This window comes from Neovison vison, chromosome X (genome assembly GCF_020171115.1).
Source record: "Neovison vison isolate M4711 chromosome X, ASM_NN_V1, whole genome shotgun sequence".
Classification (NCBI taxonomy): domain Eukaryota; kingdom Metazoa; phylum Chordata; class Mammalia; order Carnivora; family Mustelidae; genus Neogale; species Neogale vison.
In genome coordinates, this window is record NC_058105.1 from 119,355,666 (window position 1) to 119,499,844 (window position 144,179).

The window sequence follows — 144,179 nt, forward strand, 5'->3', positions numbered from 1 at the left end:
AGCATTACAATTTCAGACAAAAATGCACTTATTGGGGTGCCTGGGTGGCTCAGCCTCTGCCTTTGACTCAGGTCATGATCCTGGGGTTCCAGGATCGAGCCCCACATTGGGCTCTCTGCTCAGCAGGGAGCCTACAGCCCCCCCACCTGCCTCTCTGCCTAATTGTGATCTCTGTCTGTCAAATAAATAAATAAAGTCTTTAAAAATTTTTTTTAAATGCACTTATTAATTTTACTTGATACTATAGTTTCTATAGTGAGAAAATTTCATTAAGAACAGATTTGAATAAATCTTCATTTTACAACATTTTATATACAAACGATATTTTTACTTTTAAATGTTATTTGTGTTAAGTTTTTGTTATTCAACTGAAAAATATTTCCATCTGTGAAATTGTATTTGGGCATCTTAGATTGGGATGTAAGGCAATATCATGCTCATTAAAATTAATAGAATTTAAATTTTAAAAAATTTAATAGCTTTTCACTTAGCAGCAGGGATTTTTCAGGGTACAAATTAATGAGCGAATAGATATACTTAGGACTTCTGGATTTAAAGACGAAATAACCTTGCTAATGAGTATGTGATCCAAGGAAGATACTTCTAGCTTCTTACAAGTTTTGAAGCTTCTTGAGATTATATCAAGACATCATACAAAACCAGCTACCCAGGCTTGGTTTTGGCTGGAAGCCCAGATGCCTAATACCAAAAGGTTCAAGTGTGGAAGGAAGGGTGTGTCAAATTCACCGGGATGCTTTTCTAGGTCACTTATTTTCTCTTTTGCCACATTTACATCTAACTCAGTGGTTTTTCTTCTCATCTTTGTATCCCCACTGACTACTCAGGATCTTTTTTACTTCCCTCTATCCCAAGCCCCTTCTAATTAATGGATGCATCTGGGCACCTACAAAGCCAAGACTAAGAACTCCCAGAATAGAGGTATTAAAGGAAAAAAGTTATCATTGGCATTTAATATTAAAAGCTCACGAGTGTACCTCTGAAGATAAATCTCCATATTAGATAATCAAATAATGCATCAACTTTTCAGAAATATTTGGAAGTTTGCTACCAAAAAAGGTCATTTATCATAAAGCAAAAGGAGACAAATACCAGAGGAACATGTACATTTATAGATCATTAAGTTTTTTCTAGTGCAGTAAACTGAGCAAGCGGAAGTTGACGTGGGAAAGTTTAAGACCGAGAAAGGTATACAGCTTTGGGATAACACTTGAGAATTTTTACATTCTGGAAGTCACAACCAAGACTAAATTTGCTTAAAGATTTATTTATCCTATAAAAGCTGAACCTTTCTATATTAATCATGCCATAGAAGAGTAATATGGACATATTTGAATTAAGAGATCCCAAGCACTAATCCTATTTTTTCTTGATGAGTTTTTATTTTTTTTCCTAAGATTTTATGTATTTGACAGAGAGAGAGCATGAGCTAGGGGGAGTGGCAGAGCAAGAGGGAGAGGCAGACTCCTTGCTGAGCAGGGTACCCCATGTGGAGCTTGATCCAGGAGCCCTGTGATCATGACCTGAGCCGAAGGTAACTATTTAACGACTGAGCTACCCAGGTGCCCCACTGATGAGTTTAATTAATGTGAAACTTTAAAAACACTTCTGGGATGTTGGTTTCCTTTTTCCTTGGCCCCAAGAACTTGAGTTTGGTGGTTCTTAACTGGGTGTGGTTTTGACCCCCAGGGGGAAACTTGGCAATATGTGGAGGCATTTTTGGTTGTATCAACTATGAGAGTGAGGAGAGGGAATGCTATAGCATCTAGTAAGTGGACGCCACAGATACTAGTTAACTTCTCACAGTGCACAGGTTAGCCCCCCATGACAAAGAATTGCCTGGCCCCAAATGTCAACAATGACAAGGTTTTGAAATCCTGTCCTAGATGATGCTGTCAAGGACTGGCAGAGTTTTTATTAATAAGTGGTTTAGTCAAGTATTTGAAGTATGCATTGTGGATATAATTATTACCATGTCGATGAGGAAATAGAGGCATGGAGGTTTCAAATAATTTACCCCAGATCAGAGTTAGTACAAGGTAGACTGACTGCAGATCTCAGGCTCAAATCACCAAGCTTTATGGAAGTTTTGACAGAATGGCTAGGCTTATATTACACAATATGATCTAGAATTTCATCTAGAAAGATAAGAACTAATGTTTTGTGAAATTCCAATGAGCTAGTTTAGACTTCAGGAAAGCTACAGTAGTTTAAAGAATCAATGGTCATTTGATCATGTTTACAGGAAGAACCTTTCTTTCTTTTTAAAAAGAGTTTATTTATTCATTTACGAGAGAGAGAGGGAGAGAGAGCACAAGCAGGGGGAGCAGTAGAGGGAGAAGGAGAAGCAGATTCCCTGCTAATCTGGGAGCCAGACATGGGGCTTGATCCCAGTACCCTGAGATCATGACCTGAGCTGAAGGCAGAGGCTTGATCATCTGAGCCACCCAGGCACCCCAAGATCCTGTTTCTTGTCTACATTCTCCTCTAAACCATAATTTTTTTGATGTCAGGGAATTTATCTTTTTCATAGTTTGATCTGCTGGACCTTGAACATCACCTGATATATAGTAGATGCATAATAAGTATTTATTAAGTAAGTGAGGGAATAAATGAATAAATAAATGGATGAATAAGGAATAATACAGTTATTTTCCCTGGGCAGTTTTCATTTCCTTAATTTATATTGTGGTGTTGTTAGCTACCAAAGTCTTTGAATATGGAATCCAAATCTTGGTTTTCCGTAACTCTCTTTACTGCACAAGTGATAAAGATGTGCACTTTCCCCATACAAACAAGCACTCATGTTTGCCCACATTGACAAATAACATGGATAATTCATTCTATTGGAGGGAAAAATCAATCAAGAGTGTTTGTTTTCACTGTGAACATCACCAGGAACCAGATTGTTGCTGTGCATTTACTGATGAAATGTTTAAGGGGCAGCTGTAGATAATTTGAGTTAGTGCTTCCAGATCACAGAAATCTGCAGTCACTCTAGAAACAGCAACTCTATTTTGTTTCTGTTTGTTTTAATCTCACAGCTGAGCTTTACTTGCACCAACATTATTTTAATATTGTTTTTTTGCCAAGGTGAGCAGTGAAAATCACTTGATGTTGGGATCAAAGATTAGTTACAGGCAGAGCGTTCATTCAGGTGGAGGCAAACATGACTGCTGTTGACTCTGCAGGCATCTGCTGAAAAGCAAAAAGTTCTGAGAATTGGGAGTGTATCATCTATCTATTGCTGCCTAACAAGGTACGCCCAAACTAAGCAGCTTAATAAAACAAATATTTATTACCTTAAAATTTCTGTGAGTCAGGAGTATGCATGGTTAAGCTGGGTCTTGTTCAGAATAATTCCCAAGGTCAAAAAGTACTGACTGAGACTGTAGTCATCTCAAGGCTTGATGGCATCTAAATTTACTCACACAGTTGTTGGTGGGATTCAATTCTTCATGGGCTATTGGCCTGAAGGCTTCAAGTTCTTCCACGGCTTTGACCAGAGGCAGCCCTCATGTTCTTGCCATGTGGGCCTCTCCACAGGGCAGCTTGCAACATGGCAATTGGTTTCATCAGAGCAAGCGAGGAAGAAGAGCCAGAGAGAGAGGGCAAACAAGATGGTAGTAGCAGTCTTTTATAATTTAATCACTGAAGTGACATTGCATCACATTCTCTATATTAGGAACAAATCACTAGGTTCAGCCCATGCTCAAGGAGAAGGGGTCACATAAGAACATGAGTGCCGGGGCACCTGGGTGGCTCAGTGGGTTCAGCCTCTGCCTTCGGCTCAGGTCATGATCTCAGGGTCCTGGGATCCAGCCCCGTATTGGGCTCTCTGCTTGGCGGGGAGACTGCTCCCCCTGCCACCCCGCCGCCTGCCTCTCTGCCTACGTGTGATCTCTGTCAAATAAATAAATAAAATCTTAAAAGAAAAAAAAAAAAGAAACCATGAGTGCCACGAGGTGAAGATCATTGGGGAACCATTTTAGAAGCTGCTATCATAGGAGACTTAGATTTCAGTCAAGTGACAATAACTAGCATTGTGACAATGACTACTTATTTTGCTCTTTGGCCCTTAGTTTTTCTCATTTGTAAAATGTAGGGGTTGGACTGAATTGCCATTTGTGTTCACAAGATGTTAATATAAGTATATCCTACTTCTGGGATTGATTTGTTGGATGTGAGTATAGGGCATTAAATATTCTTTATTGTGTCAGTTAAGCTTTTTGGCTTCAAGGAGTAGGGTCTTCCTCAGGTTACTGCAAGGAAAGTTATCGTTTGTAGTTAGGACCCAGGTGATCTGAACTGAAATGGGAGGTGACAGGTGATTCCAAAAATTCACTCCTTTTGTACTCTTTGAGGAGCCTTTGTCATGGCATTTTTACGTTGCTCTTAGAGTCTACTCCATTCTTCTCTTTCTGTCTCCTTCTGTCTTTCCCTCAATGTATATCTTACTCAGTTTCTCTTTTCTAACTATTTAACTTGCCATGGTCCCTCATGACCTCGACCTTACTTTTTGACATCTCCTATATGCATCCTTTCAACAATTGATGCATTCAATATTTCCTAGTGTAAATTCCTGAGAAAGGCAATTGTACGGTTCCAGATCATATTTTCAAGGTATAGAAGGTCAAGACAGTCTCACTGTAAGTGATTGTATACCAATCCTCTGGTGTTTTGAACACCTTATATATGGAGGAACAAATCCCAGATTATCTCTGGTGAATCCAAAATGCTTCCACTTCCATCTTAACTTTCTTCCCTTTTTTTATGGATATAAGAAAAAGTAGTGCCCAATGAGATTTTTAAAAATCTCGGAAGAAGTACAAATATATTACCTGTGCCCTAGACTCTATAGTAAGATAGGAATCTGAACAAGAAAAATTGGTTCAGGAGTCAGGGGATGGGTTAGCCTAGTGATGGGTATGAAGGAGGGCACGGATTGCAATGAGCACTGAGTGTTATATGCAAACAATGAATCTGGAACACTACATCAAAAACTAATGACGTACTGTATGGTGACTAACATAACAAGAAAGAAAGGAAGAGAGGGGAAGGAAGGAAGGAAGGAAAAGAAAACAAAAAAGAAATGGGAAGGGAAGGGAAAGGAAGGGAAGGGTAGGAAAGGAGGGAGGGAGAGAGGAAGGAAGGAAGATAGAAAAATTGGCCCAATGTCTTGAGTGATTTGTTCTACTGGTGAATTTTGGAAACTGTGACACTCCCACCCTCCCCTCACCCCACTATGAGCAGCATACTGGGCAAAGAATTATCTGAATTATCTCTTGTGAGAAGCTTTCAGTTGATTTCAGCAATCAAGACTTTAATTGATTTTAAACTTCCCAATTGATTTCAGCAAAATTGAAACTTTTGATAAATTCCTGTTGACTTCCCAACGTAAAATGGAAATCACGGGGGCACCTGGGTGGCTCTGTCAGTTAGGCATCTGCCTTTGGCTCAGGTCGTGATCCCAGGGTCCTGGAATCAAGTCCTACATTGGGATCCCTGCTCAGCAGGAAGTCTGCTTCTCCCTCATCCTCTGCCCCTCCTCCTTGCTCGTGCGTGCTCTCTCTCTCTCTCTCTATCTCTCAGATAAATAAAAATCTTAAAAAAAAAAAAAAAGTGGGGCGCCTGGGTGGCTTAGGCATTAAGTGTCTGCCTTTGGCTTGTTTTGTGATCCCAGGACTTGGGATTGAGCTCCACATCGGGCTCCCTGCTCAGTGGGAAGCCTGCTTCTCCCTCTCCCACTCCCTGTGCTTGTGTTCCCTCTCTCGCGGTGTCTCTCAAATAAATAAATAAACTCTTAAAAAAAAAAAAAAGGAAGTCACAGCAGAAAATGCAGATCACTGAGAACATATTTACTCTGGAGTGAGAATGGAGAATACCTCAATGATGAAAAGTCTTATTTTCAGTTAGGAATCAACTTGTTTTTACATTTCCCTACTTCTGTTTAAAATAGAAATTCTAACCTACCATGTAATTTCATTAGTGTATTACTCTTGTAATTAAATGAAGATTCATTGATCCTCTTTTCATCTTTGTTTGTTGATATTTATTTTCCTTTTAAAAATCCTCTCAGGCTGGGGACACCTGGGTGGCTCAGTGGGTTAAACCTCTGCCTTCACCTCAGGTCATGGTCTCAGGGTCCTGGGATCAAGTCCCTCATTGGGCTCTCTGTTCACCAGGGGGCCTGCCTCCCTCTCTATCTCTTTGCCTGCCTCTCTGCCTACTTGTGCTCTCTCCCTCTCTCTCTCTGTCAAATAAATAAATAAAATCTTAAAAAAAAAAAAAAGCTTTAGAAGAAAATCTGTTAAAAAAAAAAAAAATCCTCTCAGGCTGAGTTTCTTCCAGAAAAACTTTTGCAACTTGGTTCTTTAGTTGGACTAATAATCATTTACATGCTTTTGGAGCCCAAAGAGAATTGAGTATTTTTAAATCTAGTCTCCTCATTTTATGGTAGAGAAAACTGAGGCCAAAAAAACCTCAGTGACTTGGTGGAGTCACAGCCAGTTAGTGGCAGAGCTACAGCCGGAGTCCATGTTTCCTCATTCCAGATTTGAAAACCTTTACGCCTAAAATCAATCAGTTAACACAGCATTATTGAGTATCTTTTCAGTTGGAGGTAGAACCTGTTATGGAGCTCAGATATAGCAAGGGAAATGAGAAATATTTTTTTTAATCCAAAGTTCTCCTTTTAGCTCTCAAATCTGTGGGACGTAGATTTCACAGCACCTCCCGCTGTGGTAGTTCATGGGTGTCCACTGATCAGATGTCCAAAGTTCTGCTATAGTTCTTCCATCACATTCAAATATATTCTTCTTCTACTTAAGCTAGTCCACCATATCTTTTTGCTTTTGGCCCATCTTTTTCTCAAGACAGCTTAGACTCCTTGCTCCCAAATATGCCATGCTAACCCTTTCCATCTTTATTCATGCTGTTTCTCTCTTTTCCTTTCCACCTGTCAAAGGCATTTGTGGTCCATCTCAGGACCTCTTGTTTCCTTGTAGTATCTGCCATCTACTATAGTCTGTAAGTGATTGCCTCATGTCTGATGTTCCCGTAACAGAATACTTTCTTCATCCTTGCCTTGTACTGCTTTCTAATGGTATATAGATGTAAGTCTGTCTCTAACTAGGCAAGAGTCTCTTTGGGGGCAACAAGGAAGGTAGTATTTTCTTTTATGCCACTCACAAATCCTGGTATAAAACGCTGAATTTTTAATATAGTTAGAATAGTTAGTTATAGAACTATAGTTAGTTATACTAACTATAGAATAGTTAGTAATAGAAGACTCCTATAAGTTTTAGGTTAATGTCATAGAACAGCAGAGATGATAAACTTGCTCTGTGGTACAAGACAGGCTAACTAGGAAATTGAGCTTTTGAAACATTATTTCTTGGTTCATTCATTAATTTGTTGATCCTTTTTTTTTTTTTTTGAAGACTTTATTTGTCAGAAAGGGAGAGTGAGAGAGCACAAGCAGGGGGAGCAGAAGGCAGAGCAGGCAGAGGGAGAAACAGGCTCCCCGATGAGCAAGGAGCCCAATGTGGGACTCGATCCCAGGACCCTGGGATCATGGCCTGAGCCAAAGGCAGACACTTAACCAACTGAGCCACCTACCCTCTTGATGCTTGCAATTGCACAAGAAAAAAAAATAAGTCCATGTAATTTTGGATGGATGATATTTCTACATATTAACATAAATTTTTTCTTTTTAATTCTCATATTTTTCTTCCCTATTCAATCACATAGGCAGCTGTGTATTCACTTCTTTGATGGATGAATATGGAAAGACTTAGTTCATACGCTTTTCTGACTTTAATTCTTCAAGAGCTTGAGTCCCTCGGGTCTCCATGATATCACTGGGCTATCCTAGAGGGCTATCAGATAAGGTAAAAAGGAGTTACTGTGAGTTTTCAGGTGTAGTCAGAGTTTAAGAAAAGCAGAAGAGAGATTTTCCTCTCTACTGGACTAGAAATTAATTTTCCTGGGGTTGGGAAATGGGATGAGAAAAAGAACCCAAGGATCTTGGAACGGCTTGGATCTACAAACTGCTTCCTGGCTGTTCTGTTGGCAAGACCCCAAAGCTGATTGGCTCAGTGGTGCCTCATACAGATAAAAGCAGAAAATGTGCTCCTGTCCCAGTGATCATGCTGTTAGAGATGGACATGTCTCAACAGGAGACTTCATGGACCATAACTGGAGATCAGATGGTCATTCTAAATCCTCTTCACCCTCTGCCTCCAGTCAATATTTTGTTCCAAGACACAAGAAACTTAATATATTATGGAGAAGGTGAGGAAGTACAGTCTTAATAATCCATTGGCCTGTTAGAATGGGAATTTGAATTCAGAAATTAAGTTGAAGTACATAATACTAATACTAATACTAATAATAGAATTGATAGTTCATCTACCTTTAAGACTGTGGACTGAAATATATGTCTGCTTTATACTTTAGTGTCACATTCCCATCTGACAAAATGCTCCCTTTGGCTAGCTCAGATGGCTAATATGAATTCCTGCACTGGTATGCTTAACAGTGTCACTGTACTCCAGATCCTCAAGGTTTACTGAAGATCCATCACCAAATCACCAAAGCAATGAATTTAAAAATCTAAAATCTACTAAAAGCAAAGCGTGTAATAAAATCAGACTTAGGGGCGCCTGGGAGGCTCAGTGGGTTTAGTGTCTGCCTTCGGCTCAGGTCATGATCTCAGGGTTCTGGGATCAAGTCCCACATCGGGCTCTCTGCTCAGCGGGGAGCCTGCTTCCCCCTCTCTCTGCCTACTTGTGATCTCTCTCTCTCTCTCTCTCTCTGTGTCAAATAAAATAAATAAAAACCTTTAAAAAAATAAAATAAAATCAGACTTACCCATTTCAAAGTTAAGTGGCGATGGCCAGCCAAAGGAAGAGTCCTCTTTCAACTAGCTGACATGTTTCTTTTGTGGCTTTGAGGAATATTATCAGGGGTACTGTGATACAGATTTTTTCCCCCCACTTCTCCACATTTGGACATTTTTGTGTAAAAAAAAATTTTTAATCCAGGTTTTATAGTCAGAAGTTGATGAAATCCACTTTTCTCTCCTGCTTAATGGTAGCCTTTCTTTTATATGCATTATATCAGATATAAACAGGGCTCACTTCCCATGTCCATAGCAGAGTCACCAGAATTGAGATCTTCTGTGTATGGTTGGCTGTTCAGTTTGGAAAGCCTGTGATTCCCATGGGAGAAAATTCACTTTTTAACTTTTGCACCCCAACCAGTCATACCAATACTGTGTTCTCTGGTCAGGCATCCCAAGAAAGTGCTGTCAGAAGTCAAAGAGGAACATGTTTCTCAGGTGGAAGATTTGTTTCTAGCTAGTGAGTATTTCATCACTAGACCTTGTGTTATTCTGCACAGATATGAGCTTATTGATTGTGTGTGGAAACTGCTTTACTTAGTACCACATTTACTCCAGAGGAAGACTTTACATGGTAAACTTGAGTGAACATTCTGAGCAGAATTAGCTGCCTTAGTGACAAGAGAAGGAAAATTTACATTTTCAAAAAGTGATTTTGAAATTTCATTATGCATGTGTAATTTATCTTGCCTTTAGCTTTTCCTCTATGGAAAAATTAAAAAAAAATAAAACTTATTCACAGTCTCATGTTGATACTATGGTTGAGTGTCTCAATATGAGTATTCCTGTAATTTATAAGTCATAATCCTCTCGTTGGCATTTTAGTTTCTCGAAAGGGCTTTTTGCTACTCTAGTAGGATTTTGTTCCGACTCTTCCGCCATGCCCCACCACCAAATCAGTGTGTGTATTTTTTTTTCTTAAAGTTCACATTTATTGCTGTTTTGTATTGATGGAAAACAGGATAAAATGAATTACTGTCATTGAAATAAACATATTAGTGGTATGAGATACTGTAGTCTTATGTATTTTTTACCTTATGAAGTTGTAATTAATTTCTTTTTTTCCCCCACATCTATTTATTTTGAAAAATTTTAAGCACCAGAAAAGGTGAAAGAATACTTCAGTGAATACCCATATACCCTCTACTTAGATGCAACAATTGTTAACATTTTTGTCATATTTTCCTTATTCCTTTTTTTTTAAATTTCTTTTCAGTGTAACAGAATTCATTGTTTATGCACCACACCCAGTGCTCCATGCAATCCGTGCCCTCCCTAATACCCACCACCTGGTACCCCAACCTCCCACCCCCAGTGTGTGTATCTTATATTAATATTAATGTAATGTAGGGTAAGTGCAGGCAGTGATATCTTAAAAAAACAAACAAAAAAACAAAAAAAACTGAGTAAAATTTTGAAGATTGGTTTTGCTCCTATTTGGACCTCAGACAACAGAAACTGAAGTATTTTTAAAATTGTGAAACACTGATTATGAAAGAAAAGCATACTGCCTCAGGCCAGACTATGGAAACACAACCCCCCTTTCACACACACACGCACACACGCACACACACACACAGACTTGTAAACCTAGATGACCATCAAATCATGCTGCTACAAACCAGGATGCTTGAGCAGGTTGCCATTTTCTGTCCCGTTTGGCATCTCAGTATTGTGGTTACAGCTCATAAGCATGGTTTATAATGTAATTTGCTCCAGATTTATACTGGTGAAACCAAGTGGCCAGAGAAATATGAGTTAATTTGGGGGGCTATAATCTAATATTGGGATGTTAATGGCACTTAAGGGCTTCGAATCCTTCCAAACGAGGTCATGACATATTAAAGCTAATAGACGATCCTAACAACCGGATCTCTGGGCAGTGGTTACAAACTAGATAGCTTCCATTCAGGATATTTTCCATCTCAACTCAGGAAACAAATAAATAATTGGTATTTTGAGAGGGAATGATAACCCAAGCATTCTAAAAGTTAGGTTTTTTGCTTTTGTATTTTTTTTAAGATTTTATTTATTTATTTGACAGACAGAGATCACAAGTAGGCAGAGAGGCAGGCAGAGAGAGAGAGAGGAGGAAGCAGGCTCCCTGCTGAGCAGAGAGCCTGATGCGGGGCTGGATCCCAGGACTCTGGGATCATGACATGGCAGAGGCTTAAACCCACTGAGCCACCCAGGTGCCCTTAAAAGTTAGGTATTTTTAAGGGACTAATTCCTTACTGTTTGAGTTCTAGTTCTCAAATATGTCTATTGTAATCTTTGCTGGATTTTTAAAAAAATACTGAAGTATAACATAGATTCAATGAAGTTCACCAATCACAAGTATACAACTTGGTGAATTTTATGACCCAGGTCAAGATATAGAACATTCCTAGCACATGGAAGGCTGCCTTATGCTCCTTCCCAGTCAGTATTCTCTTCCCAGAGATAATCAGTATTCCTGCCAGCCATTAGTAGCACTGGGCTTTGCCTGTGCATACAATTCATATAAAGGAAGTTATACAGTATGTACTATTTTGGGTCTGGCTTCTTTCTTTCATTCATCATTAATCTGTGAGGGCCGTCTGCGTCATTGCATGTTATAGTTCGTTTTCTTTTTACTGTTGTATAGTACTCTATTATATGAATATACCACAATTTATATATTTTTTCTCCTATTGATAGGCATTTAAGTTGTTTTCAGTTTGGACTATTATGAATAAAGCTGCTATGAACAAATTTGCACATCTTTGGAACATACATGCACTCATTTTTCTTGTACTATACCTAGGAGTTGAATTGTTGGCTCATATAGTAGATGCATGTTTAGCTCAAGTAGATTCTGTCCATGTTTCAAAGTGGATTTACCAATTTACATTCCCACCAGTAATGTCTATGAGAAGTTCAATTGCTCTACATCCTTGTCAATGCTTGGTATTTTCAGACTTATTAATTTTGGCCATTCTATTTAGTGTATAGTAATATCTTATTGTAGTTTAAGTTTCTCTTTTCCTAAGGATTAAAGAAATTGTGTGTTCTTTCATGTGCTAATAGACCATTTTAATATTTTCATTGTAAAATGTCCATTCAAGTCTTTTGCCCATTTCTAAATTTAGTCATATATCTTTTTGTACTGATTTGTAGGTGCTCTTTATGTATTTTGGGCATGATTAATGTTTTTGTTTATGTGAAATCTTTTCTCTACCTGTGGCTTGCCTTTTTATTATCTTAAAGGTGTCTTTTGATAAATAGAACTTATTAATTTTATTGAAGTCCAATTTATCAATCTTTTCTTTTATAGGTATGTGTTTTGTGCCATTTTAAAGAAAAAAAAATTGAACCATTTCTAGCTTCATTCACAAAATATAAGAATTAAAAAAATAGAAGCAAAAAATCTATAAGAATCAAATCCAGCATTTTTATTGATGTGGATAATCAGAAAACTTTAAAGTGCTATAAAACCCAGTAAAATGGCCAAAATTTAAAAGACTAGCAATATAAAATGTTGGTGAAGATATGGAGCAACTAGAAATATCATTGCTGGTGGGACTGTAAAATAAAATCACTTTGGAAATCCAGTTGTCAGTTTCATATAAATTTAAACATTCACCCACCCTCTGACCCCAAATTTCTACTTCTAGGTATTTTCTTAAGAGAACTGAGAACAGATGTCCACAAAAAGCCTTGTAGAAGTGTGTTTATAAAAACTTTATCTATAATAGTTCCAAATTTAAAATGACTCAAATATCTATCAACATACGAAATATGCAAATTGTAGTAAATTAATACAATAGAATACTACTCAGCAATAAAAAAGCAGTAATTAACTTCTGATGCAAGTAATAACATGAATAAGTCTCATAAACATAAGTGAAAGATACCAGACACAAAGAACACATACTGCATTGCTTCATTTGATTTATATGAAGTTCTAGAACTTGCATATTTATATAGGGTAGTAGAAATCAGAAGAAGCAAATAACTTACAGTTCTAGCGAATAGTTTTCATGCAGGGAAAACCCTACAGAGAATACGAACAATGGAAGGAGAAGAACTGTATGAACTGTATTGTGTGAAACACAAATCCAAGTCCTACTGGCAGGCAGCTTCAGTTTCTATTTGAGAGTATCAAGATGGCAACTGTTATTATTAACAGCCCAGAAAACATAAACCATGTGTGTCTCTGTCAGATTCTTCATTCTCCAGCACAGAAGCTCATTTGGAAGCTTATTGCTCAGAGGAAACCAGTCAGTGGGACTGTTGGGGAAATAAAAGTATAGGCAAAAGGTGACAGTCAAGAGGATGAAAGGGCTGGAGAGGGGACAGAGCTCAAGAAGAAAGGAAGGGGGAGGGTCCCCTTTTCTATCCAAGCAAGAGGCAGGTTAAAAAGGGCTTCCAAAGCCAGCGTTCTGAGAACAGTTCTAAGTAGTCTTCTGCAGCCTCCCTTACCACTTAACTACAGTCACCCCTATGACACAGATTAACCTACTAATCACCCCACGACTAATCACCCCTATGACTAATCACCCCATGACGCAGATTAACCCAATCCTTATTGATCACTGTTAGTGTGTGCCATTGTGTGACATTTCAGGTTTCAGCTGACATTAACACTTACTTCCCGTTCCTTAATCTACTTTAATTAGACCGTGGGCCTTGGTGCATCATCTTTTGGTGTGTTCTAGGTACAACTACAGATGGAATTATTTCCATGTTATAAGGGAATAGGAAACTAAGGAAAGGAAAATGTGGTATCTCTGTTTTCTGCTGCTATGTGGAAAGATTTTTTAGGAGGCCTAAGGCCCATTGTTAGCCTGTTTGAGATATTTTCTTTACCTATGTGGTCTACATGCAGGAGAAGTAGGCATGGAGACTTATACATCCAAAAGGTGAAACTCAGAAATACTGACTTAAAGATAGGAACACTGAGAAAGAGTAAAGCATCCCTAATGGCCAGAAACTGGCTTAGAACTGTCGGCTAATCCTTGGTGTTACTAGGACCCAGCCTGTTACTCACAGCTAGGCCACAATGCTTTCCTCATGAACATTAACATTATCACAAAATAAGTCCACTATGTGACCATGATGGATCAAGAGAAAAACCAAAACCACCCTTTAATCATGTCCAAACACAGACAAAAAAAACATGAATATTGTTCAAACCACAAAAATGACCAAACCTCCTCTTATCTTGGCTCACATAAGTGACTGCTACTGCTGTATCAGATATAGCTTTGGCCTAATGCTAGTCTTCCCCACTTTAGGTAAGATTTGTTAAGATACCCAATCATAGAATTATCCCCAGTTCCTGATAGCATTTAACGCAGAATAAAGTCCTACTTCCTCAGCTTTCTTCTAAATCACTCACTACAACCAAATACTATAATAAATTCTTTTTAATACCCTCTTATCAAGATGCCCTATGGTTCCCCATCATGTACATTCACTCTCATGTGGTAGGTCCATAAAGTCAACTTTGTTTGACTGTAGGTTTGTTCCTAGTGGTCTTTAGCTGATGGATCCTAACAGAAGTATAAAGAAATGGAGTGGAATTGTTAAGACAGCACGAATACCAAGAAAAATCACATCTTGTATATTATCTGCATACTAAGTCAGTACCCAAAGTCAAATTTGTGCCACTTAATGAGATTTCTTGCATCTCAATCATTTTTAGCTTGATGTCTTTGCTACTAGAAACAGAAACAAACAAAACTTGTCTACCTCCTGTAGAAACCTTGTATAGCCTATGTGTCTATTCTAAAGATGTGCAAGGAAGAAGTGTTAGATGCCCACCTTTAATGGGGCCGAGAGCATAGACATTGTTGTCAGAGCTGAGGCTCACAGAAGCCGGAGAAGGACAAATAGATCACCACCATAAAGGATAAAAGTGTAAGAGAAAGGCAGGGTAAGATTGAGTCCTGGAACCCCTCCCTATCATTTACACCAGGAGAAGATGTGATTTGTACCTGAACCCTTGTTCCAGATCAGACATACAAACGCTGATTTCCTACAGACTCTTGGTGAACAGCTATATTCTCAAGGCTCTGGGTAGTTTTGCCAAGACGTCTTTTTGACGGGCATTTACACCTACATTTATACTAACTATGTGGTAATTAAAAATCGGGTTCGGGAGTCAGAAATACCTGAATTTAAATTCTTACCCCATCACTTACAAGTTGATCTTTGGGAAGTTTCTTAACATTTTATGTTTTCGTTCCTTCATCATTGTAATGGAGACAATAACTGTAGAGTTTTGTGTATTTAGAGGGCTTGTGTAGTGCTGGGCACATGGTCAGCTTTCAATAAAATGTGGTTGTTTTAATTACTAGTTTGTATTTGGAAACGCAGTGTTAACTAGTTCTAATATTTAAATTTTGTTTTGGGAGAGTTTTACATAGATGTCATATATATTTATGTAGTTGCATGTGCACATATACATTCAAATACGTGTGTGTCCTTCTCCACCCACAGATAAACACTTGCATACATGTAGTTTTTCATAGATACTATACTTAGCTGGGTAAATGCTATCAAATCACAGAGTCCAGGTGCTGAAAGTGACCCTGTAAATTTCTAAATCTTGGTGATGATTAATTTTATTTGGATTTTCCCAAGCTGTTTTCCTAAGTGTAGGTAGTTTGCTTCCTTAAAAATTTGACAGCGTTTCTTGTCATTTTACATTTTCACACTAGTTCTTGGACCGGAAGTGATCACAGCTTGGGAAAATCCAACAGTGCTTTGGCCCTAGGGGCACCAAAGAGCCAGACTGAATAATTATTTATCTATTGTTAATTATTGCCTCTTATAAGAGGGACTCTTTTAAAGAAGTCCCAATAGGCCCTAACTTCAAAGTCCAAACAGTGAATGTTTTTCATTAAAAGTAGCTTAAAATGGCTGTTGATTAGTTTACTGTGCTTTTGCAAAGGAGAAGATCAGAAAAACCACCTAATAGAGGGGAAGTGTGATGGAGGACTTCAGAGTGGGAAAACAGGGGCCTTAACCAATTGTGATTCAAATAGCTTGCATTTGTGAATTTGATGAATATATATGTCGGTTGGAATCATTGCTAGGGCCCCTTCCAGGACCTTGAAAGGAGCCATTTCAAGTGTGGCACCCAGAAGCTTAAACTTCTTTAGTAATGCTGCCTCTGTCCCCAACTCACAGACATTAAGAGAGTTTCAGCTACAGTTGTCACTTGTTCAAAAGGAATGGCTCTTTAGTGGTGCATGTTGGTGGGAGAACAGGGTTAGGATTCCTTTTCTAGGTGTTGGGCATGGTCAGTGTCTGTCTTATTAGCACTGAATCCCCAGCGCTAGTATAAAGCCTTTCACAGAAGAGGTACTCACAGTAAACTTGTGCTTCATATGAATTCCACCTTCAGGAAGACCGGGATGGTGAACTAAAGTGACTGACTGAGTGAGGAATAAATGATGCTGTAAGTGTGCAAAGGCCTTTCTTATATGTAAGAGGTTGGCAAACCAGAGCCCTTGGACTCGGGGCTCAAATCTAGCCCACCATTTGTTTTTCCTTTCCTTTTTTTCTTTTAAAGATTTTATTTATTTATTTGACAGAGATCCCAAGTAGGCAGAGAGGCAGGCAGAGAAAGAGGGAGAAGCAGGCTCCCTGCTGAGCAAAGAGCCTGACGTGGGGCTCCATCCCAGGACCCTGGGATCATGACCTGAGCCGAAGGCAGAGGCTTTAACCCACTGAGCCACCCAATCGCCCCCATTTGTTTTTCTAAAGAAAGTTTTATAGGAATCCAGCCATGATCATTTGTTTACTTACTGTCTAGACTGTTTTGCTGCTACAACAGCAGAGGTGAGTAGCGTCAGAAGAGACCACATCCCTTCTTACCACAGATCCCGAAAGCCCAAGATGTTCTACTGTCTGACCCTTGTAGGAAAGGTTTGTTGGCTCCTGGCCTATATGAATATATTTTGATTTTGAGTTTTATTTCATTCCTCTGAGGGAAATCGGGTATTATTATTTTCACTTGACAGTTGGAAAGAAAGGAAAACAGATTTGGAGAGGTGAAGTGTTTTTGCCTGGTGAGTTGTACAGCAAGTGGACAGTTGAAGCTGAACCCAGCGCTGAGATTACTTCGGGTGCTCCACAAGTGAAGGCTGCTGAGCCACATGTAAATGGGCCCATGTTATGAAACTTTAGACATGCAAGCTTTTCTCAGATGAACTCATTAAACGAAGCAAGCCTCAATGTCTCCCCATGGAGCCTTCTCCCAAGGCTTTTGGGCAAGTGTCACAGGAGCCCCACACACCCCTCAAACCCTATGGAAAGTGTACTCGCGCTAACTTTCAGCCCCCGATGTCTGCATTTCTTAAAGGGGAAGGCCTCCCTGCTCATCTCTAGGCCAGGCTAGAATACTTGGCAGGAGGAGGCCATGTCTGGGAGGAGTTAGTGGGTACATACCCCGCTCCCTTGCTCCTTCAGCTAAACAACCTAAGGCATAGGTTTACCCCATGTCTTCGAGTTTCCCTGTAGGATTAAGCTGTAGTTGCCTACAGTGGAAGCTGGCTTAATGCTGCGACCTTCATGGCTTGCCTTCTCCCTCTCCGTCTTCACTGTCCTCCTAGGGTTATCTGCGCCTCGCATATGAACTACTCGCTCTCTGCTTCTGCGTCTGGGGAAACCCAAGTAAAGACAGGTTTGGATAAACGGGAGCCCTCCCAGAGAAAAGCAAATATTTGGCCTCATGCTGATGGCTGACCATGCTGTTTTGAAGTGGGGAAGATCAGTCATTGGGATGGGGTTAATCTCTTGCGGTTCATTCTATTAACCCAGCTACTAGTTCGCTGACGAGGGCTCCCTTTCTCTGTGGTCCTGGAATAAGGGCACCTGGCCTGTGGGGAGGGATGTGTGCGTCAGCCAAGACACACGCACTGGCCGCTTTAGTGGAAAACAGCACAAATGTCATCAATCAGTGCCTCCCACGTGCTCCCAGCCGAAGGGCAATTAGTGTTACTCAGGATGAAAACGAATACGAGGCTGTGGATGAATGGGTTATTAAAGAGACTATCGAATCAGCCGGGCTCTCAGAAGGGACCAGAGGCGGTCAGAGTGCGCCTTGTCTGTGCCAGGCAACAGCTAGCCTAGAGCGGCCCCCGGCTCGGACGGGGTCATTCCGCCCTTAGGAAGAGTAGTCATTTTTACTACTTCCTCTTCTGCTTCATCCCCTCAACAGACTCAGCAAGCAAGTAGGGTACATGTACTCCTGTGCTTGTGGCCTTGTTTTCTTTTCTAAAAAGCGAGACAACTGAATCCTTTCAGTGTATTCACAGTGTATTTTTTGCAAAATTTTTCCGGTTATGTCTACCTTTATCTCTCTCACCGACCGTATTTCTCTCTTCCTTCTATCTTTGGTTCTTTCTCGCCCCCCACCTCACCCCCTCCAGCCCCCCACCCAGTCCTGCCTCATCTCTCTGTCACTACCTTGTTTTTCTATGTGCTTCTCTCTAGATTCTCTCTCCTAGATTCTCTCTTTCTTTCTGTGCCCTTCCCCCACTACTTCCTCTGCTCTGGTCCCCCCCAACTTTTTTTGTTGTTGTTGTTCTTGGGACATTTTCTTTTGTTCTGGCATTCTTTAAAGTAGGTTCACGTATTGAGTCCTTGCTATAATCCCCCAAAGAAAAGCAGTTATGCTCAAAATCTTTCTATGTCATTTGTGGCCAAATAACCCAACATAAAATCAGATTCATTTTTAAGTGAAATTCCCTCATGATCTTTAAAAGACTGACTCCTAAAGTTCCCCATCTGGATGGACTCTCTGCTTCTCTGTCTGTACTGAAGCCCTGCTGTACACGCTAAACATTGCCCAGGCAGTGAGGGAGCACAAAGTTCAGCCACCTTTAGAAATTGGTGCCACGTGTTGTCTCCTGTATTTGCCTAGAGAGGCAGGAGAAAAAGTAGTAAAAGGCAAATGGCAGCTGTAGAGGTCAGCTGTCTGCTGTTCCATCACTGCCTCCTGGGGCTGTGGTTTATTGGCTGCGGTTCATCCGGGGCCTGTGAAAAGAGAGAAGAGGCAGCAGCCTTCACACCACAGTGGAGCCAGGACGTCCACAAGCTAGATCCGAGTGGATCTGAGATACTCCTCATAGTATCGCCAAGACTGAGACCTGGAACCTTCACATAATCCCGATTCTCTACCCAAAGGCAGAAGTACTAAACACCTGTTGGAAAGCAGCAAGAAGAGAGAAAGAGGATTCCCTCTCAAAGTCTCAAAATGATCTTGCCAACTAGAGTTACAAAGAAAGTGACTATCTTGTATGCTAAGAAAAAGAGTTGACAAAATCATCGATCAAAACACAAATTCACACAAGGTCAACTAATAGAACAGCATAGAAGAGACTTGCTCGTAAGTATGCCTAAGATGATATGTTAAAAAATTTTCATAAAGTGAACAGGAAATTATAAAACAAAGCAGACTTAAAAGAATAAGAGTAGGTAGATATGAAAGGAGCCAAATAGAAAACACAGAATGAAAAGTAAAGTTACTGGAATTAAAGATAGGACAGGAAAGATCTTCAATAGATAAGATAAAATGAAATCTAGACACATCTGTGACTTGGAAAGCAGTCTTGAATAATTCATTCAGCATATAGCACACAGATACTGATACCAAAAATAAAAGAACAGTGATAATGGAAAAAGACTGATACAGGTATAATACAAGTTCCATCAGGAAAAAAAAAAAGGGGGCAGAGTTCAAGCAGCAATACTTAAGGAAATATTGATGTAATCTTTCCTTCAAAATTTTAAGCTTTGAAGAAAAACTTAAGTCTGCAGGACAAAGTTCATTTTGAGACTGAGAAGGATAATTAAAATGGTACCTACCTTTAGACACATTGTAGTGGAAATAAAGAACAGCAGGGATAAAGAGAAAATATCTTAAAAGCTACCAAATAGAAGAGACCACCATAACAGAACAATTAGAAAAAGAGAAGACTTATCATTAGCAACAATACTTGTAAGAATTCAATGGAGTAGTATATTCAAGCTACAAATTTATGTGTGTAGAAATTCTTATTCAAAACTGAGGGAAAATAAAGATATTTTCAGATTCACAAAGGCCGAATTTATGACTCCCAGAACTTTACTGAAAGAAATTTTAGAGCCTATACTTTGGCAAGAATGCAGAGGGAATGCTTAAGATATGTGAGATAGCAACGAGCAAATAAATTGATAAAATCTGTCAGTAAGTTTCATTAATGACTGAAAAGAGTAATAGTTTTTTATAACAAGAGTGAAACGAAATCTCAGAACAACAGTGAAATGACAGGACTGTCCAGTGCATAGTGAGAACACACTAAAATCTTTGCCTTTGGAAGGAGGGTAAGTAAAACTGAATAACTTTCACTTAGAAAATTTTATACTTAAATATTTTGTTTTAAGAAGTGCATGGATAACCTCTAAAGAATATAAGAAGATAAGTCTAAACACAAAATGATAAAAATAGATTTAAAGGAATTAAATTCACCCTGTAAAAGACAGGGACTATTACATTAGATTCAAAACAAAACCAAAATCTGCTACCTTGAATGTATAAAAGAAACTCCTTGCAGTGCCTGGGGGGCTCAGTTAAGTGTCTGCCTTCGGCTCAGGTTGTGATCCTGGGGTCCTGGGATCGAGCCCCACATCGCTTTTCCTTCTGCCTCTGCCTCTCTCTGTCTCTCATGAATAAATAAATAAAATCTTTTTAAAAGAAATAAATAAAAATAAAAGAAACTTCTAAAACAAAACCACACATAAAGGTGTAATATAAACATTAGATTAATATTACTCAGATTAAAACTTGGGTAGTAATAGCAATATATAAAATGAAATTTAATTCAAAAGCATTGCTAGAAATAAAGAGAAACCCAAGATTATAATAATAAAAAATCCATGAGAAACAAAAGATGGAGACAAAAAAAGGAACTCTTTAATCTGATAAAGATGTATTAAATACCTACAAAAACATCACATCTATTTTTATTATTACATAATATGAATCAAACATTGTGTATAAAAATACATACAAATTAAACATATACAAATTAATAAAAGATTTTTAAAAGAGAACTTGGGGCACCTAAATGACTCAGTCAGTTAAGCATCTGACTCTTGATCTCAGTTCAGGTCTTGATCTCAGGGTCGTGAGTTCAAGCCCCATGTTGGACTCCATGCCATACTTAAAAAATAAAATAAAAGAGCTTAATATCATTTTCTCTTTTTCTTAAGTTTGTATTTATTTGTTTGAAACAGAGGGAATGAGAGCACAAGCAGGGGGAGTGGCAAAGGGAGAAGCAGGCTCCATTCCAGGAAGCTGGGATCATGACCTGAGGCAAAGACAGACACTTAACCGACTGAGCCACCCAGATGGCCCCAACATCATTCTTTTATTTTTTTATTTTTTTATTTTTTATAAACATATATTTTTATCCCCAGGGGTACAGGTCTGTGAATCGCCAGCTTTACATACTTCACAGCACTCACCAAAGCACATACCCTCCCCAATGTCCATAACCCTACCCCACTTCTCCCAACCTCCCTCCCCCCAGCAACCCTCAGTTTGTTTTGTGAGATTAAGGGTCTCTTATGGTTTGTCTCCCTCCCAATCCCATCTTGTTTCATTTATTCTTCTCCTACCCACTTAAGCCCCCATGTTGCATCACCACTTCCTCATATCAGGGAGATCATATATGATAGTTGTCTTTCTCCGCTTGACTTATTTCGCTAAGCATGATACACTCTAGTTCCATCCATGTTGTCGCAAATGGCAAGATTTCGTTTCTTTTGATGGCTGCATAGTATTCCATTGTGTATATATACCACATCTTCTTGATCCATTCATCTGTTGATGGACATCTAGGTTCTTTCCATAGTTTGGCTATTGTGGACATTGCTGCTATAAACATTCAAGTGCACGTGCCCCTTCGGATCACTACGTTTGTATCTTTAGGGTAAATACCCAGTAGTGCAATTGCTGGGTCATAGGGCAGTTCTATTTTCAACATTTTGAGGAAACTCCATGCTGTTTTCCACAGTGGTTGCACCAGCTTGCATTCCCACCAACAGTGTAGAAGGGTTCCCCTTTCTCCGCATCCTTGCCAGCATCTGTCATTTCCTGACTTGTTAATTTTAGCCATTCTGACTGGTGTGAGGTGATATCTCATTGTGGTTTTGATTTGTATTTCCCTGATGCCAAGTGATATGGAGCACTTTTTCATGTGTCTGTTGGCCATCTGGATGTCTTCTTTGCAGAAATGTCTGTTCATGTCCTCTGCTCATTTCTTGATTGGATTATTTGTTCTTTGGGTGTTGAGTTTGCTAAGTTCTTTATAGATTTTGGACACTAGTCCTTTATCTGATATGTCGTTTGCAAATATCTTCTCCCATTCTGTCAGTTGTCTTTTTTTTTTTTTTTAAGATTTTATTTATTTAATTGACAGAGAGAGATCACAAGTAGGCAGAGAGGCAGGCAGAGAGAGAGAGAGAGGGAAGCAGGCTCCCTGCTGAGCAGAGAGCCCAAAGCAGGACTCGATCCCAGGATCCTGAGATCATGACCTGAGCTGAAGGCAATGGCTTAACCCACTGAGCCACCCAGGCGCCCCTGTCAGTTGGTTTTGTTAACTGTTTCCTTTGCTGTGCAAAAGCTTTTGATCTTGATAAAATCCCAATAGTTCATTTTTGCCCTTGCTTCCCTTGCCTTTGGCGATGTTCCTAGGAAGATGTTGCTGCAGCTGAGGTTGAAGAGGTTGCTGCCTGTGTTCTCCTCAAGGATTTTGATGGATTCCTTTCTCACATTGAGGTCCTTCATCCATTTTGAGTCTATTTTCGTGTGTGGTGTAAGGAAATGGTCCAATTTCATTTTTCTGCATGTGGCTGTCCCATTTTCCCAACACCATTTATTGAAGAGGCTGTCTTTTTTCCACTGGATATTCTTTCCTGCTTTGTCGAAGATTAGTTGACCATAGAGTTGAGGTTCTATTTCTGGGCTCTCTATTCTGTTCCATTGATCTATGTGTCTGTTTTTGTGCCAGTACCATGCTGTCTTGATGATGACAGCTTTGTAATAGAGCTTGAAGTCCGGAATTGTGATGCCACCAACTTTGGCTTTCTTTTTCAATATCCCTTTGGCTATTCGAGGTCTTTTCTGGTTCCATATAAATTTTAGAATTATTTGTTCCATTTCTTTGAAAAAGATGGATGGTACTTTGATAGGAATTGCATTAAATGTGTAGATTGCTTTAGGTAGCGTAGACATTTTCACAATATTTATTCTTCCAATCCAGGAGCATGGAACATTTTTCCATTTCTTTGTGTCTTCCTCAATTTCTTTCATGAGTACTTTATAGTTTTCTTAGCACAGATTCTTTGCCTCTTTGGTTAGGTTTATTCCTAGGTATCTTATGGTTTTGGGTGCAATTGTAAATGGCATTGACTCCTTAATTTCTCTTTCTTCTGTCTTGTTGTTGGTGTAGAGAAATGCAACTGATTTCTGGGCATTGATTTTATATCCTGACACTTTACTGAATTCCTGTACAAGTTCTAGCAGTTTTGGAGTGGAGTCTTTTGGGTTTTCCACATATAGTATCATATCTAAATGGGCATTTCAATTAAAAAACTAATTATTGTCTAGTTGACAGATGTTATTTGTTTACATCAACACTAAGACCTTTTTGGAACGAAAGACATCACATATAAAATTAATAGGTGAATGGCTTATGGGAGATTTTTGCAACAACAACAACTAGAGTCAAATGACTGATATCTAAATATACAAGGAAATCATCCAAATAAGCAAGAAAAAGGGGAACTAGAAAGATGGCACATTATATGAAAAGGCAAGTCACAGAAACAGAATGCTAAATGCGTAAATAGGAAAAGATGTTCCACCCTGGTAATCAGCAAAATGCAAGGTAAAACAGCAATGCACCTTTCTCATTTTATTGCCAAAACAAAACAAAAACGGTCCACAATACCAAGTGTTTGTAAAGAGGGGAAGAACTTCTGCGAGGCCGGCAGGGATATAGGGTAGTGCAGCTATAGTGGGCAAAAATAGTGGTGTCCTAAGTGAAGTTATGCACATTCCCTATGAGCAGGCAATCCCACTCCTTGTATAGGATAGAGACACACCCTCATAGTATCTGACAAAGCCTGTTCATTGAAGCATTGTTTGGGAAACATAAACAGTTGGAGGCAAACTGGCTGTCCACCATTGGAGGGACGGATACATAAAATGCATACTATTCAGGAATTAGAAGCAATTGCATTACGGAAGGATCTTTAAAATACATTCTGAAGTAAAAGAAAAAGAAACAGAAGAGATCTCTAAAACAGTGCCAATGTAAACATGTCAACACATATATTTGGTGGTTTGCAAAGATGCATACATGTCAAAGGAGATACAACAAACACATTCAAGTGGGCTCTGGTTGGAAAAAAGAAAAAAGAAGAAGAAGAAGAAAAAAAAAAAGAAAAGAAAAGGAAGGAAGCTTAAGGTCCAAAGAGGATAAGTGACCTGAGGACACAATAACTGTAGCTGTAGCACTGAGCCTTGACCTGTCTGATGACATTGTCTGATGACATTGACATTTAACCTCCTTATTCAAGCAGTGGTGCATTTAGCATGAAGCCAGTGAAGCTTAAGCTTTAGGGATGCTGACTTGCAGAGGCTTTTTCCACATCCCCACCAGTGCCTGAGAAACATGTTGGCACAGTCATAGGTATTTGTAGATGCTGCAAAAGAGGTTTCCAACAGAATCAGTTAAGACCATTCTTGCCATTCTGACTTTCTCCCCATCACACTTCCCCCTCATGTTAGGGAACACTGGGGTGGTCAGGAACATTGTATGCTTGTAATTTGGGGTTATTTTACTGAAAGAGTGCCTCCACGAAACGGGCATCCAACCCAACCTTCATGTATATTGCTAATAGTCCTGCTACTCTGTGTTCTGCCCCTCTCCCATCCTGCCTCTCGATGCTCATCACTATATTAATTCTATGTTTGTTGCTTCCTTGCCATTTTGTTTTGTTTTGTTTTGTTTCATAACATATATGTTATAGGCTTTAACAATGTATGCTTTTTTTTTTGACTTGCAATGAACTTTGTGATAGGATGTTGAACTTTACTTTCCCCCAGCATATTGTTGCAAATAGCTGTGGTTTTTTTGTTTTTTTTTTTTAAAGATTTTACTTATTTGTCAGAGAGAGGGAGAGAGAGCGAGCACAGGCAGACAGAATGGCAGGCAGAGGCAGAGGGAGAAGCAGGCTCCCTGCGGGGCAAGGAGCCCGATGTGGGACTCGATCCCAGGACGCTGGGATCATGACCTGAGCCGAAGGCAGCTGCTTAACCAACTGAGCCACCCAGGCATCCCGCAAATAGCTGTGGTTTAATCATTTTTCACTTCTGTTTAATATTCCATTGTGTGAATATACCATAATTTGCTTACCCATTCTTCTGTCAATGACATTTGGGTTATTTCAGGTTTCTTGCTCTTGCTTTGAACAGTGCTGCTAAATAAACACTTTTGTACATATTTTTGGACAGCCACGTGCAAGGTTTTTTTTTTTTTTTTTGGTATACATCTAAGAGTGGGATTTCTAGTTCACTGAGTTTGAGAATGTGAAATAATAAAACATATCATAAAGCTGAACAAAGTATTTAGACCAATATATAATGCATGAGAGATATGTTACATAAGAGATCCATTGTTCCCCTCTTTTTCAACACTTGGTATTGTCAGGTTTCCTATTTTTTGCATTCATCTGAGTATAAAATGGAATCTCTTTGCAGCCTTGTCTTTCCATTCCTTGATGAGTAGTTAAGTTGTGCATCTGTTCATATCATTTTCAATTCTTAGAACAACCTTGTAAATTAGGGATTATATACAGACAGATTAAGTAATGTTAGTTAGTTAGTGGTGGATCAAAGGTTCAGATCCTAGGTCTGCCTAATCAAAGCCCTCACACTTAACAATCCTGCCACATTAAGCATTCTTTTTCTTACCTACAGGTTGTGGGGGATATGAATCTTCAAGAAGTTGCTATTCCAAGTCTTGCTGTATTGAGAACCTAATCATCGCAAGCCTTTCTTTCCCAAAGTCTGAATTAACAGCAGTCGATCCAGCAAAGGTAAGATCTGTTCCCTTTGGGTATTTGCATTTATCAAAACAAATCTTTGGAGAAGCAGAATGACCTGATCTATCCAGGTCTCTGAATTTAGGAATTGGGTATATTATTCTGTTTGCTTGGTGATGAATTTTTAGACTAATACTTAAATTATTTCATAAACACAGAGTGAGGCTGGGGAACCAGGAAACACAGAGCTAAGAAAAAGTTGGCTTTTGAGTTTTGTTCTCTGAACCATTACTCTGACAGGAAGGTAGAGATGCCATATTTTATAAACTTGCCAATTACAAAGATTTCTAGAATGTGCAATTAATTGAACTACTACAGTTTTTTGTGTGTGTTTGGTTGGTTTGTTTCTCTTCTGCCCTGGGTTCCAGTGACCTCACAGAGCCCTGGGAGTGACTTGAGTACGTAGGGTCATGTTGGATCCCAGCTCAGGCACTCCGTGAGACACCTCGAGAGGGGGTGTCATGGGACAGCCAATTCCAACCAATCCTTACCTACCTTTTGCCACAGGGACATAGGAGCGGAGCAAACAAATGCTACAGTTGCTTGTCTTGGTATTGAATTTTGAAGGAGGGGGGAAAAAAGCAGTATCAACTCTGTAATTTTAGATGCACAAATGTCATAGCTTTAAGATATCTGGCATCCTTTCAGTCTAAGTGGCAACCAGTTAAGGGAAAAAGAACAGGTCCCTTTGTAGGAATTTTTGGAAATAAAGATATCTGCATCTTCAGCTTAGAATCTCTGAGGAGGGGTGATCATTAAGTATTTAGACAAACTGGCTCTGGGCAGCTAGAAAAATAGGGAAGAAAACCTTCATTTTTTAAAAAAAACAATAACTTTAGTGAAATATAACTCATAGGGGTGACTGGGTGGCTCAGTGGGTTAAGCCTCTGCCTTAGGCTCAAGTCATGATTTCAGGGTCCTGGGATCGAGCCCCACATCGGGCTCTCTGCTCAGCGGGGAGCCTGCTTCCTCTTCTCTTTCTGCCTGCCTCTCTGCCTACTTGTGATCTCTCTCTCTCTCTGTTAAATAAATAAAATCTTTAAAAATATATATATAACTCGTATATAATGAAGTTCACATTTTTAAAATGTAAGTGGTTTTTAGCATATTCACATCATTGTGTAACCATCACCACAATCTAATTTTAGACTGTCTTTATCACCCCCAAAAGAAACCCTGTACCCATTAGCAATTACTTATATATTCTGGATACAAGTACCTTATTAGATATATGATTTGCAAATATTTTTCCTATTCTGTGAGTTGTCTTTTGACTTTCTTGCTGTCTTTGAAGCATAGAAATTTTTAATTTTGATGAAGCCCAATGTAGCTATTTTTTCTTTTGTTGCTTATATTTCTGGTATCATATCTAAGACTCCACTGTCTAATCCAACGTCCTAAAGATTTATTCCTATGTTTTGGTTGGGAAGAAAGACCTTCTTCTGCACTTCAGGGTCCTTCTAGCTGGACTAAGAAGCTAATTGACATGAAACAGATTAACAAGAGAAAATCCAACTTAATAGCATCCATACGGGGAATCCACACAGACAATGAAATTCCAAAGACGAGGAGACAACATGAAGTTTATATGAGCTAAGGAGAGGGGTAGGGGTCTGAGGACCCAAAAGGGAGAAAGACCATTAGCAGGAGGATGAGAAAAGAGGTCTGGAAAGCAAAGGTTGCCCTATCCTGCAGACAAGTTTCTCTGGTAAAGAGGAATCTGTAATAGAGTTATTCCTGGTACAGGCGCACAGTTGAGGGGGAGGTGAAGAGCTTTTCCTGAATCTTCTGGGGTTTGTTTGCTTTTAACTCAAAGTAATGTTCATACCAAAGTGACCCATCTTGGGGCAGCCTGCCCTTGGCCTCCACAATTTTTTCCCCTGAAGTTTCACACATTGAAATTTGAGTGGGTAAATTGTTCCATCTTGTTGAACCAGGCCCGGTGACAAGTAAGTTCAGTTAAGCTCATTTCAGGAGGTGGCGATACACCTGTGTTCTCAAAGTTAGGCCCGTAGTTCAAGTAATCCAGTATTAGCAATGCCTGTTGTTTAGGGCGCCTGGCCGGCTCAGCTGGTGCAACGTGCGACTCTTTGATCTCAGGGTTGTGCGTGCAAGCCCCACCTTGGGTGTAGAGATGACTTTAAAATAAAGAATCTTAAAAAAGAGAGAGAGAAAGAAATGCCTGTTGCTTAAGGAAACAAAAGAAAAGCATTGGTTAATGATTGACTCATGTTATAAACCAGTTTTTGAGTTCTGAGGATGGATAGTAGAGAAGGTTTCTAAATGTTAAGCTCCAAACATCTTCAGATAGAGTGAGAGCAGGCAGTGGTAGTCTGACAGAACTTCCTGGTTTGTAGTTCCAGTGTCCCTGGAGATTTTTTTTTTTTAAGATTTTATTTATTTATTTGACAGAGAGAAATCAAAGTAGATGGAGAGGCAGGCAGAGAGAGAGAGAGAGAGAAGCAGGCTCCCTGCCGAGCAGAGAGCCCGATGCGGGACTCGATCCCAGGACCCTGAGATCATGACCTGAGCCGAAGGCAGCGGCTTAACCCACTGAGCCACCCAGGCGCCCCGTCCCTGGTGATCTTTGCTGTGGCTCATAAAACAACAGACATGAAGATTGTCTACACGTGAGCTGTTGTGATGATTTCTCTGAAGTTTATTTCAAATCATTCCCATTTAGTTTGCAGGGCTTTGGGCAAAAGGGAAATTTTAGTTCTCAAATGAATCCAATGCAGAAAGGAGGGAGAAAAATCAACATTAGTTTGGAGAGTTATAGCCAGACACTGGAGGAAACCAGAAGAACTCAGAATCTCATCCAATTTATAATGAACAGGTATTGCAGGCCAAGTCTAATGGCAGCTGTTGGGCTTAGCTTTTGGCCTTGAGAGGCTATTAGAAGTTCAGTCTGGAGATTCCTTATAAGAGTTCCAGCAAAGCAGTTTTAAACAGCATATATGGTTAGTCATATACATAATGAGACCAAGTTTTTTTTGAAACTAGAATTCTTTTGCAAACAGATTAGTATGAATTTGGCTATCTTTGGGAATGAGGGTGATTACAGAGAGAAATTTTTCACTAACACACCGAGTAAATATTAGATTCTATAGATTTGGTTTAATTCCTCTCTTCTCAAGGTCCCCAGAGTATCCTCAGGTTCCTGCACCTGCCAGAAAGTGACGTTCTTTACTAACTTGGTAAGGCTGCTGGGAACTCTGTAGGCAAGGTATCAGGCTGATATCTCCAAGGAGCTTTATTGGCTCCATAAAAATCAACCTCAGTTCCTTAAAGCTGTCTGGTCATATCTGAGTCTATGCATGTCTTTCTCAGATATGACATTCCAGTCAAAACCTTGTAATATAACCAATGTTTCCAATTGTGTCATGTCATAAGGAAAACAGATTCTTTTTTTTAAAATAATTTTTTTAATAAACATATAATATATTATTAGCCCCAGGGGTACAGGTCTGTTAATCACCAGGTTTATACACTTCACAGCACTCACTATAACACACACCCTCCCCAATGTCCATAACCCCACCACCCTCTCCCTAACTCCCTCCCCCCGGCCACCCTCAGTTTGTTTTGTGACATTAAGAGTCTCTTATGGTTTGTCTACCCCCGATCCCATCTTGTTTCATTTATTCTTTTTCTACCTCCCAACCCCCCAATGTTGCATCTCCACTTCCTCATAAAGGGAGATCATAGGATAGTTGTCTTTCTCCAACTGACTTATTTCACTAAGCATAATACCCTCTAGTTCCATCCATGCCATCGCAAATGGCAAGATTTCATTTCTTTTGATGGCTGCATAGTATTCCGTGGTGTGTGTGTGTGTGTGTGTGTGTGTGTCTGTGTACACCACTTCTTCTTTATCCATTCATCTGTTGATGGACATCTAGGTTCTTTCCATAGTTTGGCTATTGTGGACATTGCTGCTATAAACATTCAGGTGCCCGTGCCCCTTCGGATCACTACGTTTGTATCTTTAGGGTAAATACCCAGTAGTGTGATCGCTGGGTTGTAGGGTAGCTCTATTTTCAACTTTTTGAGGAGCTTCCATCCTGTTTTCCAGAGTGGTTGCACCAGCTTGCATTCCCACCAACAGTGTAGGAGGGTTCCCCTTTCTCCATATTCTCGCCAGCGTCTGTCATTTCCTGACTTGTTAATTTTAGGCATTCTGACTGGTGTGAGGTGGTATCTCATTGTGGTTTTGATTTGTATTTCCCTGATGCCGAGTGATGTGGAGCACTTTTTCATGTGTCTGTTGGCCATCTGGTTGTCTTCTTTGCAGAAATGTCTGTTCATGTCCTCTGCCCATTTCTTGATTGGATTATTTGTTCTTTGCGTGTTGAGTTTGCTAAGCTCTTTATAGATTTTGGATACTAGTCCTTTATCTGATATGTTGTTTGCAAATATCTTCTCCCATTCTGTCAGTTGTCTTTTGGTTTTATTAACTGAGGAAAACAGATTCTTATTGAACTTACACAAATATATACATTAACATAAAAATATAAGACTATTCACTGAGGGGCGCCTGGGTGGCTCAGTGGGTTAAAAGCCTCTGCCTTCCGCTTAGGTCATGATCCCAGGGTCCTGGGATCAAGCCCCACATCGGGCTCTCTGCTCAGTGGGGAGCCTGCTTCCTCCTCTCTCTCTGCCTGCCACACTGCCTGCTTGTGATCTCTGTCAAATAGATAAATAAAATCTTTAAAAAAAAAAAGAATATTCACTGAATTGGAGTACATGGGTGTCTCAGTGAATTAAGCATGTCCCTTCAGGTCAGGTCATGGTCCCAGGGTCCTGGGATCTAGCCTGGCATCAACTCTCTGTTCACTGGTGAGCCTGCTGTGGCTTCTCCCAGCTTGTGTTCTCTCTCACTATTGCTCTTTCTCAAATAAATAAATAAAATTTTGTTAAAAAAAAGAAACTTACTGAATTTCTGAAGTTTGGCAGGATCAGGTAGGGAGAAAAAGATAAATGCTTCAGTTTGTTCACAAAAGTATATTTTAACAAACTGTTGTAAGTCAGCTTAAGAGAAGAAGTTTCCTTAAATTTGGAGAAATAAAACATTTTAAAGAGTCAGCAATGTTTCAAATAAAAAAGTCATGAGAATTCTAATTATTCTCCTCAGTTCATTTGGTCCCATTTACTGATTTTTGTTCGGCTTGAATCCAGTTTTTACTAGTTCAGAAATTCTTATGTAGTTCAGTTTTATACTTTATTAGAAACTTGTACTCAGAGTTTTTTCTGAATCTCACTGAAGATGACACTAGCATCAGAATAAAACAGTAACTGTCAAAGAGCTGATTAAAGTTCACTACAATGCAGTTGATGAGGAAATTTTGTTATTTATGTGACACACAATGGTTGAAGATAGTAATAGACCAGGACATCAGATCTAGGCGTTTTATATCATTTTTAGAACACTTACTTTAATAACATATCTACATAAATATAATCTAACAGGGTTTAGTACCACCTATTTGACAGTGCTTCTCATGTAACCGATGTAGCAACTAAGTATAATTAGTTTAATTTCTCATAGAATCTGAAATGTCCCAGGAGCTCTAGGGAGCAACTAAGTTAGATTGTACTCAAAAGATGACAGAGTACGGGAAGATGGCCGCAGAGTAGAACACTAGGTTTGTCTCATCCCACAAATACAACTAGGTAACTGTCAAATCATCTGGAATGCTCCAGAAATTGACCTGAAGATTGGAAGAACAAACTCTACAGCTAAAGGTAGGGATGAGGCCACATTGAGGAATGTAGGAAGTGTGGAGGTGTGGCTTGGGAGAGGAACAGATTGTGGCTGATGCGGTGGGGAGAGAGCCACAGTTGCAGAGAAAGACAACTGACAGATAAGCACACAGGGGAGCACATGCAGAAAACAATTCCCCATAGCGTTTGGGTTGGAAAGTGAGAGGGGCTGAATTTCATGACTCCTGGCAACTAGCAGGACTTCAAGCCTAGTGTCTTAAAAGGTCAGCGTGCTTGGCTGGGATAGAGCCCAGAGCACGTTGCCTCTTCTCAGAGAGAAGGCAGGCATACAACCCATGGACACGTGGTGCAGAAACAGCGATCTGAAGAGCACCTAAGGCACCCAGCAGGGAGGTTATTTGCTCATCTTGGAGTGTGTCCAAGAGAGGCAGCGTTCATGGAGAGACCCCTCCAGAAACACAGGAAATGGCGCTCAGCATAAGCGCAGGGCTTCCTGCAGGAACCAGTACTGCAGCCACACTCACTACCCAACTTTCTTATACCAAGCCCCACCCCCCTGAGCTCCAGTGGAACCACACTCACCGTTCACGCTTGCCTCAGTCCCAGCACTGAAGGCTTCTTGCCCCCAGAAGGGAGGGAGCCCAACCGCCGCCCCACCCCCAGCCAGAATCATATCTCTCAACCTGGGGATTTTGTAGAGCCTCAGTTCTGGCAGCGGGGGTGAAAGGTCTCATTTTGCAAACAGACCAGAGCACACCTAGTTAAAATGTGCCGTATTCAGGCCAGGGACCAAACTCTGCCCACAACAGGCAAAGAGAGCCTGTGTAGATGACTGGCCTGAAGGGTAAAGTGGCCAGGACACAACAGTACAGCCCCCACAGCACACACTGGAGTACCAGGCCCTGGGGAAAAGGGGACACCACATGGCAGGGCACTATAGCACCTCTTCTTCGTAAGGCAGTTACCCTTAAGAACAGGAGACGTAGCTGACTTCCCTAGTACACACAGACAGGCACAGAGACTTAGACAAAATGAGAAGACAAAGAGATTTACCCAAATGAAAGAACAGGATGAGGCCACGGCCAGAGATCTAAGCAAAACAGCTATAAGTAACGTGCGTGATGGAGAATTTAAAGTAATGATCATAAGGATAATCACTGGGCTTGGGGAAAGAGTGGAAGACGTGAATGTGAACCTTAACACAAAGATAAGGAATAACATAGCAGAGATAAAAGGTATAAAAAAAACAAAATGAAAAATACGTTTGATGGAATGAATAGCGAGATGGAAGAAGCAGAGGAATGAATTAGTAACCTAGAAGACAGTAATGGAAAGTAATTAAGCTGAACAAAAGAGAGAAAAGATTTATGCAAAAGGAGAATAGACTTAAGGACCTCAATGACTCCATCAAGTATAATAACATTCATATTATAGGAGTCCCAGAAGAGGAGAGAGAAAATGGGGCAAAAAAATTTATTTGAAATAATAGCTGAGAACTTCCCCAGTCTGGAGAAGGAAACAGACATCCAAATCTAAAAGGCACAGAGAACTCCCATCAAAGTCAACAAAAGCAGACCAACACCAAGACATATTGTAATTGAATTGGCGAAATAGTGATAAAAAAATTTTAAAACAAGAAAGACAAATGAAGACAGTAACTTACAAGGGAAAACCAGTATCTCTGATGAACATAGATGCAAAAATCCTCAACAAAATACTAGCAAACAGAATCCAACAATACATTAAAAATATCATGTGAGGGGCGCCTGGGTGGCTCAGTGGGTTGAAGCCTCTGCCTTCAGCTCAGGTCATATCCCGGGGTCCTGGGATTGAGCCCCACATTGGGCTCTCTGCTCGGCAGGGAGCCTGCTTCCTCCTCTCTCTCTCTCTCTCTCTCTGCCTGCCTTTCTGCCTACTTGTGATCTCTGCCTGCCAAATGAATAAATAAAGTCTTTTAAAAAAAATATCATGTGAGATTTATTCCTGGGATGCAAGGGTGGTTCAGTAATCACAAATCAATCAACATGATATATCACATCCATAAGAAAAAGAGTAAGAACCATATTATCATTCAAATAGATGCAGAAAAAGCAATGTGCAAAATACAACGTCCGTTCATGGTAGAAAACCCTCAAAAAAGTAGGTTTAGAGGGAACATGCCTCAATATAATAAAGGCCATCTATAAAAAATCCATAGTTAACATCACTCTTAATGGAGAAAAACTGAGGACTCTTTCCCTAAGGGCAGGAACAAGACAAGGATGTCCATTCTCACCGTTTTTATTCAACACAGCACTGGAAGTCCTAGCCACAGCAGTCAGACAACAGAAAGAAATAAAAGAGGGGTGCCTGGGTGGCTCAGTGGGTTGAAACCTCTGCCTTTGGCTCAGGTTGTGGTCCCAGGGTCCTGGGATCGAGCCCTACATCGGGCTCTCTGCTCAGTGGGGAGCTTGCTTCCCCTTCTCTCTGTCTCTGCCTGCCTCTCTACCTACTTGTGATCCCTCTCTCTCTCTGTTAAATAAATTAATTAATTAAAAAAAAGAAATAAAAGAAATCCAAATCAGTAAGGAAGAAGTAAAACTTCCATTATTTGCAGATGATATGATACTATATATAGAAAACCAGAAAGATTCCACCAAAAAAACTGCTAAAACTGATAAATTCAGTAAAGTTGCAGAATACAAAATCAGTGTACAGAAATCCATTGCATTTCTATCTACCAATAATGAAGTAGCAGAAAGAGAAATTAAGAAAATAGCCCCATTTACAATTGCACCAAAAATAGGATACTTAGTAGTAAACCTAACCAAAGAGGTGAAAGGTGTGTTTTTGTTTTTTGGTTTTTTAAAGATTATATTTATTTATTCATGAGAGACAGAGAGGGAGAATCAGGATCCCGAGGAACAAGGAGCCCAATGCAGGGCTCCATCCCAAGACCCTGGGATCACAACCTCAGATGAAGGCAGTAGCCTAAGGACTAAGTCACCCAGGGGCCTGAAAGACCTGTTTTAATTATATTTATTGGAATTCTTAACCATTAGACACCTAATTTTTAATGAAAGCTCAGTAGTAAGCAATTATGAACTCTGTTATACAAGTATTCTTTAGATTGGCAAATTTATGAATACATTTTATAATTTCTAGAAATGTGTTTTTTCTTTTTTTTTTTTCCTTTAAAGATTTTATTTATTTATTTAACAGACAGAGATCACAAGTAGGCAGAGAGGCAGGCAGAGAGAGAGAGGGGGAAGCAGGCTCCCTGCTGAGCAGAGAGCCCAATGTGGTGCTCGATCCCAGGACCCTGGGATCATGACCTGAGCCGAAGGCAGAGGCTTTAACCCACTGAGCCACCCAGGCGCCCCTAGAAATGTGTTTTTTCATAGCACAGTCTTTCAATAAAGCAAGAACCAAGTTTATCTTCAGTCTTTCTGTAACAAGACAAAGGTAGATAAACCTATGTTCAGTACTTACTGTTTCATTATTTTATCTTATTTGGAAATGACCTATATATTCAATAAATTTAACTTATCATTTAATGTAGTAAAACTTTAAAGTTTCAGGCTGCCAAATATTTTGAAGCTGTTTTAAGGTTTACCTATGAACCTTTGAATCTTATTTACATCTATTTACTTGTTCTTTTAACAATTTTGTTTAGATTACCCACAAAACTTTGAGGCGTTACACAAAGTCAACTATTATTCTAAGTTGTTTTTTTTTTTTTAATGATAAATGTTGCAACAGAGATAAAGCGGACTTAATGACTTCTAGCAAATACAGGTAGAATACATTTTTCAGTAAGTTTTTTATTTTAATTCCAGTATAGTTGACAGAGTGTGACATTAATTTCCGGTGTACAGTAAATGTAGTGACTCAGCACTTCTCTACATTCCTCAGTGCTCCTCAGGGTAAGTGCACACTTAATCCCCAGCACCTATTTTACTCATCCCTCCATCTACCTCTCTATTAAACGCTGGTGACTCTAAAGACATGTTATTTTAATTAAATCAACAATCTCAAATTAGCTTTAATAGTGAATATTTTCCCAGATCACGTGAACTTGAAAAACAGTTGGGTTAGTTTCTGTCTTTTTGAATTTTGGAATGCCCAATCCTTAGAAACACTTGCCTTCAATCTTACTGAGTAGAACTCTTTTAGCAGTACCGTTTGGAGGTAGAGGAAATAGCCCCCTTTTATATGGCCACACACACACAGACACAGTGCAAACAGTCTTACAGCTTTTGTGCTTACAAATACTTGTGGAAAGGAAATTAAAGGCCCAATTTCCAAATACTTCCTTTTTTTCTTATAAAAAACTTCTTCCTGGGCTCTCTGCTCAGCAGGGAGCCTGCTTTCCCCTTCCTCTCTCTCTCTGCCTGCCTCTCTGCCTACTTGTGATCTCTGTCTGTCAAATAAATAAATAAATAAGATCTTTAAAAAAATTTTTTTTTCTTCTTCAACTTTGTATTTAAAAAAAAAAAAAGTTCTTAGATCCTAGAGAAGATGACAGAAAATTTGCATCACAAAGGCACAGAGAAAGTGCCCAAGTTTTCTCCAAGGTGGAGATCTGGAACATTGTCTGTCTTGTTATCAGAGGTATGAGTCTGATAACAAGAGCCTTTCTAGCAGCTTATGTTTCCTTTTTCCTGCCTTCATTCTCCGGTGATCGTGCGCTGTGTTTATATTTTAAAGACCTAAGATTTATAATTTTAATGGACAGAGAAAGAATGCAAAAACTATCCCCCCACCAAGTGTTTGAGGGTAATTGCTGTTTAAATGTATGTCTTCTTCTCAAACATAGGAAAGTTTTGTTCCGATATCCTGATCTGTTATAATGTCTACAAACATTTTAAGAAGAATAAGCGAGATTTGGGTATGATTAAGATAGGTGGGCTTGATTATATAGCACTGCATTTCTGGTTTTGTAGATACTTGTAAGACAAAGAATGCTTTCTGATTCCCCCAGAGAACTAGATTACAGCCTGATTATCAAGGGACTATTTCGCTTTTTAAACTAAATTTGCTTCTTTCTATCAGGGAAATTTTTAACAAAAATGGGAATCAGAAAAATTTATGTCTTTGTAAAGTCTGTATAAGGCATTTTAATGAAAGCATTCTTTCTGGGTACACAGTTAAACAGTGGCTTTTATTAGCCCCTGACTATTGGGCTTTCAGAGATCACTGGTAGGAGGGGTTAGGAGAAATTTTGGTCCTATTTCTGTGAAGTGGGGGGGGGCTATGAATAGTAATTAATCTTTTAATTCCTCTCTAAATTTGGTAGCATCTTCTAAAAGTAGAGGCAAAAGAACTTTTACAATTTAAATTTAAATTTTACAATTGAAAGCTCTGCTGCTGTCCAGGGACATGAATTCTTCTGCAGTGCGGGGGTGGGGTGGGCGGGGGAGCGGAGCCAGGGAAGGGGAGGGGGTGTCCTAGGATACACCTGCAAAGTACAGGGCACAGCAGCGCCTGAAGCTTGCAAAACCGGATTACTGATCCCTGAGAGGTAGGAGCAACGTCATGTTTATTGCCAGTTTTACGTGCTTTTGTTCATTTCATTTCCTGGCTTTCAGCATTTATATGATCAACCTGTATACTTTGAACCTAGAGATTAGGCATGAGTGCTCTAAGTCTTGTAAGGAAAGGGAAAACAGGCAGATGAGGCCAGGTTTTAAGGAGAATTTACATTGGATGTGGACATTTATTTTTAAGTCTTAAGTCTAATTTTTGTTCTTTCATCTTATCAAGGGAGTCCCTAAGGCTAACTGTTATAGTGATAGGACAATTGAGAGCTCTTTATAAAGAATCTTTTTCTTTTAAATGTCGCCAATTTAAAGGATGCATCATCTGGTCATTGAGGAGTAGCATCTATTAAGGGCAACTTAATGGCTTAGCCAAAGATGCAAGTGGCATTTAGAGAAGGCATAGATAATGGCAGCCCCCAGGATCCGAAAGTTTACTCCTGGTTAGAAGGTGGAGGAGGATCAATAATGTATAAACACTTTAAGACTGAAAAATGAAGCAAGCCACTCTATACCCAGTGGTATTCAGAGTAACTTACTGATGGGCTGGTGAGGGGGTTGTCAGGCAGGCAGATGATCTAGGCAGTGCGCAGGCACTCTCCGCCCCCATCTTCTGCCCCTCCTGGGCCTTAATCCTCCGATTTCGTAGAGCAAGGGGCAAGACGGTGAGGTCATAGGGTACTTATCTAAAGTGGCACCATCTGTGACCAGAGGCTCTCTACTAGGTAGCTACAGTGGGGCCTTCTGTGCACCATTTTAGGGAAGATCAGAAGAAACCGTCCTGCATTCGGTTCAGGGCATACATTAACGTCTACAAGGCCTGGAACCTGTGGCCCCAAGGGAGGTCACTGTGTGTCTGTGAACAAGATGGGGGGCCAAAGGTGGAGCCATTGTTGCCAGCATTCCTGCAACTCCCAAAATGAGTCTAAGAAAGCAGAGGGCTTTGTTGCATGGGTGGTGGGAGTGGTATAGTGAACATGGTATTTCTGGTCAGTCACAAAGCCTGGTACACCTCCAGTCAGAGACCTGCTCCTCTGGGCAGCTGCTACTGGTGGCACTTTCCAGCACTACCAGATGATGAAGGTTGATTCGACAAGGCTTCCTGTGGGCTAGAGCCTCTCAGGACAAACACTCCTGAGAGCTGGCTTGGCTGGACAGAGAGAGAAAGAGAGAGAGTTGAATTCCCAGTGTGTTTGGCCAGCAGGGTGGACCCCGGTGAGTGCACCCTCTGAATGGTGGAGACTGAAGACAACGTTCTCACTGGTCACAAAGCCAAGTTCTTAGGACATAGTGGAAAACCTCATCTGCTTCCTCTTTTTGCTAAGTCTTATGTCTCTTGGAGCCACGTTAATACCTAGGAGGGGTGTGCTACAGGGTTGGGGATTATATGTTGTTTTATAGTATACTTCATAGTGCAGAAGTTTTCTCGAGGTTGGTGGGTGAACTTGTGTCAATCTAACTTAATTCCGTGACCAACTTAACCTAACATGGAAGTCTTCCTGAGGTGGCAAGTGCTCTAACTGCTTTTAAGCGCTCAACCTGGGCCCACTAATTTTGTGGCTTTGGCTTCTAAGATGTCCCTGAGCAACAGCCTTTAATTCACAACAAAGTTTGTGTAAACAGAGACAGTCTGACGAGAACCAGGAGCTCATCAGCCTGTGAGACCAGTTCAGACAGCAGGCTGTAGTGCCTATGCCTGTGTTCTGCCCTATGGAAATTTCTTTTTATGAAACATGACACAAAACACAGAAGAAAACAAAGACCACCTCTTGGATGAAATGGATCAGTAACCAAGATTAATCTACCAAATTTAACCAAATAGTCGCTACGCCCAAGGAACTAGTTCAACAAATACTTTTTTTCTGCTAATATAAATTTAGAAAGAGAGGAAAAGGAATCCCATCATCCTCACTCCATCAGACTGTGCAGATATTGATTCGAGGAGACTGACATGGCAAGGAATATTACCTTCTGCCTGCTATATGTCAGATTTCCCAAAGATCTCTCGGATGCAGCATCGTCAGGGTGAGTGGTGTCCAGTGAGTTCAAGTATTCTGCTGACTATAGCGACTGTTGGGGAGGAAGAATTATTCTGCCCTTCGAGATCCTTCTTGCTGGACTAAGAATCAAACTGACAGGACACAGATGAACAGGCGAAAATCAAATTTAATAATGTACGGGGAATCCACAGACATGAACTTTCGAAGACAATGAGGCGACAGGAGGCTTGTATTGAGCTAAGAAGAGCAGTTGGAAGATACAAAGGGGAGGATGACCATTATCAAGAAGGTGAAAGGAGATGTTTGGAAAACAAACGTTGCCCTGTTATGCATATAAGTCTCTTAGTAAAGAAGAATCTCTATTAATCTCTTTCTTTCTGGTCCAAGCGGGCAGTTGAAGGCAAGGTAAAGAGCTTTTCCTGAATCTGCTAGGTTTTGCTCACTTTTAACTCAAAATTAGATTTATGCCAAAGTGGCCCATCTTGCGGCGGACTGCCCTTGGCCCCTACACCTCCAGCTTTGTTCCTCCCTCTCAAGATTGTTTCTGGCTGCTCCGAATCCCTTGTATTTCCGTATGAGTTTTAGAATCACCTTGTCAGTTTCTTCAAAGCGGCAGCTGGGTTGTGATGTGGAATGTTTTGAATCCCTGGATCTATTTGGGGAGTAGTGTCATCTTAATATTAAGTCTTCCAATTCATGAAGAAGGCCTGCCTTTCCATTTATTTAGGTCTCCATTAAATTCCTTCAATGATGTTACGTGCTTTTCAGTGTGCAAACCTTGCATTTCTTTTGTTAAATTTATTCCCAAGTGTTTTTTAAGTTTTGATCTACATAAATAAAATTCCTAATTTCATTTTTGGATTGTACATTGCTAGTGTATAGAAATACAATTGAGTTTTGTATATTAATCATGTATTCTGCTGCCTTAATGAGCTCATTTATTAGTTCTAATAGGTTTTTTTAATATGGATTTCTTAGGATTTTCTATATACAAGGTTTCTATTTTCTATTTCGATTTCTGTTTTCCTTGTTTTTATGTTGTTTTCCTTGTTTTCTGTTGGCCTTGTTTTTATACAAGGTTATTTGCTAATAGAGATAGTGCAGATACCTTTTATTTATTTCCCTTGCCTAACTAACTGCCTTGGCAAGGACCTCTAGTACGAGGTGGACCAGGAGTGGGAAGAGCAGACATCCTTGTATTGTTCCAAGAGAAACTGTTCAGTCTTTCACCATTTGATATAGTTTAACTTTCATTTTTTGGTAAGTGCCCTTCATTAGCATGAAGAAATATTCTTCTGTTCCTAGTTTGTTGAGTGTCTTTATCATGAAAGTGGTGGATTTTGTCAAATGCTTTATCTCTATTGAGATGATCATGTGGTGATTGTCTCTCAGTCTATTAATATAGCCCATTAAACTGGTTTTCACATGTTAGACCAAGCTTTCGCTATGATAGATTAGGCTTTAATATGTTGCTGGATTTAGTTTGCTAGACTTTTTTTGAGATTTTTGCTTCCACATTCATTTGGGATATTGGTTTGCACTTTTCTTTCTCTTTAATTCCTATGTCTTTATCTGGTTTTGGTATCAGGACCTCATAGAATGAGTTGTGAAGTGTTCCCTCTTTTACTTTTTGGAAAATTTTGTGAAGGATTGGCATGAATTCTTTAAATGTTTGATAGTATTCACCAATGAGGACATTTGAGCCTGAGCTTTTCTTCAGTAAGTTTATGATTACTATTTCAATCTCTTCACTTGTTAGAAGTCTACTTAGATTTTCTATGGCTTCTGAAATCAGTTTTGGTAGTTTGTGTCTTTCCAGAATATGTGCATTTTATCTAGGCTATCTAAATGTTGGTATATACTTGTCATAGAATTCTCTTATGATCTCTTTCATTTATTTATTAATAAAAAAGGAGGCCAAATAATGACAGTGAGACTTAAAGAAATGACCAAGGCAGGATGCTGTTATTATTTTTTAGATAAGGAAACAATAAATCTGTGAGAATTGACAGGACAAAGAAAAAACCTTGGGAGCTTCAGTTAGTAAGGAATTCTAAACAGAATTTAGGTTGTCACTATTAACAAAATAATAAAGTAACAAGCGTTGTTTATACAGCCTTTTTGGCTCTGAATTTCCTGTCACTGGTGATAAGAATGTTCTCTTTACATTTTGGTACAGGGAGTGCAATGTTCACATGGGAGGTTTATCCTGCTTTCAGAGGACAGAGGGTCTGAATGTCTTTCTCGCACAGGCTGTCTCTTAAGTCACTTTTATTTAAAATAATCAATATACCAAAGTGGAGGCTTTGGGTGAGCCTGCCCTTGGCCCCTACCATCAGTGTAGCTAAAGGTTTATCAATTTTGTGGATAGTATAAAGAATCCACATTTGGTTTCATCAGTTTTCTTTAATGCTTTTCTAGTCCATGTTTCATTTATTACTCTGATCTTCCTTCTTCCTTTCTTTCTGCTTGTTTTGTGTTTAGTTTGTTCTTCTTTTGCTAGTTTCTCAAGGTGGAAGATTAGGTTATTAATTTGAGATCTTTCTTCTTTCCCACCCTCTGAGTACTGCTTTAGCTACATCTCACAAGTTTCCGTATGTTGCATTTTCATTTATTTTCTAATTTCCATTATGATTTGTTCTTTGACCTGTTGGCTATTTGGAAGTGTGTTTTTTAATTTGCACATGTTTGTGAATTTCCTTCTGTCTTTGATTTCTAATTTCCTTCCATTGTAATTGGAGAACATACTTTGTATAACTTCAGTTTTTTAAAAATTTGTCAAGATGTGTTTTTGTGTCCCGAAGTATGGTCTGTCCTAGAGAACGTTCCATGTGCACTTGACATGAGTATGTATTCTGCTCTTGTTGGGTAGAATATTCTATGGATATATGTTAGGTCTAGTTGGTTTAGAGCATTGCTTATACTTTTAAGAGTGAATTTTAAGAGGTCCTTATGCTACTACTCTGGAAGTGATTTTCCACTACTGTTAATTGAAAAGAAAATAGCTTTAGGATGATGCTTTCAAAGAACAAGGATTTTCTTTAGGTTGACAACATCACTATTAATAAAATAACTTACTTAACTTGCACTTGTCACTTTGGTGCCTGGTAAAGCTGTACCCTTGTCTTTGGTTGCTTCTGTGAAATGGTATGGTTTTAAGATATTAGTGAAAAGCTTTTCTTAGGCACGTTCCCAAACTACACTTAGTAGTTGAAGATGTAAAATAATTTTCCTAGAAGTGTCTGATGTCAAAGATTGTGGTTGAGTCTTTGCAGATGAATAAGTAATAGGAAGACATAAGAGACCAATTTTAATCGAGATTTTGCCATCTATAGGACTTTTGACAATGTCTTGAGACATTTTCAGCTGTCTTCACTAGAGATCATTACTCGTATCTAGTTGGTAGAAGTCAGGAATTCTGTTAAACATTCTAAAATGCACAAGACAGGCCCCACAACAAAGAAGAACACTTGGTCCAGAATGTCAATAATGCCAAGATTGAAAAACTTTGCTCATAGATTAAATCTAATCTGCTGAGATCAGAGGAGGAAATATTTAAGTTTATTACTATAAACATCATGCGTATTTTAAGTACCTTCATTTTTTTAAATTATTGATTATATTCCCATGATTTATTTAATAAGGGCCCTAATTTTGTTTCTTTGAGGAAAAGAACTCAGAAATACAAGGTAGAAGTACATTTTTAAAGTTAATGGATGACAGACTTGAAATTCAGGATATATTACTGAAATCAATGCAAAAGATCAGCATACGATAAATAGTATTAATGGAAAGAGGCTTTGATAGGAAGTAATTATTTCACATAGATTAATCATGAAGAGATGGTATTTTCTTTTTCTTTCTTTCTTTCTTTTTTTTTTTTTAAGATTTTATTTAATTGAGAGAGAGAGCTTGAGCAGGGGGAGAGACAGAGGGAGCAGTAGACTCCCCACTGAGCAGGGAGTCTGATGCTGGACTCCATCCCAGGACTCCAAGATCATGACCTGAGCCAGAGGCAGGCACTTAACAGACTGAGCCACCCAGGTGCTCCAAGAGGTGGCATTTTCTTAAGGAGTAAAAGGAATTTGACAATTGAGCAGATACCTTTTCTCTGTATAGCACTAAGTGCTTAGAATACCCTTATTAAATTTTGCTTTAGGTTTCATAGACTTTGTAAAGGTATTTAGTTTTTTAACTCATTTTTTTCTTTGTCTAATAGGTAGTTCCCATGAGGGTAAGGATTTTTTGTTTTATTTTGTTTTGGGTGTTTTGTTTTCTAATGTTTCCTCATCATCTAGAATAGGAGTCAACAAAGTTTTTCTATGAAAGGTCAGATATTAAATATTTTCACCTTTGCAGCATCTATGGTTTGCATCACAGCTGCTCAAGTGGGGCTATAATTGGTTGTTGTTTATTTGTATGAAAGCAATTATTTTCTGTATATTGATTTTATAACCAGAATTTACTGAAATTTTATAACTATTGTAAGTTTTTTGTTCATTCTGTTGGTTTTTCTACAAGAAATATCATTTTACCCATGAATAATGATAACTTGATCTCTTCTTTTCCAGTATTAGGCCTTTTATTTCTCTAGTCTAATTGTTTTGGCTAATTTTTTTTAAAAAAATTAAATAATAATGGTAATAAAAACTGTCCTTGTCTTGTCCTTGTTTTAATGGAAGTGCTTCTAGCATTTTCCCATAAATCATAATATAATACTGACTTTGGTTATGTTCTGTCATGATAAGGGAGTAAATCAATCAATTTCTGTTTTATTAATAGTTCATTTAAAATCTTAAACAGGTGTTGAATATATCAAATGCCTTCTCTGATTCTATAAAAAAGTATTGTAAGTCCTTTTCTTTTAATTTATTAACCTTCCCATCTCCAGCTTATTTAGTCATCCAAACAAGTCTCTTATAGTCCCACATTTCTCAGATAGAATCATAGTCTCTAAGGAATTGACTTTTGGTCCTCACTGTTGCTCGGTTCTGATCATAGTTTGGTTGTCAGTTCAAACATGATGCCCAAGGTCTGTTCTACAGTTCACATCCTCTTGGTCAGAGGGTTCCCTGGGAAGACTCCCTGTGTCATTTTAATTTATCATCCTCTGGAATTCTGTTCTCTGACATCCACATTCCCAAGGCTACTGCCGGTCTCTCATCTCATGGTCCACTAACGTCATGGTGAGAAATGCTTATCCATGAGTATTGCTCTTCCTTTGGAAAGCAGGGTATTTGTGATGCCTTTTCTGTTGTGTTTCCCATGCGTCCTTTCCCTGTGTGCTTCCAGCTGGTTCGGTCAGAAGGAAAAGTTGCATGGAATTTAGAAGTTCAGAAGTTAAGCAGCCATGTTCAGCAGCTAGAGTGTCAGGCAAGTTGTCAGCTAGCTGACCTTGTCAGCAGGGGGCAGTACCTGGACACAGAGCTATGGGACAAGTGCATGTGCTGTGCTGTGGCAAAGCCAGCGTCTCTTGAAGGTTACCCATGGCATTGAGGCTGGAGGTAGTGAGGGACAGATGCACATTCCAGTGTGTCTTTGCTTTTATCTGTGCACAGCTCACATCCGGTTGCTGGTCGGCTTGAACTAGAGTGACTTCTGGCTCAGCACTGGGTACAGAGAACACAGTCTTACACGAACTATTCTACCATCCCTACAGTAAACCCTGTAATAAATCCCTTACTCTACACATACTGTGTTTCTGCTTCTCTGTTGAACCCTGATTGATTCATTTTCTCTGAAACGAGTAATTAGAAATTATTTTACCCTTTCTCATTGGTGACTTTAGGAAGTCTTCTGGTACAATAGTATTTCATACAGAGTCATTGAAATTTTATATATTTTTTGTCATATGTTAAACATCAATACTAAAATGTAACTGAATCATCTTGAGGAAAATTTCCTTGCTTCTCAAGTGCTAGTAAATTATTTTTTTCTGAGGGAAAGTGGTTTCCTGAATGGAAGCCACTGAAATTTTTGGTAAGGCATGCTGATTTCTGCAAATCTAATAATCATATTTTAGTTAAATTATTACATGGCTGTCCTGGGACACCATTGGTCAGATTCCCTCTTGTGAGAGTTCAAATTGTCCTGATTCGCCCTGATTTGTCTTAATACTCAATATACAATTAGTGAGTCCATTCTTCTTTTTTTTTTTTTAAGATTTTATTTATTTATTTGAGAGAGAGAGAGAGCGTGCGCGTGCGGGTAAGAACAGGGGGGAGGGGCAGAGGAAGAGGGAGAAACAGATTCTCCAATAAGCAGGAAGCCTGATGTTGCGTTCTATCCCAGGACCCTAGGACCATGACCTGACCCGAAGGCAGACATTTAACCGACTGAGCTAACCAGGCACCCTAGTCTAGAGTCCACTCTTGTTGGAAACAAATAGGACTAGAAATTGGGACTTTTTTTCTCTTACAGTTAACTAAGTCACACGGTATGCATGTCCCCAAAGACAGTTTTTATGTACAGCAATGAATGAAATTGGACTGCTTAAATATTTCTTTTTATTCCTTTTTTTTTTTAAAGAGAGAGCACAAGGCACAGTAGGGTGGGGAAGAGGGAGAGGGAGAGAGACAATCTCAAGCAGGCTCCACACCCAGCACGCAGCCTGACTCGGGGCTTGACGTCATGACCTTCAGATCATGACCTGAGCAGAAATTGAGAGTCAGATGCTTAGCCAGCTGAGCCACCCAGACACCCCCTGCTTAAATATTTTTGTGGAAGTTTTCACTCAGCGCAGAAGAGATAGTGCCAGTTTGCTATAATGATGTCATTTTTACATTAGAGGGAGACCTAACGATTAGACCTTCTTTTTGTGAGGCAGTAGAATTGTATATGGCTGATAATGTTTATATTTTCTGCCACTGGCACTTTTTGAGGAATTGATCCTCTAATAGGCAAAACCCTCTAGGTTCATCAGTTCCCAGCATGTCTCAGTCACACCGCTATACACATTTGGGGCCAGATAATTCTTTGTTGTGGGGGACTGTGTAGTGGCATCCTAGACCCTTACCCACTAGATCTCAGTAGCATTCACACACTGAGTCGTGACAACCAAAACCAGAAACTGCCAGGTTTGCTCTGGGGGACAGAATCACCCCAGATTGAAAACCACAGAGCATTTTGTTTGAGACACACTTGGACTGTGGGTGGGAGGGCAAAGAAATCTCACAAGTGGAGGGCTTACGTCATGGTGGGCGAAATCTGAATACAGCTTAATATTGCTTGGGGAAGAGATTAAAGAGGTGGTAGGAATATGCCAAGTCAATGCTGTGATCTTCATTACTGCTCTGTGAGATGAGCCAGGATGGAACAGAATGCCATCTTTTCTTGAGTACTAGAATGCATCTGATTCTGTTTCTCTGCATCAGCTTGCCCAGGGAAATAAATAAGTTTGAGCCTAAGGGCCGCTCATTACATTCACTGACTACATGATAGGTGTTACAATAGAAAAGTAACTAGTTACAAAGTAATTATGTAAAAAATACTGCGTGTGAAAAAAAAAATATTGGCGTTTGGACTTCAGTTTCCAGTAATAGCACAGGTAAAGTTTCCAGATTGACCCTCCTGTTGAAAACAGTTTCAAATACTAGGTTTAAAAAGTTATTAGAAGAGCTGATCGTTAGGAAGAACATGTACGTAATAAATTGTATGAAGAGGGAAACCAAAAGAGGTAAATAGTGTCCTGAAGCAGTCTTTGATACTGAAAGTACTGGTAAAACCGATGTGAACTTGAACTTCAGTGTCATGTTGTTGTGTGGTATGGATTCAGAAAAAAAGCAAGGGCCTGCCTAAGAGGAAGAGTCTAACAAAAGGTCTTAGCCAAAACACTGGGAGCCTGAAGGGCTGTAGGGTCAGGGACTGCCATGAAAATTGCTCTCTGAACCTTTGTACTGAGAAGAGAGGGAAGAGCTGTCCTCAGGAAGATATAATCATAAATTGCTTCTTTAGAGCCTAGGCATCCCAAATTCACATTTCTCGAGTGTTCAACAAAACCTGAAACCAATAATGTAGTGGTTTTAGACAGGTTTGCTTAGTGCCCACAGCTGGCAGGCAAAAGCCAAAGCCAGTTCTCTCTATACTAGGAACCTCATTTCAGATCTCCAAGGATTCCAGCAAATGAATTTTTTTAAAGAAATACAAGCAAGAGGGGCACCAAGGTAGCAGCTGGTTAAGCATCTGACTCTGTTTAGGCCCAGGTTGTGATCTCAGGGTCATGGGATCATGTGTTCAGGGCAGAGTCTGCTTGAGATTCTCTCTCCCTCCTCCTCTGCCGGTCCCGCTCATGCACACACGTGTGCGCTCTCTCGCTCTCTCTCTCTCGAATAATAAATAAATTTTTAATTAAAAAAATATATAAGCAAGAAGAAAAGAAACTTAAAAAAATGGAAGAAAATGTGGCACCATGGGTGAGAGCAGAAAAAATAAGAGCAAGGAGAAACAGACTTCCAAAGATTTCACATATTAGTCACAGAATAGAAAATAGCTAATAATTACTTGAAGAAAAAATAGGTAATTTTTAAAATACATGCAGGGGACAAGAAGCTGTGAAAAATGGCCACGTAGATTTGAAATAGAACCTTTAGAACTTGAAAATAGATAACTAACTCAAAAAGAACAGTTTAGCAAAATTAGATCCAGTTGTAGAAAAAACTAATAAAGTGGAAGATATAGCCAAAGAGATTAACCAGAATGCATCAAAGAAAGACAAACACAAAGAAAAACTCAGAAACAGGTTAAAAGAATTGCATGAGAATTGCATGAGAAGACTAATATACATCTAATCAGAATTATAGATGCCAAAGATAGAACAAATGGGCACAGGTAGTATCTGTATACACAGTATAATAAAATAAAATCACAGGACACAACTTATAACTCATGTTCATTCCAGAACATAACTACCAAATATAAAATAAGGAATGTTGAGTTTAATCCAGAAACACAAGATTTAGTATTTAGAAGTCAATCATTAATAAGTAGACATTAGAATATCATATTAACTCAGCAGATGTAGAAAAAAGCATTAAAAAAAACCCCAGTGTCATTCATAATATAAAAAATTACCTCAAACCTTAAAAAAAAAAATCAGAAAAGGAGGGACCTACCTTAACCTGCTAAGAGCACCTGTTAAGTTAAAACATATGAAATTGCTATTTTTATAAGTCAAAAATGGTCAAATGTCACCAATTTTTATATCTTTCAACCTAATAAAAAAAGATCAAACATCATAGTCAATAGGACATCCCGAGTGCCTTCTGTCTGAGGTTGGATACAGCACAAAGGACTCAAGTAGGGCAAGAAAAAGAAATATAAGGAAGAATTGTAAAGGAAGAATCAAAACATCATTATTCATAGCAATGTGATTATGTTTATAGAAAAACCATGTACCTAGAAAGAACATCAGTAAGAAATTTAATAAGATTACTTGGTCATGTATATATAACATTTATTATGGTACATGTATACATTATGTTTCTTTTTGTCAGTTAAAATTTGAAAGGGAACAGGATTTCCATATAGTAACATCAAAAATATACGTACCTTAAATTAAATCAACAAACAATGTGGAGTAAATTATGAAACTTTAGTGAAAATTATTAAAAAGACTTAATTCATTAGAGAGGTACACCACATTCATAGATTGGAAGACTCAGTATTCTCAAGGTATAAAGTCTTCTCAAACTGATTTGTAGTTTAATTCATAGCAACCAAACTCCAATAATTATGGAAATTGACAAGCTGATTCTAAAATTTATGTCAAAGATTATAAAGGACCAAGAAGAAAAAAGAAAGAAGAGTAAGATGGAGGGATTTATCCTCCTATATAGCAGGGCTTACTATTAAAGCTATAGTGATTAAGATAATGTAGTGTCATCTCAGGGATAGAGTAATAAGCCTATGGAACAACACAGAACTTGGAAGTATGCTCATCTGTGGACTTTTAGTACAAGACTGGAGGCATGGAACATCGACTGGGGCAAGGAAGCCTTTTTCAGTAATTGGCACTGAATATGGATAAAGAAGAAATGTCACACATTTCTCACAACTTACCCCAAGCTTCATGCCAGTTGAATTAAAGAAATAATAGGAAAGGCAAAATAACAAAAGTTCTAGGAGACAATGTGAGAGAATATTTTTATCATCTTTTTTTTTTTTTTTTTGAGGGGGTAGGGGAGAGGGAGAGTCAAAACTTCAAGCAGGCTCCACACCCAGTGCGGAGCCCAGTGCAGGGCTGCAGCTCCCAAAGCTAAGATCAAGACCTGAGCCAAAATCAAGAGTTGGATGCTTAACCAACTGAGCCACCCAGGCGCCCTGAATATTTTATCCTCTTCAAGTAGGGCAGGATTTCTTAAGCAAGAAATGAAAACTATGAAATTTTAAGGGAGGATAAATTGGAAAGAAATCCTTGAAATTAAAGATGTCTTTAAAATTCGGCATAAAAATTATGAAAAAACAGGTAGTGTAAGATACGTAAAAAACATGTTAGCTATGTGAGGATTATATAAAGAACTCATATAAGAATCAATAAGGAAACAACCTAACAGAAAAATAAGTACAGAATTTAAAAGATGCCTCAGAAGACGATATCCAGATGAGCAGTAAATACATGGAGAGGCCATCAACCTCAATAGTGAACAGGGAAATGCAAACTAAAACCCCAGGAGATATCACTACACATCACATGGACAGAAATTTAAAAGTGGAAAAAGTACCAAATGTTGGTGAGAGGTACAGATCAACATTGTTTCCTCCTTTATGGTGAAAATTAGAATCCCCACTTTGGAAAGAGTTGGGCATCACTTTCCTAGTAAACTTGAACATGTGCACGTCCTATGACCCAGTAATTCCAGTACTAGATGTGAAACTTAGAAAACCTTTTGTATAAGTGAACTGGGAGATAACTACGAAAGTTTTCATAGTAGCATTAAACAATTCAAATATTAGCCAAAGTAAACTAGATAAATACATTGAGGCATTGGAATGAGTATTGTAAGCCCTGACAGCTGGCTTTTCCTTTTGTAATGCAAATGCATGATTTAAGTTCTGATTGCTTAGGATCTACTTCAAAGAGGGCTATTTCAAATAAATAGGTTGCCAGTCACAGTAGACTAGATAAAGAGCCATGCCTCTCCCTATACCCCAGACTTCTTTGTTTTAGAGATCTCGGTTGATTTCCATAATTGAACATTTGGGCCACTATTTTTCCTTCTCTTCCTATGCTTTGAATTCCTGCTTTTATGTTTTAAACATACCAATAAAAAGTGAACTTGCAGAAACCCTAGGCCCCCATCCTTGACCCTAATAAAAGCAGAATCCCAAGTCAGCTGGTTCTCCGTTTTACCTGCAACCTCATTGTGTAGCCCCAGGTGTGCTGTGTCATTTTCAGGTCCTGTAAACAATAAACCTTTATTTTTCAAAATTTTGAAAAATAATGACGATTATTGGTCATTGGAGCACCTTATGATCATGGTAAGAACCACAAGGGCCAGTCCAGCCATAACAATGCTTACTGATAGGCGGAGACCGGCACAAAACAAATTTACACAGCAGTGAGAATGAGCAGACTAGAACCACATGCTTCAACATGGGTGAATATCACAGATATAATGGAAAACAAAAAAAGCAAGTCACAGATGATTACCTGCAGTGTCATTCCATTTTTTTCCTTCCTTCCTTCCGTCCTTCCTTTCAAGATTTTATTTATTTATTTGACAGCGCACAAGCAGACAGAGTGGCAGGCAGAGGGAGAGGGAGAAACAGGCTCCGCGCTGAGCAATGAGCCCAGTGCGGGATTGGAGGCCAGGATCCTGGGATCATGACCCGAGCCAAAGGCAGACACTTAACCAACTGAGCCACCCAGGTGCCCCAGTTCCATTTATATAAAGTTCAAAAGCAGGTAAAATTGGACAAAGGATTAGATTGTTTAAAGATATATTCAAAGTTGGGGGAAAAGTAAAGAAAACAGCACAAAATTCAGAATAGTGGTTACCTCTGGGATAGTGTTTTAGCTCGGGCTGCTAAAACAAATTACCATAGACTGGGTTACTTTAACAGCAAGCATTTATTTCTCATAGTTCTGGAGGCTGAGCGATCCAAGATCAAGGCGCTAGCAGATTCTGGTCTTGGTGAAGGCCCTCTTCCTGGTTTGTTGAAGGCTGTCCTCTTAGGGGTAGGTGGAGGGCTAGCTCTCCTCTTTAAGGACACGAATCCCATCATGGGGCTTCCATCCTCATGATCTATTACCTCCCCAAAGGCCCCACCTCCAAATCCCACACCCCTGGGGCTTCAACATACTGGGGTGAGGGGCACAATCATGCAGTGCATAGCAGGTAGGAAGGGGTAGATCACTAGGGAAGGACCACTGGGGGGTCACTGAAGTGCTGACAGTGTTGTTTCTTAATCTACATGTGGGCATATAGTGTTCATGGAATTATTCTATAGACTCTACATGCATATTTTATAGGATTTTTTGTGTGCAATATAGATTTCAGAGTTAAAGGGGGGGAAAGGGAAGAGTGATATCAGAAGTTCTCTGGATAATCTCAGTGCGTTGTTGTCCTGAAATTTCGGACTCATGGTAAAAGAAGCAAAATTAACTTTAACCCAGAAAAGACAGACGTTCCTGATTTTTATCAAGCTCTTGTTTTTTTCCCCTGCTAGTGTTGTGCTTGAGGGTTCTAATTCCTTAGAGAATCTAGATGTCAAAGGATGCTAAGATCTTTTACCCCCAGCCTGCTGGTCCACAAAAGAGGGGGAACTATCTTGTTCACCTACCTGCTGTGTGTGCAGGGGGCTACCCTGTTGGAGCCCATTGGCTCCCCAGTAATTCGGTGCAGAGAACTGAATGGCAGTGTTCAATGGGGAGGTGTGGAGAGAGACCCCTTCTGCCCTAGAGGTCCTTCTTACTCCTCTGCAGCTCTTCACACCTCTGCCGCCCTTCAAAGCGTTTGCCCATAGCTTTGCCCTTGTATGAGTTCTTCTCAGAGCTTAGCGTGAGGCCACCTCTGCCTCTCCTGTTCTCCTCCCGCTCTTGTTTCTCGGTTTTCATTTTGCCTATTCTTGAGTATTTGTGGGTATGTCGACCAAACCCACTTAGCTTTGCCACTTTTGGGGGTGCATATTGGATTGATTTGGAATAGAAAATCCATTTCATAGTGTGTCTGCTTTCCTTGGCTCCATATCACTGACTTAAGGGGACCCCACTTTAGTGAGCAGTGATATAAAAAATATTCACATCATTTTTAATAATGGAACTTGTGCCTGGCAGGAACTTGTGCTTTCCCCAGCATTATTTTTAGCACCTTCTTAAGATTCTGTGCATAAAACACCGACAGAAAGCAATGGTGGTGTTTGGAACTGAGTCTCCTGGAGAATGCTCTGTGACCTGACATCACCCGTGCTCTGGGGAATATGTCCTAAAGAAGGAGAGAAGGAGGACAGAGACTCTTCTTCCGCTGCGGTGGCGGCCTGTACACCCCAAGACTCTGGGACTCATCTCGGGCCTCGCGGGACTCTTCTGACCTGGAGATCTGATGACTGTGGCTGAGGACAGCAGAAGGGAATGTGGCAGAAGGGCCCATGGTGTGGCTCCTGGAAGAGAAGGATGGGAGGCTGTGAGCCCCTCTGCCAGGGCACTGCTTTTAGACCCCCACAGGGCTCTCGTTCTCTTGGTCAGCCCGTCCCCTGAGGAGCCCCGAGGAAGTTAGAGTGTCTTAGGCTGCAGCCTGCCAGCCTTGCCTGGGGCTGTCTGGGGTGACAGCAGGGGCTGGTACTGGGGATCCTCTCTGCCGAGGTGGAGGCCTTTCAGTTTATAGTCAACACCGTCCTAATCCACTGTTGGGGGGGGTGCTGGGCCCCTCCCTTATGCTCTTCTAAAGTTGATACCTAAAGCCTGGCCCTCTCCTTCCTGGAATCCCTAAGAGGAGGAGAAAGGACCTGGGGCCGACAGCTCGGTGATGGCCTTCTCTGGCCTGGGCTCTACTGATGTGAGTCCACCAGCCTCTAAATAAAGCCCTTACCTCCCTGCCTCCCTAGAGGAGGAACTTGAGGTACACCACATGTGCCTACCCCTGCATGGGGCTCCCAGTACTGCCAACAGGGGTGGGGCTCTAGATGGCCTCCCCTTTTGGAGAGAGGTCCCCTGATTAGCACGTGGGTTCCTCACTTGGATTCCAGTTAGGGCCCAGTCTCCTCTCTTGGTTTGGGAGGAAGCTATGGGCAGAAGTCAGCCCAAAGCTCTCTCCACTCTCCTAGTGCCGGGAGAGGGCACAGGGGTGGGGGGCGGGGGGCAGTGGGCAGCTCCCTTGGTTATAGGCAGAGTGAGGTCTTCAGTCCACATTCAGGGTCCCCAACCTAGAACTTCATCTTTTTTGAGTCTGTGCCCCTCAGACCAATGCCCTCACTTTCTGGATTCCCCGAGGAGAAAGTCAGGGTGAGCTGCATCCAACCGAGGCTGTATGGCACCTCGAAGGGGACCCCACTGATGTGCATCATAGCCTGGGACTTCTCTAGCTACTGATCTGTGTCTGTCAGCCGCACACTCGAGTCCTCACCTCCCTGAATGCCTAGAACATGGGGTGTAACCTGTCTACTTGTCCCTGCTTCAGGCCTCCCAAGGCCAAGAGCAGGGTTGGGATTCGGAGAAGTCCCTTAGTTTGAGGAGAGTTTCATTAGTACTCAGGGTCCTCATCTGGACACCAGTTAGGGCCCCAAATCCTCCCTCTGTGACACTAGAACTACCTATCACACCAAGGCCCTCCCGTCTCTGTGACTCTCCAGGCACAAATGAAGGGCTCCTGGGCTAAGTGCTCTACCCTTTGTAATCCAAGGGTAAGAACTTGCAGGGTCCTGTGGGAACCTCTCTGCCAGGGGGAGTGCCCTCGTATCACTAAGTTCCTGTTAGTTCTGGGGTCTCTGTCTCTGCGGAACTGGGGCCACCCCCACTAGACCAAAGCCCTTGGGAGTACAGGTGTGCTCCCATGCAGGAAGAAATGAGGGGGCGCCCCAATCTAACAACTCTTCTCTAGGCTTCCCAGGGTTACCAGCTGGGGCAGGAGCAGGGGAGATTTGTGGGGCCTCCTGGGTTCTCAGGTGGGTGTCTCCCTCACTCCTTCAGTGTCCTCCCCTTGACACCGAGCACAGTGGTGTCCGGCGCATTTTTGGGATGCCACCCTCAGCTGACCTGGCCCCCTCCCTCAGATCAAGATTCTCGCCTTCCTGGAACTACTGAATTGGAAGACAGGGTGAGCCAAATCCAGCCACCACTGTTCCGGAACCTCAAGAGCGGACAGCTGGGGCAGGACTCCATGGGATCCCATTGTTCTGGTTGAGTCCTTCCCTCATTCCTCATGCGAGGTCCTCCCCTTGATGAGTATCAGTGGCTCGCAGTTCTCCCTCTGCTGAACTGAGGTCACCCTCCTTTGACCAAGGCTCTCATGTCGCAGATAATCCTGAAGGATGAGTGGGTGGTCAGCCCTGCCTGGGGCACTATAGGTCTGAGGGCAGATGCAGGTTAGCCTCTGTGAGCCCGTCTATATCCTGGGTGTCGAGCTCCCTGTCCTCCCACACAGGGTTCTGCATCTTGGCTCCCGTTCCTCGATTACAGGCTTCCTAGGAAACGCTACATCCCTGCAAACACTTGAGCCCCTTTCCTGCCGCAAACCCTGCAGCTAGAATCGGTGTGGCAGGGGTGATGGGAGACGGGGAGGCTATAGCTCAAGGCAGCGTGCCTGGGACAGAGGTGGGGCTGTCAGAGAAAAAGCCAGCCGATTTCTTCTTCTCTTCACCACCTGGACTTAGCCTCGTATGTAACTTTGGTTCTAACACATTGACTTTATCTCAGGCAGGGACGGAGCTGCGCGGTTTGGTGAGCTCTTTAGAGGGCTTTGTCTTTAGAGGGGATCTGACACTGCATATGCGGATGGTCATCTGCTTCCCAACTATTTTCATTTTCTTTTATCTTGGTATTTTACTGTGCTAGCTATATATTCCAAACCAGTAGTTTGTCCACAGAGCCCTCTTTTTATCAATCTTAGAGTCGTGAAGGGAAATGGGAATTAGGACACAGTATCTGCCTCTGGCCGAGAGGTAGCGTGGCCTCTGGATGCATCCAGACCATGGGCCCAGCACCAGCTGTGCAACTTGCCAGCGGCGTGAGCTCATTCACGTTGGCAAACGCTCTGAACCTCAGGTTCTTTATCTGTGGGCCATGTTTGATAAGCCCTGTTGTCCAGGACTGATGGATATATGGAATATATGTTGCAAATCCAACACACAGCCTGACAACTATTGAGATATTTTCGAATAGTAATTAATACCATGATTATTTTGACCCAGACGGTACTACATACCACACTGGGATTTTTTTTTTTTTTTTTAATTGAGGAGGAGGTCAGAGAATATGCAATGCTCTAGGGAGAAAAGAAAAGACCCAAATCAGCCAAAATGCTGCTTACTGAATAAAACGAATTAATATTTCCCCATAAGATGATGTCATTTGATGTGGGTGTGGGGTAGGCTTCCTAGTTGAGTATGCCATGAAGCTGGTACAGGTGTGCAAAGGGCAGTGACTTGCTTCCCTCTCAGCTGCCTTTGCATGGAGCCCATCTCTGTTTTTACTCATTTCACCACCGCCAAAAATCTGGACATCAGTTAAGAGTTTGCCATATGACAGAAGAATGCCCAGTTTAGGTTTCCTTTTAATGGCGTGGCCAATCCCCTGCCCCGCCTCAGGCCAGGACAAAATGGTCGCAGACTCTCACCCTGTTCTCGGAAACTCTCTGGACACTGAGTGCGCAAAACACCTAGTGAGAGATTGTGTTCACCTTCCCCGGGGAACAGAGCCCAGGAGTCCTTCTACCCCTGCCCCAGGTGTCTGGGGACTTCTCTCTGGTTTACTGCATCCCTAAGGAACTGTTAAGAGCAGTTTTCCATTGCAGACATAGTCTTTCCATCGTGAAACCCACCATCTGGGGCCCTGGTCCCTGCTCAGCATTTCAACAGCTTCAGCTAACTCTTGGTGCAGACACACTTAAAACTCCCTCCCAGAGAGGGACTGGCAGCTTCCTGGGCTCCCAGATTGCCGTTTTTCGGGAGATTGACCCTGAACTGCTTTTATGTAGAATCACTGCCCTCCTTCTGCCTTCTGTTTACTGTCCTTCAGGATTAGGAGTGTTCTCACCCTGTTCCTTATCTGATAGCTTCTCTTGGACTCTAAAATGTTACTGGCAGGGGCTGGGTCTTTGTGTACACGTCCTAGAACTAGCGAGAAGCGTTCCAAAGAGCAGATGCTCCATTCGTGTCTGGTGAACAAAAGAGATGGGGAACAAGAGTTCTAATTCATGACAATTTATTTTCTCCCACATTCTTGAAAAGTATATTTCTTTTAATTCAACCAAAAGAAAGAGCAGAAGAAATAAGAAAAACCAAGAATTAACCACTTGGTACTTTTTTTTTTTTCACGATCTTGTTATCCCAACATTCTCTCTGTGTGGTTCTCTTACATTTTAATGAATATCCCTTTTCTAGTGCTCTGTTTTTCTTGAACTGGATCACAGTAAGAGATGCAAGAATTTTCAATTTGTTTTACAAAATACAGAAGCATTACTCTCAAATTTGATAACCAGCAATAAACATGTGAGCCACGTTATTCATAAACTTAGATTCTGAATTTAAATAAACCTTTTTAAAAAGAACACATTGGAACGATAAGAAAAAAAAAAGAGGTAAACCTGTACGTTATTTATGAATAACAAGAACCCGAAGAAAAGATATGTTCTGCTCTGGCTCCACCTGACTCCCCGCTACATTAGGAGGTTGGCAGCCCTTTCCAAGGGCAAGGTGAAGGCCTTGGCTTTGACTTCACTGAGGCTGAAGGGGGCTGCCGGATGTGGCCTTGGAGCAGGCGCTGGCTGGGGCATCTGGGGTAGCCTTGGCCGCCGGGCTGGCCTGGGCTCGTTCCTCCTCATCTCTCAACGCTTCTTCATACCGGCTGTGGAAGGCACTGGGGACAGTATCACTGACTTTGGCCAAAAACTCCAGGACTTTCATCTTGCTGGTTTCCGCGTGGGCTCTTGAACCCCACAGGAACTCATAGCGAGGAGGATTGCTGTCGGGCACCTGGCGGTACTCCAGGTACTTTTCCTGCACCAGATCTTCGGTGATGAGCTTCCTGGGGTCCCCAAAGAGGAGGTGTCTCCTCCTAGCGTAGACACATTCAGGAATTCCCACATCTCCTCCTCCGAGGCGTGGTTGCCATTCATGAAGATCACACCCAAGAGAGGCATCAGGAGCCCATTCTTGGGAAAGCCCATGCCATCACTCAGACGCCCTTCGGTGGGAAGGCCCACTTTGCTAACAAAGGCGTAAGTGTGACTGCTGGGGTCAACTTCCTTCAGCTCAAGGCCAAAGACCAGCTCCAGGCGCTCAGTGGTTTTCCTGAGGATCTCAGGGAATTGCTCCTTGTACTGCTTGTTGATAACCTTCAGCATTTCTGCCTCTGTGATGGGCTCCTTCACTTTATACTTGTACAGCAGAAAATGCACCAGCATGCCTGCCTTCTCGGTCAGAGGATCTCTGTGAGAGCTCCCAGGGGAAGGCAGGAACTGGGGGAAGCTTGGACCTTCCTCTCCTTGGCTCTTGGCACCTTCGTCAGAACTTGAGCCTGAAATGTTTGCATCAGGACTGCCGGTGGATCGGGCCCTCTGAGACTTTTGGGGAGGGCCCGTTGCAGGGGGGCTTGGGGGCGCACCCTCGCCAGCAGGCATGGGGGACGAGGGAGACTCTGCTTCCATTGCTGCAGTGGCCTGAGCTCCCCCGAGCCCCTGGCTCTCACTTCGGGCCTGCCGGCGTTTCTCACGGGCACGGAGCCTGCTCTTCTGACCTCGAGGCATGACTGTGGTTAGGAACAGCAGGCAGGACTGTGACAGGAAGGCACCTGGTGTGGGCACCTGGAGGAGGAGGATAAAAGGGTGTGAGTCGCTTCAGCAGGGAGATGTCTTTGTGGCTTTAAATTTGCTCCACTGGAGGTGTCCTTGAGGGTGCTGCCGTAGGACCCCACAGGCTTCTGTCCTGTCCGTCTGTCTCCTGAGGACCTGGTGGAGGAAGTCAGAGCCTGTCTCAGGCTGCAGTCTGCCAGCCCCGGCTAGGAGGAACACCCTCGCGTCTCCCTTCCTCTCTGATCCAGCGCCACTGCCCCCGAAGGCTCATCTCACCCTAAGAGCTCTGCGCATGGCTTTCCCGGTTGACAGCACAGGAAGACTTTCTGCAGCCTCTCTGTTCTGGAGTGGTTTCTCCCATTGCTTACGCTGGATTTTTACCTTCATTCCCAACAGGGCCTGGGACTCCTCTCTCTGCTAAACTGGGGCAACCGGTCCTTAAACCAAGGCTGTCATTTGTTGAAACCCTGCAAACTGAACTCAGGGGGCACCTGAATCTGTCAGCTCTGCCCTGGGCCTCCCAGGGGTGAGGCTTGGTGCATCCCTCCCCATTGCGGGCTTGACTGGTCCCCATTGCCTCCCTCGATATCCTCACCTTGACACCTGACCCGTCCTGGGGCTCCCCCTTCAGTGGACCTGAGCCCATGCCGTTCACCCAAGGTCTTTGCTTAAATGGGACCTCAGAGTTGGAAGTTCAGGGTGAATTACATCCCACCAATGCTGCTTGGGTCCTACAAAGGATGAGAAGAGGATGGGGACTCAATGGGATCCCATAGCTCTCCACGGTGTCACTCGCTCAGTCCTCACCCAGAGTTTTGACCTTGGCTCAGGGTTGGACTTCTGAATCCCCATTCTGCTGAGCTGAGTCACCCAGACTCAGATCAAGGTCTTCTCTGAGTCACTGGAGACGAAGCTGGGCCACACTACATCTGGATATAACTGCCTTGAGCCTCCTGGAGCTGAAAGCACAAGTTGCTTCCTGGTCTGCCCCCTCTTTTGCGGGGAGGTCCTCTCATTAGCACTCAGGGTCCTCAATCTGGAATCCTACTAGGGTGTTGGTGTCCTCCTGCTGAACTGGGGCCACGTAGACGAGGCCTTCCTCTCCCTGGGACATTTCAAGCAGGTCAGCCTCCACTCCCGGCTCTGCTGCGACCTCTCAGACCTGGGGGGCAAGGGCACTGGGTGGTTGTGTCAGTACATAGTCAGGATCTCCACCTTCATACCTGACCAGTTCTGGAACTCTGCACTCCACTTATTAGAGTCCATGCCCTTCAGAACAAGGTCCTCCCCTCCCGAGTTCCCAAACGTAGAAGTCAGGGCGAGCCTAGGTATAGCCAAGGCTGTATGGGGCCTCCGAGGGCTGACAGCAGGGGCAGGACTGTTTGGGACCCCACTGATCTACCAAAACCTGAGCCTCCTCCTACTTCTGGGTCTCTCGGCCTCACACTCAAGTCGTCACCTCCCTCCGTCGCTAGACAGGGAGCACGGACGCACTGCATTTATCCCTGCCTGTTGCTCTAGGGGCGGATGGCCCCTCCCCCCTTATGAGGGAAAGGCCCCCTCATTAGCACTCAGGGTCCTACCAGGACTCCAGTTAGGGCCCATGAGTCTCCCTGTAGCAGAACTGTTGCCACCCCCACTTCGGCCTAGGCCCTCCCCGCCGTGGTGCGCCCCACAGAAAAGCCAAATAATTTTGCCGAGGCTCCCCGTGCTGAGGCTAGCGCGGGACTTCGCGGGGCTTCCTTGGTGCTAGGCAGAGTGGTTCCTTCAGTCCACATCCAATGCCCTTACCTTGATACCTGAGCAGTCCTGAAATTTCCCTCTCCACTAACTCAAGCTCGTGTCTGTCAGGCGAAGTTCCTCACCTTCCAGAACTTTCAAAGCGGAAGTCAGAGTAAGCCACATCCGGCCAAGCCCCCTAGGGGTCTCTGAGGGCTGTCAGCAGGGGCGGTACTTCGGCAACCCAGTGATATCAACCCGAGCCGGGACTCCTTCCTCTACCCACTTGAGTCCACCAATCTCACACCGTCCCTGAGTCCCCAGAAGAGAAAGTCCGAGTGCACCACATGTGACTACCATTGCTACGGACTCCCAGACCTGGCAGCAGGCGTGGGACTCCAGGCACCCCCCCACCTCTTTTGGGTAGAGGTCCTCTCTGTAGTATTTAGGGTCCTCACCTGAATTCCAATTAGGGCTAGAACTTTCCCTCGTCATGACTGTTACCGCTGCCTTTCTACCAAGGCCTCTGGACAGGAACAAGGAGCTCCTGGGCTGAGCGCTCAGCTTCCTGCTACAAAGAAGAGGGCGCTGGGAATGTGTGACCCTCTCCCCTGGCGGGAATTATCTCGTATCACTAGGTCCTCGCATTGGCTCTTGTTAGTTCTTGGGTTTCCTCCCTCTGTAGGATTGGGGCCCAGTCCCCCTAGATTAAGGGCTTCCTCTTTCTGAGGCCCTGCTGGTGGAAGTGAGGGGCTTCTTCGGCCTGACAACTCTGCCTCAACCTGGGCCTCGCAGGTTGCGGGGTGGGGGTGGGGGTAGGCTCTGTGGTGTCTCCTCCATTAGCGTGGGGGTAATTCTCTCATTGCTCCCTAAATTTCATCACCTTGACGCCTGGCTAATCCTGGGACTTCACTCTCAGGAAACGTGGGGCTCTCCCCCTCAGATCAAGACCCTTATCTCCTGGGACTACAGAATTAGAAGTTGGGGTTAGCCAAATCCAGACTTCCCAGGGCGGATAGCCAGGGCAAAACTCCACGGGACCCCACTCTTCTGGCCGGATCCTCTCCTTGAAGACTATTAGAGGCTCACACTCCCCCCTCTGCTGACGCGAGGTTGCCCTCCTGAGACCAAGGGTCTCGTGTTTCTGACAGTGCTGTAAGGTAGCAGGAAATGTAGCTGCACACGCCTGCCTGGGACCCTGCAGGGCTTCAAGCAGCCGCATGCCAGTCTCTGTGCATTGTCTATATTCTGGAATGTTAGTCTCCCCAAGTCCTCCTACATAGGGATCCTCATTTCAGCTCCTGTCTCCTTGATTAAAGGCTTTCTGGGAAATGCCACATCCGTTCAAAGTCCCGAGCAGTTTCCCAGCTGTAAATTTTGCAGAAAATAGTTCCTTGCCCCAGAGTTATGAGACCTGAAGAAGCTATAGCTTAAGATAAGAGACCTAGGGCAGGTGATGTGCTCTCACCAGCCAGAGAACTTTGGCTGTGACTTTGACTCTCTTAACTTTCTACAGGGAAGGGTCAGAGGCGCAGGATTTTGGAGCCCCCGTTCTTTAGACGTGCTGTGACGGTGCATATGGAGGTGATCACCTGATTGCCAGATATTATCTCTTTTTTCTTTATTCACACTCTTCATTTATTTTAGAATTCTTATTGCTCTGGTAGTGTGTGCCAGTGCACCAGTTTGTACACAGCCTTTTCTTCTCATTGCCTGAGATACATTTAATATTTATTTATTTACTGTAAAGATTTTATTTATTTATTTGAGAGAGAGAGCGCTCGCGCGCACAAGCAGGGGGAGCAGCGGAGCGAGAGGCAGAAGCAGGCTTCCTGCAGAGCAGGGAGCCCGATGCGGGGCTCGATCCCAGGACCCTGGGGTCATGACCTGAGCCAACCGCAGATGCTTTAACCCACTGAGCCCCCCAGGCGCCCCACAGATACACTTTAGAGCAAGGAGAAGAAACGTGAATTAGGAGATACAAGGCATACTTCCTTACTAAAATGAACCCCTAAGCCGTGGACTGAGTGTGTCTCTCTCCCAAATTCATGTGCTCTAGTTTTAGCCCCCAGGGTGATGGCATTAGGAGGTGGGGGCCTTTGGGCGGGGATTGGGCCGTGAGGGTGGAGCCCTCAGGGATGCGAGCGGCGCTGTCCTTCAAGCGCCCCCCGGAAGATCCTGGGACCCCTTCCGCTGTGTGCGACCAGGGAGAAGGAGCCATCTCTGAACCAGAAGTGAGCTCTCACCAAACACCAAATCTGCGGGCCCCTTGATCCTGGACATCCCACCCTTCAGAACTGGGAGAAATCCATCATTGTTGTTCATAAGCTACTAGTCAATGGTATTTTTGTTATAGTAGCCCAAACGGCCTGAGACCTCTTAAAACAAGTGTGAGCACTTAAGTGATGTACCTTCAGGAGCTCTCAAAGGCTCACCTGTCCGTGGTTGCGGCCCAGGGAGCTCTGGTTGCTGTCACTAGTGGCCAGACCAGGCGCGGTTGTTCAATACTGATGAGTTCCGTCAACATTACTTGGTGCTGCTGATCAGGGCGCTTTCTTACAGTCTGGGCTTGCAAACTGGACAGCTACCTCTTACAAACACTGATCTGTGTTCAGATGCTCGCACCTCATGAATCTTCTCAAAGGTGCTGACCAGCCTAGAGCATGGTAGGAGGGATGCCGTGTGCAGCTGGAAAGTTAGTCCTGGCCCAGGAACGCATTTTCACTGTTTTTTGTTTTGTTTTTAAAGATTTTATTTATTTATTTGACAGAGAGAGATCACAAGCAGGCAGAGGCAAGCAGAGAGAGAGGAGGAAGCAGGCTTTCCACTGAGCAGGAAGCCCGATTCGGGGCTCGATCCCAGGACCCTGGGATCATGACCTGAGCCGAAGGCAGAGGCTTTAACCCACTGAGCCACCCAGGCACTCCCGCATTTTCACTGTTGATGAGCGCCTCTGTGCCCTGCAGATGGAGACTATTGGACAGTTCCGCTGGGAACGATAATAAGTAAGGTAAATGTTAACATTTGCCTAAAAGGCAGAATCGACAACTTTTGACTCCTCCTGCCTCATTTTGCCTTACGCAGGCTTGGGCTTGGTTGTGAGAAACTAACCACATAGGCCCCGACAAAGGGAGTTTTGTGGGTGTCTATCACTGTGATAGGCACTAGGGCTAGAGAGGCAGGGAGGGAGAGCCGGAGAGAGTGAGAGAGACTGAACGATTCTAGCCCCTAAAGCGCTATTTCAGTCTTGTGCTGGGAAGTCTGCAGCTGTAGCTTTCAAGCCAAATCGAGCCCACCGTCGTGTGTTGCAAATACAGGTTTGTTAGAACACAGCCACGTTCATTCATTTACATGTTATCTATGGCTGATTTGATGCTACAAAGAGAGGGTTGAGCAGTCTTGACAGACTGTAGATCTCACAAGGCCTAAAACATTTGCTACCCGGCCCTTTTCAGAAAATGTTTGTCAGTCCCTGATCTAGGGAAAGAGACCAGCATTCACACAAGTAAATATGATTCAAGGCAGCTTAGGATTAAAGCTAGGACCCCCGCAGAAAGTGCCGATTGAGCACAGGTGAGCAGGAAGGCTTCACAGACGGAGCTGAGCTTTGAGGACTGGGTTGGATTCAGGCCAGCCGAGATGTAAGAGGACATCTCAGTTGACATGGTCTTTAACGTTGTCTGCTCATTGCAGTCCCTTGGGGAGCTTTGACTAGGACTGCCTGGTTCTCTCCTCCTGGAGATTCTGATGCAGTTGTTCGGGCAGGATGCTGGGCATCAGGATCTTTCTTTCTTTCTTTCTTCTTAAAGAGCAGGAGAGCTAGAGGAGGGGAGGGGCAGAGGGAGATGGAGAGAGAATCTTAAGCATGTTTTGAGTTTAGATGAACGGGAGAATTTTGACAGCCATTACAAGGCAAAGGGAACACAAAAAGAGGGGAAGGGTATTGCGAGAGAGCGATTTTAGTTTTGAATATAAATGACCAGTTAGCATGTTTAAGTGGGACTGGCTTTGATTATTAGGCACCTGCACAATTTGGAGTGACCTGTTTTCTGTATTCTCTTAAACTGTGCCACAAGGCGGAAACTTTAAGACACCATGAGAGCTACAGACCACTAGGGGGTTGATGCCCCTTTGTTCCCTTCACAACATTCAGGTAGGACCTAACTGGTTTTCACCCTCCACTTGTAAGAGATTTTCCTTTTTCATCTGTCCAAAGAGAACCACACCCTTCTGCTTTAAAGGGACAGCAAGCAAGATTTTGCCTGCAGTCTCGATTCTGCTTCTGAGAGGGCAGGTCCACTGGAGCTTTTAACAACCTCTTCTTGATACTTTTGTTATGCCATCTGGTGGTGTCCACACATTTCCTCCAACCTTCTGGAATCTCTTTCCTCATGTGGCCTGTTTACCACTTTAGTCATCTGGGCCAAACTCCGTCCATACAGAGTGGCCAGATCCCCCAGTGTCCCCTCCTTGCTCTCCAGGGCCTGGGAGGTTATCTAGGTCTTACGGGCCTGGAGTCATCGCAGAACTCATCACACAGGTGCCTGGGTGGCTCAGTCATTAAGCGTCTGCCTTCGGCCCAGTCCTGGGATCGAGCCCCGCGTCGGGCTCCCTGCTCAGCCTGCTGCTCCCTCTCCCACTTCTCCTGCTCGTGTTCCCTCTCTCCCTCTCTCTCTCTCTCTGTCAAATAAAGAAATAAGTAATTTTTAAAAAAAGTTTAAGGACTCATCACACAACTGATTATTTTCCTTTCTTGTGGTCTACCAATGAGGCCAACTAACAGTGGCACTTGTCTGAATATGCATAGGATTCACTTGGGGAATCTGTCAAAATTAAAATGCAGAAGGCTGAGGCAGGATCCAAGAGCCTGCATTTGTTTAAAAGATTTTATTTATTTATTTAAGAAAGAGAGAGAGAGAGTGAGCCAACACTTGTGGGGGGAGGGGCAGATAGAGAGAGAGAGAGAGAGAGAATTTCAAGCAGAATGCACAGAGCACGGAGCCTGATGCAGGGCTTGATCCTACACGTCTGATTTCACGAGCTGAGCCGAAATCAAGAGTCCGACACTTATCGCACTGAGCCACCCAGGTGTCCCAAGAGCCTGCATTTTTAAAAAAAGATTATTTATTTATTTATTTGACAGAGATCACAAGTAGGCAGAGAGGCAGGCAGAGAGAGAAGGGGAAGCAGGCTCCCCGCTGAGCAGAGAGCCCGATGTGGGGCTCCATCCCAGGACCCCGGGATCACGACCTGAGCCGAAGGCAGAGGCTTTAACCCACTGAGCCCCCCAGGCGCCCCGAGCCTGCATTTTTTAACAGGTGATGTCAACACTGCCGGTCCACAGACAATACTTTAAGCAGCAATATCCTGGAAAACTCCTCAGGAGTGGACCCACGAACACAGACTGTTCTAGCAAACAGCACACTGGGGAGTCAGAGCTAGTCCAGTCCCTCTGAGGGACATGGAGGAGCACTGGGCTGTCACAGAAGGTGGGAAGGGACACCCGGAAACATAAATGTCATAAATATCAAGTGACCTAGATAAAATGCTTGACTTCTCTGATTTTTATAATATTGAACATAGTTCAGTCCATATTCAGGGGACAAGATGCCTACTTTTGTGTCATTTTCTTAATAAGATGTTATCTGATATCTCTTATATTAGAAGCCAAAGTTTTTCAATATTGAGCCCCAGTGAACAGGAAGGAAGGTTCTCTGCCTGATGTGTTCCCAGATAGCCGTGCATAGATTTCCCTTCCCTCTAGCAGAAGGGCGTGATGAACCTCTCCTCATCCGTGGCATCTCCAAGCCTGTTGTTTTCATTTCTCTGAAGTCTGATGACCGTGTGGAAACACAAACCATGATGCTCTCTTTAGCTTCCTCGTTGGTGAGATGTGAGGTTGTGTCTGGGCATTCTCTGGGGTATCTTCCACCTTCAATAATCCAAGACTCTAAAGAGAATGTTAAATTCTCAGTATTATAATCTATGCATTAATGAAGCCACTTTTCTGACATGGCAGGCAGTGTGCTTACAAAGAAGTTAAGTTCCTGATAAGAAAATTCACCTGGCCTTTGGCTAGAGCTCTCAGCTATTAACATGGACCGACCTTAAATGCCAACTGGATTTTTATACCCCGGGTGTCTCAGAGATACTCGTCTGCTCACCTTCCCATGTAACCCAGGAAAACGAGAGATGCAGGGTCTCCTTTAGGCACAATCACGAGTCATCTCTTTTAGCTATTTAAAAACATGGACACGTTCAGACAGCACTTACCACTTAACGGTGGGGGATCCATCCGGAGAGATGACCCTGTGGTCGTGATCATAGGCACCCCTGCACTCTGGGGCCTCCTTGGCATGGCTGTCAGTGTGCCCCTCTAGGAACTTGTTCACTCTATCTGATAGGCGTGCTTTCCTCACCTGGAATGCAGGGAGCTTCAACAGCCCCCATTTGCAACCAACTGTGTTCTCTCTTTCGTACTTTCCTGCCCTCTGACGGCTAGGGCTATCCCAGAAAGCAGAGGTTCTCAAACTTTGGTATTTAAGGCCTAAAAAGAGCGATTTGGAGTATCCGTCAAATAATACAAGTATATGGTCTTTAGTTCTGCAATTCCACATTTAAGATGTTTTCCTACATGTGTATGATTATGTGGTATTCTTTGCAACCCGGTTCATCATAGCTAAATACTGGAAACAACCTCAGTGTTCATCAAAGGGGGACTGAATAAAAAAGTAGGAGATGCTATGCAGATAGAAGAAAGAATGGGGAAGAATGTTGTATAATGATTGGAAAGCTCTCCAAGATAGATAGAGTGTGCAGTGGAGCAAACAAGGGGCAAAACAATGCATATAATGTGCTACTATGTCTGTAAAATGGTGCTGGGCTACAGGAAAACACGTATTGTATTTACTGGCAGGTGCATAAGAAGTGGCCAGTAGCATACACATCTCACAGCATAGCCACAGTGGTCACCCATGGAGGGGGAGTGCTGATGGCGGCTGGGAACGGTGAGTAGCCTTAGGACTTTTCCCTGAATATGCTTTCTTATGCTTTTGATTTTGAATCATGAGAAAAGCTTACTTATTCAAAAGTTAAATATATATCTTTTTTTTTTTTTTTTAAAGATTTTATTTATTTATTTGAGAGAGAGACAGTGAGAAAGAGCATGAGCGAGGAGAAGGTCAGAGAGTGAAGCAGACTCCCCATGGAGCTGGGAGCCTGATGTGGGACTCGATCCTGGGACTCCAGGATCACGCCCTGAGCCGAAGGCAGTCGTCCAACCAACTGCGCCACCCAGGCGTCCCTGAAAGTTAAATATATATCTTAAAAGTTGAATGAAACAAAACCCTTGCATTTTGAGGAATCACCTGGGGAACTTGTTTTAAAATGCAGATTTTTAGGCCAAACCCCCAGATGTTCCATCAATTGGGAATTGGAGAATCTGCATTTTGCAACAAGCAGCCTGGATGATTCTAATGTAGACGGTTCTGGAACAGAAGAGCCCGGGAGCAGATGGTCACCGACTATATCCATGCAACAGCTTTATTTTTATTGAACACTGAATACATGCATCTGTCCATTTAATAAATTATGCTTTATTATATTAAGAAATAAAACACATTTCTTATCTTTTATGGCTTAAATATTCAGCTACACTGATTTGACTTAATGTCACACAGATCACATACAATGTGATAGAAGCACTGGAAACATATCTCAGAAAAACTAGAGTACAATCATTGAGCACACTTCAGAGAATTTCACATGGTCACACAGTTAAGTTTGCACATTTAAAAAACCTGAATCATTCATATTAATATTGTGAATTTCTTATAAATAATTCATTAATCTAAGGAGTCTAGGCAAAGCCAAGCCATGACATTATTTATACAAAGTACCACACCTGGAACTTGTTCTGACTTATTTAACACAGAGCACATTTTTGATGCAATAAATATTTACAGTTAATAGTAACAATTACAATTATAATTTACAAAATATGAGCCCAATATTTAAAACAAAACAGAAAATGACATAAAGAAGTTTGTGCCATGTATTTTTACAACTCAGGCCTTTTCAACAAATTTTATTACCCCAAATTCTGCTGACTTGGATGCAAGAAAGGTTGTGTTTGAATCTGTTAACCCCAGGTTATGGGCGTGAGGGGGATTTTTTTTTTTTTTATCACTTTTACTTTCATAATGTTACACATTATCAGTATCGATATATCAATAGCACTGGCTAAAACTTTAGCAAAGTGATGAAAAAATATGGATTCACAACAGTCCTAAATTATATAATGTACCTTGAACACTGAAATCCCGAGGTATACCAAAATTTTCAAGCTCATCTGGGAATTAATGAGGTGTTGAATGTGTGAAGTTTTACTGTCCATTAAAATGATCCTTTTAAAAGACCATAAAATTATGCAAGTCCTGCCATGTCATTATATGGCTCTGGGAATGAATTTTAAATTTGGAGGTAAAAAGGAAATAATCTTATCTTCTAGAATGTGAGCTCAGAACGGGCAGAGAGACGATGGTATCTATGTTTTTAACAGGGCACCTAGGGCTAGGCACTCAGATGCCTGAGTGCATACCTGAGCTCATAACTTAGTCCAGGAGCTATCTTTCTGTTAAACGCTATTCTTATAGCCTGGGTTTCCAGGCTTCCAGAAGACCATCTGTTGTCATATCTTACTGTTTGGGAGGGAAGGGTGGGAATGGGGAAGGGGTTCTACCCCTTCCTGATACCTGTTCTCCAAAGAATCCGAATTCAAAGAAGGATGTCTGGGTTGACTGTTCTCCCTTGGGTCTCTGTATACGGCTGTTTGCCAGGGTTTTTTGTCTCCTTGGTTAGTCACCGAACCAAGTGGGAAATTCTTCCCAGGGCTTCCAGTTGTAAATGCATTGTGTCTCGGGGCCAAACCGAACGGACGGACTTCCTCGCCCACCTGCTCTGTGCTACATTTCCGCCTCTGCCTGCAGCGAGTCCTTCACTTCCATGCTCAGAAGCACCTTCCATGCCTTTGTGGGTATCCCTGAATCAGCTCCTGGGTAGCTCGTGCCTCTGGACAAAGCTAGAGCAGGGAATGGGGCTGTGAGTTACTGTGAGCTTAATTTCTCGCATGGGCTGGATTTGGGAAGCAGTGCTGAGCAGTGGAACGGACAGGGTCTTAAGAGAGATCCAGGGCCCTGTTAATACTCTGCCATTCCGCTGTGCCCTGTGACCTCGGGAGGGTGACGGGATCTCCCTGAGCCTCCGCTTCGTCATCTGAACACTGTCCAGGGTACTCGGGAGCGAGAATGGGAATGGGCTCAGCACCGCATTCGGCACATCACTGGTGCCTGGTGAAGTCGAGCCCCCTCCTTTCCAGCACTTTTCGAGCCACAGAGCTCCACTGAGGTGCCACACAGATCCGCTGTGTGCTGTGGCTTGTGTTTTTACTCCTCAGGCTCCCGCCCTTGGTCTCTTAGACTTCCATTTCAGTGTCATCGGCGCCGGTCTTCGGTATCACAGAATGGCCGTGAACACAGATGAAATCACATGACGGCGGACCATGTGAAATCACCCTTTTGTAGGTGGAATATGGTTCAACATCTGTAGCCTCATTGTCCCTGGGTCTTTTCATCGAATCTAGATGGTCACTAGTAAATGCCATTTACAGATTTCCATAGTGAAGGATGTTAAGCAACTCTTTGGTGAGCAGGGAAGGCTTGGATTAATAATCGTGGACTTGCAATATTTTAACCAGGGGCTCTTAAACTTCTAAAAAAATCAGATAAATTCCACTGAGTGTACTTCTAATGTGGTTTCAGAAAGGTCTGTTCCTGTGCGCGGTTTGCTGACTGTGCTGGGTCTATCCGGGGGCATTCACGCTCGGCCCCTACCCAACAAAAGGGTGTCTTTGAAGAACAAAGTTATGGTGAGAGGTGGTTTGATATTAAAAGTTATTGTGTTTGTGTTGGGGGGTGGGGGCTGGGGGCTCTGTCAGGGTGGGGGCCAAGAGGAATGACCGTCACAGGCAGAATAAACTTGAGCTTGTTAGGGCTTGGTTTCTTTGAACAGCGGACACAAAACCTGGCCCCAGGAGAGTGACTGATTTCTTTGTTTTCAGCTGTTAATCCATTTTATGAAGATTCAGCTGAACTTGAGACAACGTGCAAAATGCGCTCCAGTCCTCCCAGCAACTCAGGGCTACTTCAGAGCTGCTGTCTAACAACAGCTCCTCTGGGTCCTGGATGTGAAGGGCAGAGATGGCAAGAAAATTTGCCACCGCCATTCCCCCCCCCGCCGCCAGACTCACCACCACAGAAGTGAGTACCGCTCCTTCAGCTCTCATACGGTCCCGGTCCCGGGGTGATCATCTCTATCTGGCTTCATAGGAAAGTGACTTAGCCACCTTTTAGTCCACAGATTGAAGATGTCATTCGACGTGTAGTCCCCAAACAAAGCTACACTCTATTTCTAGAAGACATCTGGTACAGGATAGACTCTGAAACCACTCACCACCTCTCCTTTGGGTGTAAATGAAAACTATAACTTCAGTGTGCCCGTGTCCCACGGCCAAGTTCATTTATTTCTGTTCAGTGTGCGTTTTCGTAACAAGCTGAGTTTGGGTCATCCGAAGCAGCCTGTAAACTGATTCTTCACTTAAGGGTTCTCCATCCTTCAGGATGAAACCAAATTGTTTGTGTGGCCAAGAGGGAAACCCAGGGCTTGTAAATGAGGCAGAAAGCCAGGTGCAGTGGGGGGAGTGAGGGCAGCCAGAGGAAGAGGGTTTAGCCGTCCACATTTACGGGGACTCATCAGATCGCCAGCAGGGAGGGGGTCTCATCTGCACCAAGCGGGACGCATCACCTCGCTGTGGAATATCCCTCCTAACAGCCGCGGCGCCTTCCCTGCCGGCAGCAGCCGTTGGTGGGAAGGCTGCCTTGTTTATTGCTTAATCTATCACTGTTGAGCTGCCTGCCTCAGGGAGGCTCAATTTAAGATAGATTGAAAGGTAGTGTCTGTCAATTGAATAAACACAGATGGTTTTCCACAGCAAAAATTGATTTTTTTTTTTTTTCCCTCGCCAAAGACATAAGCGCTAAACCTGATTATCTTTGGAAGCCAGGCGTGAAATGTCTTAGCTCCAGCCCCGGCCATGCTCTGCCCTAACAGGGAAGTGATATCACTTGGGGGCCGGGGTGTCTCTCACCATAATTTCAGGTTCTTGAGGTGGAATAAGAAGTTGCTGTCCCTAGAGAAGGGCCCGGCTCAGTCCCTCCCAATAAAAAGGCTGGGGTCTATCCATCAGTTGATTCACAGACGTTTTAGCAGTCCTGGCTCACCGGCGGGCAGAGGCCTTCTCCGACCCTTTCATTTCAGGTCCCAGAGAGGTGGTAAGATTAGCCTCGGGACACAGAACTTTACCGAGACTTCAGTCTCGTTGCCGTCTGTGCAGAAGCTAGGGAGGGGACCGACGCAATCTATGCCGCGGTGTTCCCTGAAGGAGACATTAAGACGAGTCCTACTCCCCAAATGTCTTCGAAAGCAGGTCGATCAGAGACGCTTGAACAAGTCACACTCTGCACCCAGAATGCTAGACACTGCAGCCCCTAACTAGGTAGGTACGAAGTGGCTTCATACATACAGTTTTGAAGAAATCCAAGGGTAAAATCATGGAGCGCTTGTTTACGATGATGGGGGAACGGAGGTTGGGGACGGGCAGGAAGACTACCCTTTGCAGTGAGGAGACTGACCAGTGTGCTTTCTTATGTGTCTTTCAGCTTTAATTCCAAAATGTAATAAGCCAGTGGGAGGTTTTTCACACAAATGGTTCCAGTGAGCCCCTGGAAGGGATGGAATAGTCGGTCTCCTTCCGTTCCACTAAGGGAAACAGGTCTGTGCATGCGGGTTGAAGGATTTCCCAAGAGGAGTTGTTGCAAGGGCAGGGCAGCTGTGAGCGGGAGGGCTGTATGAAGGCTTTAGAGACAGAACTAGAAACAACAACAAGACCCAAGGATGTTGGCAACAGAGGGGCCTTAATACTGACCTGTCCTGCTAGAGATGAAAACATGAGTCGAGACAAGGGAAACGGATAGGTAAACTCATAGCTAGAGACAGAGTTGGGACGCCCAGCTAAGAATCTTGGTTCTTTTCAAACTGTCCAGTGTTGTTATGGAGTACCAGGAAAGCAGGTGGGGACAGAAGTGAAGAGGTCTCACTCCAACTGACAGTTCCTTCTCACTTGGATAGAGAAAACCGGAACTAAAGTCATCTTTGGATGTGAGGGACACACCTTGGGGCACATTTTGCAGAATGTGGGTTAACATGTTTGCCACCTGTCAGAATCAGCCCTTTCCTGGAGTCAAGAAAAACTTGGTTCAGGGTTTCCAAAGTAAGATCGTCAAATCTCTTTGCTCAGAAAAATAATGAGATTTCAGTCCAGTATTTTTCTGCACATGACCTTTTCATAAATGCTCCTCTTAACTAGAAACTTAATGTATCCGTAGTGTTTTATAACTCTTTCTGAAAGCTAAGCCCTCTGTAAATTACTTAGACATATTCAAACAGAAATATATATTACATACCTTTTATTCATTTCCTCCCACAGATTTTAGGGAAGCATATGTTAAATGTAAACATGTTTCTGTTTCCACTGAGATTTGATCCCCCCCCCTTTTTTTTTAACATAAGAAATTACTGCTTCAGTGTAGCAGACAAGGACAGCCAAACCTAAGTAAATACATTTGGCTGAAAACCTGTATACCAAAAGTGAATATTACACTTCATGTACTTGTAAATGATGAATTGAAAGCATGATCAAATTCTTCCCTACAAGGACTTCTCTTTTATGGTAGAACTAACTATACCATGGCTCTGAGTTAGAATTCAGAGTCTGAGATATCAATCCATAGCCTCGTGTAGATCTTGGTATATGTGTCTACGTGTTTGGTTGGGTTTTTGCCTTAAAATGATGTGTTGAGTGTTTCTCCGATGTCCCCAGTAACATCTTTTAAAAACAGTCAACACTCAGGGGTTTGTTTTAAACTGGCTTCCAGTGTTACCAGTTTGGGAATGGTCCCTCCTACAGGGGACTATTTCACAGGGTTGGCTTTCATGTTAGGTGTGTAAAGCAGTTCCTTGGTTTGTGATTATATTCCTGAAAAATTACTCAAATCATATTTTTAAAGCACTAGCTTCTGCTTCAGAAGTCTTTCACTTCACTTTTAAAAGTGAACATCTAATACATAATTGTTCTGCTATATAAATCTGGTGGTTCATATAGTTTCTATGACTTAATTGGCCATACTCATATATCAGGGCTTGATGCTTAAGAGATAATAATTTCTCGGGCGCCTGGGTGGCTTAGTGGGTTAAAGCCTCTGCCTTCGCCTCAGGTCATGATCTCAGGGTCCTGGGATCGAGCCCCGCATCGGGCTCTCTGCTCGGCGGGGAGCCTGCTTCCTCCTCTCTCTCTCTGCCTGCCTCTCTGCCTACTTGTGATCTCTGTCTGTCAAATAAATAAATAAAATCTTTTTAAAAAAAAGATAATTTCTTATTCCCTTTTTAAAAAAGGGACAGTTGGCTCAACATCAGAAGAACATTCAGAAGTTGAAATGGAAAATATAAGCCTTGATGGGCCTTTCAAACACCACAGCAATCCATTTGGGCTTCTCTGCAACTTGTCTACAAATTCATAGCCTTTCGAAGGGTCTTTGGAGGGTATAGAGACAACAGATGTGAGGGGTTCTTTACTAGCCATAAAGCAAAAGTGGGGCCCCCGGGTGCCAGGGTCAAGGATCAGCCTAGACGTACCCTTCATGACAGATGTTTCCGTTGATGAGGCTGAAGGTGGCCACAGAGGGGTTGGTGCTCTTAAAGGAGGTCATGCACGTGGTACTTCTGCCAGTGCTGTGAGAGCGGGTCATAAGCCCAGGCCGGCAGCAGAGGAGCTGGGTGTTGAATTGTTTCCTGAAACTCTTGCTCAGCAGGTAGAGGGCGAAAGGGTTCACACAGGAGTTGGTGAAGGCCAGGAGGCGGGCGCAGATGCTGGTGATGAAGTGGAGCATGGAGGTGTCCACCTCGGAGTAGTGGTAGGAGCGGTACAGGTAGATGATGTGGTTGGGGAGCCAGCAGAAGGCAAAGAGGCCCACGAACACCAGCACTGTTTTGGCGAGGCGCTTCCGGGATTCAATCTAAAGAGAGAGTCACACACACGGAGACAGAGGGACCAAGGGACAGTGTGGGATGAATGCAGAGAGACAAAGATGCAGACAGAGAAAAAAAAAAACAGGGAAAAAGATGAGCTCACAAAGGCACAGAAAAAGAGTTCAATGGGAGAAAGAGGACAGGAGAAAATCCAGTAAAACGAGAGAAGAGCAACAGAAACAGACGGAGAAAAGGGGGGAAAGTCAGAAACGCAGAGATGGAAAAGCCAGGAAGCAGAAACCCATGAAGTAGAATATCGTTAGAATGTGCAGCTGAGAACAGATCTTTAAACAAAGTTGATTACATGCTTGAATGGACTGCACAATGAAATTTTAGTAAGTGACCTCTTTTTCCTCAGGAGAGCCCTGGTGCACTTTATCAGCCATATGACTTCATGTCTTTCTTGGCTCCACAGTTAATCATTTCTTATTTCCTCTGATGCTCAAAAAATCAGGCAGCTTTGTTCTTTCTCATTGGCCAAGCCAAAATAACTTCCTATATATTTTTTTTAAATCTCAAGTTATTTCTGGGCTATACGATACAGGAAGGTTCTTAGAATTTTTTGTTCCCAGCGCCCTCTGCTAACTACTACAAGGGGAAACATTGTAGTCTTTCTCGTTTAAGCATTTGAGGTACAATGGATGTTCAGTATTGAGAGGTCTTTCAAATGTAGAGAGTTTGACTGAGAACTGCCACTCTCTCCTTAAAATGGAGGGGGAAGAAAAGAGGGGTACTTTAAAGGGTAAAGCCACCAACTGAGTCAGCTGTACGTTTAAACAGGTGGGGAGTCTTTCTGCTTTTTCTGTCATAAATACCACATGATCTACATTTTGACAAGAAAGCAAGAACTGACAAAGTGGAGAAAGCTGGAGCCCCTGGTTTCTGCTATTCATACCTCAAGTTTGACATTATGCGGTGTTACGGGGAATGGGGAGGGAGTCTAACACGTACGGAGGGCATTCTGCATTCTGCGCTCCAGGTCACACAGCCTCACAATCCAGGGGTTATCACCCTATATCATGGGTAAGAGAACTGAGGGCCAGAGTGTGTAAGCAAGTTAGTCATTAAGTTTGGATTTGAACCCAAATCGATGTGAGCCCATCCTAACCAAACTACTTCTGTTTCTTCAACCAGCCTCATTTTCCTGTTCTCTCTGCTTTGTTCCCATGTGGTAACCGTCTTCCTATCCAAAGAACTTGACTGGAATTTAAAGAAGTCACATCCCTGGGAGTTCAATATTTTATTTTGTTAAGAATATTTTTTCAGTTGTTACTCAAAAAGAAGCCCACACTTTAACTCTTCCAGATTCTCAACACCTCCCTAGCTTAGGTGTTTAGTAAGAAAACAAGATTATAAAGAACACCTGAATTCCTGGGCTTCTGTGACTAGGAGTTTCCATTTACCATCACCCACCTCCTCTAATTACAGAATCAGGTGACGTGACCACCTAAATAATGTGGTTGTCAGTGGAGTGCAAAGGGGACCAAAGCCCTGAAGAGGAAGTGAATCAATCCTAAACACTCACCTGCTTCTTGACATGTATATTCCCTTCCACAGGCAGATTGTAAGCACTCTGGATCAGATTTCTAGCAATGAAGTAGTAGTAGACAGAGATAATCGACAGTGGGATGATGTAGAAGACCAGGAAGGAAGCCATGGAGTGAATTTTGGGGTGCAGCTCATTAGAGTGTGGGTATGGGGCACAGCTAATGAAGGTCTGGTTGGTGCTTTCCTCATGGAAGGGATGTAGATCAGAAAACACAGCCTCCGGGATGGCCAGAAGCATGGAGATAATCCAGATCAATGCGGCTTTGAGGCAGATCTTCATCAGAGCGTGAGAGGCCTGGATATCCATTGGTCGGACGATGGCTTTGTACCTGGGGCAGAAAAGAGCCAATGTCATGTATCAGTTGCCTAATATTATTGTGGATGCCGGGGCTGGGACTCGGGTGAAGCAAGCCAGGCATCTGGGTGCAGTATTTAAGGGTGTGCTCGCTCTCGGGTTCATGCAAGTGCTGACCCTGTGTTCATGCAACCATGACAGCGAGAGCCTCCTTTAATGTTACACCCGAGTACCTTGCTCTCCTTATCCTAGTCCCGGCTCTGAAGGATGTGTTCCCGTTTCTTCCCACAGTCCCTCCTGAGTTTAAGAATGCTTCTCAGGAAAGCTGAAGCTCCTTTTCTTTTTTTTTTTTTTAAGGTTTTATTTATTTATTTATTTATTTATTTGTAAGAGAGAGTATGCGCACAAGCAGGGTGGAAGCAGGTTCCCTGCTTAGCAAGGAGCCCAATGCGGGGCTTGATCCCCAGACCCCAAGATCATGACCTGAGCCGAAGGCAGAGGCTTAACCGACTGAACCACCCAGATGCCCCGCTCCTTTCACTTCTCTTCTTAAATCATAGAAATTAGTAACAAGCATGTTTAACAAAGGACACAGCAGGCACCTGGAACCTGGGTGGCTCAGTGGGTTAAGCATCTGACCCTTGGTTTTGGCTCAGGTCATGATCTCAGAGTCAAGGGATCAAACCCTGAGTCAGTTTCTATACTCAGCAGTGAGTCTGCTTGAGATTCCCTCTCCTCTCCTTATGCTCTCCCCCTGCTTGCTCTCTTTCTTTCTCTCTAAAATAAGTAAATTAAAAAAAAAAATATATATATATATATATATATATAAATATATAAAAAATATAAAGAAGGACACAGGGGCAAGAAGGTTGGGGGGGGTTTGTTTGTTTTTGTTTGGTTTTCAGCAAAGCCTTCATTTTGAGTATTCAAATGCAGTTTAGGAAACCTGAAGTCACCGAGTATTTACATATCCCTCTTCGCTTTTTCAAAGGGTGCAGAACAAACCGCCCACAGAAAAACTTATACCAGGAGCATCCCTGTAATTGTCAAATTAATCTTCCCCTGCTCACCTTTCAGTCTCATCTTCTCTTGGAGTATTTAGGTCCCTCCTGGGTTCTGTGCTATATGTGTCCCATTTTAAACTGAGTGCTCAGGGAAGCAGACACTGAGATGGAACCAGGGGGACAAAAATTTATTGGGGAGTAATACCTGTGAAAGGCAAAGGGAAGGAAGTAATATTGGATGGTAGAGAGCTTTCAGACTCTGATGCAGACCTGCCAAGGTCTACACCAGGGAAAGTGACCAACCATCCTAATTTGCCTGGAAATTTCCCAATTTTAGCACTGAAAGTCCTACATCTTGGGAAATCTCTCAGTCCCAGCAAACCAGGACAGCTGGTCACCCTATACCAGCCTAATGGGGAGCTTGGTAACAGAGATTGCCCAGCGGAGGAGTCCTGCCTTGGATGGAAATGGCCAGGCCTTTAGATCACCACTTTGCTTAGTCATGGGCTGGGGCCACCCCAAGAGTACGACCTTAGTTACTATGTGGTTTAGTCACTGGGCAGGAACTGTCCAAGAAGACCATGACCATAGCTTGAAAGCAGAAGCTGGAGGCTGTCAGCTCACCACAGTCCCTGTAGTGGGATAGTGAATCTTTTCTTCAAGGGAGGTCTGAGCAGAGCATCTCAATGTCTGCCACAACTCCCCGAACAACACCTAGCACCAACACCTAGCACACAACACCAGTCTTGTGTGCACTTGTCCGAGAACCCACTAGAGAATGAGCCTCTGGTGGGCAGAGTGTCTTCCATCTTGGCATCTGCTAGTACTGTGATCTGCGCACACTCCACGAATGTTTGTTCGAACGTGAGCCGTGATCGTGAGGAAGTTGTGAGTTGGGACCCACGAAGTGTGAGGGTGTTCACTGATGAAAATGCTGTGTTAAAACTGGTTCTACCACTGATACTCTTTTATGTGATGGACTTTAGTGACGGAGGAACACTTGTTTCTACTTGCTTCTGTGTTGATTAAACTTCCATTGGGTTACCACTCTTTGCTGCACCCTGATTCCTCACTCACTCTCTGCCTCCCGCCAGGGAATGGGGAGTGAGTTATTAAGAGGTTAGTTTGAGAAAAATAACCTGGCCTGTACACTGGGCTCAGAGAGGCCTATGGTTGTCTAATTGTCCCTGACTAGGGGAGTGGCACATGTAATATAGAGATCAGGTGTTTGCAATTCATTATTGCTGTGCACCTAAGTCACAGTCTCCAGATAGATTTATCAGGCATAGAAGCAATTATTTTTATTGTTCTCGATTTCTTTATCTAGCTCTCTGTTCCCAGCTCAGGTAGAGAAGAGAGGGCTCTTATTTCATGGGCACCCCCAGCACTCCAAAACAATACCATAGTCCTGCTTCAGTGTACCTCAGTTTGCTTTTTCCATTCACAGACTATATTAGTTCATTTTTAAAAAGATGTTATTTATTATTTTGAAAGAGAATGAGAGAGAGAGCCTGAGATGGGGGAGGGTCAGTGGGGGAAGCAGACTCCCCGCTGAGCAGGGAACCTGATGCAGGACTCGATTCTGGAACTCCAGGATCATGACCGGAGCCGAAGGCAGTTGCTTAACCAACTGAGCCACCCAGGTGCCCCTGTATTAGTTCATTTAAAACAATTACAGAAAAAACATAAAAATTTCAGAGGAAGTTTTGGCACTTTCTCTACTCACTAGTCATCTCAAACCTTTTGTTCCTACTTTAGAATGTAGGCAAGGAATTTATCTTTAATTAAAGGTATGTCAACATCTTCAGCCAAAGATGTATATGACTAAAGCTATCTCTGATAAATCAATTATAGATAAAGTAGTAATTATGACTTCTATCTGCATTTTCTGGCAGAAAGCAGTCATAAGTACTATTAAGTCTCCAAGTGAAGGTGATTGACTCCTGCATGAGTGACTCACTTCTGCATGAGGCAGAAACCAGAGTGAATGGCTTACCTCCTTTTCTCTTGGGAATCTTGGACTCCCAAGTGCAAATGCCATGGGAACTGTTGAGCTGCCATTTCAAATTCACAACTTTTAAAGCATAAAAGATAGTATAGGGACGCCTGGGTGGCTCAGTTGTTAAGTGTCTGCCTTCGGCTCAGGTCATGATCCCGGGGTCCTGGAATGGGCCCCACATCTGGCTCCTTGCTCTGTGGGGAGCCTGCTTCTCCCTCTCCCTTTACCTGCTACTCCACCTGCTTGTGCTTGCTCGCTCTCTCTGTCAAAAAAATAAATAAATAAATAAAAATTATTTTAAAAAAAGATAGCATAAAAAACATTACTTTTCTAGTTTTGCCAGAAAAATAATTTGAATCTAAATAAGCCTCTATATCTGTGTACCAGTTTTCAGAAAATGTGGGGATAAAAGAATCTGCTAAATGATGAAGATACCGTCAAATCCCAAACTGGAAAATTCTACAGAAATGACTCCATTTTTTCCCCCAACAAATACATGGCATAAAAAGGGAGAAAAAGAATTTTTTAAAAGGAAGGAGGATGTTTATAGACCTACTGGGATGTGTAATACATATTAAGTGCAATGTGTAGGCTCCTGTTGGATTTTGATTCAAACCAAACAACCATATAAAAAGATATCTTTGAGATTATTGAGGAAAATCAAATATAGATTTACTACTAGTAATATCAAAAAGTTATTTTTTTAAATGATTTTTTAATAGATTATTTATTTATTTATTTGATAGAGAGAGATCACAAGTAGGCAGAGAGGCAGGCAGAGAGAGAGAAGGGGGAAGCAGGCTCCCTGCTGAGCAGAGAGCCCTACGTGGGGCTCGATCCCAGGACCCTGAGATCATGACCTGAGCCGAAGGCAGAGGCTTAAACCACTGAGCCACCCAGGCGCCCCCCAAAAGTTATTTTTAATGTACTGGGTGTGGTAATGGTATTATGATTCTGTGTTTTTTAAAAAGACATTATTTGTTGGGATGCCTGGGTAGCTCAGTGGGCTAAGCCTCTGCCGTTGGCTCAGGTCATGATCCCAGGGTCCTGGGATCGAGCCCCATACCAGGCTCTGTGCTCAGCAAGGAGCCTGCTTCCCCCTCTCTCTCTGCCTGCCTCTCTGCCTACTTGTGATCTCTGTCTGTCAAATAAATAAGTAAAATCTTAATTTAAAAAAAAAGACATTATTTATAAAAAGCACACCCTAAAATATTACCATGAATATATTTACAGTGAAATAATAAAGTGTCTAGGAATTGCTTTTAAATATCCAGATACATTTCTGTATCACTTGTGCAATTAAAAAACAAGAAAAGAGGCACTGCAAACAATTTTCTGTTAATGGCATATTCATAAAATATCAAAAGTAATTAAATAAATCCCATTTACTAAGCTCTTGCTTTATGCCAAGCAGAGAATAGCATCCACATTATCTCATTTATGTTTCAGACAACAGATGGGTGCCATGACCCCCACTGTGCAGGTGACAAGCTGAGGCTCACTTTCAGAAGTGGTAGAGTCAGCATTCAGTTGACGACCAACTCCTTTCAGGATATCATAGCTCTTTCAGAAGAAAGCTCCGGGTAAATCCTTCTTAGAAGCCGAGAAACAAACCAGAAGTTTCCCAAATGGGTATGGAACACACCAAATGTTCCCTGGAAGTCTTACGGTTCTACAGAGCTTGGGACATGTCGGTCTGCTTCTTCTCTGGTTTAGATAGCTCTCCCCAGAGTGCCCAATGCAGGGAGACACCACTGGGGTGGGGGCGGGGGCAGGGGTGGTGGTTCTTGTTTAGGAGTGATGGCTGGTTGGACTGGGGTGGATGCTTCATCCAAACCAGCCAGTGAACTGCCTGACCAGCTACTAAAGAGCCTCTCTTTCTCTTAAGCATTTAAACTGAAGGAAACAAAAAAAGAGAGAGAGAGAGAGAGGATATAGTTGGTCAATGACAGATGCTGGAAATAAAAGATTTTGATGTCAAGAAAGGGAGTGGGCATATTTTAACCATGTGCAAGATAAACAAGCAGAGTAGGTAGATTGAGAGAAAGAGAAAGAATGAGGCATATTTGAAAGAAGCTGATGGGGCGCCCGGGTGCCTCAGTCGGTTAAGCATCCAACTCTTGCTTTCGACTCAGGACATGATCTCAGCGTTGTGAGGTTGAGCCCCAAATAAGGCTCCTCCCTGAGTGTGGAGTCTGCTTAAGATTCTTTCTCTCCCAAGGGGCACCTGGGTGGCACAGTCCGTTGAGCGTCTGACTTTTGGTTTCGGCTCAGGTCATGATCTCAGGATTGTGAGATCGAGTCCTGTGTTGGGCTCTGCACTCAGCGTGGAGTCCGTTTGAGACTGCCTCCCCCCGTCTCACTGTGCTCCTCCCCCTCCTCCAAAAAATGAAGAAAAAAAGAAGCTGAGATGATGTGGCTCTAAGTCAAATGGAGGACCTCTGGTTCCTGACCCATGAACTGCTTATGAATGTACAAGAGGTCTCCTGTTACAGTCTTAAACTCTACCATTTCCTTTTCACTTGAGTCAGTTTGAGTGGCTTCTGTTCTTTGTCAACACAACAGCGTTATCTAGAACAGTTAGACATGATGGACATTTAAAGTTATCATCAGATTTATTTCCAGCATCATTTTGCATGCATTATCCCCCACTTGCTGCCCTCTGAAAGAATGAGCTATCAACCTTAATTGTACCCAAGAGTTGGACTGGTCTATGGTCTGTTCCTAAATTGTCCATCACTCTCCTGCCTTCCTCCTTTCTTTCTGCCCAGTACCGGAGTCTTCATTCATCGGAATCCTATCCTTCCAGATTCTAGCTGATAAGTACCATCTTGATGAAGCTTTTGCTGCCCAATCTAGGCCTCCATAATTCCTGTTCTTTCTCCTAACCTGTCTAATTTTATGACAGGATTATTGATGTTTTTTCATTTTATGTTTACTAGGCACCATCTTAAATTCTTTGCTAGCTTTCCATGGGTATGTCTTTCCTACCTGACCTCCTGATAAATGTCCTGAGCTTAGAAACTTAGACATCTGTTCCTCTTCTTCCTGTGTCACTAAAAATGCTCCAGGTTCCTTGTTCTACGTACCATTTAATTAAAAGTAGAGGCTCAGTGCATACTTGATAATTAATTATTAATCTGTGACTTGCAGGTATGTCTCTTATTCCCAACTTCTCAAAAATAAGAGTAGATTCACTTTTACATATTGAGTAAGAATCATTCTTCTACAGACTGACAGATTCATTCCTCTGATACCATGGAGCTCGAGAAAGTTGCTTCCACTCCTAAAAACATCCGTGCTTCATTTTTCTTTTTCTTTTTTTTTTTTTTTAAGATTTTTATTTATTTATTTGACAGAGAGAGATCACAAGTAGACGGAGAGGTAGGCAGAGAGAGAGAGAGAGAGAGAGAGAGAGAGAGGGAAGCAGGCTCCCTGCTGAGCAGAGAGCCCGACTCGGGACTTGATCCCAGGACCCTGAGATCATGACCTGAGCCGAAGGCAGTGGCTTAACCCACTGAGCCACCCAGGCACCCCGTGCTTCATTTTTCTTATGCAAACATCAGAAAGGTCAGAAACTTCCCGTGTCACAAGATTAAAGTCTCAAAGAGATTTTTGGCAAGTAGCAGGAGTGGACTCCCACACCCAGGGTTAGAAACCTTTACCCACAGAAGCGTATGTCTTTTATTCAAATATGGGCAGTGTGTTTATTTTTAAGAATGCAGCATTTCAGCCCTCATTTGTCCATAATTACCTACTGAAATCTGTAGGAATTGTTGAACAACAATATTTTAAAATCTCCTGAGGAGCGGACTGAGGGGAAGAGAAAAGTAAAGGAATCAAATGGTCTAAGTCATTGGCACATTGTCAGCATTTAAATTAGAATCCTAACACCTAATCAGATTTGATGAGGCTATTAAACATCAGCTTTATTTTGTCCTGAGAGTAACGTCAGGAAGTTTTCTGAAGAAATGTGAGGCGATTATTAGCTGACTTGTAAAATGACCATAATCCAGAGCGATGGCATCTTATTTCCCTTTGAGCTATTACTCTGCCAGTGCAGAACTTGCTGGTCCTTGGTGCACAGCCAACCATTATCTTTAAGTGTATAACACATTATAGTTATCCTTTTCTGTTCTCTCCAGGCCAAATAGCTCCAATGCTCTTTTTTTTCACCCTTCTTGATATACTCTGGTTTTCTCTGGCCTCTAATGTGGACTTGGGAGCAGAGATCTGGTTCCTAATGGTGATACTACCAAGTAGATTTACGGTCTTGGACAAATCATAGACTCTGCACTTCAGTATTCTCATCCCTCCACAGGAGATAATAACTGTAGTCTTCAATGTAATAACTGATTCTGGCAAAAATGATAAAATCACTGAAGGAGAGGTTTTAGGGGAACAGGATATTCACATAGACTCAAAGAGTCTCCCCATAGACTACTACCTAACTGCAAAGAGGAAAATGTACCTCTGTGTTGGGGAGATCCAGAAGTCACTCCTTTTACCAGGTGGCCAAACCCTGGGTGAGCTTCTCTACTAGTTAGAGTAGGCACAAGGCCTATGGCCCAGGATACTTTTAGGGGTTTAGGAAAGTGTGTTTCAATTTCTTTTGGAAGTAAAAGAAAAAAAGATGAATATAATCCATCTTGGATTATATTTATCTTTATGCTGAGATAATTATAAAATATAGGTATTAATTTTTTTATGGAGAAAGGGCCCCGTGAAGGTCAAAGTGCCAAAGGCCCATGAAATTCGTAATATGGCCTTGATTAAATTTAACATCACCGATAAGGGGACCATCTGAGATCATGTGCCTCCTCATAAAAGACAATGGGAGGAACACAACATTGCCTATGCAGTCACCTTGCCCCAGATTTTTAACCTGAATCTATATATGAGGAAATAATCAGACAAATCCAATTCTAGCACCTTCTACAAGATAAGTCGCTTAGATTCATCAAAATAGTCAACATCATTTTTTAGAAGAATATAGGGGAACTACTGTTAACACCTTAAAGGAAATAAAAGAGATGTAACAAGTAATCCTTTTCACAATATGTACATACAGTGAATTATGCATCTTAAACGTATACAATGTTATGTGTCACTTATATCTCCATAGGACTGGAAGAAAAGAAATATAACAAACAAATGCAATGCGTATGCCTTAATTTGATCCTGGATTTTTTTAAAAAAGTAATAACTTCTTTTTTTTTGAAAGTGGGGGAAATGTGATTACATATTACTTATGTAATGTTATGTATGTATGTATGATATTACTTATGTAATATTCTTTAATACATAGATCATATTAAGGAATTCATTGTTAATTTCGTTAGGTGTGATAATGGTACTGGGGCTCTGCAGAAGACTGTCTGTGCTCTTAGGGAGTGCACACTGAAATACTCAGGATATTTGCACCTTACTTTCCAGGGTTCAACAAAATAAAGCAAAACAAACAAATGTGTGTGCACACGCATGCACACACACACATACACACCACACACTGGATAGCCAAGAACAAAGTCTAGGAAATGTTAATTGTTGATGTAAATGTTAATTGTTGGTCGCTATTATACGGAAGTTCATAAACAAGGGAGAAAACATGCTAAAATACAGAATTTTAAAAAGATAAACTAGAAAAAGAGATATACTAACAGTAAAATAACAAATTCAAAATAATGTGTTAGGGGTACCTGGGTGGCTCAGCTCAGGTCTTGATCTCAGGGTTGTGAGTTCAAGCCCCGTGCTGGGCTCCATGCTGGGCGTGAAACCTACTTACATAGAAAAAAAAAATGGGTTATATAATTTATTCTGTTTTATTAACTGTCAACTTGTTTGTCATCAGAAAAACTTTATTGTAATTCTAATGTGATTGAATGTGTCATATCTGATTAGTGCCTGTACCAGGAAGGAGAGAACTATCTTCTTTGTTATATTCATATTGTTGTCTTGGGCTTGCAATTTTAGTATCATTGACAATCTGTGGGGTTTTGTTTTGCTCTGTTTTGTTTTACGGGAATATTTTAAAGCTACTTATCTATTTGGGGATGTTATTTTAATTAAAAGTAGATCATGCCAAAACCCAGCAATCTGGGAAGCCTCTTCAAAACCCGAAAGTGTGGGGGAGAAGAAGGTGCCATGGTTGACCCTTCTCCATGCTGGGCCTTGTACCCCTGCTGCCTGAGCTGCATGTGATAAGAGGTCCTCTAATGTGGACTCAGGAAGACAGTGAGCCTCAATTTCAAGAGTACATATTTCTAATATTTAATTCATCTTTGTTATTAAATAAAAATCAGTATAAATAGAAGTTTTGATACCTTCCTCCCTTACCTGTTAAAGCAGGTTGTGCCTCTGCTGAAGGGCATGAACCCCACTTTGCAGTCCTCACAGATGAGAGTTCCCTTATAAATGTCAGTGTCTCTTACAAAAGGGTAACTTTGATTAAGATTTTCAGAGCCTGGCCTGTGTCTGCTGTTTCTTAAAAAATAATCAGCCTAAAATAAACCTAAGGCCAAAAGGGCACATTTTGAAGTGGCAAATTCTGCCCTTCGGCTGGTATTGAAATTAAAGGAGAAGAGCAAAAAAATGATTAGAATGTCCATTCCCCACCTGCTCCATCCACGGTGAAAGCATGGGGGTTCGAGGCAGAGACAAAATTCCTTTCTTCCTTGAGTCTGTTACACGGCCTCTCGGCCTCTCTCACTGCCATGTGCACACGCTCAGGGTCGCTGGGGCCTGGGCCTAGAGTGAGGTCTGAGCTCTTTCATAAAGTCAGAGGCCGTCCAAATGAGACTTGGGAGCCAAGCTGAAAGTGGCATCAGGGAAACTCTGAAAGCCAGAGGCTGGCACGGGGCTAGAGAAAGGGGGCCTGACACGGGGAAAGTTCAGAAGTGCAGGTACTGGTTTTGGGCTACGAGGGATGCAGAGGCTGAGTTCTAAAACGGAAAGAGCGCTGCAAATAATTGTTGGACATCTCATGGTGCCGTGGCAGAAGGAGCTGGGAAAGTATTGACGCTTAGGGCCCAAATGAGTTGCAGCAGGATGACCTAATTCCAAAGCTCCGTGCTAATCCTTTAAGGGAATCTGTCAGAAGGGTAGAAGCAGGATGAAACATTACAGTCGCCGGGGGTATGTTTCAAATGACAAAGGAGAGCAGTCACCTAGTGCGATTTCGGTCGCCGCACACACATCCTGGCACAAGCTGTTCGTAGGCCATTCCTTAAAAAATGTTATGGAGGGAAGAACATATATTTATAACTTGTTAGACTGTTCCGGCAATTTATAAGCCCAAAAGTTTGAAGAACGTTTATAAATCCCACTTGCGAGTTGTAGTTAGACATGGTCTGCATTAGCTCAACCGAGTAACAGAGAAGCTAGAGAACAGGGCTCACAAAGAAGAGAAAAATCACCCGTGCTCCAGGGCAGAGGGTAAAATAGACTTGGGGCAATAAACTGTCTTCAAAAATGGTCATTCACGGCCCAACAGGCCCCGAGACAAGGATTTAGGGGGAAGTAGTTTGTTTGAGGGGGGATCCCAGGAAGCACAGGGAGGGAATGGAAGGGACTAGAAGCCAAGGAAGGGTGCCATTCTGGGCAGCTGGAGTATAGGCCTGCTGGGGACACCCTGAGAGACTGGCGAGCCCATTCCAGAACTGTGCCCCCAAGGCATGAGGAGGCCGAGGTGTTTCTCACAGACTCCCCTCCCTCTTTGGTTGAGAATGGTCCTCCATTGTTCATTCTGGAGCAGTCCCGCCTGCTTCAAACCCTCCCGTGGCCAGGTATCGCTCTTGGTCTGGGGGAAAAACAGCAAGTCCAGGTCTGTAAGGGACCTCCAGGGAGTGCGAGGGATGTGGGTGGGCCGCCAACAGCAACCACGACGCAGATGCTTCTCCTGGTCCCAGCAGTTTACCAAATGCATACACAGAAAATGAAATATCAGAGAGAATGTTGGTTTTTTAATATATTTCAAATTTTGGAGGATAAAAATAGAATTTCTAAATTATCTCAATAAAATGAATTATCTTTTTTTTTTCAACATAGGAATTATTATTAAAGCTCAAAAATAGCATCATGGGATATGAGTCATTGTATCTAAGTATAAAAATTTAATGGCTGGGGCACCTGAGTGGCTCAGTGGGTTAAGCCTCTGCCTTCAGCTCAGGTCATGATCCCAGGGTCCTGGGATTGAGCCCCGCATCGGGCTCTCTGCTCAGCAAGGAGCCTGCTTCCCCTCTCTATCTGCCTGCTTCTCTGCCTACTTGTGATCTTTGTCTGTCAAATAAATAAATAAAATCTTTAAAAAAAAATTTAATGGCTCTATACTTAAATAACCTTTTATGAGAGGCTTCATACAGGGTGAAATGTTGACCTAACTTTGTAGCTTTTTGGGTCCTCTGGCCCAGAAGGTTGATTCTGATGGTGTTAGCGAGGTACCCCTGGGTGGTAAAGGAGCCCAAGACAGTGAGACGGAGGGACCGGAGGGAGACTGGGAGCCCTGGCTTCTATACCCACTTCCATAATTTGCTATTTTTGCAGAAGCATGCTGTCTCAGTTTTCTTTATTTTATACTATTTATTTAACTATTTTATACTATTTATTTAACAAAAACTTGTATTAGACTACATGCCTGATATAGCTCTTAACACTTTTCAGTAATTAACTTTATGAATCCCTGAAAATGATGCAAGGAAGTAGGTACTACGGCGGTCATCATCTTCTTACAGATGGAGAATCTGCTGCGCAAGACGAACTAGGTCACCGGAGCTCACGCACTTCAACAGAGGTCCTGGGCGCAGTCCTTAAACCATGAGACTTTCAGATCTCCATTTCCTAACTAATGATATCAACCTTACTTGCTATAACGAGGAGCTAAATAAGGTGTTTCAAAAGCACTTTGGAAACTAGGAAGCATGATTTAAATAAAAGGCTATCGCATTCCATGGAAAGAAATGACTGTCCCCTGAACCGCTGGTTGAGATGTCCACAACATCCTCTCAGCTCTGTTATGAACAGAAATAACAGAATCATGCTAATGGTACACTCACTTTTTTGACTAGGAATTCTAACATTTCATAAAGAAGTCAATACATTACCTCATTTCATCATTATAAAAATTATATTTAATATATCACAGGAACCTGTGATATATTAAAAGTAAATATCCTTGTCCCTTACTTAAGATCCGAAAACTGAGACCGTACAGTGGTTTGCCCAAAGTCACACAGTTGACAATGAGAAGAGCCAGGACTCCCAACTCAGACATCATTTCAAATTTAGTGCTTTTGAACTTGTCCTCACTATGAAGAGTGCTACACTAAATGTGACCTCCAAAAATTAATAATAAAAGAAAGAACAAAGAAAAAAAATACAATGAAAGAAAGGACAGTGATTATTTAATAGGGAATTTCAGATTGGGAAGATGAAAAAAATCCTGGGGGTGCATGGTGGTGATGGTTATACAACCATGTGAATGTGCCACAGAATGCCACAGAACTGAGCACTTAAAAGTGATCAAAATAGTCAGTTTTAAGTTATGTATATTTTACCACAATACACTTAGGAAGGAAGGAAGGAAGGAGGAGGGGAGGGAAGGCGGGAGGGAAGAAAAATTTAGAAGTTTGTCAGTAGGCAACTTCGGGGGCATCTTAACTAAGAACCAATTGAAAAAGTTTGCTTTGAGTCAGCAAAGCTATCATCAAAGAAAATGGTCTAGACAGTGCATCTGAATGACGTTTTTCAGTTAAAAATTTTAGTATTAAAGTGCTAACAGCCTTCTCCCAAGACATTTGCCATGACCCAAACACTTCCTATTTCTCTAACCATTTCAAGCCCAGACACATCCCTGGATGTACTGAGGAAATGATTCTCCCTGAGAACAATTCTCCTTTTACATCATTTTAAAGGGCCTTGCTTACAAGAGAAGAATTTAGAGGAGGCAGCACTGTGCATGACGGTGAAACCATCTGGAGGAGGTTGGGAGAAGTGCAGCATCTGGTCACATCTTCCCTTCTGCCAGGAGCAACAGGAAGCCTCTGCCCCCGCCCCCCGCCCCCCCCATCCCCCACCATGCCCACCCACCAAGCGAGCTGGGATCTGGGTAAGTCTGGAGTTAGAACTCTCTACCTAAAAAACCTCTCTACTTTTCTTCATTTAGTTAGTATCCAGTGGACATGCTGGAAAAGACACATATCTTAAAGACTTGAAGACTTTTTTTTGTTTTTTTGTTTTTTTTTTAAAGATTTTTATTTATTTGAGAGAGAGACAGTGAGAGAGAACATGAGAGGTGGGAAGGTCAGAGGGAGAAGCAGACTCCCCATGGAGCTGGGAGCCCAATGCGGGACTCGGTCCTGGGACTCCAGGACCGTGACCTGAGCCGAAGGCAGTTGCTTAACCAACTGAGCCACCCAGGCGCCCCAACTCTCAAGTTTTTGATTCAAAAGCAAATGCGCATGACTTGACAGTGCCTCATACTTTAAAGCACCACAGAGCTGTGTGATTCATCTCATATTGTTTTTTTCAGATCCCCTAGGATAGTCCATCCTGGCTAACTGGACAGGGGTCGTGGATTCCCCTAGGTTCTACTTTGATACTGTAATACTGTTATAATGGGACGGGTAGGCAGCTGTCCTTGTGGTGAACATAGCATAATGTAGAAACTTGTCAAATCACGAAGCTGTATGCCTGAAACTAATGTAACATTGTGTGTCAACTCTACTCAGAAAACGTATAGTAAAGACTCACTGCTTAATGACAACGTCAGCAAGCATGCACACACTTCTACATCAGGAGAGCAAACCAAGGATCTATGGGCCAACTCTGTCCCTCTGCCCATTTTCGTATGGCCCACAAGCTAAGAGTGGTTTCTGTTTTTGTTTTAAAGATTTTATTTATTTATTTATTTATTTGACAGAGTTAGACACAGCAAGAGAGGGAACACAAGCAGGGGGAGAGGGAGAGCCAATGAGCTGAGCAGGGAGCCCATCGTGGGGCTTGATCCCAGGACCCCGGGATCATGACCTGAGCCGAAGGCAGATGCTTAACGACTGAGCCACCCAGGTACCCCGGGCTAAGACTAGTTTTTATATTTTAAATGGTTGGGAAATGATCAAAAGAAGAATCACATTTTGTGACATGTGAAAAGTACATGAAATTCAAACTTCAGGGTCGGTTGGTAAGGTTTCACAGCAACACAGCTATGCCCATTTTCTTAGATAACATCTAGAGCTGCTTTCATGGTATAATGGCAGTGTCGAGTGCTTGCAACAGAGACCTTCTGGCCCACAAAGCTGAAAATATTATAGGACCCTTGACAAAAAATGTTTACTGGTCCCCAGCCTGTGTGCACTGAATGCGTGAACACGGTTAGCATTTCTATTCTCTGCCTGTTTATACAAAAATTGCTGTTTCCTTCTTTAATGGAGGAGAGAATCTGTCTTCATTTTACACAGTGCACTGCCTGTTAGGCTTATTAGTTTGTGATAATAAGACAACAGGCCACTGACCTTTGCCGTTGGTCTTCCAGTGCTAAACGCTCATTGTCCAGGATGCTTCGTCAATTTATCGGCACAGGTAAGTGCTAATTTAGTACCTCGGGCTCTCCTTGGCACTATGGACATAAAAATCCTTGACCACGAGGGACTTAAAATGTGTTTGGGGAAGCAAGATAGGCCCAGGTAAAGCCCTGAAAGAACAGAATGATACTTAACATAGTGCGTTCCCCTTCATGAGGCGCTCTTAGAACAGACAGTGCGGGCTCAGTCTGCGAAGTGCTTTTACCATGGTGCAGATATGTGAGTACATGTTTAATGACAAACCTGTTTTCTGTATAATTATGGAATTTAAAACTTAGGAGTCATGAAGTCCCATGCCCTTCATATTACAGAATAGGAAACTAGTGCCCACAGAGGTCCCCACAGTTGGTTAGCTGAGAACCAAGACTTGAACCTACGACTCTGGATCCCCTAGCTAGTTATATTTGACTACAGCTCTTCAGTCTCAGGTCTTTTTAAAGCACCAGTAAAGAATACTTTAAATATTTACTATGCTTATCTTCATCCTGTGGTACTTGTTTCCCTCAAACCATCATTTCAACCTTCAATTGTACCTCTGCTGAAAAACCTAGGAAAGAAAAGATGTCAAATTCTGATTTTTCTATTCTTCTGTAGTGTTTGTGATCATTTAAAGTAGAAGGGGAGGCTTCTACTGCATGGCTTAGTCAGTTGAGAGTCCGACTCTTTAAAAAATTTTTTTAAAGATTTTATTTATTTATTTGACAGAGAGAAATCACAAGTAGACCGAGAGGCAGGCAGAGAGAGAGAGAGGGAAGCAGGCTCCCTGCTGAGAAGAGAGCCCTATGCGGGACTCGATCCCAGGACCCTGAGATCATGACCTGAGCCGAAGGCAGAGGCTTAACCCACTGAGCCACCCAGGCGCCCCGAGAGTCCGACTCTTGATTTCAATTCAGGTCATGATCTAAGGGTCATGGGATCAAGTCCCGCATTGGGCTCTGTACTCGACAGGGAGTCTGCTTCTCTCCCTCTCCCACTGCCCGTCTCCTGGCTTGACTACACATGCACACACATGTGCTCTCTCTCTTTCTCCAATAAATAAAGAAATCCTTTTATTTTATTTTATTTATTTATTTGACAGAGAGATCACAAGTAGGCAGAGAGGCAGGTGGTGGGGGAGGAAGCAGGCTCCCTGCTGAGCAGAGAGCCTGATGTGGGACTCGATCCCAGGACCCTGAGATCATGACCTGAGCCGAAGGCAGAGGTTTAACCCACTGAGCCACCCCAGGCACCCCTAAATAAATCTTTAAAAAAAAAGAAGTAGAAGGGGAAAAGAATAAATAATAATGAAATTCTTAAAAATCTGTTTTGTCATTTATTTAAAAAGAAATAAGCATTTCCCATAGGCTCTCAAGGAGAAACTACTGTAATTTTGTTCTTACATAATTTTGTATTGTTTTTTAATTGTGTCTAACATATTTCTCAGAGGCCCAACCCTGCTATGATGAAACTGTCTGATAATTAAACAAAACACAACAAACAAAAACCACCACCAAAGGGGGAAAAAAGAAACCTTGAAAAGCTTGAAGTCGACCTGTAGTCATTCTATTTATATGTAGACAGCATAAAGAAATAAGTGAGTCACATGGACATATTATTATTGTCACAATACGTTCTTCTCACACTGGAAATAACTTTCTTTCTGTGCTGCACTTCACATTTTCTTCCTGCTTCTTTCCTATGTACCTTTAGCTATTCCCACTGGTCAATTGGTCTGAGTACAATACAAAAAAAAAAAAAAAAGAAAAAGTAATAAAGAAGTAAAGTTTAAAGAAATGTACCTCAGGAACATTTTGGCTCTTTCCTTGCCGTGAAATTTTAGCTGTTATCAATCACTGCATAACTCAATGTCAGCTCTAGCTCTTGCTTATTGGGCCCAAGAGTCCTGGCTTAGTTGAAAGGTCCCAGAGGCTTTGAGGTACCTCCACCACTTGGCAGTGTCCAGTGCGGCGGGCCCCAGCCGAGAGTCCCGACTTACTCACTTTGAAGTTAGCCAGAGCTCACTTTTCTGAATCTAAACTGCTAAGACAATGTGAGGCTGTGGGTGCTGGTCCCACAGGCCCGACTGGGGAGTTCTGCACTCTTCTTTAGAGGAACTGGGATATGAATAGCTTCGAGGGCAGCAGATCAGGTCTTTAAGAGAGGTGGGATGGGATTTTCCACTTCTGATGATGGCAAAGCAGCTTGTTGCTGAGTAACTCTCCTAAAATGAAAAGCTAGAAGATCTCTTTGAAAACATCAGAGAAATACCAAGGCAGTGAGGATGTGAGGGGCCAAAATCCTGGAAAGAAGGGAAGCATAAAGAGATGAAGCTATTAGTACCATTTTCCCCGTAAGGCATTTACCAAGTCGCAAACAGCAGCAGAGAAATAAAGTTGAGCAGAGCTTCTAGCATTTTTAGGAGGAAGGAGGACAGTCAATGGAGTTCAAGGCCCGCCAAGGAGAGGAGGCCAGGTAAACGCTCCAAGCTCTCAGTTCGGATTCCCAAAGGGGGACACCTTAGTAGGAGGGGTGAACTAACTCTTGCAAAGACCAAAGCCCGGCCTCCAATCTGCTCAGTCCCTGATTGGGTCAGATATACCGCCCCACCTCTGATTATCTGCAAGAAGCAAAAGCTAATCTTTTCTGGAAGATGATAATATCCAGAGCCTCAAATTATTTACAGTTTTTCATCTACAAAATCAGGTAGTCAAACAAAGTTGCCTTGTGTACCAGGAGGCAAAACAAAATGGCCAATAAACAAAAGAAGAAAATTTGTAATAGAAACTGGCTTGTAGAGCTTCGGCGGGTTAGAATTAACCAGAGAGGGATTTTAAAATATATTGGGACTAGTTCAAGAAATTAGATGACAAGATGGAACCAAATGGAAAGACTAGACACAGCTGAATAGAGGATTCTGTTTCTAGAACAATGAGAAAAGAAGAAAGGAAAACACAGTAAAACATAGGAAATTTATGGGACATGCTGAAGGAGATTGTGTTTAAAACAGTTTCTAGAAACAGAGGCCTGACCCTAGGATGACATTTTCTGCCTCAGTAAAAGCAAAAAACAAGCAAAGGAGGAAGAAAATTTGAAAAGCGTAAAGTTCACCTGTAGTAGTCTGTTAATATGTAGACAGCATAAAAAAGGAGAGGAAAAAGAGAATGTGACAGAAGCAATATTTGAAGTTGTAATGGTTGAGAACTTGACAACACTGACTAAAATCTGCAAATCACAGATTTAAGAAAGGCTATGACTCCCAAGCAGGAAAAATACAAAGAAAACCACAGCTAAGTGCATCATGGTAATGCTGCTGAAAACCAAAGATAACAAAATCTTAAAATCATTCCAAGAGCGGCAAGTCAATAATTCTAAAGAAGCACCAACAAAACCGACATCGGTCATCATAGTGGAAGTCCATGTACAATAAATGCAGTGTCAAAGTGTGAAGGCTCAGAACTACTGGCCTAGAATTCTGTGCCCAGTGAAAATCTCCTCCCCAACTGACATCAAAGAAAGGCATTTTCATACACACCAAACCAGAAAATGTATCCCCATTAGATTTCCACTCAGTAAAATACTGAAGGGCATTCTTTGGGCAGAAGTAAAATGATCTCAGGTGAAGTCAGAGTTGCAGGAAGAAATAGAGAACAGCAGGAAAGGTAAATACAGAAATAAATTTAAATCTAACGGTAAATATGTGAATAAATGTAAAGTGTGTGAAAACAATAAACATAATGAGTTGTGGGTTTTAAAATACAAAGAGAATTAAAATATAAAATAACCATAGCTCCCTCCACCCTACCTCCCACAAAAGGCAGGAGGGAATTAAAATTAAAGTGTCCTTGAATTGCAATCTTTGAATTGTCCTGGAAGTGGGAAAGTACAAATTTATAGCAAATTCTAATAAGTGAAGGATACATGTTTGTAAACTCTAGGGTAGAGATTATATAAATAAATTCATGGGGAGGTGTAGAATAATTAAAATACTTCACAAATTTAAAAGAAGGCAAGAAGAAAGGGAGAAAGGATAATGAGACAGGTGAGACCAGTAACAATCAAATAATATAACATGGTAGATCTAAATCCAAATATATCAGCAAAGTCAAATTTACCAAAGTGTCTGTGTGTATAGGACAGAAACCTGTAGCCAAGTTACAAAGAGCAAAGGCATTTGTGTGAAGTGACTCATGTTACTCATATCCTCAAAATACCAACATGGATGAGGAAAACGTAAAACTTCTAATGCAATGGCATTCACAGCAAACAGGTTAATGGATGTTAATTAAATGAGCCCTTAAGATTACTCAAGGCACAAAATTTTAAATACTGTGAAACTGTATAGCCCATATAGGAAAGAAATTTGATAGTGGGTTTCTCAAATAATCTTAATCATTATACAATAATCCTAAATAATACTAAACATATATGACATAACCAGTAATGACTTATGGAGCTGAAAGAAACTTTCTAACTTCTTAATAATAAGCCCATTTTAATCAACCATGCTACAAGTCTGACTCGTCTTTCTCTTATCTCTATAGAAGAGGATATCACCAATCCATTGCCATTTTAAGAGGAGACAAATGAGGATGAAGCCAAAATACTTAAGAAAACAAGCGTGATGGTCATGTGTCAGGCCATGAGTAATGGATATTATGTCATTTTTCTGGATTTTGTGATGTTTGTAGAATTTATCAACTTATTTACATTTTTAACACCGTGATTTCTAAATCTAATATTTTTCTAAATCTTTTAAAACAGCCACATTTCTACCTAACTTTGCATTCATAATTTTACTTGTTTTTTCTTAAAAAGCACCCTCCAGGGCACCTGTGTGGCTCAGTTATTCAGCGTCTGCCTTCGGCTCAGGTCATGATCCCAGGGTCCTGGGATCGAGCCCCGCATCGGGCTCCCTGCTCAGCAGGGAGCCTGCTTCTCCCTCTCCCTCTGACTGCTGCTCCCCTTACCTGTGTTCTCCTGCTGTCTAACAAATAAATAAAATCTTCAAAAAAAAAAAAAAAGGGAGATGAACATGATTCACAAACCATAATCCAGCCTTTCAGGTTCTCTCAGTAGGACCTACCAGAATTCATTCATTTCTTTACTCCTTCCTTCATGTTTCCATCCACTCATGTATTCAACACTTACCAAGCCTCTACTGCAGGTTAGGAATGGTTTTAGTATCAGAGAATATGCTACCGAATGAGATAGCCTCCCGCTTTGGGGAGGGTTCTATTTCTAGTGGTAGAAGACAGAAAATAAACAAGTGAGCAAATAAATGAACAAAAGAATTCTCAAAAAAACAATACTAGATGATATTTACCTAAGAAAAATGAAGACATTCATCCATACAAAATCCTATGTGAACATTGATGACAACTTCTTTTATAATCACCCAAACTCAAAAACAACCCTAATGCCGGCTGACTGAAGGAGAGATAAACCAACTGGTATACCCACGCAGTGGAACACTACCCAGCAACAAGTAGGAATGGGTTCCTGATACACACAACAATGGGAGCTGAAAGAAGCCAGACTTAATCAACTATACACTGTGTAATGTCATTCATACGCTATTTTAGAAAAGATCAGTGGGTTTTGGGAGCTGAGGGTGAAGGAAAGGGACAGACCACACAAGGACATGATAGTATCTGGGGTGGTGGATGTTCTGCATCCGGACTCTAGTGGTGGTGGTTACCTACTGCATAAGTTTGTCAAAATTCAGAGAAATGTACACCTAAAAGCTTACTGTACGTAAGCTCAATCAACCTGAAAAAAGAAACTGGATGCTGGAGTAGTGTTGGTCATTCCTTTAGAATGAATGGCCAATGAAGACCTTCCTTAGAAAGTGATATTTATTTATTTTTTTAGAGGGTGTAGAGGAGCAGGGGGAGAGGGAGAGAGAATCCCAAGCAGACTCCAAGCCCGTACAGACCCCAACGTCGGGCTCAGTCTCACGACCCTGAGATCATGACCTGAGCTGAAATCAAGCGTCAGGCTCTTAACTGACTCAGCCACCAAGACACCCCTAAAGAAAGTGATATTTAATGTGTAAAATGAACTAGCAGCCTCTTGGAAGCTCCTAGACAAATCAGATCATTTCAGGTAGCAGCAAATATCAGATAATAATCAGCAGAATTTCAAAGATGACTATAAGAAACAAAATCCCTTGTTCCATGACTGGGAGGTAGAAAGAGAGGAATGGAGAATTTTTTTTCTTTTATTCTGCAGAACATGTGTTTTAATTAAGAGAGAATTTATGCAAACCCTACACACCAGGAGGATTTACAAGTGCAAAAATGCTAATTTAGTCTATTTTTCAAAGGATTTTATTGACAAGCACAGTTCAAAAAACTCACCAGGAAGCCATTTCAGGCTGTTCAGTATGTTTCACGATCAAGTTTGTGCTTTTTCTCCTTTCTGCCTCCATGCATATTAAGTTGCCAAGAATGATACTTAATTAATCACACGTAAGTTTAACACTTTCGAAGATAATGTGTGAGAGACAAGGTCAAAATCCTTTTCTGCCCTTCTGTCCACAGCGCTCCAGTTGAAAGAGCCTTGCTGGGAAACTCCACTTCCACTGCACCTGCCCTCTGGGCACCCCAGAGTCTGCCAGCAGCCGTGGCAGATCCATCACCCTGAAGAAACACAAGATGAGTTTCCTTCCAGAGAGGCAGTATGCCTCAGAACAATCATACTATCGAGAAGTGACGAACTGGTGACTCATGTAAGCCCCTCCAACAGAGGGACTTTCTGGAAAAGATGCTTTACAAGAAATTAAATTGTCCTCTCTTGTGCGAAAGTGCCCATCTCCTTGAAATCAATGAAGCTGGGCCTCTAGAACATTAAGAGGAGCCTCTGGCATCACTGGGGTGACCTCCTTAGGAGGTCACCACTTTGGGGCTACTCAGGTTATCCTCCCTCAGAACAGTAGGGTTTGGGATCAGAAGCTCCCACTGTCCAGGGAAGGGAAATGGAATCAGACTCTGTGTTTTGATGGTGCGTAAAGAAAAGCTTCCAGTTCCCCTGAACGCACTAGGACTTAAAATGAGGAGAGCAGGATTACAGTCTGACTGTACTCTGAATCTGCTGTGACAAGGCCAAATTCTATCTTTTGGTCTCTGTCAAACAAGGGTTTGAATTTTAAGATGAATTCTACTTGTCACTGCTCAAACATCAACCAAGCTGTGGTTATCGTCCTCTTCCTAGATGTACGGTAGGCCCGGGTGTCATAGAAGGCACAGACCCCAAGGAGCTTCCCACATGATTAAGGACATAGAAAACACATCTACACAAAGGACCCAGTAATACAATGCGGGACAGATTGGGTATTTCATAGTACAGGCAAAAACATCTTGAGAATGGGAAAAATCAGTGAAAGCAAAAGATCAGGGAATGCTTCATAGAGGAGAAGTGACCTGAACTGTGCCTTGAACGATTCATAGGATTTGGATAGAGGGAGGGAATGGAAGCCAGCTCTTAAGGAGAGGGAAATAAAGTCAGAGAGGGGAGAAGTCAGAAGGCACATGTAGAAGCAACGAGAAGAGTTTAGCTAGAGGGGCGCCTGAGTGGTTCAGTCGGTTAAGTGTCCAACCCTTGATTTCTGCTCCATGATCTCAGGGTTGTGGGATCAAGCCCCCTATTGTTGGGCTTCATGCTGGGTATGAAGCCTGCTTAAGATTCTCTCTCCTGGGACGCCTGGGTGGCTCAGTCGGTTAAGTGGCTGCCTTCGGCTCAGGTCATGATCCCAGCGTCCTGGGATTGAGTCCCGCATCGGGCTCCTTGCTCGGCGGGGAGCCTGCTTCTCCCTCTGTCTCTGCCTGCCTCTCTGTCTGCCCGTGCTCGTGCTCTCTCTTTCTCTCTCTAACAAATAAATAAAATCTTAAAAAAAAAATTCTCTCTCCTTTTCCCTCTGCCCCTCCTCGCTGCCCCACCCTTACCCCGATCGCACACCTGTGCTCTGTCTCTCTCTCTCTAAAAATTAAAAAAAAAGGACTTTAGCTACAACAGTGTGTTCTGGCAAGCCTTGGAATAGGAAGATAGAAAGACAGACTGGCAGATGGAAGAGGACCCAGCACAAGAAAATGGAAGGATCAGAGAGAAGTTCGTAAAGCAGACCTGGAAGTTGAACTGCACATGTATTCTTCAGAAGGTCTCAAACCCTCATCAATGGGATACCCCAATCCCCCAAGTCTGTGACTGGGATTGTACTAGGCTGCCTGGCTTCTCTCCTCTTCATTTTTGGTATCTTCTAATAGAAGATATTTGACAGACAGGAATAGCCCGTGCAGCTAGTTCAACTAGTTCTGTCCAACAGAACTCTCTGCCATGATGGAAATGTCCTGTATCTGCACTGTCCAGTAGAGTCACATGTGGTTACTGAGCCTTTGACACGTGGCTGGTGTGACTGGAGAACAGAATTTTTAGTTTTACTTGGTTAGGGGCTAAGATGCTGGACCATGAAGCCTGAGATGGCAGGAAAGGCCGAAAGTCCATTAGCTCATAAAATCCTTGCAATTAATTCAAAGAATCTATACTTCAAGAAGTTTACGTAAATGCGACTCTTTCCTGTTTCTTTATACATTGCCAATCACAAGGTAGGGGAAGATGTATGAATAGTCTTTTCCATGAAATCAAGGAAGGATCACAATTCTAGCGTAACTCCTCTATCCATCTGCCTTTAAGATTCATTCGGCCAGTTCCATTCCAGCAGAACCTGAAGCAGGCACAATATAACTTGGGCATTATAGGCTGTCAACATTACATCTAGTTTTAAACTTTACATTTATTGGAAACGAAAACACAAATTCTCCCAACCCTTCTCCAGTTGAGGGCCCCATTTTGGTCTTAAATTCCATTTACGTAACACTGAGGCACCTAGTACGGAAACGGGCATCTCATAGGAAAGACCAGTATGTAGAAAGTATATCCATCCATCCAATCATTGTCCATCCTTCTACCCATCCACTCATCCAACCACCTGTCTTTTCATCTGTCCGTCCATCCACACATCGTCATCCCCTGAATGCATTCATGGAAGGGTTTTTCTCACATTGACTCAAAAACAGGGGGAGCTTCATAGAGAGGAAGAGATAAGCTGGTGACTGTATGAGACATTTTAAAGAACATGCTTTCCGATGAATTCTGAAAAAGGAGAAGAAGAAGAATGAGAAGAAAAGTATGGTTATGGAATGAGAAGAAGAAAGTATGATTAAAAGTAATTAACCAATCAGGGTTTACTGATCACGCACTTAGTGCCAAGGAATCATGTGAGGAGACAGAATCATGTGGAAGACAGAAGAATATATAAGAAATTTCCACCCTCAGCATCCTTTTTTTTTTTTTTTAAGATTTTATTTGACAGAGAAAGAGTGGGTGCACACAAGCAGGGGGAATAGCAGGCAGAGGGAGAGAGAGAAGCAGGCCCCCCACTGAAGAGGGAGCTCGATGTGGCGCTTGATCTCAGGACCCTGGAGTCGTGACCTGAGCTGAAGGCAGAGGCTTACCCGACAGAGCCACCCAGGCGCCCCTGCCCTCAGCATTAATAACCTACTTGAAAAGTTAATGCAGTGAATATATGAAAGCTAAAAAGAGACAAATGAGTGAAATACTTCCAAAGAGCAAAATGAAAGAAGTCATAAGGTAATTCATGTCTCAGATAATAAGCTTTATGTTTGGGGGAGTGCTAGGAACTCGGGGCTAGAATGGTCCAACTTAGGGTTTTAAGGAGGAAGATTGAACCATATTCTGAATGATAGGCAAGATGATAGATAAGAAAAAATTTGGAGGGACCTTAGAAATAATCGAGCTCAACTCTCTTTACAGATGATTCAACTTAAGGTCAGAGAGCTAAGTGACTCAATCCAACTCCTTTCAATGGGGAGTAATGGCATCAAATAGCCTAAAATGCAGGACAATTGATGCTCATTCCAAGCCTGTAGGTCACATGGGGAGTAGCGTCTTCTATGCAGGGAAGGAGAAAGCGGTCTGGAGAGTGGGCGGGACACAGCATCAGCAAAGGAAGCAGAGCCAGGAATTCAGTATGAGGTATGAGGACATCGGTGCGTGTCTAGGGGAAGAAAGCATGGAAGGAGAGGGAGGGCAGGGACCAGAAGTGAAGGCCTTGAATGTAAATCTGCAATTAGCCAACTGTGTGAAACCCAGCGTTCTGGTTTCTGGGACTGCCTTGAAGTCTCCCTCTGACACGGTGGCAGCAGCATAAACTTTTCCAGAAAACTGTTATTCCCTTCATAGTAACAAAGATTCAAGTTGGTCTGGGCCGGGGGGGGGGGGCGGGGGAGGACTGCAGTGGGGAGGTGGGGATGAGTCCCGGCACTGCAGGTGAATCTACGGGGGGCAGGGAGGCCTGACCCCACTGCCCTTCCCACCTCGGCACCCCTGAGGCTGTAGATTGAGGGTGGGGGCTGATCATCCAGTTTGGAGGGTCTGCTGGTTCACCCTTCTACCACCCCGTCAAATACAGGCTAGCACTTTAGGAAACTCTTGGACGATGCTCACTAAACAAATATGTGCCCCCTGTGATCCAGAAGGTCCATACCCTGGCTCAAACCCAAGAGAAATAAACACGTATGTTCCCCAAAAGTCATGAATAAGAACACCCAGAGTGGGTTATTATGGAAACAACCCAATGTCCATCAGCATTCGAATGGATACAGAAACGGAGGCATATTCCTACAGCAGGATACCACACAAGAGTTAAGAAGAAACCATTGTTGTGCGCACCCACACAGGTGACTCTCAAACACGATAAGCATAAGAACCATGATGCCCTTTATATGCAGTTAAAGAACGGGCAAAAATAATCCGTGTTAACTGAACTCCGAAGAGTGACTGCTCCTCTCTGGGGGTGGGCATTCAATGGAACGAGGCGCAGAAGAAACTCCTGGGGGGCCGGAAGTGGACTGTATCTCCATCCGGGTGGTGGTTATGTGGTTACGAAGACATAAGTAAAAACCCCATTGAGCTACACACTTGTTCACTTTACTGTATATAGATAGTAACTTGTTGAGTAAAAAGGACTATGTGTGTCTCTGTGATTGCCCTGCCATCCTCGTGAGGTTACTGTAAGACCCTGATAGCTTTTAAAAAGGAGATTCAACAGACAAGTACAGGTTTACATGATTGAACTAGCTCAGTACTTACTCTGGTCGAAATTGATTACACGCACTACCTGTGATTCACGGGACTCGTCAGCTTTTTGAAACCTCAGCAAAGCACAGAAGGTTAGATACAGGGAAGCTTCTAGTAGGGGAAGGACACGCAGGAACTCTAAACTTGCTGAGAACACAACGGGAGCTGGCAAAGGCTGCACCCGGGCTTTGGAAAGAGCCTTTCTGCCCACAGGGAACTCGGTCTGCTCGGCAACTCGGGAAGGCGTCCCCTGCAGCTGCCTCTTTACATTCCGCAGCCTCGCCTTCCTCTCTGTCCCCCACCCGGCCCCAAGAAGCCAGTAAACACCCTCTACACCACTGTACCCACCAGTCCAGAGTCCAGAATCTTACCCCCCCATCAGGAAAATTCACCGCTATCCTGAGATGCCCTTAGCATCTGTGGAATGAGCTATGGACCTCCTGCCTGCTCCAGAGTCCACCTGGCCCGGGACAACCGGCGAGGCTGCCTGTGGCCACGAGTACTTGGTGGGTAAAGTTCGGGGGACAGGCAGCTAGGAATGGAGGAAGCCCCTCCGGCCGGTACGATGTGCAAACCTTGCCTCAGGGTTCTCATTTTTCCATCTTTGAAAAGGAACAGTGTACTTCAGGCAGCTAAGTATAAACATGTGTCTATAAATACTGATAACACTATCTTTATTCAGCCGTTACTTGACAAAGCCAGATCACCGGGGGACTGTTTGCTCCTCCATAAAATGAAAATCCACTACCGTCTGTGTTAAAATGTGGGAGTTTTCTTCAGAGCATAAACTTTCGAGAGCTGCTTCTATGCCTTTCCTGGTACATGCTCAGATCCTCATACGTCTTTCACGGCATCACATTTTCAAATCAAAGCTTAAGAGTCTCTCGTTCATTGTTCTAGTTTTTCTTAATTTGACCGTATGCCCCGTGATGTTTCTGGAGTCTATACATTACTGGGTCCAGTTTCTAGAGCTCAGAAGCATGTTAGATCTGGACAGCAATGTGGGCCAACAACCTGCAGATATTTCCCGACTGGTTCACTCAAGCAAGTGTTTTTTTTACAAAATAGATGCTTGGTACATGTTTGAGGAATGATTGTGAATCTTTAAGAATGAATAAATGTGAATTTTTAACCAACACGTTCACACAAGAAATGCAGTTCACAGATAAGAGTGTTGCCCAGAAAGAAATGCTGGACTCCCTCCCCTCCCCTACCAACCCCCCCCTCCCCAAAGGCACTGTATGTGCAAGTACATCAATAAAGATATTAAAATTCAAAATCAAACGTGAATGGAACTTTCTCAAGGGGGAAAAAATCCACATAATGCTTGATTTCACTGAAGGGACACTTACAAAAACCAGCTTTCTGGTTACAGAGAGCCAAATACAGAATCAGCTATGAGAAAAGTTAAATGGTCTGAGGAAACTAAATTTCAAAGAAATGCTGCTTATTTTCTCCTCTTGTTTATTTCTGAAAGAATATTTTGAGGAAGAAATTCAGTGGGACTTTTCTGTTCTCTGAAGCCTTTGAATTACTTCTAAGAAATGTTTGCCTGGGGTTTAAACTCTATTAGGTGTGATTTTTTTTTTTTTCTCATCAGTTAATTTTGCAGGGAGGGAGAGGGTAGGAAAAAGCAATGCTAAACTGATTTGCCTCCAGAAAATACATGTCAATCTTACGCTCAGAGATTTTTTTTTTTTTCATTTGTCCCCTTTTGTCCCACGACCCCCTCACTTTCCTTTCTTAAGGCGACATGTCAAACTCAAGAAGGAATCCCCAGAACAACATGCCTGGAAGGGAATCTGAGTTTGAGTGAAACTTCCCTTTGTGCAAACAGCTCTGCCTGCCCCAAGCGGGTGGCTCATTTCCCAAGGCAGCTGCTACCCTCAGAGAGAAGGTGACTTTCCTCCAGAACTCACCTGTCCGCCGAGAGAGCCGTGAGCGTGAAGACAGACACCCCCACCGAGGTGAGCTGTATGAACGGGATCAGTTTGCAGCCGATCCTGCCGAACAGCCACCTGTCGGCCAGGTACCGGCTGGCGTCCACGGGAGCGCACGTTACCAGGAGGAGCAGGTCTCCCAAGGCCAAACTGGAGATGAACAGGTTGGGCACGTTCCGCATGGCCTTCACCGTACAGAAGATCTTGATCAGCGTGACGTTGCCGATGAGGCCTATCAGGATGATGACCCCATAGATGGCCGGGATGACATAGAAGACCCCTGGGTGGAACCAGCCGTCGTTCACGGGCAGATCTGCACTGTGATTGGAGACGTTGCAGTACAAGAAGTGCTCCACTTCCAAGTTCAAAAGCAAGCAATCATTCAGAGCCATCCTCTGGGTTCCTTCCCACCTGAAAAGGGCTCTCAGATGCTGTTGCTTAACTCTGATTTTGTAGTTGGGCGAAGATGAGGCTAAAATCTAGGCTGGGCTCTTTATCTTCCTTGACACAGACACTCTGAGGACACATGCACTGTGGCATTCGGAAGGGTCTGGCGCTATTTGGATGCTGGTCCTGCTCTGGTCCTCACATGGCCAACAGAATACATGTCTAAATTCAGTAAGTTGCAACCAAACGACAACAAAAAGTCAGCCGGAATTAAACCCACTCTGTATCAAGTCCTTCTACCTCCATTCTAGGCTGAGTCTCTCTGGCTGCAGTTTACTAGGAACTTTTGGCCGGCTCTTTTCATACGGCATGTCCTATCCTTCCTGATATTTCGAACCTGAAGGTTTAAAGTGGGTAGAAAAAAAACTGCACTGAGAAGCCCTCCAATCCTCTAGGCAGGATGCTGTGCACGTCACTGACTTCACCAGCAAACAGCAGCGGCGCTGAGCCGGGGCTCTGCGGGGGAACCGGGGCTACTGATAGACAGAGAATGCCAGCCCCCTGCTGGACGCTTCCATCACTGCCCGGCAGCCGGCTCTTCCCAGACGGGAACCGGCCCGCAGACTCCATCCCGCAGATGTCCTGGGCCTCTCATTTCGGATGTGGCCCCCTCTGAAAGGCACTGCAAGCCTTGCTCATGCTGAGCCCGTGAACCCAGATAGAACTCACAGCCCCATTTCTCATCTCTTCCAGTACGTTAGAATGGCATGTTCAAGTTGCTATAAAATGCCGTCTGTATCTGAATTAGATGCACACGGACGCCCGCGGAATGCCCATGTGGGAGCTGTCCCACCGGCCTTCCCCAGGGCTCTTTGAAGGCGGCCGGCCGCTGAGGGAAAAAAATGGGCCATGGGATTTGTGCCTTAAACCTTCGGTAACTGACATCTGGGAGGGCCGAAGCAGAACACACACACACACACACACACACACACACACACGCGTTTCCCCACAGGCCGTTATTGTTCCCTTTACCAGGGAGAAGTAAAATCGGGAGCCGGCTGCATTCTCAAATCTCAAAGATCAGTAGTCTTTTGCAGAAAAATGGGATTTTTCTCACTGGACCTAAAAATTACATCAACTGGCATTTTGATGCAGTTCCTTGCAATTTTTTATCGACTGCCTGCCATGTTTTGCGACTTTCCTCTTAAGTCCCGAGTGGGAAATGAACTGAAAAGGGCTTACGGAGAGAATACCAAGGAATGGGGGAATGGTAAGATAGAACTCAGAGTGGCCTGGGGGCCAGAAAAGGCTCTGCCGAGGAGGTAACGAGTTTTGAGTTTGGACCTTTAGCCAACAACTCACACAGACGTGATGCGGGTTTATCTTCAAGACTTCGGAGGCTCCTCGGGAGTATCACAGGAAGCCAGTTACTGACGGGTTCTGCCATCGAAGGTTTGGCTTTTTGGGATCCGTAAGGAGTCGAGAAGCTGGCACTTACTTAGCACCAGGCCAGAGGCCACCCAAAAAGCCTCCAAGCTTGTTGTCATGGTAATTTCCAACGGCCCGTGACAACACCGAGATGGCCCCACGCTCTTCCACAAATCCGAAGGGCTTGTGCTCCCCTCTGCCAGCCGTAGAGCGTCTGGCTGCGCATGCCTGGAGTGGGAAGAGCTGCTCAGGGGAGATCAGCATCACCCGTAACGAGTCAATAACCACGAGCCTGGTAGTGTTGATTACTTGTTAGCACTATACCTTCATAATGCTCTCTATGGCTTCAGGGCTTCCATCTGGCCTTCTTCACCTACTGCCCTGGCAAATGACGTAGGCAAATTAAAGGACTTGATGTCTTCAACTTCAAGCTCCTAATCTGAAAAGAGGGGATAATTTGAGAAGTTCACTGAAAATATCCATGTTAAGATTTCACAGCGGTTGGCACATAGAAAGTGCTCAATTAATATTAGCTGCTCTTACTATAAAGCTGTTGTTATTGTTGTGATTGAGAGAGATTAGTGTTGTGGCTTTACTCTGGAAAAGCCCAATAAAGTCAGAAGAGGGATCGACCTTGCATTAATTGGCAGAAGGGCCTACTCATACAGGTGAGTCAGCAGCTCCTCCATTTACTTGAAACACATTGATCCCACGTCTGCCAGTTTTCACGCAGCATGCAAGAACCTGAGAAAAAGAATATGAAGATACAGGTTCTTACAAGATCCGTCATGATCCCGGCTACTCTAGCTCATAGTCCCAGGACCTGGTTTCAAAGAATAATGCAAGAAGGGTTTTCATATAGATTTTGCAAATGCTTCTGTTTGTTTTATACTGAATAAATAACTTTGCTTCTTGAAGTTGCTATGGTGGCTTTCTTCTCTGGTCATTTACCTTTCTTCCTCTCAATGACAATGACTGCTTCTAGCATTGTTTTTGGTCATCATAACTGGAGGGACAGCCTCGTGTGAATTACACCAAAACTCAGAGGAATTCGCTACTTGTGGACTGGGAGAAATAGTGAGATGTCAGACCACCCAGGGTTGTCCTGAAGATTTCAAAACTGGCACCTGGCTATAATACTATATTAAACCAGCTATTTTGGGGCCTTTTGACATTCTGAAAAATTCCTTGAGTATTGTTTTAACAGAAATAAACTCCATCTTTAAAAAAAAAAAAAAAAAGTGGCAGCAATTCAGAACCCATTCCCTTCCAAGAATGAAGCCACTACCTTTTCTCCAGAGGTGACATTTGATCTTAAAGGTTGAGTTACTGTGTGGCGAGACCTCTTGAACAAAGAAAATAGTATGTGCCTAGAACAGAGGCATAAGAGAAAGAGCATGGCAGTGGGCAGGGGCCAGCTTTAGGTCTGGGAATGTCACCTGGATTGGAAGAGAGGGGTTGATGAACGAGCTAGAGGCAGGTTTGGGTGATGTCATGATAGATCATGTATTTTTTTTTTAATTTTATTTATTTATCAGAGAGGGGTGGGGGAGAGAGCGAGCACAGGCAGACAGAATGGCAGGCAGAGGCAGAGGGAGAAGCAGGCTCCCTGCCGAGCAAGGAGCCCGATGTGGGACTCGATCCCAGGACGCTGGGATCATGACCTGAGCCGAAGGCAGCTGCTTAACCAACTGAGCCACCCAGGCGTCCCAGATCATGTATTCTTGTTAGGCTTGGTCCAGAGAGCATATTTTTGGTTGAGAAAGAGGACTCCTGGAGGGGCGCCTGGGTGGCTCACTCAGTTAAGCATCTGCCTTCAGCTTAAGTCATGATCCCGCAGTCCTGGGATCAAGCCCCGCACCAGGATCCCTGCTCCCTGGAAAGTCTGCTCCTCTCTCCCCCTCTGCCTCCCATGCCCCCTCTGTGTGCTCTCTAGCTTTATCTCTCTGTGTCAAATAAATAAATAAATAAATAAATAAATAAAATCTTTTAAAAAAGGAGGACTCCTGGATGTTGTTTCTCTGTCTTTAGACATCCCAGGATGCTGAGTCGTCCTTACTTCTTAATTCCAACTGAGCCAGAAGTGTTTCTTCCCAAATAAGTTAAGCGGATGCTGGTAGATTCTGATTTCTCCCAGCTGGTGTTAGCCTTACATGTTCCGTGGCACTGTAGGCTGTTCTAATCATATTTGAGCAGTAAAGATGTACTGAGGTACAACACCTCATATTTTCCTGGCACAAGGATGTTTACAAAAGCTAATTAGAAAATTTTGATGTCATTTCAACTAATTAGCTGTAATGACTCTCTCCATCCCTACCATTATGTGTCACCTTCTGGCAGATCACCAGACATACTCAGACATTTGCTTAGCATTTCATTTAATGGTGAACATGAGATGCTTTTGATTTATGAAAATAACACAGAACAAATATAAGACAAAGTCCCTGTCCCCAGGGACTTGTTTCCAGATAGGACTGAAGTGTGACTCAGCATCCTTTCTTATGTGTCAGGACAGGGTGTCACTTCTATTTCAGTCGAGAGAGTCACATTTTCCATTCTTCCAGAAAAATGCGTTTCCCATGGGACTTGAATATGGGGGTGGAGGCAGTGATTTGGTAGAATTTGGGAGGACGCTTGGACTTGACAAGGCTAAAGGGAGTGGAGACAGTCTCTTCCTACCAACTGTGCGCATAGCGGTTTGTCTTCCAGTAGTTGGCATTCTTGGTGGAATGACAATCTGTGACAATACACAGATAAGACAGAGTAATTCTAGAGTAGGTAGAATTTACAGGTGGAGCCAGAGTAAAGAGGAGGGAATGCTTTGGGTCTTTTTAAGAGACAGTCTGCCTGGAACAAAGGTTTGGAGGGGACTCATTTATGAGAAATAAAGGAGATTGGATCTGCTGGGGAAGACTGTATTTAAGACTTCAGTTTGGACTTTAGTCTGTAAGACACCGGTTCTTAAAAAATGATTAAGACTGCCTGCGGTGCTTCTTGAAAATATAGATTCTGAGACTCTACCCAAGACCTACTGAGTCAGAATCTCTAGAGGTGAAACACAAGAATCAGTATTTTTCATGACCTCTGCAGGGGATTTGAGCACTGTCCTATGCTGGAGACCAATGATGCTGGCAGTGTGAGATCCAGAAAGCCTGGCAATCAGACAGCACTTGTGTTTTCCTCCTTTGTGGAGGAAGAAGGTGAGTGAGGAAGCACATTTAGGAGAGAGTTGCTATGAGCCCTTGCTACTGAGTGTGGCCCTGGAGCCAGCAGTATTGGTATCACCCAGGAGCTCGTTAGAAATACAGAGCCTCAGGCACCGCCCCAGCCTTCCTGGATCAGAATCTGCATTATAACAAGATCCTCAGGTTTTCATGTGGACATTGTAATAGTCTGAGAAGTGATGATCTAAATGTTAGGGAGATATGGCAGAAAGCGTTAATTTAAGAAACCAGGGCAGGAAGTGGGGACAGATAAGGAAACTGAAAGCTCAAATTCAGAACGGAGCCAGCAACTGGAGCAATCTGAAGCTAATGAAGAGCTACGGAACTGAGGCTTTTTGATGTCCCTGATAATGGCTGGGAACCGTCCCAGACTGAGCGGCAGATGAGCTCCTTTTGACACAATACAGGGGCAAGAAGGTCATTACAAATATAGGGAAAATAGGCAACAAAGAAGCCAAAGGTGGTGAATTTTTCTCGATAGGCTCATGACTCATAGAATAAAGAGCAAGGGCAAGGAAGAAGCTACTATGGAGAAAAATGCTAAATCTGGTACTGAGTTCACTAGTTGAACAAGGGAAAGTAAGGAAGTCAACAGAAATGAGAACTGAAGTCTGAAGTCAAAGAGGTAAATAATTAAGAGGACTTCCTGAGAACTAGCACACTGAATGTCGAATAGTACAATGTATAGAAAAGGACTTGCCAAGAATCAAGTAAAGTCAGGGTTCAAGGACAAGGTCATGTGGTGAAAGTCAGTGGATATTGAACATAACTTCAATGTCATTCAGTGGCAGCACCACAGAGAAGCTGCTGAAAGTTGCAGCAACCCTTGCTTGAGAAGAATCAGAGATGTCACATTTTAGTGCGGCAGCAAGAACAAAAGAGACAGGTGACTATAACCAGATCGTGAAAGGTTGGGATTGTTTCAAGTTCCCTTCTCTTTTCTTAGCATTCTATGACTTTTCATGGGGCTTGGAAACTCGGAAGAGCAATGGGGGGAGTCTTCTGAAAGAAAGCCAAGTTTCACTTTGAGCCACATGAAACTGTGGGAGGAAATGCGGTTTCCCAGAGAAAGCCTAGGGTAGAAAATCAAATTTCCAGTCAGAGTCACATCTAAGAGGGCACCTGGTGTGGTAGTTTGAAAATATATCTATCAGTTCTTGGTACTTCTTCCCTCAAGAGGTGAAGATTAATTTCCCTCCCCATGAGTGTGAGCTGCACTTAGGGACTGGCCTCTAACAAACAGAACGAGGCAGCAATGATAGTGCGTCCCTTCCAAAATTAGAAGACAAAGGATGTTGTAGCTTCCTCTGTGCACACTCTCTGAATCACTTGCTCTAAAGGAAGTCAGCCACTGTGTCATGAGGACAGTCAAATGGCCCTATAGATAGGTGCACTGGGTGAGGAACAGAGGCCTCCTGTCTACGGCTATGTGTGTCCTGGAATTGGATCCTCCAGCCCCAGTCAAGCCTTCAGATGACTGCAGCCCTGGCTGCCATCTGGACTGCAACCTCCAGAGATGCTTAGAGTCAGAACCACCCAGTGAAGCTACAGCCAAATTCCTGACCCATGGAGACTGTGAGTTAATAAATGCCTTTCCTTTTACTCCACTGTGTTCCAGTCATTTGTTATGCAGCAATAGGTAATACCTGGTAAGTAGAATGGAGGAAGAAGGTGAGAAAAGAAAAACACCAAAAAGATAAAACAAAACAAAACAGAAAAGAAATACCAGAGAAGGCAAGTGCTAGAAACCTGAATTGAACCTTGAGTGGTGAGGCAGAGTATGAGGGGGGAAAAAAGTACGATTGAACCTAGGAAAGCTATGGAGACTAAAATCCATTTGTTATTCAGTAACACCAAAGCTTCTTTTCTGGATGAAATAGATGGATTTTTAAAATATTGTGAATGAGCTGATCTTTCTTATCTAGCCACCATGTACCTGGAAATTAGACAACTAATATTCCATTCCCCTCTTTGCTGTGAGCTTGGGCAAATCAAATTAATTCAATGAACATTATTTGCCACTGAACTGTTCTGTGCCATTAATTCTCCCTCCGTTAGATACAGGGGCATTTTCCCCTTACCTATAACTCCAGGATGACCTGAGGTATTAGTACCACCCAGTGGCACCCAATGCAGTGGAGAGTGGCAGCTTCCTTCTACCCTCAGCCATCTCTCTTTCCAGCTATTTCTTCCTTTCTTCCAGGGGAATCCAATCAGTATAGCCCCCAAATCCCTAAAACACAATCCTGTATTATCCCCACCCCCCCATAACAGATCTGATGAGATAAATATTACCGGGCAGGATTCCTTTTTAAAGATTTTATTTTGAAATAACTTTAGGTTTACAGAAATTTGCAATAATGGTATGAAGAGTTCTCATATAGCCTTCCCCCAGTTTCCTCTATTGTCGATGTCTACAAAACTAAGAAATTAACATGGGTACAGTAAGACTATCTGAACTACAGACTTTATTCAGATCGCACCAGTCTGTCACTGTCATTCTCTGTTCCAGGATCCAGTTCAAGATGTCACACTCTATTCAGTCCTTAGGATTCTTTAGTTTCCTCTTTTCTATGACACTTTCTCCAGCTTTCTTGTTTCTCATGACCTTGACACTTTTGAAGAGCACTCATGAGTCAGGTATTGTGTAGAGCATGCCTCCATTTGGGTTTGTCTGATGTCTTTTCATTATAAGACAGGAAAGAGAAACCACAGAGAGTAGGTGCTCTTCTCATCACATTGTATCTGAGAGTATGTCTTTGTTGCTGCTATAACAAATTACCATGAATTTAGTGGCTAAAAGTGACAGAAATTTATCCTCTTATCATTCTGAAGGCCAGAAGTCTGAAATGAGTCTTACAGGGCTAAAATCAATGTTGGCAGGCCTGCTTCCTTTGGAGAGGAAGAATTGGGAGAATTGTTCCTTGTTTCTGCCAGCCTTTGGAGGCTCCCAGCATTCTTTGGCAGTGGACTGGAGTGGTACAGCACTCCAGTCTCTACTTCTGTCATCATGTTGCGTTCTCTTCTTCCATAGCCAGATCTCTCTCTGCCTCCCTCTTATAAGGCAAGCAGAAGAAGCGGCAGGCAGAGGAAGAGGAGAAGCAGACTCCCCGTGAGCAGGGAGCCCAATGCAGGAGTTGATCCCAGGATCCAAGGATCATGATCTGAGCCAAAGGCAGACACAACCAACTGAGCCACTCAGCGCCCCTATCAGGACTCTTAAGATTACATTGGGCTCACCCAGATAATCCAGGATAATTTCCCCATCCCAAATGCAACTGCAAGGTCCCTTTTGTCGCATAAGGTTTGCCATATAACACAGTCACAGGATCCAGGGAGCGGAACCTGGATATCATTGGGGGCCATTATTCAGCCTACCACAGGCTGTGTCGTATCTACATGACTTATCAGTGGTGATGTTAACCTTGATCACTTAGTTAAGGTGGTACCTATCAGGATTCTCTACTGTAGAGTTATTATTTGGGGGAAAGGTTCCTTTTGGTGACCAGAAGTATGACTGTGCTCAGATCTGAAGTAATGACGTTGATACCATGTAGCCATTCAACACCACTTACATGAAGCACCCTACCCCACCAGACCCAGTTCGAGGCCCTGCAATGGTCCCTACTCTCAGGGAGCCAACTGCCTAATGAGGACAGCATTTTCAATTTCTTAAAGCTAATTTGTAAACATAAACAAGCTTTCATTTTAAATAATCCAGACACTGCTTGGTGATGACCTTTGATTATAAAGAATTTCAGGTCATGTAGAAATGGTAACTAATTTTCTTATTGTTTCTGAAATACAGTTGGACTTTATATGACTATTTCCCACTATTACTAGCTCCCTTGGATTTTCTTCCTGAAGGTGGAGTATTATCTCAAAGGCAAACCAATAAAAATGCCATCAGGTTTCTCATGAGAAAGACTAGTTTTTATTATGTTTCCAGCCAGCTTTATGGGACAGAAAAAGTTGGGACTCTGGGTACTCGCATAACTAAAGTGAATTTCCACCCCTCACATTTCACCCTTTTTCTTTGGTCTGTAAAATGATACACCATGTTCTTCTCTAAGGAAGATGCGAGGAAACAGGATTACCCATAGATTTTTCTCCAGATGCCTCTGTAGCTCTTCAAACGCAGAGTGGTTCGATGGGAACTCATCACCCAGTATAAAAACTCGGTTATTTTTACTGCTTGAAGGAGGTTTGCCTTAAATTAACTCCAAGTCATGTCTGAAATATATATGCCACCCCAGGTTCTTCAAGTCACGTACTCATGAAATAGAACTGAGAAGTACACAGGAGTTTATCAGTCACATACTGCAGAATTCAAACTTCCCCTTGACCTACCACAATGTATCAGAGGCAGAGGCTTATTCAAACTGCTCATTAGCTGCGTGGCTTTGATGAGATCACTTAAATTCTCTATGCTTCCATGTTTCTTCATGTAGAAAAGGGATTTAGATGGCATTAAAGTCTTCCAGCTCTATCTCAGAGAGTTGTTGCAGGTTCAAATGAAGTAACAAATAGGAAGGCACTTAGTAAGGTATAAATTCCTAAACAATTTCAAGTTACTGCATAGTAAATTACTGGTAATTTTTGAGGTGTGATAATAGTATTCTAGTTATGTTTTTTTAAAGTCCATGTCTTTTAGAGCAGGGATGGAGCAACTTATCAAACTTTTTCTTAGTGGGCAAACAGTAAATATTTTGGGCTTTATGTCCCATAGGGTCTCTGGGAAATGGCAACGGACAAGAGGTAAGTGAATGGGCATGGCTGCATTCCAGTAAACCTCACTGATAAAACAGGAAGTTGATCCATGGGCCAGAGTTTGTGAACTTCTGTTTCAAGAAATTTACTCAAATACTTAGGGATGGAATGATATGAGAGCCTGGATTTGCTTCAAAATCATATGGGAATTGGAGAAGTGGTTTGGGGTAAAAATGAAACAGGACCGGCCCTAAGATGATAATGATAGATGCAGGGTACGGGGCAGCTCATGTAATGCATGTGTCTGTTTTCTTTAGGTTTTAAATCCTCCACTGTTAAAAGCTTGTACAATGTCTAAAACATAATCTAGGATTGACAGGATTAATAATGCCAACCAAGTAACTCTGCACATGTCTTTGAGGCCTTGGCTTGAGGCATACACTGGAGCTTTCCAGAAGGTTGGCGGCATCATTCCGGCCATTCAGATAGGCCTCTCTTTTGGTCTACATGGAACTGACTTCAGATTGGCCAGCAGATGGTCAGCCTAGGAAAACACCTCTTTAATGCAGTGGGGAAAGGGACTGATTTGCTTTTTTTTACTACCTTCTCTCTCTGTCATCCTTTCCCATTCCTCCCCACAGCTGTATTAATGCATTTTAAATTCTGCTTCTGTCCTACAGAAGCTGAAAGAGTACGATCCATTTTTAGTCCAAATTCTTTTCCAAGTAGATGTAATAAAGGGGCTCTCTATCATGGGGTCAGAGAGACTAGATATGGCTTTGCCTATATCCCTATTTTCCTATATGAGTTATATGAGCTCAAATGATTATTCTAGACCCTTATGCAAAAATTCTAGAGAGTGCCTTCTCATACTTCACTGACAATTAACAATCCCCCTAACTCGAAAGCTACTATACCAGCATTCACCTTTTTGTTTCTTTTAGCCAGTTTTCCTTTCCTTTTCCTTACTTTACTAAATTAATAATAATTAATAATAATCCTTAAATTCCTTAAGTTGCTAGTTAATGAGTGATCCTGGATTTATGGGAAGGAGTGAGGACAGAAGATATGTAATAGAGCTAATAGTGATTCGGATGCTTTTTACAGATGAGGGCACAAGCTAAGAGGCGGGGAAGCAAGTTGCCTGAACTTACATGGGCTAGGAAGTGTGTTCTGATAACTGGGTACTTAAGCATACCTCTCAGGGGACAAAGGGTAGAACTGAAGAGACTTCCAGGTTCTCCTAGGAGGTGAAATTGACAGACAGGAAGAAGGAAAAAGTCTGCTGAAATACAAGTGAGTAGAAACTAGGGATAAAAAATTAGGGAGCTGAAAAACAAATGGGAAAAAACACAGAGTCCAGCAGCTGTGGTTTCTATTTCTTCCTCAGCAATGGCGTCCTGTATTTTTTGTTTTCCTCTTTTTCTTTTCTTTTTTGTTTTGTTTTGTTTTGCCTCTAGGGACATAAACAGGATGCTCAGTTCGTGTCTCATGACTTCAGGCACATTTCTTTAATATCGAAGTAATTTAACGTGTAGAATAGAGAGAAGGGATTCTGCTCACTGGTTCCCAGTCGTGAAAGGACCTCAACTGTGGTCCCTCTTTCAGTAAATGAAATGAAACATCTTTATGGAAACATAAAGCAAATTATGCACCATTTTTCTGAAGGCACTGCTATGCTTCCAGATGACTATTTTTTTTTAAGATTTTATTTTTAAGTAAACTCTAGACTCAACATGGGGCTCAGACTTACAACCCCGAGATCAAGAGTCACATGCTCTACTGACTGAGACAGCCAGGCGCCCCCTGGTTGACTCTTAACAACCATGAATATTTGCCATTTCTGATCCCATGGCAAAGAGGCTACTTGTAAGATCAGAGCAAGACTTGATGTGTTGTTTTTTATTTCCCCCTCACACACCCTCATCCCTGGCCTAATTCCACTTCTGTATCCTTTTGCCAACAGTGAGGATGTCCTTTCAAAAGGAATAGCCCTGCCATTCTACTGCATTCCAATCATCCAAACATACAATCCTCTTTGTTCACTAGGAAGCTCCACGTTTGATGATTATGATTGACAACAGTCTTTCTCTTTGGGGTCTGTATCATCATTGGAATCAATTTTTAAAATATGGGAACCTTGCCTTTAAAAAGAGATTGGCCAGACCTCCACCCCCCACCCCCACCCCTGCTGTGAGGCTGCCATCCGGGTGATGCCTCATTAAGGCCATAGCAAAGGAAGGCTGGTTGTCAAGCATCCAAAAAATAAAAGAATAGAAAGTTAATAGCTCTGAGCAGGTTGTAGCACATGATGATGTTTATGGGCTTCTAAAGCCCAGAAGAGACTCAGTGTTTGTTTGAGACTCAGTGACTTTGAATGGTCAGAGGAGCAGAACTCAATTAACAATTTTTGAAGACCTTCAATTAAAAAATCATTGAGGTGCAAACAATCAGATCAGAGAATGAATGAGAAGAGACAGCCCAGAAGCAACACACACTGTACTCTGGGAAGAAAAATGCTTTCTACCCTTTCTCAAAAATGAGGATATTCAAAAAGCAGGGCTAACGTTCTTAGACGCAGCTGCAGCCCAGCCTAACCTGGACCGTTTGCCCCTGAAATTCTCACTCTAAGCTTGGGATCCTTTCAAGAGTATTTGTGCATGGGGAGATGTGCAGCAAGGGGACGGGAGTTATTACTAGCCTCTGTTGCCTATTCACTATGTGAATAAATGCCTCCTTGTCTTTTGATTTTCACCCTCATTAGGTAGGTATGTACCATTATTAGTCCCATCGTAAAGAGGAGGGAACCGGTCCAGAGAGATTTTTATTTCTTAATTTTCTTTTTTAATTTTTAAGATTTTACTTATTTGTTTGATGAGAGAGAGACAGCGAGAGAGGGAACACAAGCAGGGGGAATGGGAGAGGGAGAAGCAGGATCGCCGCTGAGCAGCGAGCAGGGAGCCCGATGCAGGGCTGGATCCCAGCACCGTGGAATCATGATCTGAGCCAAAGACAGACGCTTTATGATTGAGCCACCAAGGCATCCAGCAGAGAGATTTTGACTGTTTACCTAAGATCAGTGCTAAAGCCAGATTTCAAACTCAGGCCATGCTCTTAATACCATGTTAGTTCCATGGGATTTCGAGATAAGAATTCATGCTATCTGGAATCAAATATTCCTTAGATTTCAAATAGAACCCTCTCTCCCTTTCTTAGCTAAGGAAACTGAGACCCAGAGAGGTTAAGAGATGGTTGAGTGGGGGTCAGTCAGAAATCAGGTCTGCTGTGAGCTTACCTGTTTCTTTTCTTCCATCTCCAGTCCACGGTGTTCTCCTAGGAGACATTTCATCGGAAGAACTATGGTAGCCATGGAGAAGCACTTCTCAGGTCTTCCTTCCAGACAAAATGTGTTGTTCAGCTACAAGGAGTATGTTCAGTACAAGGAGTTCCTCTCTCCTGAGTTTCCTCTCCTTTTTACTCCTTGATTCTCTGAAATGTGAAGTAGACAACTATAATTGTTATGGCTCCTGGTTTCAAGCAATTGATGTCATTAGGATCTGCAGATTGGGGAGTGGAGGACAAACCTAGGCCAGTTTTTCTCTGTTTAAAGCTTTCTTCCTAGCTCTCACTGCTGTGTGTCCACGTATGCACCCCGATGTGGCGAGAGCAAAGAGTGTGGGACTGAGCTGTGTTAAAGTGGTAACAACTGTGCAACTCTTACTACTGTTTTCCTCATATAAGAAATGTGCCACCTTCGGCTAGATTCACAACTTCTGTATATTTCTATTTTATCACTTAGAAAATAGGAATAATAATCTCTAATTCAGAAAGTAGTTGTGAAAATTAAATGACATATAGCAGTGCTCAATGAACAGTAGTTCCCTTTCTCAGGATCACTGTCAAATTTTGTGTTTGATCTTCATAGTCCACTCCATTATAGTCTCTTGAGCCATATTTGTATACAATTAGCTAGTTCCCACATTTTATGGGGATACTTGATTTTTTGCTATAAGCACGCTGCCTTTATGTGACTATAGAATACAAAATACATTATATATAATAAAAATTCGATGTCATAATCAATATACTTATTTTTTTGGACAGACAAATCAAATGATTTGATAGGGAGAATGATTTGATGTGTAAAACTGACTGGGAGAAGCAGATCTTATTGGTTACTAGGAGATTTTGTTCTAATTCATAAGATGAGAAGGGATGTAAGAGTTCTAATAAGGCATGGGATGGTAAAAGGATTGTTAATTGGAGGTAACCCCTCAGTAATTTACGACTATGAGGGACTAAAATATCAGGAAAAATGGGCTTTCAGGGGCGCCTGGGTGGCTCAGTGGGTTGGGCCGCTGCCTTCGGCTCAGGTCATGATCTCAGGGTCCTGGGATCGAGTCCCGCATCGGGCTCTCTGCTCAGCAGGGAGCCTGCTTCCCTCTCTCTCTCTCTGCCTGCCTCTCCATCTACTTGTGATCTCTCTGTCAAATAAATAAATAAAATCTTTTTTAAAAAATGGGTTTTCAAACTGCTGTAACATTTATTCGCACACCCACTCACTCATCCGTGTACGTCTTCATCTACCCATCCATTAGCTACGTGTCCTCCATCAGCTTGTTATCTAGCCATTCATCTACCCATGCATCCCTGCTTTCGTTCACCAACCCATTCGAATAATCCATTCAAGGTAGTTAACACTGCAGTGTATAGAAGCCCATGTAAGAAACGATCCTTACCATATGAGAACTTCCTTCCCATTTAATAGGGAGAAAAGAAAGGAGGGGGAAATGAGATAAACGTTTGCAAAAGTTGTAGGATAAGTCTGCAGATGTCTCAAGCAGGAAAAATGACATCTGACAGAGGAGAAAGACACATTTCTTCAATGGAAGAGATAGAATTTATTTTGGAGATTCTTGAAGATTCTTGAAGAAAGAGAGTGCATCTTGGGCCAAGAAGGTGGTAGAGAGAGCAAGTCATAACTCCGGGAATGGTGAATATATTGCTTTAGCCAGATGATAGTGATAGAAGATTAAACCTGAAAGGCATGTTGGGTGAGTGGGTGGGGAACATGGGACGTCTACAATAAAGGTCTGAGAAATTTCGTATATTCTTGGTAACCACATAAGGACACAGAGACTTTTAACTAGTAGACTGATATAGTCAAAGTTGCATGTGCGAAATATTTTTTAATGAATTTCAATTTTTAAGTAGCTATATAAGTAGCTAAAATATAATAAACTGGAGATTCCAAAACTTCCTCAGTTCGCAGTACTCTATGTCTCTGTAGTTTCTTTCATGGGATTTCTAGGCCAAAAGAAACACCTAACAATTCCATTTGTTAAGTAACTAAGTCCAAGTAACTTATTGAATATTTATATCCTAACAATTTAGCAGCCATTGGAAAAAAATAATGCATATAAATAATTTTCAAAAAATTTCAGTCTTCAATAACCACAGTTACTTCCCAGCGGGATGTGTGCACCTACTGGGCACTGTACAATTTCTCAAACCTTGGAATCAGATCAGCTACCACCTCCCCCATTTTCTGTTCTGCATTGATTTTCATTTGGTATTTGGTTTTAATCACGACAACCGCTGAACACCAGGTTTGCAAAGACATCATGTTATCAAAAGTAATGTCACCAGACCTAACCTCAAGCTTGTCGTTTGCATAGTGTCCAAAAGATGTTGTATAGCCCCAAGTTTCCCTCAAAAATGTAAAATATCCTGCTGATCTCACTCTTGGGTTTGTATCCAAAGGAAAAAAAAAATCAGTATTTCAAAGAGATATCTGCATTGCCATGTTTACTGCAGCATTATTCACAAGAATGAAGCTGTGGAAACAATCTAAAAGTCCTTTCACAGGAAAATGGATAAAGAAAACGTGATTATATATAATGTATATCCACACTACATATGCACACCAACACGCATACACGTACCTACAACAAAATATGACTTGGCCGTAAAACAGAGGGAAAGCCTGCTAGTTGTGACAAAATGGATGAAACTGGGAGCTATTCTGCTAAGTGAAATAAGCCAGGTAGTGAAAGACAAATACTATATGGTACCATTTATATGTAGAACAAAAAAGAGAGAGAGAGAGAGAGGCTAATTTCATAGAAACAGAGAATAGAAAGGTAATTGCCAGGGGCCTTGGGATGGGGGAAACGGAGGGATGCTGGTCAAAGGGTACAAACTTCCGTTACGAATAGGTTTGGAGGATCTAATATACAGCCTGATGACTCTAGTTAATAAATGGTACTGTAGACTTGAAAGTTGTGGAGAATAGATATTCTCACCCCTCACACACAAACATACAGGAAAGAGTTAACTATGTGAGGTGATGAATGTGTTAATTCTCTTGATCTCTGTAATCATGCTACAATGTATATGTATATCAAATCATCATGCTGTACACTTGAAATATATACAATTACATTTGGCAATTAATCCTCAAAAAAAAAGTTGGAAACAAACAGACAAACACATAAATAGAATATCCTGCTGCACTCATAGTGAATTTCCTGCAGTGTTCCAGAGTACCTCAGTGCATGACTTAGGAATTCAATATTTAATTGCCAGGTGCTGTTCCTACGCATTTTGTATACACTATTTCATTTAATCCTCACAATGCCCCATTTTTCAGATGGTGAAACTGAGGTCCAGAGCTGAAAAGTGATGAAACTGCCCATTAATCCTATGTAGTGCCTCTATTAATACATATCAGAAGACACTGTGCTTACATGCTTCAGCCCATCTTCGCCCAAACTGACTCTAAAGAACCCAAGAGTAGGGACTATATCATACATATATTTGTATTCCCAGTGTCCAGAGTATTCTACCTGATGCTGTTATCAGGCTGTAATATGTTTCTTGGTCTTATCCGATTGGTTTCATTTCCCCAGAAGCAGGCCCGGAGACATGAATTTTAGGGCAAATAATTTATTTGTGAGATAATTAAGGAAGTTCAGGCAGATGAGTGGGGAGGTGTGTCAGGGAAGGGAAAGAAGAAATAAAGCATACACTACCAAACACACTGGGAAGTCTGGGACCCAATGTAAAACACATGGCTAAGAATGATCTTACTGGAGGGGCACGGGAGCCGGGGTATTTACACACCAATTCAGACTGCTAGGGGAGTTGGGGGGTATTAATTTCTTGGCCTGCCTTGTGTTGTCAGAGAGGGCTTCAGTGGCCAGAGACAATTCTCAGGGAAAGAGATGAGATTTTGTCAGCTAGAAATCAGACCTGTCCACTAAAATGATAAGACCCAGGTAGATATAGGTGAGGTATAGACAGTAACTGCCTCACTGATAGTCTGGGACAGGACTTAAGTACTTTTCCACATGGGCGAATCAGAATACCTGGGAGGCATGTACAGTTTGTAAAGCCATATTTAATAGATGATTTTATATTTAGAAAATAAAAACAATTTTTTTTGCTTTTATCTCTTTGGTGGATATATAGAGAAGATAGTAATTTTCAAGAGTTCAGCGTAAAAGTATACCATTGAGATAGATGAGTCTCAAAAGTGTTTTTTAGTTTAAAATGTTTGAGAAGGGCTAAACCAGATCCCTCATGGCAAAGTGGTACTGAAGGAGGAAAGCATTTGCTAATGTGCACTTTCCATTTTGTTTTTCTAGCCAAAGGGAAAGAAGGCTCAGATCTCTCAACTGAAACAGAAAGCTGAGATTTAAATCCCCATTTCATCTACATCTTTAGGGCCATGTTGAGAGTTTATCTCAACAAAGAAAAAAAAATGACCTTTGGGAATATTTACAAGCATTTAGCAGAAAGACTCAGTTTCTAAATGCATTCTCAGCAAAATTAAATGGGTTTGCCAGTTCCAATTCAACTTAGCTATGCCCCATGACACTGAGAAGTTTTCTATAAATTGCATCTTAGATACCATTTAAAAATGTCAAGTAATAATCTCTAAGGGAGAAAAAAATAAGAGAATTACAAAGCAAGTCACTAAAACCAGCTATTTATCATTAATTTCCGTTTCCTAATGGAAATGATGGACTCATGCCTTTGCTGAATTCCATTTGGGGCGATAATTTTTTTTATGATAATCTGTGGGCTCATTCTTCAAACAAAATATATGAAAACAATCTGAGTTTAGGCCTTAACTGTGATTCAGATATGTCTGGTGAATTTATATCTATAAACTGATTTGCATAAACACCCTTGGCTGAATGAAGAGAAAGTTGCTCTGTTTCACCTTAGGGAAGAGTCAAAAATGGTCCTTTGAACACAGGTCCCTGGTCTGGCTCTGTATACTCATGTCTGAACTCTCTGGAGAAACAGGATCACAGCAAAAACTTAGGAACCCATCTGCATGAGAAAGTCTGAAAGGTCCGGGATGCACTGTACTGTCGCTCTACTGAGGATGTGGAAGAAGACTGCAGGGAACACAGTGTCACGTCAGCAACTTGAGGAGTCACAGCTCTGGAGCACCTGTGTGTCCCCGAGAGGCTGGCTGTGATGATGAGTAGCACCAAGCCACAGATGTTCTTGAGGGACTTGAGGGGCAGATGAGAAGGCCTCTCCTGAGCCACCAGAAAGGATTTTGCAAAACCAGTGAAAACTGAACTTTTCTTCCTAACATGACCACTTTAATACCCACAGGCTGGAGAAACTTGGGTTGGCAATGAATGAAAACAGTACCATGCTGAACATGTATCAATGTCATATGCCTTCGCAGATAGTGATTATGGGAACATATGAATGGCTTTTAATGATGTGAACAGAAAATAGAAAAAAACTATATAATATAAATGTAACCAGTTGAGCAGTGTTGTATCATTTTGATAATTTACATTTCCAGAGAGATATTTTAAATATATCTATTGAGTGCCTTCCTGGTTACTGGAAAAAGCCCTGGATGGGTCAGGGGTGGGTCAGGAGACCTAAATTCTAGTGTCTTGAATGAGCCATTGTGCAGCTCTTTGACCACAGGCAAATTTTGCATGGATGATTAAATGTTTGGCTCTATCTCTCCATCACTTCCTCAGTCCATACCCTTGGCAGAGCCTTATCATGGCCAGAGAATATTTCCCTGCCCCATGACTTTGGGCTTGGCTGTGTGACTGATGTTGGCCAATAACATGGGGTTAGAAATAATAGTCTTTCAGTTCCAAGTCTGGGCCTTAAAAACCTCCTGTGCATCTACTCGCTTTCTTGCACCTCTACCATGACCAAAGGAAAACCTCCTCAAGGTGGCTACTGGTTCAAGGAAGGTGAGAGTTATTTGGAGTAAACCCAGTGACCTAAAATGTGAAAACAGAACTACTCTGGCCACAAGAAACCTCCATCAGCCAAACTCTGAATAAGTGAATGCCCAGAAATGCATTAGCTAAATACATGTTTACTGCAAGCTGCTAAGAGCCTATACTTGTTTGTTATGCAGCCATCATTGACTGATACATCTTGCAATTTCTCTGGGCTTCAGTTTCTTCATCTGTGAAGTATCTAACCTCAGGTCTCTTCCAGTTTTAACTTTTTCCCTAAAATAAACTTCTCTTTGTTTCTCTATAGTTAAATATTTTTCTTTATCTTTTCTCGTACTTCTACAGCGCATTGATTTCAGGGAGTGCTGCTCCCCTGGCTGGATATGTCAGATGTGTGTTAATAAAACTCACTGGGCAATACAAAGTCTTTCAACCATGTAGCTAAAGAGCCACATGAAATGTGCAGAGAGTGAGCCCGAGATACACAGTATACATTTAATTTCTGACCTTCAAAGTAAAAGTTTCAGAAAGTTTCTTTATTGATTGAAAAGAAGTACATCTCCTGGACAGACAGGTGTGAAGAGAAGAAAACTCAGCATCTCCCAGACTCCTCGGAAGCATTTACACTTTTGGCTTATAGAACTCCAACCAAGAGCTTCAGTCAAGGCTTACCTTTGGGGACCAGCAATCATTAGCCTCCTCTCTGGTAAGGTATTTCTCTACTCGTTTTTTATAACAGATTCTTAAATCATACCATATGATTTAGTCACAGGGCAAAATAACAGTATTCAACCTCTTTCTATATAGAAAGTTAACTTTCCCCTTTGTTTTTTTTCCCTTTTTTTTTTTCTTTTTTGCTGCATTAGAAGTATCCATAAAAACCTACTTCACCACTAACACTGCTACTACAGGTAGAATGCAGACACAGAGCCCTCCAGGCTAATAAGTTTTAAGTTGCTAAAGATTTGGTTTACGAAGCTTTATTAAGAAAAAATAGAGAGAGAGAGGTGCGTGCATGTGGGCGTGTAGGTATGTGTGTGGGGGGGTGTATGTGTGTGATAAATAGGTAAATAGGGTATAGGGCTCTGCTGAACCCTGGAAGAAGTAGGGGTGGAACAAGATATTGGGTGTGGTAGGCTGAAAATGCCCCCCCCAAATATATCAGGTTCTAATCTCTGAAACCTACAAATGTTACCTTATACAGAAATAAGATCTTTGCAGATGTGGTTAAGAATCCTGAGATGGAGAGATTATCCAGGATTACCAGGGTGGGCACTAAATGCAGTCATATGTGTCCGTATAAGAGGAAAGTAGAGGGAAACTTGACAGACAAAAGAAGAGAAGGCAATGTAGCCATAGAGGCAGAGACTGGAGTGACGGAGCCACAAACCATGGAAGCCAGCTGCCACCAGAAGCCAGAAAAGGCAAGGAACAGACCATCCCTAGAGCCTCCTGAGGGAGTCTAGCCTTGCTGACACCTTGATTTCATCCCAGTGACACTGTCAATATCCTTAGGTCAAGCCTATCTGCAAAGATCCTGCTTCCAGATACAGTAACACCTCCCTCTCTCTCTCTCTCCTCCCACCCCACACCAACCTCCTACTGCCCAAGCAGATGCTAAATTGGGGAATGAGACAATGGCTTCTCCTCATTGTAGCCTCCCCATTCTCTACGAATGGTTTTATTCCTCCCATGGCTTCCCATGTGAAAGAAAAAAAATAGTTTTATATATTCATATGATATGTATTATACAGAGAATACTACATATAGTCTATACATAATCTATACATTATAGTTATTTATTAAGTCATATTTTCCAAGACAAGTTTAAGAATATACGCATATCTATTCATCAACAAGCAGAACTTTCAATGCAAAGATACAGTGATATTTTTCCTTTTTTGGAGAACCATTACTCATGTCCTAGCCTAGAGACGCTAAGGAAATCCAGTGTAATCTGACTTTTCTCATTGTCCCAGTAGCTCTAACACTGCCCAGAAGCCCATTCAGTTCTTCCTGGTTTGTGCAAGGAAGATTACAGTCCAGGCTGATCTTCTCTCTCTCCCTAATTGTTAGAAGGCACAGAGAGTCCTGAGGCTGTCCCCAAATCTAGCAGTCTGTTTGATAATCACTCCTCCTCAGCTGCTAAGCACTTCTGAGAAAGGAGGAGATCAGTCTCTGACAGAACCAGCTACTGTGTTATGGATTTATTCTCTTACCCCCTTTAAGTGCTCAAATAAACCTTGGATGCAAAAAAGACTTGTCAGGGGTTATAGTGAAAGCTCTATAAGCTATAAGTTGTCAATAAAACTCTATTGAATTCACTCTCTCATTCTTCTTCTGCTTGTCTTTTAAAATCCCCAATTGATTTTTTTTTCCCCAATTTGCAGTGTCACCCAGCTAGGGCTGTTTCTAATTGTAGGCAGGGAGTTCTCCATGAAATAGCAATTATTTGGTGCTGCTTTTGCAAAGTCAGCAAGTATATCACACAAAAGCCCACCCCCGATCTTCTGGGAAGGCATGCGCATGATTTCTTAGCCAAATTCTTTTCTCTTGCTCACTCCCTTTTGGTTGTGCACCTGCAATCTGATTGTGCACTATAATAACTCAGTTGTGCTTAATCTGATGATACCTGACTGAAAATGAAAAGTAGTGTTGATATGATATACTGAAGGATCTGTAAGAGGAAACTTGGAAATTCTAGCAGACTATGTTAGTTTCAGCGCAGTTTCTTTGCCTTTTCACTGTTGTTAATTATAAATCCATTTTGAGAAGATGCCTGGAGCAGTCAGAGATTGCATTGAAAACATATAGTAGAGGGACGCCTGGGTGGCTCAGTTGGTTAAGCCTCTGGCTTCAACTCAGGTCATGATCCCAGAGTCCTGGGATAGAGCCCTACATCATCGGGCTCTGGGCTCATCGGGGAGCCTGCTTCCCCGCCACCCCATCCCCTCTGCTTGCCTCTCTGCCAGCTTGTGATCTCTGTCTGTCAAATAATTAAATGAAATTTTTTTAAAAACCCAAAAACATTTATTAGGAAGTGTGGTAGCCAGGTTCCAAGATGACTTTCAGTGAATAGAACTGACCCGTGTAACTAACTGGATATTGTGAAACTGGCAGAGTGTGATCTTTTAAGCTGGGTCATCAGAAACACTGCTTTCTTTGATTACTTGCTCTAGGGAACCCAGCTGCCATGCCATGAGGACATTCAGCAGCCTTGTGGAGAGGTCTGCATGGCAAGAGGCTCATGAGAAAGCCACCTTAGAAGTGGATCCTCCAGCCCCTGTCAAACCATCAGATGACTCCATCCCAGCTAGAGTTCGGCTGATCTTGGCTGGGCACGGCTCCAGGACATGCGTTCAGTTCATCTCTGCTTCACACGTCTCTCGCCCTCCTTAGGCCAGCAACTTAGCCAAGGCCTGCTCTTCTTATGGCTATGGCAGAAGCACAACAGTGCAAGCAGAAGGAAACACATCTTAAGACCTAGATTATGGCTGTCACTTCTGTCCATATCCCATTGGCCAAAGCAAGTCTCATGGCCAAGCCCAACATTAGTAGGGAAAGGAAATAGACTCCTCCCATGAAGTTTTGGGGAAATGGGTAAAAGGAATGAATACAGGCTAACAACAGCCTAATCTCCAGGGTGTGTTTTGGTTTTCTTCTTGTCTGTATACATTTATTCTTCTTATACCACTGTAGACAAATACAAACTTATGTTTCACAATTTGCAAGCATGACTTACATTTCACAATTTACAAAGTTGATTACATGTATTATAAGGCTTCACTTTCTATCACTTTGCTGACAGGTACCATATTTTTCCCTTTGGTCCATCAGGCTATCATATTAAAACATTATGGGGGGTAGTGAGGCATATACCAGGGAGGGGGTGTCACTTGGGAATGCATCTAACAGTAAGTAGCTGAAATTCAGCTTATAGTTGCCGAAGCAAATAGTTTATTTTCTCGTGACAAACTGTTCAAAAGTATATAATCTTGGGTGAATGACATCATCAGACACCCAGTTCTTTCTACTCCATGGATGAAATAAGTTACATTGGCTTTTGCCATCATGGTTGTAAGACGTCTGGTGCAACTCTGCATGTCAAGTTTATATTCCAAGCAGAGAGAAAGGACAGAGGACGGTGGCAGCTGACAGTCTCCCCTTGCATTCAGAAAGCAAAACTTTCCCAGAAAAGCCGCCAGTAGATGACCACTTATATCTCATTCGAAAATGAATATAAGGTTTCAAGCTTTATAGCCTTTAAAACAAAAGAAGGCAAGGGTGGAAGCCATTGAAAAGGGGTGTTGAGACAATCTATAGTATCTACCACAAGAGGACACACATGATCCCCATACCCAACCACCCCTACCTATCCCTAAGCAATCTTTACCTTCAGTATCCACTTGTAACAGGTACAAAATATACATCCAATGGGTACCCCCGCTCAACAAAAACCTTGCCCTGGGGCCTCTGTTCCGCTTGGGAATTTACCCATCTGAGGTTTTTATCAGGCCTCACAGAAATTGATCCTGAGTTTTCTGGATTACTTTAAAAGTTCTGATATTCTCAAACAATGCTATATCTTTTTATTTATTTAATTTTTTTGACAGAGAAAGAGATCATAGGTAGGCAGAGAGGCAGGCAGAGAGAGGAGGAAGCAGGCTCCCTGCTGAGCAGAGAGCCCGACGTGGGGCTCGATCCCAGGACCCTGGGATCATGACCTGAGCCAAAGGCAGAGGCTTTAACCCACTGAGCCACCCAGGTGCCCCGCAATGCTATATCTTTTAGTGATTTCAAAAATTCTAGGAAAGGCTATTATTTTAACATTGTGTCCTTAGGCAGGTTACTTAACTACTCTGGGCTTAGTTTTTTTCTTTAATACAGTAGGGTTGCTGTAAAGATAATATATTATATATATAATAATATATAATATATAAGTTATTATATATTATATCCAAGTGTCATATATAAATTATTATATATTATATATATTATATAAATACATTATAAAAATATAATATATAATATAATAATATATTATTATTTCTTTAATACAGCAGGGTTGCTGTAAAGATAATATATTATGTCTGAAAAAAGGGGCACATGGGTGACTCAGTCAGTTAAGCATCTGCCTTTGACTCAGGTCATGATCCCAGCGTCCTGGGATCAAGCCCCACATTGGGCTCTCTGCTCAATGGGAGCCTGCTTCTCCCTCTGCCCATCTCCTCAACTTGTACTCTCTCTCTGGCTCTCTCCTTCTCGAATAAATAAACTAAATCATTAAGAAAGGAAAAGAAAAGAAAAGAACAAAACTTCACAATTTGCCCGGCATATACAAGTTGAGTTTTGTTACTTACAGCCAAACACATTCCTAATTGGTATACTCATTATGCTTTCAGCATCACCATCTATCACAGTGGTTTTTTTGTTTTTTTTTTTTAAGATTTTATTTATTTATTTGAGAGAGAGAGGGAGAGAGCATGAGCAGGGGAGAGGGGAAGAGGCAGAGGGAGAAGCAGACGCCCTGCTGAGCAGGGAGCCCAACATGGGGCTCAATCCCAGGATCCTAAGATCATGACCTGAGCCAAAGGCAGAGGCTTAACCCACTGAGCTACTCAGATGCCCTATCACAGTGTTTTGATGTAATATTCCAATAAACCAAAGGGGTAAAATATACTTGTCACAGAGGGAATACATTGTGAAGTTTTATAATTAGCAGCTCATACAATTATCATTATTTGTTCTAGGATGCTTCAACTCATTCTGATTCTACAGTTCACCCTCATTTAAATATTTGGTAACTTTGCAAACGGTTTCAAAGAATGAAAAGGCTACCAATAATATGTCTGGAACTGTACCCAGTATTGCTTTCATCAGGCTGCTAAATCTGCATCATTATTATGTGCCAGGTTTCTACACTGGTCTAATTAAGAGGATGAGTGGATGGGACTCTTTAAAATATGAAGGGAAAATGGAGAGCAATATTAGAATATTTTTCCCAAGGTATAACCTGTAGACCACATGGAAACTGTTTTCCCTCTTCCTTTCCTGTCCCTTCATCACTAAGGCTCATCTCTACACCTCCTTAGGATGAAGGTAGGGCATTGGGAAAGAGCAAGCCAGTTTCTGTCTGCACACGTTCTTATTCCTCAAATTCTCTGGTTGTAACCCTCACACATGTTATTTTCCACTCACTGCTCTCATTGGGATTCAGGCCCAAGCACTCAGCTAAAAAATTAACTAGATCAATTATCAATTAAGAATATTCAGTCATTAATTGCATGTGACATTAACCCAGATGAACAGGCACATGACCTGTTACAAACTCATTGGGTGGTTGAGTGTTCATGTTGAATTTCCCTTGACTTCACACACTAGAAGTAATCATAGGTTCTCTCCCTTCATTCATAAAAGATGAACACCAGCAATGTGGGGGTGAAGAGAAAGCTACCATCAAAACTGTTCAAAGGAAGTGGTTCTTCCTATTGTTTAATAACTAATGGTTACTTTGAATGTGAGAGGGCTTAAGTTTAATAACCGCTCTCAAGTTGAAGGTGCCATTTAAAAATTTTCATTCTGCACATAATGCCCTGTTCAGATTAATTTTCATAACCTCAATAAATAGGAGTGTGGATACCTCTTTTGTTCTTTGGCTAACTGAGAAGAAAGCGGTAATGGTGGTGTCTCAACAAAAGATAGAACAATTGGGACACTTTAGTAAGGTTTACCTAGACCCTGGATTTGCTTAAATCATCATAAAAGATCAGGGCTTAAAGGTGCCTTAAGAATTACACTTTCATCATACAGATGGTTTGTGTGATGTTTGTGTACAGGTTACACCATACGACAGAGACGATATGTGTGCAACACTTATGCCGATAGATCTGGTGCAGGAACAATGCTTATATAGAGGAGATTTGCCTAAATCAGTCCTAAAAAGTTTACATAGATGTTGTGTCCCATTCCACGTCTGAATACCAATTACGCTGGAAGAGGTAAGACGTCACCTTAATGTCATGCTAGCGTTTTATATAAACTTCTTCCTTAAGAGCAAAGTCTGATAGAGGAGGGTCAAAAAAGCATGAGGATATTGGGCAAATGAAGTGAAATGGGGAATGAAAGGAGGAAGGAAAGGGGCAAAGACAGGGGCAAGTGCAGGGAGCTGAAGTCAATGAAGCTGTGTTACCACGCTGCTTGAATGCTCCTCCGTCCCAAGAAGTTGTCTGGCCCCTACTCTAGCACTACTGAATCAGAAACAACCCCGGCAGGTTGTTTGATTGATGCTGATGTACGCTCAAGTTAGAGAACACCGTGAACTAAACGTTATCAGTGGTGTCCACCTGGGTGCAAATGAGTTCCCATTAGACCACGGGCATCTCAAGAGCCAAAACCAGGGATCACCAATGCATCGCCCGCACTGGAGCAGGCTGGCATGGAACCACTAAGTATATACTGCTTGAATCAATAATTATTCTTATTTGTGAATAGGTAGGTCTTTTTCATGACAGCACAATTTAATATAGTAATGCCAAGTTGGAAAGAAGAAAGAAGGAAGTATGGAAGGTGGGGGGTGTTTCACAGTTTGGGCCAGCATTCTCTCTTCCTGTTTAACAAAAACAACAACAACAACAAAGCACACTCAGAAATATCACTTTAAAAGTAGGTTCTAGAGGTAACCAGAAGGGAGGCGCATTGGGGATGGGTGAAATACATGACGGGGATTAAGGAGCGCACTTGTTGTGTTAAGTATAGGCTGACATATGGAAGTGTTGAATCACTATATTGTATGCTCAAAACTAATATTACACTGTATGTTGACTAACTAGAATTTATTTTTTTCCCTTCCCTCTCCCCTCAACTAACTGGAATTTAAATTAAAACTTAAAAAAAAAAAGTAGGTTCTAAGTATTACAGAAATAATTTTAATATCCTCTCTCTTTTTTGTTTTCCACTTGGGCAACAGGTTAAAATAGTAATCCATACAGTCTGTAACCTGTCATGAAGCCATGGACCAACATTTCAGATTTAATACCCTTTCTTAGTGGGTATTCTGTCCACAGAAAATATTAATTTACACAATAAACAATAATTCTGCCTGACACCTTTTGGAAATGAATATTTTCCCATTGAAATAGTGTTCTTGAGATCGTCATATTAAGAATTCAAAAAGAGGGGGAATTGAATGAATGTATTCTTGGTTGGTGATATTTTGGAGTTACGTGGCAGCCTGGTAAAGTCTGGCCAACTACTGTCAAGGTCATTGTCTAGTGCCAAAGTTCTCAACCAGGGTGATTATGCTTCCCAGTGGTCATCTGGCAATGGCTGGAGGTGATTTGGCTGTCACATCCTTCAGTGCATAGGACTCAGCTTCCTGCTCCCCACAAGGAAGAGTTACGTGGTACCACATGTCAGCAGTGCCACAATGGAGACCACAATGGTCTGAGTTGGGAGGCCCAGCCCTGTATAGCAGGGGAACTTGAGATCAAGAGGGTATGCTGTTAGTAGCTATGCCAGGATGATACACATAAACAGGGATAGTTCCAGGCAAAGCCCCTAGTCTCAGCACCCCGGGGTTATGTGAGCCTGGGCCAACAACCTCCTCCTCCATAAAAATGAGGTGATAAAATTAGCCCCAGGCCCCTTTGTGCTCCAGCATCCTAGTTTCAGGGACGTAAGGCTTTACTGTCTCAGACATATGTTATTTTTTTATGTGTCACCTCTATCGGGTCATAAACTCTTCCAGAAGAGGCCTTTGTCCTATTCATTTTTCTGTCTCTCTTATTCTCTTAACACAAGCCCTGCAGAAATAATGTTTGTTGAACTGTATTCTTTCCAGCAGATTTATAACTTCCTACACCAGCAAAATGTTAACATGAAAGATTTTAATAACAACCACATTTTGGTCATACTTTTCCGTGGGGAATGCAGATGGGGCTTGACTTTCTCTTCTTGAGTTACTACCATGGCCACATAATTTATCTTCTAACCTAGGACACTTTTGAAAGCAAAAGGGAAAGCTATTAATAACCACACCAGGGTGATCGGCATGAACTGGGAAGAACAGTTTGAATGTCATTAGAATTCAAATTGTTCACTAAACAGATGTGTGTGGCTGGCAGACATATTATGCCCACCCCTTATGATTGCTGACCCCAGTTATATGGCCTCTTTGAAGATAAAACAGAGCTAGGTCATTTTGTTCACCCTTGGATATTATCTGAATCTTCCCTTCACCCTTGCAAAACCCAAAGCTCATCCATCCCCACATTAGACTAGTTGACCTTTTAAAGCAAATGGAAAAAGTCCAGGAGTCTGGCTCACATTAATCCAATCAAGTTTTATCCCATTCCTTAGCCTATAAGATCAGCCAGCATATCCTGTATAGAATGCAGGGGCCCTTCGTGATTCATTTGGGCAGATGAGGAAGGGGAAGGCTCTGACCCTGCATTTTCCCTCCCGATGAAAATGGCCAAGCATTTATCTTAGGGCTGGGAGATTGTAAGGCAAAAACACGCTCCTCCCACTTACATGCATTTATTTTTTGACCTGTTTCCCTCTTTTAGAGTGTATTATTTACCTCTCTATCCCAGGATCTGGCACAAAGTAGATGATTCATAGATATTTATTGAATGAATGGATGGATGGATGAACCACAGAGAAATTGCCTCTTTCCCCAGTATGGATAGAAACTGATGACCTCATGCTGAACCCCGTAAGTCTTGGCACTAAAGAATACTTGAGCTGGAAAGTCTCTTCGTCTCCCTCCCTCCCCTGTCCTTCCTTCCTTCACTGAATTGTCAGTTCTACAAAAGACACTGTAGCATTCCAGCCCTATGCCGCTTGTTGGAGATAGATATCTCAACCTGATGAAAGTCTACGGCCAATTGCAACCCAAAGAAAGGGAATGTAAACAGAACTACCCCAGGATCCAGCAAGTCCACTTGCAGGTATTTAATCTGAAGAAAACAAAAACGTGAACTTGAAAAGAGATCTGTACCTCCCAGTTCACTGCAGCATTATCTACAATAGCTAAGACATGGAAGCAACCTAAGTGTTGTTAAAAAAAAAAAAAAAATTCAATGGAATAAATTTGAAGATCTAAGTGGCATTATTAAATGATTCATAAAGGGGCACCTGGGTAGCTCAGTTGGTTAAGTGACTGCCTTCATCTCAGGTCATGATCCCAGAGTTTTGGGATCAAGTCCTGTATCAGGCTCCCAGCTCCACAGGGAGTCTGCTTCTCCCTTGACTTCTCCCTCTCATGCTCTTTATCTCTCTCTCTCTCTCAAATGAATAAATAAAATCTTTAAAAAAAAATAAAATAAATGATTCATAAATAAGATATCATCCCACCTAGCAAAGCAAAAGGGAGCTCCGATGAGCTGTACAAAACGGAAGGCTTTTATTAAAAAGGGGGGCGGGACACACTACTAAGAAAGTTACTAGTAAAAGAAAAGGACTGTTCTAGGCAAGGTCGCTTTCCCTCAGAGACAAGAGAAGAGGGTTTTATCATGCAGACTACTTCATGTTTCTTTGGGGGATAGAGAGGGCCCATGTGGCAGACTCACTGGTGCTGAGCAGAAAATTCCCAACTGACCAGTTATGACTACATTTTGGGGGCAGGTTGAAACTGCAATTAGATTAGGTATTAAACCCTATTTGGGGACTCAGCCTAAGGGATGCTGTCTTGGGCCTGCGGTTTTCTCTTCAAGTGTCCACTGATGGATAAATGGATAAAGAAGATCTGAGATACATATATATATATATATATATATATATATATATATATATATAAATGTTATCCAGCCATTAAAAGAATGAAATCTTGCCATTTGCAACAACATGGATGGAACTAGAAGGCAAAATGCTAAGTGAAATGAGTCAGGAGAAAGAAAAAAAAACATATGATCTCATTTATATGTATAATCAAAAAAAACCTCAAGCTCACAGATACAGAGAACAGATTGGTGGTTGCCAGAGTCAACCACCTACCCCGGGTGGGCAAAATGGGTGAAGGGAATCAAAAGGTACAAACTTGCAGGGATAATATAAGTAAGTCCATGATGTCATGTACAACATGGTTGACGACAGTTAACAATACTGTATCGCGTATTTAAAAGTGGCTTAAAAAGCTTTGTGCAGTGGTCGTATCATAGCCAATGAGGTTTATCTGAGGTGCGATTACTGCTAATTAAAAGAATAGATCTTCAAAATTCTTATCACACATACACACAAAAATGGTAACTGCGTGGTGATGGATATTAACTAAACTTATGGTGATCATTTCACAATATATACAAATAACGAATCATTATGTTATACTCCTGACACTAATATAATGTTATATGCCAGTTATATCTCAATTTTTAAAAGGAAAAAAAAAAGTAAGGAAATGCCACACTCCCCATCTGGGATTATAATGAGCTGATGACTATAGAAGGGTTTCTCAGCTATAAAATAACCATGAGCACAATTATCGTCACTAGAATTCTTTCAGTTTGTTGGCATTGGGTGACTCTTGCAGAATGCTATTTTCGGAGCAGAAGAGAGAAGGCTGGAAGGTTGGAAAGTTCAAACACAGATTGAGGACTTTGATTTCATATGTTCTGGGCACTGTGGAGAGTGCAAGGGTTAAAAAGTGACTAAGTAGTCATGACCCCTGCCCTTCACAAGTCATAGTACTCAAAATTTAACTGCCCTGTCACTTAAAAGAAGCTTAAAAACCCAACTAACTTCCTCACCCATTTTTAAGTTGACATCTCAAATTTTTCATCGTAAATTAAATATCCGTAATATCTGAATCTTACCAATGCATTCTAAATATGAACATTTAAAAGTACCCAACAGGGGCACCTGGCTGGCTCAGTCAGAAGAGTGTGCAACTCTTGATCTCAGGGTTGTGAGTTCAAGCCCCACGTTGGGTGTAGAGATTACTTAAAAGTAAAATCTTTAAGGGGAGCCTGGGTGGCTCAGTTGGTTAAGGGGACCTTCAGCTTGGGTCCTGATCCCAGGGTGCTGGGATGGAGCCTGGAGTCAGGCTCCCCACTCTGCGGGAAGTCTGCTTCTCCCTCTCCCTCTGCCCCTCCTCCCTGCTCGTGCTCTCTCTTTCTTTCAAATAAATAAGATCTTTTTAAAAAAATCTTTTTTTTTAAGATTTTATTTATTTATCAGAGAGAGAGAGGGAGAGAGAGCAAGCACAGGCAGACAGAATGGCAGGCAGAGGCAGAGGGGGAAGCAGGCTCCCTGCCGAGCAGAGAGCCCAATATGGGACTCGATCCCAGGACGCTGGCTGGGATCATGACCTGAGCCGAAGGCAGTTGCTTAACCAACTGAGCCACCCAGGCATCCCTTAAAAAATCTTTTAAATAAATAAAGTGTCCAACAGAATCTAATACCATTTGATACCTATCATCATCCATTTTTAAAAATATAGACATTTTACAGTATTTCCTTTTCTCCTCAATCTCATATTTCCAGTCCATTTCTCCTATAGAATTTTATCCTAATAAAGTTTATTTTTATGTTTGAAAGATCCTGTCATCCTGTACCACACACACATACACACACACACATACACACACACGCACGTACTTTTTGAACTCCGGTTCATCTTTCTCACCAAAGTCTAGCTGAGGCATGGTACTGTTGGGTTCAAATTCTAGCTCTATTGAATAATAGTTGTGTATTTAGGTAACTTATTTAACCTCTATGAACTTCAGTTATCTCTTCCATAATATTGGGATATTAATGTTGCCTATTGTATGTAAAGTTGTTGCTAGGAATAAATGAATCAGTATATTAAAATACTTAGTTCAGTGCCCAGTGTATAGTAAACATTTAATAAAGGATGGCAAAGTATTAATCTACTACACATAATACCTCTCCACTCAGCATATAAGAGAGCCATCCAGTGGAACATTTTTCATACATACTAGATCCATGATATTTTGGCCAACCCTTCTTTTTTATTGAAGAATAACTGACACACAATATTGTATCAGTTCTAAGTGTACAACATCGTGACTCGATATTTACATACATTAGGAAATAAATGGTCACCACAATAAGCCTAGTTACCATCTGTTGCTTTGCAAAATCGTTACAATATTATTCATTATATTTCTGTGTCTTATGTATTTTATAACTGGAAGGTTGTACCTCTTAGTCCCCTTCACTTATTTTGTCCATCCAGCCCTGCATCTTTATTCTTAGAATCCCTAACACAAACTACCAGCTTGCCAAGGATTCTTTTTCCAAAAGTACTTCAACATTTGATGAATGAGCAAATCACTAATTTCCTTCTGTCTGCCCATTGCCACGACAAACTGCCAAAGTTTTAAATATAAAAACAGCAGAAACTAGAGTTTTCTTGACCATTTTAAGGAGTTATGAGGAAATGATAAACTATCATGTATGCTTTTCCCTCCATAGCTCTTTGAAAATCACATGGTAACTTTAAGTTACTTTAAGATGATTTATGGCTAATCTTTTTGGGCCCAGCATGGAGTCCAAAGCAGGGTCCAAACCCACAAGTGCAAGATCAGGACCCAAGGTGAAATCAGGAGTCAGATACCCAACCGACTGAGCCACCAAGGCACCCGTATGGTTAATCCTTAATCAAAAGTCACCTCTGCATGTGATCCATGTGGTCTGTGTTTTGGTAATCCTATTAACTTAGAGTAGCTTTTTAAGTGAACCTTTGCTAGTAACAAGGATCATCTCTTTGGTTTCCTTAGGAACATACTCAAGGAAAATGAATGTATCTGATGAAAAGCAAACCAGACTGGCCAGGCTGTGGAGCACATGGAATTCTCATATAGGGCTGGTGGGAGTATAATACGGTAAACTTTTGGTAGTTCCTTATAAAGTTAAAATTCACCTGTCCTATGACCAAGCAATTCCACACTTCGGTATTTACTCAAGAGGAACAAAACCATATGTCCCCTGAAAATCTGCGCAAGAATATTTATTCTGCTTTATTCATACTAGCCAAAACTCAAACATCCAACAATAAGAGAGTGACTAAACGGTTTGTGGTCTATGTGTATAATGGATTTCAACTCAGCAACAAAGCAGGATGAACCACTGATACACACAACCACGTGGATGAATCTCGAAAACATTATGTTAAATGACAGAAGTCAGATATAAGTAAGTACATAACACAGAGGTCCATTTCTATGAAGACCTAGGATCTGTGTTTAGAGAAATCAGAACAGTGGTTACCTATGGAGAGGGGACTTTGATCGTAAAGGATGACAAAGAACTTCATGGGATGTGGAAATGTTCTATGTCTTGAATGGGGCAGGAGGTATACGGGGGTACATCTTTGTTAAAAACCCATCGAACACTATACTTACTATCTGTGCGTTTCATTAGAGGTAAATTATACTTAGGGGAAAAAAAAAAGTGTTGAGAAAAAGAAGAAAACACAGCAGCATCCAAACTTACCACTGTAAGGGATCTTAAAGATCATTTCACCTTAATTTCCTCCATTTTGATGCCAGAAAATTCTATACAACAGCCCAAGTAGATGACCGCTAAACTTCAACTAGAGAAAACACAAAATCATCGCCCAGTTTTTTCCACTTTCCGGCCTCCCCAGCTGAATCACATTGTGGGCTTATGCTGGGCTTGTGGCTTTACTTCTCCAGTGAACTCAGCCCCGGGCGCCCTCACCCAGCTGTTGACCTTAGCACAGTACTTCCGCTAAGCAACATTTCTGCAGGGTCTTTAGAAGCCGCCTATGGTCCTTAGCGTCGTCATTACGAGTAGATTATCTTAGACAATTTTGGACAATTTGGGGTGAAATTTTCCCAAGATCCTTGAAAAATTAGTCTCAGATAAACACATTCTGCAACTTCCCCAGGCAAGAACTGCAGTACAATGCAAGGGCAGGAAAGCAGGCGGGGATCTCGGTTGCCTACGTCTCTTGTGAAGGAAGCCTTATAATTAGGCTGTCATACTTGAAACTGGGCTTGGGAACACAGCACAAAGCGTGACTGATGTGGATGTTTTCCTTCCTATCTCATGCGACATTACAGCACCAAGCTGTACCCAGACGGCTGCTGCGGGGGAGGAGGCAGAGCAGAGACCTCCTCCTGCCTGGACCTCAGGGTCCAGGAAAGTCCAACAATGCCAGGAAGGAAGGTGGGGGAGCACTGCCATCCACAAGGGAAGAAAAGAAAAAGAGAGAGAGAGAAGAAGAAGAAGAATACAGATACACTCCTAGGAAATAATGTAATCTCATCAACCCTCTCCTTCAGAAATATGAAATGTTTTGCTTTTTCAATTTTCCTCTTTTTTTGTTTAGTTTTCAAATAAGGTAGCAAAAGCTTCACTGGGTACACGCAAATAGATATTCAAATCTCAAGTTATAAGACTGTGGTGCCACTGGGTAAGGAGGAGAAAGAGGAAGTGGTTAAAGTCGTCGTAACCCAGTGATGAGGGAGCCATGGACAGGCGGGGAAGCTCTGCACAGGTGCACGCCCCTCCCGCTAACATGAGACCAGCTGCCACTTACTAGAAGCTCGCTGTTGGCCACCTGCTATGCTAAGCGCCTCACGGGACACTGTCTTACAAGTCCTGTTATTATAGGACTTGTAAGTCCCATTTTATAGGAGAGGGGCCTGCCAACTAGAGAGGCTATATAATTGGAATTGGCAATAGTAGGGCTGGGATCGGAACCCTGACAGTTGATCCAGTGAGCTTGAACTTTCCATCACCACGTGATACTCCTCCCAGGCCCCAAAGCCCAACACATCTCGGACACACCAATGTCTCTTCCTGGGGTCTGCAAGGCAAAATACAGCCCTAAACTGTCAAATCTCTCAAAGCAAAAGAAAGTAGTATCTCAAGTAAGTTTTGGACCTTTCTGCCTGCCTGTGGCCCCGGGGGCAAGGAATAAAAGTGATCAAGAGGGTGGTTAAAAGTTACAAGCTCCTGGGGCTCCTGGGTGGCTCAGTGGTTTAAGCCTCTGCCTTAAGCCTCTGCCTTCAGCTCAGGTCATGATCTCAGGGTCCTGGGATCGAGCCCCGTGGGATCGAGCCCCGCATCGGGCTCTCTGCTCAGCAGGGAGCCTGCTTCCCCCCTCTCTCTCTGCCTACTTGTGATCTCTCTCTATCAAATAAATAAATAAAAATCTTTTTAAAAAAATTACAAGCTCTACTGAAAAGAGCACAAAAGAGCGCTACTGTTTTCGTTTTAATCATTTTTCTGGGTTTCTGTTAAGTTAGAAGAATTATCAAGTAATAGTTTATTTTAAACTCAAACCTGACACAGACTGTTAGCGTTAAATGAACCCAAACTAAGGAGGAAAAAACAGCCCGCAGGCAGGCGAATCAGCGAGTGGAGATCTTTGTTATGCATTATTGTATCCCCAGTGCCCCTTCCTGATTACCAAGTCCGGGTCATTCCCGGCAGCCCTGCCTAGACTCACTGTCTCTCATCAGCAACTAAGTGTTCTTGCTATTTACCTCTGGTTCTTCCAGATTTGCTAAAAGCAGTCGGAAAGACTTTCGCACTGAGTGTTATTTTTAAGATTCTTTCTCAAAGGCCCAATATTTCTCCATAAAGATTCTGACTTAGGAAAGTCAGTGTCAGGGTTTCTCAAAGTATAATATTTTAAATGTGGAAAACGTGACTCTCCTGCAAATATCAAGTGAGCACGAATCACAGGCTTATTTATCTCATGAAATCAGAGAACAGCAAAGTAGTAAAGCTGGTTCGAAGGAGAATTCGAGAGACTGAGTATATACAGGCACCGAAAGAAGGAATGAGGGAGTGAGAGTACTAAATTAGATGTAAAAGGAATGTCCTACAGAGCAACAAAAATGTAGTCTTTGGGGTTATGTATTTTACTGGACAGAAATTATTTACCTCTCAGCCAGATTAAAAAAAAAAAAAAAAAGCTCAAGTTATCACATAACCTCTCAGTGGCGAGGTTCGAATCAAGAGTAAACGGTAAATCAAATAAAGGTATGCTTTTTGCTTCCCTCTGGAATGAAATAATCTGGGGATGAGCCTGTTGGGAAAAGCTCCCATATGTCACTTAAAGGACACACAGTCATCCCTTTGCCTTATGTCCAAGTTTTAGATAATTTTTCCAAGCATATTTTATTTTATATCTACAATATATTTATTGTAGAAATATATAAATATGTATAAAATAAAATTTATTTTATATCTAACAGTTCTTTTATTCATTAGCAATAGGCATAAAATTTCAGTTCCAGTCTTCCAGATTCCCATGAGTAAAAGTATTCTTGGGAGAACCTACTTTGGTTTAAGACTGTGGACTTAGAACCCAGCTCCTGGCAATGAACTTACTCTAGGTGATGTCAGGTAGACTCACTCCAATCCTGTGACTCCGTCATCAAATTCGGTACTAACTGAATCCCAGTCCAATTCCAAGCTCCCTTCCTTCGCTTTCCTGCCACCGAATCCAAAGACTGAAGGACACAGTGAAAAGCTACAGCAAGTGTCTCTAGAGGGAGGATAAGATCTACCTTAGAGTCAGCCTGCCTTAAGTTCCTCTGTGTTCACTGTTGACGGCCTGTCATCTGTTCTTCTTGAAAGGACAATTGTCCTTGGGGGCTGTGGAAGGTTGTACATTCAGTTTCTGCTCACATAGCGCCTTCTCTCAATTCACCTCACTGCCTAAGCAGGTTTGTGTGGCTCGGAAATACTTTACGGAGGGGCCGTGCTTGACTTGGCCCTTGGAGTATGTGTAGGACTTGGAAGCATGGAGAGAAGAGTTGAGGGCATTCCATGCAGGAATAATAAGGTGACCAAAGGCATAGAGTGAGGACAAGAATGCAGTTACTGTGGCTTGACTAGAACCACGGTTTGGGGATGTGAGAATTAAGAGTGACAAGCAGAGGGACACCTGGGTGGCTCAGTGGGTTAAAGCCTCTGCCTATGGCTCAGGTCATGATCCCGGGGTCCTGGGATCAAGTCCCACATGGGGCTCCTTACTCAGCAGGGAGCCTGCTTCTCCGTCCCCGTCTGCCTGCAGCTCCCACTGCTTATTCTCTCTCCCACTCTCTCTCTCTGACAAATAAATAAATAAAATCTCTAAAAAAACAAAACAAAACAAAAAGAAGTGACCAACAAGGAGTTTGGGTTATATGACGTAAGTAGAAGATAACATTTGTCAAGTACCTAATGTGTCAGGCACTTTTGAGACTCATTTTGCAATGCCAATTTCAGATATTATTCCTTATTCCCCAAGTCAACATGTTAGAGAGAGACCTTTCAAAATTAAAATAGAGAGGCAGGGTGTCTGGCCAGCTAGCCGGTTATGCGTCTGCTTTGGCTCAGGTCATGGAGTCCCACATAGGCTCCCTGGTCAGTGGGGAGTCTGCTTCTCCCTCTGCCCTTCAACCCACTTAATCTCTCAAATAAATAAAATATTTAAAAAATAATAATAATAAAATAAAATATAGAGGCAGAGTATTCCTTCTCCTAACATTACATGTCTTCCATTTTCCTTATCAATAAGCTACCAAATTTTTCTAGAAAATTTGGCCTGAGAGTAGCTTAAGCTGAAAACTAAACACACCTACTCTCCGATATTTGGGTGTTCTGTGACAGGTCATGCCCCAAACTGATGTAGCCGCCACAATACTCGCAATCCTAGCTAATGTTTAGTGAGCAATTATTATGTGCCAGGCATATTGTACATAGTTTATGTGCATTGTCCCCTTCAATCCCCAAGACAACCCTATGTGGTAAGCACTACAATTTGTTTCCATTTTGTAGAAAAGGAGTTTGTGGCTTGAAGAGATAAGCAACAAACACAAGGTCACAGAGTTGGTAAGTGGTGGCGTGAGGATCTGGATCCAGGCCTCTGACTCCACATGGAAGAGTAAAGGAATGAAGAGACAAGAAAAGGCGAATGGACACAGAGTTTAGGCTCGGATTCTAGAACGAGACTTCCTGAGTTCAAATCCTGCCTTCATGACTTACTAGCAGTGTGACCTTGAGCAAGTTACTCAACCTCTCTGTGCTTTAGTCACCCCATGTGTAAAATGGAAATAGAGAGACACCCCGCCTGAAGGTCCTTATAAGGATTAAAAGAGCAAATATTTGTAAAGCATGCAGAAAAGTGGCTGGCATATATTAAGTACCTAAGAAATGAACTGAATGAGGGAAAGTGCAGGTGGGCCCACCATAGTCCTTCATGGCTAGAGCCACACTGAAATGTTTAAAAGTGGGATAAGAAATAGAGAGATAGACCAGAGGCTAGATTAGCAGCTCCTCTTCGAGTAAACACTTAGGGTTTCAAAGGCAGTTGGCCAGCACCAGGGGTAGCAATTGGCACGTGTTGGAAGTAGGTGTAATTAACTTGCTTTGGTTCTAGCAAAGCTGCCCTGACACATATAATAGCGTGTGCCTTTAAGTTCAGTAACAGAAAAGCTTGTGAGTACAAGGGTTCAATAATGAGTGCCGAACGTCTTCTGAAAGTAATTCAATTGTCCTAGTGGGTGATCCAATCATCGTGCTGAATAAAAATGGCCAGTCAGCCACCTAAGACAATATTTCCCGGGAATAGGAATTATCCCTATTTGGATTACATACCACTAGTATGTAACCTACTAAAACTATGTAGTGGCAGTCAAAATCGCTGACTCATGTATGTCTCAGTAAGTAACTGCAGAGAGACAAGACTGGTAGGCTGAGTTTTGCCACCTTAACCAGATTCTCCTATTTTTTTTTTTTTTTTCCTCCTGAAGATTTTTGCCTTCTACACCAGCTAGATCATGCCCTTTCTCTGCCAGGACCCTTTTTCCCCGCAAGCCTCAGAGTAGCATCATTTTATCAAGAAACACACCTAATGGCACATAATGACTTGTGTACCTGGGTGTGCATGTGAGTCCCTTAACTGTGTCTTAAAAAAGCATGTGTCCTCAGACAGCCTGCATAGTTGCTCTGCTGCTGTTATTTATCTTTTATTTCCTTTTCAATGGCTGCTCTGCTTTTCTTCATTAATTCCTTTCTTCTCAGATCATTGCTAAACGCCAGTCTTCCCAGCCATGCAATGAAATAGGCTCTAACAGGTGTAGCTGTTGTAGAATACTGGAGAAAGCAGGTAGAGAGAAACTGAATTATTTTTAGTTCTGTGACGTTTGTCTAGCTTCCATCTGACATTTAACTGTTGTACTAAACAAGCAAAATACTCTAGCAAAATTTGAAGTTTACAGAACTATTAACAATAATTTATCAAGTTATTCTTCTTCTCCTAAAACACGTATTTTTTTTTTAAAGATTTTATTTATTTATTTGACAGAGAGAGATCACAAGCAGGCAGAGAGGCAGGCAGAGAGAAAGGAAGGGAAGCAGGCTCATTGCTGAGCAGAGAGCCAGATGTGGGACTCGATCCCAGGACCCTGAGATCATGACCTGAGCCGAAGGCAGCGGCTTAACCCACTGAGCCACCCAGGCACCCCTAAAACACGTATTTTGCTGTTAAAATTTTTTTCTACATCTCTCAATGTGATAGTCTTAGAGCCAAAATCATCTTCAGCTGCTCTAGTTTTGAAATGTGTCAACTCACAAACTAAGGCAGATTCATTTTTCAGACTGGCTACCTATTAGAAATGTATCCACTTCTTCTTCAGATTTCTTTAGATTTTCCCCTTCCCTCAATGGGTAGGATATTTCCTTCCTGCTGAACGTTCTCACTTCTCCTCAACACACATAAAACACAAAGGTTCTAAAGAGAAAGCATTTAGTTTGATTATAAGCAAAGGATCCCAACAGGAAATTAGGTATAATTTCGTGTTACTACTGATAAACACCAAGGTGTTGCTTGTCTTTTTTTTTTTTTAAAGATTTTATTTATTTATTTGACAGACAGAGATCACAAGTAGGCAGAGAGGCAGGCAGAGAGAGAGGAGGAAGGAGGCTCCTGGCTGAGCAGGGAGCCTGATGCGGGACTTGATCCCAGGACTTGGGATCATGACCTGAGCCGAAGGCAGAGGCTTAACCCACTGAGCCACCCAGGCGCCCCTGTTGCTTGTCTTTTGTTAAGGGATTATTTGCATCTTCTGCTTTAAAGAAAAAGAAAAGAAATTGTTTTTCAATACCATGCTGCTGATTCACCATCAATACATACATATTGTCCTGCCAAACAGTTGCTTGGTCCCATTTCTGATAAAGATATACAGATGTGCCTGTTAGCTGGCTGACATCAGAGGAGCAGCCTGTGTCCATTTGCTGTCTTCCAGAAAAGATAAGTGATCTATAAAGCTTTCTAACATAGAACATTTGCCTTATCTAATAGGTAGCCTTAACTCAGTGATTCTCAGTCCTCGATTTTTCAATCTTCCTCTTTTTTTCCAACTGCTTCAAGGTGTGTTGGGAAAGCTTTTAAGAAATTGGGAAATGAAATTAACTTTGGTTCAACTTACACTTGGTTGAATGTGTTCATTTTAAAAGTAGTGCATCCATTAAATTAAATTAAAATATAGTAGAAAATGAAAAGATAGGGGGGAAAAATCTTATCTTTTCCTCTGTAGTAGAAATAGATACTGAT

The 144,179-nt window shown here is 42.2% G+C and overlaps 2 protein-coding genes and 1 pseudogene across 2 annotated transcripts; 1 reads left to right on the forward strand and 2 right to left on the reverse strand.

Moving 5' to 3' along the window:
• Window positions 1-57,161: 57,161 nt before the first annotated feature.
• MAGEB17 (MAGE family member B17) lies at window positions 57,162-58,213 on the reverse strand. The gene is given in 2 exon segments (XM_044234761.1): window positions 57,162-57,514; window positions 57,517-58,213. Coding segments are annotated over 2 exon segments (1,029 nt in total). The 5' UTR covers window positions 58,193-58,213.
• Window positions 58,214-73,456: 15,243 nt separating this feature from the next.
• GRPR (gastrin releasing peptide receptor) lies at window positions 73,457-104,564 on the reverse strand. The gene is made up of 3 exons (XM_044235293.1): window positions 103,630-104,564; window positions 75,681-76,032; window positions 73,457-74,142 (listed from the first exon to the last, which is right to left on the reverse strand). Exons 1-3 carry the CDS (start codon window positions 104,040-104,042, stop codon window positions 73,753-73,755), a joined length of 1,155 nt encoding a protein of 384 aa, XP_044091228.1. The 5' UTR covers window positions 104,043-104,564; the 3' UTR covers window positions 73,457-73,752.
• Window positions 104,565-133,771: 29,207 nt separating this feature from the next.
• Window positions 133,772-133,920, forward strand: LOC122897760 (annotated as a pseudogene).
• Window positions 133,921-144,179: the final 10,259 nt, after the last annotated feature.

Bases quoted from the DNA above. Each gene is read 5' to 3' on its own strand.
- GRPR (XM_044235293.1), bottom strand. From the start codon at position 104,042: ATGGCTCTGAATGATTGCTTGCTTTTGAACTTGGAAGTGGAGCACTTC. The intron at 76,033-103,629 runs GTGAGTTCTGGA...TTTCTGCCCCAG, and splicing joins ACGGCTCTCTCGGCGGACAG to GTACAAAGCCATCGTCCGAC. The intron at 74,143-75,680 runs GTGAGTGTTTAG...CTCTCTCTTTAG, and splicing joins ATATACATGTCAAGAAGCAG to ATTGAATCCCGGAAGCGCCT.